At 37.3% G+C, this 123441-nt stretch overlaps 1 protein-coding gene across 2 annotated transcripts; it reads left to right on the top strand.

Moving 5' to 3' along the window:
- The first annotated feature begins 4102 nt into the window (after window positions 1-4102).
- GRB14 (growth factor receptor bound protein 14) lies at window positions 4103-65519 on the top strand. 2 transcript variants are annotated; one of them, XM_027733601.2, is made up of 14 exons: window positions 4103-4375; window positions 5961-6093; window positions 39977-40133; window positions 44664-44785; window positions 46929-47003; window positions 52036-52173; window positions 53235-53345; window positions 53536-53631; window positions 54204-54284; window positions 56500-56616; window positions 56715-56772; window positions 56864-56951; window positions 60470-60563; window positions 64452-65519. In XM_027733601.2, the coding sequence occupies exons 1-14, from the start codon at window positions 4245-4247 to the stop codon at window positions 64596-64598; spliced, it is 1548 nt and encodes a 515-aa protein (XP_027589402.1). In that variant the 5' UTR covers window positions 4103-4244; the 3' UTR covers window positions 64599-65519. The 2 variants fall into 2 exon arrangements, with proteins under 2 accessions (XP_027589402.1, XP_027589403.1); XM_027733602.2 differs by lacking the exons at window positions 4103-4375; window positions 5961-6093 and adding an exon at window positions 21364-21426.
- The last annotated feature ends 57922 nt before the right edge of the window (window positions 65520-123441 follow it).

Genomic DNA, 123441 nt, shown 5'->3' with positions numbered 1-123441 from the left:
TTGACAACCTTCAACTACCATTAGATGCAGACCTAGCCACTGTAACCCATACATATGTAATATTCACCCTGGACTATTACAGTTCTCTCTAGGAGAGAACTTTATGCCTTACAGAAGTTCAAGGTTGGCCAGTGCAAATGCATCGTTTATTACAGACACTGCTGAGTGACTGATTTGATGCAGCCTCATTGCAGAGAGCAGAAGCCAGTATGTCACATTGTCTGACCTGCGCCTCACAAGCCTTACATGCCACCCAGTCAACCCTACACTGAACCTAATTATTTGTTCTTAGCTACAATGACCTTTCAGAAATCATAAGCCCTTGATTTGATTTGATTTGATTTGATTGATTTGAAGGGTATCATTCCTATTCTCAAAACCCCGTATAGGATTTAATTCTGATCCTATGTTACAGTTCAAGGTGAAATTCCATCAGGGGGATGTTCTGTCTGAGGACAAAGCTGTCACAGGGAATCACAGAACTTGCTATTGAATCAGCAAACACTGTTGTCAAAGCTAGCAATAAAATCCATCCCTCTACTCAAGTTTCTTACGAGTACACTAAAGTATTCATGCTTTTCAATAGATAAAAAATCCCAAGCCCAAGCCAAACAACAACAGAAAACACAAGTGCAAATCTGCTTCTTGATAGTAAGTACTGAAAAAGAGCATTTAGTCAGAGGGAATACCAGAGTGTTACTGTGCTGCAGTTTGGGTTACTGTACACACAGTGAGTTTCAGATTAGGGAATGACTGAGACTGGTGGTACTGATGTAATCCATTGGAACCTTTTCCTTATCCGTAATAAAAGATACACATTTTAATAATAATTCTAAACTGAACATTCAACGCGAGCTGTAGTAGGAAAGACTCCTCACGAAACGTTCAACCACAGATACTTTTCAAAGACTTTTGCACTACTGGCAAGAAGTTAGCTAGTGGTATCTCTACTCATGCTCAACGGATAAATTTGGCTCCCGTGAAGTATTTGGGCCCATTTAAAAAGTTAAAAATGGGCTTTTGAAATGCTCAAGAGCAAGAACGCACAGGATCATAATATGTGTTCAACGCATTCTAGGTCCATCAAGATAATAAATACACTTAAATTGGGGCGTGCCTTTTTTACTGAACAAATCACTTTTTTCTTAAGGTGATCCTCTGTATCATTACTTCTGATGCAATTTATTTTGGGGGGCTTTTAGAGAAAACATTATAGGGGGAGACAAGACTAAGGACTGGTTACAGCCTTGCACTAGAAAAAGTAGCTAGTTCTGTTGGCTTCAGCCTAGTACTTCAGTAGAGATAATTCTTTTGTCTACTACTGCAGCTAAGACAAAAGATGGTGTAAAAGTATGACATTAGTTTTCTTACTGTAACCATCTTTAAGAAATTGTAGTGAAGCTTTTTATGGTAAAGCCATTATATATACAAAACCACATTGTGAGTATTTTGATAAAAGCAAGGGGGAATGTGTGGAGAGGTAACATAAAAAATCCAACAAAACCCTCTACAGTTTTCAAAGATAATCACAGGTGGTTTGGATTTTTTAAACCTTCACTCTTCAGGAATAACTGTGAAAGTTTACTCTAATTAAAGGCATAATTTTGTCACATTAATCAAGTGTTGTGATTCTAAATAGCACACAGGCTTTTGAGAACTGAAGAGCTTGATTTTCTGGAAGTGGGGTGCATACTGAATAGCTTGAATACATTGAGATTTTTCTCAACATATATTTTAATTTTACTTGGTAAACATCTGTATCTGATTAGGACTAACAAAGATTAAATTAAAAGAGAAAAAAAACCCAAACCTACTGAGTTGAAGAATGCCCAGAAATTTAGTTTTAGGGGAATTGTAAGTCTTAGAACAAGAACCACTGTGCTGCACAAGCATAGCAAGTATCAAAAACCACACTGGGCAGCTTAGGTGTATTTATGATGAAAAGGAAATCAAGTCACACAGCTCAACAAATGTTTTGGTGTCAGGACTTAGCAGGAATCTGCCAGCCTTTTAATATTAACTCTATTAATTGTTCAGAGATTACTGGGTTTATACTTATTCAAACAAAGGGTTACAAAAGGTTATGCCTGAACAGATTCTTGGTCAAATGCTCTCAGATATCTTTATTCAAGCTCAGGAAGCCTTTTTTATTCTTAGAGTTATTTGCAAAGAGAAACAGTAAGTCAGGAGAACCTTTAGTTTCACATTTTCTCCTATACAACATTTCCAATGCTACAGTGGAACAATCACATAGGTCCTTCTGTGCCTCTGTATTCCACTGACTGTATTTTCCTCATACAATGCTATTCCCACAGAAAACACTCACAGCAGCAAGTATCAGAACGGGCTATGATATATAGAAAAAAAATTAATTTATTTCTTACTACATGCAAGTGAAATTATAATAGCATTTCATTTTTTTTGTTGATCTTTCCTACAAGTGGTATTGTTGCTGTCTTGACTAATTAGATTCTTAGCTAAGTTATTTAGAAAAATAGAGGTATTTAATTTATTTGCTATTATTCCTTCTAATTGTGTTTTTTTATTTGCCTGGCATTTTAAAACAATTACGTGACTAAGCCAAAGACACAAAAACGTGCCATGTATGTCAGGTTGCAGCTATGTAACAAGTTGCACAGACTAGGTGCAAAGTCAAAACATATTTTCTTTTTGTGGCTGAACTTTTTAAATGCTGACGAATATCAGCATACAATTGCCACCTGCAGGTTTTCATCTCTTCCAGACCTCAGTTTTCTACCTACAGAACCTATACCAGTTGTCCTTCCTTCCATTGTTTTCAAGACAATGAGGTTTAACATGCCACATTTATGCCTGTAAAAAAAATCACAGTGATCTAGTCTGTGCAGTTGTGTAAAAAGATAGCTGTTCTCGAGCAGCGAGCAAATACAGTCAATTGTCTGACCCTGTAAAATTCCTGATATATTTGCCAGACTCTGTGTATAAGAACTGTTAATCAACTCAGACTTATACTTCTGCTGTCAGCATAAGAGATGAGCTGTTCAGGGGACAAGGAATCCTTCGTTTCATTGAAAATAAATGTCCTGCAAAATCATCTGTGACTCAGCCAAAATGAAAACCGTAAGTATTGCTTTTATGACAGAAAAATCTTTCTCCAGAATTGAAATTTTGGCTTGTGTGTGATGATTTCTTCAGTGGGTTCTGGAAAACAGCAAAGCCCTTGCCTCAAAACATTCTGTATTTTCACCAGTCTGACATCTCAGTTACTGCCCCTGAGCATGCCAAGGACAGTCAGAAGGTTTTTACATCCAGCTGTCTTTACAGCAAAGGGCTGGCCTTTCCTTTTTTGACTATCAAACTGACTGACTTACACAATTTTACCTACTCTGCTTGGTGCCATCAAACCGTTCTTCGTACAGCCAAGTGGCATTTTGCATTTTGAAACAGGGTAAATGCTGATAAGGATGGCCACGGAATTGCCAAAAAGGTTTTTGTGTACATAAAGCAGGGCAGGTGCAGGCTGCAGTGAAGGGGAAACGTCTTTCCTTTCGGCTGTCCTCGGAGCTCTGGCTGGACGTGGGTCCTGGGCCCAGCCGGGAGCCCACGAGCCGCTTTTCTGGCACAAGGCAATGGGTCTGTTCCCCCGCCTCGGTCATTCCTTATTTCTCCAAGGCATAACCATAAATTCCCGATGCACAGAGGGATGGGGCAGCCTAGTTAATGATTTGTCAGGCGTTGAGCCGAGTGCCAGGCCCGTCCGGCGGAATGCGGCCGGAGCCGCTGCACCGCCGGGAGCAGGAGGTCGCGGGTCAGGCCGAGGGCAGCGCCGGCTGCGGGACCCCCGCTCGGGGCAGGGGCTGAGGCACAGGCGGGCAGGGAGCGCTCGGCGGGGCTCCCGCTGCCCTCGGCGCCCCGGCCCCGCGGGGTCACACCGCGGCCTCGGGCCCCGGAGCCGCGCACCTGCCGGGCCCGCCTGGCTCCTCCGCCGGGCCTGCGGGGCGGCCGAAGGGCACGGCTCAGCCCCCGCCCGCCCCAAGCGCTGCCTCCCCGTCGCAGCGCAGAGCCGGCGGCCGCCCGCCCCCGCCGCCGCCCGCGCACGTGTGCCGGGGAAGGCGCTCGGTGCCGCCCGGGCGGCGCTTCCCCCCCGCTCCCCGTCGCCTCCCCCTCCTCCGCAGCGGGAGCGAGAGCAGCCTCCGCCCGGCGCGCCCGGCAGCGCCGGGGCCGCTCGCCGGCCGTGCCGCCCCGCCAGGACGTCGCCGCCGCCGATGGCCGCCCCGCTGCCCGGTGTGCCCGGCGCTGGGCGGGCGGCGGAGCCCGCTGGCGGCGGCCCCCGCGGCTCCCCCCGCCCGCCACCTCGGCCCCCCGGGGACAACCCGCCGCCCTTGCCCCCCGACAGGTAAGGCTAGAGCCCGGGCGGGCACCGCCGCCCCCCCGCTCCCCCGAGGGCCGCCCGTGCCGTCGGGGTTGGGCAGCGCCCCGCGGGCGGGACGCGGGGCTGGGGGGGCCGGGGAGCGGCGGCTCGGGGAGGGGGCGAAGCGCAGGAGGGGGCGGCCTGGCCAGAGATCGGCCCGCGCCTCCCTGGTGCACAAAAGTTGTTTCCCGGCCCTGCAGACACTTTCCTCCGCTGCGGATGCGTGTGTGTCCCCCCACCGCTTTTTTTTTTTTTTTCTTTTTTTCTCTTTTGAGGTTTCCCAGTTTGAGGTGAAAGGAGCCGGCGGTGCCGAGCCTGCCTTGTCAGGCTGAGCCAGCCGCTACTTTATCCTTGCAGTGCCTTTCTCAGAATATTCGTGAGATAAAACCGCTTCACCGTGAGCGATGCCGCTGCAATTGCTGTCAGCGGTGTGCACCCTGCTTGTTACCTCTCAGGCTGTTCTTAAAGGCATTGGTCTCTGTTCTTCGTAAAAGAAGGTGGGAGCTAGGGTTTTTCGTGAAACATCTGATGAGTTTTGGTAGACTGAAGTTTACAAAATCTTAAAACTGCATACAGGATTTTTTGCTCCTTCTAAAGCTAAATATCACTTTGGAAGCATCTTCATTCTGTATCATTACCCTACTCTGACGGTTTTCTGTACTTTGTACCAATTAGTATATGAAATCTGGAATGATAATAAAGAAGGCAATAAAGTAAAATGTTAAGCTTGGAACCATCAACTCACGTGTTGGCAGACACAAATACTTCAAGTGCTTTGGGTGCTCCTCTCCAAATGAAATCAAGTAGACAAAGTGCTGTTCAATATTTTATGTGAGAAAACGGTGCACTGTAATGTACACAGCAGTCTAAACAACCACGTTATTAATGTGATACTTTAAACCAGTGCATAACTGAGCTCTTCAGCAAGTACAGTAGTGATTATCTTCACTACTCTTGCAAATGCTTCTTGGTGGTACTTCTGACACAATCCTATTTAAGTAACCAGCAACAATTGAGATATTTATTTTATGATGGAGCTGTGGAGATTCAAGTACAAAAGTAACTGAAAACAGAAATGAATGTATTGCTTTGCCCTATTTTGTCTTGTCAGTCACTTTGACTCCTGATTCTGGTGAAAAAAAGTTTCCATTTGTTTAAAATACTGTTCCGATGTACTTGGGAAGTTTTACTGAGAAGTTACATGCATCCACTGTTGTAATATGTGTACACAGGGATTGGCATAAACACAGGGACAACAAAATATTTACTAATGTCCTTAGAAGCCAAAATAAATATATCTGTGTTCTTACTCTGCAAAGACTTACGCATATTCAGACAACTTTATATTCAGAGTTGAATACTTGGATTGCTTTCAAGTAGTGCTAGGCGCTGTATGTTAATATATTCAGCCTACTGATTAAGTAAAATAACTGCACAAAAAAAAGCTAATTGCTGCAACCAGGAAGTATGGTGGTATTAGTACCTTAGTGTTTCATGTATTGTGTTTGGACATTGCAATTTTAACAGTTGTTACAGTTATCACTTGATATTATGTATTCTGTTGCAATAGGAGAAAAAAGAAAGATGACAGTATTTTGGAGATCCCATCAATTCCAAATCCTTTTCCTGAGCTGTGTTGCTCGCCGTTTGCATCAGTTTTGTCAGCCAGTCTGTTGCCCAAGGCAACTTCAAGAAAAAAACAGGTAAGATGTATAAATTATTATTTGACAATTTGTAAAGTGTTTTAGTGAAAGTTTGAAGAAAAGCTTGGTTACCTATTAAGTTATTCTTCTATTAGAAGTGTTTCATATTTCTGTTAATTTGGTGAAATTTTCTCTGTAGGTCATTGATGATTGTAGAAAGTAAGGTTTTGGAATCTGTGACTTAAGACATGACTGTTCTTTCACAGAGTCTATGTGTGACTCTGCAGATTTTTCAGTTAAAGTGGAACCAGAGGCAGGCAGGCAGTACTTTATATCCTTAAATGGGGAGTTAATTTCTTTCTTCCCTTCCTCTCCGCCTCCAATTACTGTCATCGGTGTTATAGAACAGAGGGTTTTAACAGTCGCTGAACAGCTTGTCTGATGGTCTAATTTTGCTAGGATAATGGAGTAAAACCTGAATTGATGGGGAAGGAGCAAATGCTGTGTACCTGGCTATTTTTTTATAGCATCTGAATCTATCTCTGTATGTCTGATGTTACTATATTTCCATAAATACCTTAAACTGAATGCCAAGGGAAGATCTGAGTGGGTAGACAGACCTGGCAGTGCTCTGGCAATAGTGTTCACACACAGTGTATTTGTGAATACCCCTGAGCAGGGGTAGAGGAGGAAGAATTTCCAGTTAATGGAAATTATTGATGTTGAAGATCTGTTTCACTCTTTGAAAGCTTGCTTGTCTTATTTCTCTTTTCTCATCTTGAGACTGGAAAGAGTTCTGGCAAGGAACGTCTGTGGGATTAAGAGTACTATCTCCACATTCTCTTTTTTTGGTGGTCTGCAGTCTTAAACTTCAACTGCTATCTTAACAGTTTTAGGGATGATACTGGAGGTCTAAGAACTTATACTGCTGCTGGTTATTCGGGTTTTAGATTTACATAAAGAAATTGTCTGGAAGTTGAAGTTTCTTGTAGTTGTATTAACTTTTCTGAAGCTGACAAGTCATGGCTGTTTCTGTGCATGTGCTGGAGAACTTTGCTAACGAAGTTGTGGCACCTTAAGGAGGAGCTTTCTCCCCCGTGCTCCAGTGAAAAACATAGATGTGTCTGCTAAACTGCTGTAATTCTCTCTTGCCATTTTTTGTATGTTCTCTGAAAATAGCTATTGTGTCTTTCTGGACTACTTTTATTGCTTTTAGTTCTTTTCCTACAATAGAAATACTAATCTGAAGCATTTCTGGTCAGTGTGTATGTGAACATTGCTAAGGCAGTGGGGTAAAATTGTGCTAGTTTCATGCTAGGGCAGGGTGGAAGCATTGACTGTCTCTGCAGAGACAGGAAAAACACTGAATTGGTAGCATTATTTTTCAGAACAAAAGGACTAGAAGTCACATTTAAAAAAATAGTTTAAATTAGTCATGTTGCAGGCTTAAATTGCAGTCATTGTGGTAATCTTTGTACTTGAAATAGAAGGTAGATTTTCTAAGCAAGATTTAACACACAAAGGTCAACTATCTGCTTTTGTGGCCAGTCATGTTTAACAGTACTGACTGACTTGATCAGTTAAGCCATCTAAGTGTTAGCTTCAGTCTCTCAGAAGCTGAAGTTCATAGGTTCACTAACTGTACTTCTGCTTCTTCATAAAGGTTCTTGTCATACTTTTTGTGATGATTCCTGCTCACAGTCCTTCCATTTCTCCTGGTTTTCCATTTAGGAATGTAGTGTTTTCTCTGGTAAAAGCAGGATCAAGAACAACTGGTTTCCTGATGGAAGTGAGCTAACATAATGCTGGTGTCTGTGGAGGCCCTGACCCATTTTTCAGCTACCAGAAAAATGGAGAGAAGTCTTCCTGTTATTTTCCTGGAGGCATTTTAACAAGACCATGGCTTCTGTCAAAAAGCCTTTCACCTGGGTGTCTGTTTATGGCTACTGCAGGAGAAATGGTACTTGGCTAAGTAGACCATTTGTCACACTCAGCATGACTGTTCCTATGTTCTTCATCTCAAGTTATAAAAGGTTAAGGCCAAATAGCAACTGTCAGATTAAACTTCTACCTTTGAAATTCAGGTTGAAGTCTTCTAATAGGCTAATGAAATTACTCAGGTTTAAAAAAGAAAGAGAACGCTAAGCAGGTGTGTGAAGAGAAGTGAACTGGCTGTGATTTTGACTTCCCACAAGTGGCTGTGGAGACTGTACTTGAAAATGTTGCGTTTTCCACCCTGTGTTCTTATTTTGTCAACTTTGTAGCAGCGCTATGTGCAACTACATTATCCATATACAAAAATTTCATAGAATACAGCCTCCAAGGTCACGAATATTACTGTTACTGTTTGATAGTTTCCTAACTCTTAAGAGAAACCAGTTACTCTTAAGCATTTTTTTTGGTGTGTATAGTGTTGAAAGCTGCCAGAATTTTTTCTGTTGCCTCTCTGATGATCTACATATGTTTTCAGTGATTCTTTTTTAGATCGCTTGATTTTTTTTATTGTTTCTTTTTCTGCTGTGCTTTTAATTTCAAGCATGGTAAAGATAAATTGCAGAGTGAATTTCTACTTATGTCTTGTAGGTGTTTCTAAATCAAATTGTGTGTTTCTAAAAGAAAAAAAAAACTCTTCTGTCTTGCTTTTCTCTCCAGAAAAGATTTTCTACTTCTAGAGAAGAAAGAAGTTGTCACTAATATCTACTCTCTTATTCATAGCACCTGTTACATGTGAAATCTTTCTACTTCTAAATAGACTATTAATGTTATTTTGAATTCTTGTTTTTCTAAGCTGAAATTCTTACTGTCTTCTGATGATCTTTTATCATAAGCCTCTCAAAATGTTGAACATGCTGCTTGAACAGCATGTTTGCTGGGTTGACTCACTGAAAATAAGTTTATAAAAACAAATAGGTAAAAACCACTTAGCAGACCAGTGAGTTGCCTCTGTGCTTGGGAAGTAGGATGTCTGTGTCTCTGAACTGTGTTTGGTCTGCCTCATCAACACAGCTGCCCATCTCTTTCCCTCTTGCACTTTGGAAGAGTATTACATCTTAGAATCAAAGAATCATGGAGTCATTAAGTTTTGAAAAGACCTCCAAGATCATTGAGTTCAACCTTCGACTGAACACCACCACGCCCAAGTAATCCACAGCACTAAGGGCCACATCTAGCTGCTTCTTGAACAGTGCCGGGGTGGTGACTCCACCACCTTCCTGGGCAGCCTGTTCCAGTGCTTGACTCCCCTTTCACTGAAGAAGTTTGGAAAAGCTGGTAGCCCATGGCTTGGACAGGTGTGCTCTTCACTGGGTTAAGAACTGGCTGGATGACTGGGCCCAGAGTGTAGTGGTGAATGGTGCTGCATTCAGGTGGCATCTGGTCACTAGTGGTGTCCCCCAGGGATCAGTGTTGGGCCCAGTCCTGTGTAATATCTTTACTGATGATCTGAATGAGGGGATTGAGTGTACCATTAGCAGATTTGCAGGCAACACCAAGTTAGGTTGGTGTGTTGACCTGTAAGAAGGCCCTGCAGAGGGACTGGAGACAGGCTGGATCGATGGGCTGAGACCAACAGCATGAGGTTCAACATGACCAAGTGCCAAGTCCTACACTTTGGTCACGTTAATCCCATACAGCGCTTACAGGCAGGGGGAAGAATGTCTGGAAAGTGGCTCAGTGGAAAAGGATCTGGGGGTCCTGGTTGACAGCAGCTGAACGTGAGCCAACCTGTGCCCAGGTGGCCAAGAAGGCCAAAGGCATCCTGGCTTGTATCAAGAATAGTGTAGCCAGCAGGACCAGGGAAGTGATCATACCCCCCTGTACTCGGCACTGGTGAGGCCACACCTTGAGTCCTGTGTCCAGTTCTGGGCCCCTCACATTAAAACGACCTGGAGATACTGAAGGGTATCCAGTGAAGGACAAGACTCGTGAAAGGTCTAGAAAACATGTCATATGAGGAACAGCTGAGGAAGCCATGTTTGTTTAGTCTAGAGAAGAGGAGGCTCAGGAGGTACCTCAGGAAAGGAGGCTGTAGTGAGATGGGGGTAGGTCTCTTTGACTGTGCCTGCAGTGAGAGGACTAGAGGAAATGACCTTAAGCTGAGACAGGGGAGATTCAGATTAGATATTAGAAAAATCTTTTTCGCTGTTAGGGTGATCTGGCATTGCAATAGGTTGCCCAAGGAGGTGGTGGAGTCACCATCCCTGGAGGTGATTAAAAGGCTTCTGCATTTGCATCTGCGTGGTACAGTTTACTGGTTTAGGGGTCACAGTGGTAGTGATGGGTTGATGATTGGTCTTGATGATCTCTTCCAACCTTGAGAATTCTATAATCCTATGAAGCACGTTCAAATAAGCTGAATTTTATGTTTCAGGGTGGAAGACTTATCTGAACAGGCCAAACCCCCAGCTTTTCCATGTCCAACACAGTATGGTCAGCTTGGTGGATGGTGGGAAATGTTGCCTTCCTTTGGGGAATCAAGCATTTGCTGTTATTAGGTGGAGTTTGTGAACTTGTGTGAAAAATCTAATTGTGTCTCAGAGCCTGTGTTCTCTAAGAAGTGGCAAGGAACTGAAAATATAAAGCACTTTGTACTTTTGTCCCTAATTATGATCAAAAGAGATATTAGTTGGGAAAAATATTAACTGTAAGAAAACTTGTTCTGTTCTTTAGTATGCTTTTGGTTGTCTTTGGTCAAATGAACTAAGAGATTACTGTAGTTTTATGAAAGCTTAGTTTTTAAGGCTTTCTGAAAACAAAACCTGAATCATTTGCACTGCAGTGACAGTTCTTGCCCTGCTCAAGGATAAGCCAAAAAGTGTTTCATGACAAAAGTAGTTCAAGGTAATTAGTGCCTTGTTTCTTTAAATTAAATTAGAAGTGCAAAAATAAAACTCAAGTAAATCTCAAGGTGAAGAACACTCAAATCTTTGAAATTTTACCTTGCTGCTTTTGTCTTTTTCGATGTTCTAAACAGGTAGATATTTTATCATGTCGAATCGAAATATACTCCCACAATGTTCTTTCCAGGAAATCAGTTGTATAGGGACCTCAAATACACATGACTGTAGTGGAACGTCACTTTGCTTTTTGTATTAACAAAGATTTTCATTTAAAGCTTTTTGACAAAGAAGAGCTAAAAGGAATTTTATGTCAAAGAGATGTTTATTTGAATGTGTGCTATTCTAAGTTTATGAGTAATATTGAGCATTGACTGTTGTAATTGGAGTACCATTAGGTTTTTTACACCTATAATTCAGGGTCTTTTAATGAACCTGCTTGAAGCCTCATTCCTCAAAACTTTGCATATAATTCTATTAGCAGACATAAATGTCTAAGCCTTTGGTTCTTAGACCTTTTCATGATGGATTTTTTGGCTGATGTATTTGTTTTCTCAACTTTTAAACAATGTGAAAACAAAAGGGGTTTTTATTGAAATGTAGTAATGCATGAATTTCCAAGTAATTTCTGAGGGTTGAGACATCTTTTCCAACCAAAAGATGCATTGCTTAAATTTACTCTGTAATTCCAGTCTGTCTGTTTCTTACCAGATTTCCTTCCAAGTTGGAGAGCATTGCACATAGCCTCCTTTATCAGTTCTCAAGTCTTTTTGCTTTTCAGCCTCTAAACATATATCAGTTTTTCCTATGTCTTCCCCTTAAATTACATAAAAAAGAGTTTGAAAGTCAGAAGGGAAGGGAAAAAGTCTTTCCAACTGGTTTACAGATTAGCAGTAGAAACATTCTGTACAGAACCGACTCGAAGAGCTCAAGGTTTTTACATGAAGTCTCCAGTATATGGATTGCAAAAAGGATTTGGTTGGATTCCCTTTAGTGGTGTCTCATCTAGCGGTCTGCTCCAGTCTCTGTGTTCTGTTCTTCATTTACATGGTTGTACCTCTGCACCAAGGAAAGATTTATTGATAGTACAGTAGATTAAAATTCTTTAGAGCCCCATTAAAACTTGCTATCTTAATGCATGTACCTTTGTACTTTGACCAGTCATCTTAACACTGTGACAGAAAGTCACTTGTCTGTACAGGTGAAAATCAGAAGGCAAGGTTGAACAATTTCGCATTTTAGCAATCAGGAGTATTGCCTGGTTTATACTGGATGTGCCTTAGCACAATCTGTCTGATACATCAGCCTGAGGAAACTTCAGAATAATCATTTGTTTGTTTGTTTTCTTTTCTTTTTGTATTTTACTTTATCTTCTTTACGTTGGTTCATTTGTTAGTATATCTTTCTTTTAGAGATGAGAAAATATTTGCTTTCTGTCAAACTATGAACTCTCAATATTTTAATCTATTAAATGAATGTAAATAAATATATTTCATACATATATATGTTACTGTCCAGAAAGAACCCAAGCAAAGACTGTAAACGTTGTAACTTCACAAAAATAGCATGTCTTTTTTTTTTCCTTTCTTATGAGCAAGAAAACAAGGTCATTCTAACTTTTGTAGTTACTAAGATGTTGTCTCTGCAAGCTTGTTTTTTAATCTGCTTATATCAGGAAAATGTTAGGCTTAAATTTTTGCAATTTGTACTAATATAAAATAAAAAAATCAGCAGTACTGTCAAAGATTCTGGTAGACATTTTCCCAATGTTTGTCAGATTGAAATGATTTTAATAATCCTTTGGATTTTGATTGTTTTGGGCTTCATCAGCCTCAAAGTCAAACCTGAAGTTTCTTTTCTTTTAGGACTGTTTTCTCAGTACAAGAAACTGGCTTTTCTGTGCTGTATTTTGAATAAGAAACCTCCGTTGCAGTAGATCTAATACCTTGTCTAGAAAACCTTCTCTGAAAATTTGGAAACCCTGATTTTTCAAAAAGTGATTCTTTAATATTCATCCCTTGAACTCTGAGTTGACTACCTGGTATTTTGATTTTGTGATATCTCTAAAGTACTGTGTAATTACAGGGTGGTGAGGGCAGGTTATGGTACAAACAGTGCCCATTCCTTTGACTTGACCATTAAAGCCAGGTGAAACTGCAGGGAATTTCTCTAATGCTGCTGAGTCACTTTTGATAACTCAGTTTCATTGAATTTGATATTAAAAGATTAAACTCTCATGAATGGAGCTTGAATCGTCATAATTTTCAGAAGGGAATGAGATATGATAGATATTAACACTGTTCTTACTCATAATTGTTCCCAGAGGTGGATGCTTTTATTTAGGGTTAGACTGGAAGTTCAGGTCGTTTTGTAGCAGCTCCATACCTGCCATAGGCAGATCCATGATTAAATAAGTATTTTACTGGCAGATCTTTCTCGAGGTGGCTTCCCGTTGGTGGCACAGTCAGTAAGTGATACTGCGGTAAGGGAGGGATGCAAGGGGTCAGTAAGATTGTAAGAACAGAACACTACTGACATCTTCCTCTAACACACCATTGTCTGAATGGTCTTTTGATCAGAACAGATACATGTTCCCATCTCACGTCCCAGGACAAATTGTCTAGACTAATCAGAGTGGTGTTTAGTAACACTCATAAAATGAGACCCAGCCTTAAGTTTGGTTTTGGGGTTTTTTTTCCGTTTTGTTTTTCGTCAACATTCTTCTCTGGTCTTATAAAACCTCTGCAGTCCTGTTCTGGTCTACTTTTGTCATCTTATTGCCCAGTATTGTAGACACCTGCTTTATATCAGGTACTGCTGTATTTATAACATAAATAGCTTCATAGTTTTGTACTATTAAATGAAAGAGGGTAGTCAGTGATTAATAGTTACATTACCTTAAATGCAACAAATTTGGTAAAATTGACAACTTAGGTGTTTGTTATTGAAAGTTTACAACCGCCTTTGAATTAAAAGCTTTGCAAAAGAAGGAGAAAATGCGAAGTAGTTTACTGAACCTTTACAGTGCTTAAACTCATGTAAGATGATAGCATTTTTATGATTTTATCATCATAAGACTTTGTTATTCTAGTGTTGGGCTATTAACTGAAGAATGGAGCTCAAAGTCAGATCAGTTTTTGTGAGGAGTTTTGGTACAGTTTTTAGCATATCCTTGCGTTGCTGCATTTCTGATGTTCTGAGAGTTATCTATTCAAATAAGAATTTGAGAGCTGTAGAACCAAGCAGAGGAATATACCCATCCTACTTCTGTGCATAAATGTTACCACAGTAAGTGTAATTTGGATTTTACATAAACAAAACATACAACATACATGTCCATATAAACATCACAGTTAAACCTGGTTGGTGTCCACCAGGTGGAATTAACTTGATCGTGCATATAGAATAGTATTGCATATTTGTGATTGATAAAACAATTTTATATTCTTTATACATGTGTATTTTCTTGTTTCTATTTACAATAGATAACTGAGGACTTCCTTGTTCTTTCACATGAAATTCCAGAGCCACTAGTACAGTATTGTTGTTCCCCCAGAATTTTTGCTTCATGGTCTTTTTAACTCTTTGTAGTGGTAATCTTTATGCTGTGCCAATGTAATTAAGAGATCAAGCTAGAGTTGTAATGAAAACTGGACCAAATGCATGTATCGTTTCCCTTTTGTAAGAAAAAGTATAGAAACTGACAATAAACCTCAGATCTCTCACCCTTCTTACCACACTGTGTAATAGAGGACAATGGGTATCTGTGTCTTAACATCTGCAGACCACTTAGATGAGTATCTTCAGGATAATAGTTTTCAGTTTTGTGCTTGTATGGCAGGAACTGCGATGGCCAGGCAGTGGAAGGGCATCCTGTTACGGACAATTGATGTTCATTCTTTTTGTGTGTCTGCAGGGGCAGGAACTGATACATCTTCCAGTTGAGGATTTTAGAGCTTAGGGTTTCCAGACTTTTCTAGCAGTTGATTATTCCTATTAACAAGGTGGCATATATCTTTAGCAAGTGGTGAAATGCTGCAATGATAAGTGGGAGATAACCGTTGCCCAATGGCAATATTCTCCCTGTCTTCAACGTACTTAAAGTTGCTATTTCTGAGGGCACTCACACTTTTATGACTGCCTTTAATTTATGGATAAAGGGAAACCTTCAAGACAGTATACTTAATCGTGTCCCTCATGATAGAGTCCTGATGGGAGTCACCTCAAATGGGAAGATTTAAAAAAAAAGCTAATCAGGCCACAGAAATTTTTTCAAGAAGGGCAGCTGTGGGAGGAGGAATTAAGAGGGAGAAGAAATTAGACCTCTGCTCTAGTGACAACGTGAACTTTCTTTTCTCCCGTTTCAGTCACAGAACATTCATTTGCAGCTAATCAGCTCATATTTTAGCCCAATAGTGTACATGATATTTAATACTTAAGTCTCAAGAGAGAAATGTATATCGGTTATCTTAGAGGTGTGCCTGTGCTTCTAATTAGGGTACTGATGAGTTGTTCCTGCCTATTTCTGATATGTATGCATATGCTGCATACTGGTATATCTGTCTTTTTGCTTCTTAATTTGATATTATATCCACAGGAAAACAAGATACACTAGATTGCCTTGTGATCAGAATGGGATTTTTCAATTACTGCATTCTTAGGCTATAAATAGCTTTTTTATATTAGTTATGTTATGATAACTCCTGTTACTGATTACATTAAGTCTTGGCGTTTATGAACAGCTGCAAGCTCTTGATAATGGCACAGAAATGATATCAGCTGTTGAGAAACAGGCTGGAAGTTTGCAAGAATTTATTCTCATAATCACTAGAATTTACTGCTATGTAGTGAGAGGGAAGTCCATGTAATAGAAGAGTTTTCTTATATAACTCGGCTGACAGAACTTTATCCGTGTGCTTTTCTGTTGGGCTTGAACCTATTGATTGCAAAAATAGGCAGCTGAAAAGCTTTGCAAGGAGCACGTGTAACAATGTTTTAAGATTCCACAAGTTTGTGAGGAGAATTGGTGAGGATGGAAAACTGCATTCTGTTCTTTGATCTGCAAAATTTAGAGCTGCGTTAAAGAGCAATGTTCAGATTTTTGCCATTGTTCTTGCAATGTGAACCCTTCCATTTTGGTAAGCAGACAGGATCTGCCCAATTTCTGCCTAATAAAATAATTTCTCATTAGGGCGAAAGGACAAGTGTCCATATCCTGATTTTCATATTTAGTTCCTATACTGTATTTTAGCACATAATACTTATATCTATTTGTTCTCATTAAGTTATATTTTAAAGTTATTTTCTTCTTTGAAAATTTCTCAAAGTATGGGTCATTGGAACAGCTGAATGATGAAGTCATCATGGTTGGATGTTATTTTTCTTCTGGGATGGAGACTTCTCAAATCCTAAATGAGTTTACTAAACAAACTACTCATCTTTTCAAGCCCAAAGGAGTGGAATTTGTAGGATAACTGCAAGGAAGCAATATGTAACTTAGTGGAGAGGAAAGGTAGGTCTAGACTTTTTCTATACAGTTATTGTGGAGAAGTGATGAAAAAATACTCTGAGTCATTGTATTTGGGGCTTATACCTTCATGTAAAACCTTATATGAATCTCTTAGTGTTTTCCTAAACTATTCCAGCAGCATTACAATTTTGAAGTAGGGATTATACTTGAAAATCATGACCTGAGAAAGAATTCATAAATACTTTTCTAAATAAGATATAAGAGAATACATGCTTTGTGACTCCAGGATAGAAAATGCATTACCAAGTCAGTCCAAGCAGTCACAATGTGCAATGAGGAAAGTACATGGTTTGTGGTGTTCTGTACTTGCTTGACTGAGTGCTGGTGGATGACTTCTGTGTAACAGAAATACGAACATGAGAAAGGCTTCTCTTTCTCAAATAAAACTAGTTCTTTCAGAAGACAAACATATGGAGACAGTAAAACTGAAGCCAGTGATTCAGCTGTGGCACTGATAATCTGTTTTATGTGTCTTTGTCCCTTCACTGTCTTTCTGCAACCTCTGTTTCTCTTTGCTTTGGTTCTATATGTGTTACTAAACACATTTGCCTGTGAAAAACTGACCCTTGACGAATTATTTTCCAGTACAACCAGCCTGTGATCTTGACTGCCAGAAAATACAGTCACTGGCAATTTTTATCCAAGAATCTTATTTTAAGTGTGTTTAAGGATCAGTTTGACTCAGTTCTATCCATAGTTATAACCAGGGGGAAGAAGAAGGCTGACACATGGGTTAGTACTTGAAAGATTGCATTAAAATTAAGGAGTTCATAGTTCATGTGGTACATGTTTCTTGGCCAACAAGAGCACAGTGATCTGCTGAGAACTAAAAAATGGCATATTTCTGGATGGCTTTTCAGTGCAGGGTTTGAGATCCAGAGTTATCTTGCTTTGCCCTTAAACTGCTCCTTCATGGTGTGTGTGCAAAGGCTAGAAGAGGGAGAGCTAAAACTATGCATTGTGCTTGTTCTTTTTTTGTGGTGCAGCAGTCTCTTAAATTAGAAGCATTTAATAGGTGGATAATTGTATGAATAGACAGGAGAGATCACAATGGCTCAAACTTCTTTGTGAAGTTCCTAGGTACCTTATATCTGTGTTGCTTTGCAGGTAGTACAGTCTGTGCAACCGTATCTGCATATCTTGACCCTCTAAGAGGGTGTGCTGTGTGTTCTGTTTGAAGACTAAGATCTTGCTACATTTCTTTGTCTAAGGGACTAAAGGAGTAGAAAGACAACTACTTACTCAATCACTTTGAAACCTTTCTTTTGTAGAGTGATTTTAAAGAAACTGGTTATTTGTCAAGCACATGGAAATGTACCTATGTAAAAATACCCTGTACGTGTTTCTACGGTCACGCAATAACTGACTCTTCTAGCAAAGAGACAAAGAGACTGTCTGTGCCAGGCAGACAGGAGCACTCTCTCAAGGAAGTGCAGGTATCACCACAAATAACTTACCTGATTGATATTGGTCTTGTAATAAACTTATGCCTTAGCTTAAAGAAAAAATAAATACAAAAAATGGCATCAAAGTTTTTATAAACCTTAATGGAATTATGTTATCTAGAATTTGGTTTTTTCATCAGCAAAAGCTGAGTCTGATTTGCTCTTGTTACTTATAAATGCTCACATTCCTGCATTATATCCGGCAGAGCTAGGAATAGATCAGCTCTTGTGACTCCATAGTCAGTGCCTTAAGGACATCACTGACCTTCCTCTACTGACAGGGTATCTCTATTCCATATGTTGTTATAAAACCCTTACTCGGAGCTACTAATTTACTAAGGACATTTCAATTCTTGCCCACTTCATTTAGTCTTGCTTTCTTAAGTGGCAAGAAGTAGAAGTGGTTTATATTTTGAAGTATCTAAAAAGTATCTGCACAATGTTTTCACAACTGTATCTGGTAGCTTAGTGACAAAAATAGGAGTGAAAAGCTGCATAAACATAGTCATTTTACAGAGCTCTCAAGCAAGTGAGCTGGATCTGATTTCCTTCCTGTCCACCAGCACCAGCAAAATTCTTTGCAAACCTGCCATGGACAAGTCAAATCTTTTATCTGTAGGGAAAAAAAAAAGTGGTTATATATGTTTCCCTGAAGGCATAATTGGCTTTCAAAGCCTTTCTGTATCTCACATTTATCAACAAAACTCCTCTTGACTTTCACATGGTGAAGTGGTTCTGCAAGGCTTGTGCTTAGAAATTGAGATGTATTTTATTAACTTTATTTTATTAAATGGGTGTTTGTGAAATTTAAGAAAAGAAAGTATTCCTTAATATTATTTATAGTGCTCTTAGGTGCAACTGATGTTTACTTTCATTAGCATAGATAAATTACTGTAGTATTTTTATTTAAAATCTAATAATTATTTGAATATTGGACTTTTATTACCAAGTCAAATACAACACTTAAGTTTTTCCTTACTTTCTGAATAGGTCTGGTCTTTATATCTGATTGGAAAAGGTAAAATACAGATAATTTCACTGAGGAAAATAAACCTTTGCTTCACCTTGCAGACAAATAGGTCAATTTTATTTCAAGAGCCTTTAGTACCCAGGGATAAGGAAAAATGGCTTGGGTTATTTTTGTTTCTTTCCCAATAAATTCAGTAATGCGGTGCTCCAAGTTTTGCAGCTACTATTTCTCAAATGTTTTTTCATAAATCCAAGGAAAAAAGATTGTAGAGGGAGTTTTTTTTCCTGTTGCTGCAAACATATGCATGTTTAATATTCCTGTGAGTAAAATGCCTACAGGATCAGGCTCTGATACCACAAGTTATTTTCTAAATCTTACAGCAAAATTTTGGAGCTATATTATAGAATTTTGAAAACGTGCTCCCATAGGAAATAAAAACTGCGTGCCTGAAAGGTAAAAAACCTAATTGCAAATACTTGACATTTATCATAGCTATAGTACAAAAGATTGTTAATTCCAAATGTTACAGAATTAACACTTTAAACTTGATCTCAGGAATACTTTTTATTTTCTCAGAAGAGTCATAAGGATTTTGGACTGGAGTTTAAGAGAGAAAAATAAAAGTCAATAAATACCTTAAACCTAGAAGGTTAGTTGCTATGGATCTGTTACTGCTATAGACTGAATGTAAAATGAGTCAAAGTTAAAACTGGACTTTTATTATTGAAGCAAGGAAATGGGTAGTATCTGCTGTATTTTACCTTTTTTCATAGCTTTATTAAAAGCTCTTGTTTTAAAGCTAACTGAACAAGGATCAAATGTCTGTCTCCAAAGAAATTCTCTGTGACTTGGCATCGGTTTCTTATCAGTTTTTTTCCATATTGTGTGTCTCAATCAAGAACAGGTTTTGAAAGTTTAGGAAAATATTTGTCTTTACTTCCTATTGCTTGGCAGTATTTTATAACTATTTGAGAGCTGCTGGTAAAATGCCAGTGCAATGCAGGTTATGGTGTTCGCTCCTCTTGTTCATTGACAGAACTTACCTAAGCCCTACTGATTTTAGGATTTCAGAAAGGTGATTTAGGATGAAAATAGATGCTTTTAATCCATAGATTCTGAAGTATCTTGTTGGTGCTAGTGACTTGTTATGTTTTTGCCATTTAGAAAACTTACAAAACAGAAAATTAGATGCAATCGAATTGTTTATTTTTAATTTCCCAGTATGTAGTTTCTTATGTCTTGGAGATGAGATTCTTCTCTAGATATTTTGGGGTTACTAAAGAGTGTGCTGATTTCCAGTTACTGAGGGAAAAATATTATAAATATGATCTAGTGAAATTAGCATGGATTACCAAGTCAGTTCTGAATAATTATAGGACATATACATCAGATATGTGCTCAGTAATATACTTGCAGTGGCTGCCTATGAAGCTACAGTAGGCCTGCACATGTGATATGTTATTGTTTGAGATGCTATGAATACTTAGTACAAATAATTTTTTCAGAATGTCTGCAGTATTCAAGTACAGGGAACACTGTTTCTGATGAGAACTGCTTGTTCAAGAATTGTAAAAGAAATATCCAATATTACAGTTCTAACATCTGTTTAATAATTTGTTTTACAACGGGATTACTGCTTTGTCATGCTGCATAAAAGCAGAAAACTGTTTTTCTGCTATTAAGCACATTATGAGACCTTTAAAAAAAGATTATAGCTTGACTTATCATGTAAGCAATGCAAAATGTTACCCTCTTTGACCTAGAAGGAAAGAAAAAACCCTGACTTCCTTAGTCAAACCATGTTAATGTAAACAGATTTGTTATGCAGATATTTGATACATAAAGTAATTATGTGAGTGGGGGTGATCAAAAACTCGAGTTCATAAAACAACCTTCATTTCTCTCACTTGCAACATTTTATGTGCCATATTTTTGGGCCTGGGTTGCATTGCAAAAGTAGGAATTGCATTACTTAAAGGGGTGTTTTGCTTCTGCTTTGAATACAATTAATTAAGAATCAGAAAATTGAATTCCATGGATTCACTGCATCTATTCTTATGCTCAGTTACTTTCCTGAAACCTTAAGGTCAGGAGTACCGAAGTATGTTTTGTTTGCTGGAAAAAGCCAGGAAAAAAACCCTGAGACTGTAACCACTCAGTGTGAAGTGCTAGAATGCAATCTTTAACGATTTGGTTTTTATTTTGACAGTGAAGACAAAGTTCTGAGTGATAGAAATGCATGTTGTTCTGCTTATTTTTATAGCCAGAGATAATCAGCGTGGGCCTTTCCAAGGACAGAAGACAAGTTTTCAAGCTCTTTGGTTGGTTGATTTCTAGTTTCTCCTACCCCAGTGTCTTCTGTCATTGGCTTTGAGTAGGACTGAATTCACATAAATGGAGTGACATTTACTAGAGCCTTAGTCTTTCCTTTGTGCTGACTCTCCAATATTTAGGCTATGAGAAATTAGGCTTTAAGGCATATTGCTAACTACTTTTTCTGCTTCATGTTATCATCTGGATGAAGGTTGGCGAGTTCTGTGAAAAGCAGGCATGAGTTTGTCTTCCAGAAGAGTAACATTGCCTGCAGTTATGCCAATAACTCTGCAGAAAAGGGTATGGCATTTAAATCAGTCTTGTAATTCTGACGTTAGTATGGGTTGGTAACAACATTTAAACGTGGCTATATTTATTTTTGCACTTTTTATTTCATTTCTCCTATGTAATAAGAATGTTTCTTTTCTGATAAATGTAGATTTTTTTTATTTCTCTATGTGAAATATGTTTGCATAATATACATAAATATTATGTGTACATAACTGAATTTTTTTTACGGGTGCTTTTTTTCTCTGTTTTGTACTTTGTACAAGAAATTATTTTTCTTAGAGATTAATGTAGTTTTAAAATATAAAGTGTCATGATTACATTAAAGTATGTCTCTGTAGAAGGCTATGTTACTGTTCCTAATGGAGGATTACTGGAGTCTGCTTCCACAGGTTTTGCACCACCTTTAAACACAACATACTTTTTCCTGCCTTTTCTGGCTAACACCTTATTAGTGGATGGCCCATCAGGTATTTTGGGAATTAGGGTCACACTGTACAGTGTTTCTCCATAGACACTGTACTTGCCTTTTTTTTTTTGTTGTGTCAATAAAAAGTGGAAGCAATGCAAAATCATTACATCTATGTGCACTAGGATTGCTTAGGGTAACTCTGTGCATGGGGGTGTCTATGAAGTTAAAAATACACGTGGAAATGAAGTACGGAAATATGACTCTCTGCTGAGCCAGATATATTAACTTATAAGAAGTTAGTTCAAACAAGCTCTAAGTTATTAATTAGTTTGATTTATTTTGTAAATGTGTAGATATTTTTCAAAACCTTATTGCTGCATAATATGCCTGACTCACTTTTAATAGACTCTTCTGTTACTCAAAGGCTTTTAATGTACCAGCATTATGAAAAATGAAAGTTCATTGAAATATTACTACAGTATTAAATGGTTCTCATGAGCAATTTACATAGAACACAGTATATACTTATGGCATAAGTCCAGTGGGTCTAAAGTAATATATGAACATGTAGAGCTTTCATTGATTTGGGATATATGGTATTCTTTAGATTATTTCATTGTTTGAGTTGGAGGGGAAGCCTGTGAACATACAGTTTTATTGGGATTGATTGGTACAGATTAGATTATACTACTGTCTTAATAGCACGATTACATACTACTTTTCTGGTATAGTAACTTTCAGATTTAGATATGTGCAAGATGTGCTCTTACACAGTGTTATCTAACAATTTGCTATATCTCTGTTGCACTTCTCAAAAACATTCCTTTAAAAATTGTGGTTTAACTTTTCAGCTCTCATCCTCTCAATCCTGTGGTTCCTTCCTCTTCTTCTCTTCCTCCCCCCAACACCCCTTTAGATCTCAAATCTTCAGTTGTCATAGTTATTATTTTTGTCTGGTTTTTGTTGTTTGCATGTTAGGAGAGGAAGGTCTTTGTTCTTGCAGCATGTAGTTGTGTTAGACTCCTCTGGTATGCACACAGCAGTACTTGGTGCTGTGTGGGAGGGGAGAGGTGTAACTTTGCTCGATCTAGCATTCAGAAGGCTAGGAAACTCAGTTTTAACTGTACTGTATATTTCAATGGGTTGCTTTTCTTTTTTTTGGTGTTGAGAGGTAAGAATAATTTTCTGAGGAAATGTAAGAGTTTTTCTTTTTTGACAAATTCAAAGTAAGATAAATTTCTGTGCATCCTCTCTCATTTTTGCTTTTCATGCTACTATCAAGTTAGCTGTCAACAGTTACTGGCTTTACTTCTCTTTATCTATGCACTTTGTAAGCCCAAAATAAAATTAATGGAAGTAGTAGGAGGAAGCAGCACAGGATGTTGCCTTAGGTAGGTAGCTATTGAGTTACTGTTGCAAAAAATTCTTGAAGGCATATGTCCTCACTGAGGGCTCACTCTATGCCAAATTTGTTAGGCTTGTTTATGCTTGTGGTGGTTTTATCTGTTCATGTAGAATTCCTCTTGAAATTATCTCTTCTTTCTATTTAGAAAGTGCTCGTGTTATTTCTGTAGCAATATTCTGATTTCTAGAGCTGGAATACTGCAGGAAGGGAAGGCAGGAAGGCAGACAAAAGCCACGCTTGTGGGGGGGAGCACATGTGCATGTGTAAATTTGTTCTTGTTTCTTGTGGACATTAGAACCTTAGACATAACCTTTGACTTAAAGTAGTGCCCTTTCTATTTCTTGTAGCACAAGAATGACCTAGAAAAGTAGAAATGTTACATTAGCTCTGCATAGTCAAGATAAACATTAGCTCATGAAGTATTACTTTAAAGTATCGACCATCCCCAATCATTATTTCTTAAATTCACAGAGTGAGTAATTACGTAAGAAGTCTAGTTTAATTATGGTACTGCAAAAATTGCAAGTATTTTTGTCCCCTTATTTCTCTCACACAAAATGTAAAATTTTGCATTGTCAATGTGCTAATCTGATTGTTCTGCCAATTTCTTGAACACATGGGTTTTTCTCATTTTCATTCCAAATGTCTAATATGCTTTGTCCAAAGTTATTTCATACTTTGTTTTAAAATCTGATGTGAAGTGCTCATCACAGTTGATGTGTTTCATTCTTAAATAATATATTTTTAACTAAAGCTGCCAGGCCTTATTTAGATTCCAAGGGGTCTTTTAGCACAGACAGGAAAATTACATACTTGATAAACATGGGGAATTATATATATTGAGTACTATCACAACCAGATTTATAGCATTTATAGACTAGACATGTAATTAATCCAATTCAGAGTAAATGTCTTTATTTTCTGTATGAATAACTCTGTACTCCTCTATAAGTGTTTTTAAGAAATTAGATTTGAAAGGTCATAATGAATTCAAGACACTGTTTTACAGTCAAAGACCAATAATTTATTCAATATAAACACTCACAAGTCTACTAGACTTGTTATATAATAAGTAGAAGTCTTGGGCACATGATGTTGGATGCAAGGTGTAGAAACAGAGAGACTTGTAGATTTTTTCCACAACAGCTGGGAACTTCATAGCACAGTAGGTTGGGTGCTGTTAAGAAGCATTGTGTAGGTAGGTAGCATATATTGCAGCTGAATAATTTCCAGTGATTCTTGAAGGGATTGTGTAGTGTCTTTTAAATGGAAGAAATATTGATTAGAAAATGAGGATATGATTTAGATTGCTCAAATCTAGGGCTGCTGTAAGCATGCAAATTTCAAGATTCTCTTGCATCTTTATTCCATCTATTTTTCTGGCCCGAAATCACATGCTTTAATCAACACTTACCCCTCTCCCAAGGAAAAACGGTCTCTTAAGCCAAATTGTACCGAGAATTAGTAATGTCTGTCTGCAAGATGAAGAGCATGAAAGTAATTTTTCAGTTTTGCATTTAGGTTCCCCGAGATGAAAGGCCAATGTGCTGATCCAGGAATTTTACATAAGGCATTTTAAGTGACATGATAATGGGGTCATTAAATGAATACCTTCTATAAAATAACTGGAGGCAGACCAAGCATTCATGTGTGAAACATCTCTTTGTAAGGACAGTTTGAAAAATAGTAAGTTAAAGATGCATAAACAGCACCAGTGCCCTTTTTGTCTTTTCTACAGTAATAGAAATAAAACAAATACAATAATAAATAAAATAATTCAAGACTGGGTTGGATGGGGCTTTGAGCAATGTGGTCTGTGGTCTGTGGAAGGTGTCCCTGCCCATGGCAGGGGTGTTGGAACTAGATCATCTTTAAGGTCCCTTCCAACCCAAACCATTCTATGAGTCTATAATACAATAATAAAATGTTTCTATAATACAGTACATCCTTGAAGTTTTGAAGACAGATGAGAGGAGATGGAGAGAGTGGGCTTTAAAGCCTAAAGAGTAGTGGTCAGCAAACCTGTGGTAATTGAGGTGAAATATTTGAAGTTTTTATTCAAAATAGAATATTTTACTTAATGAATTTTTGTGGAATCTGAAAGAAGTAAAGGGGATAACCATGATAAAGCAGTAGGATTGGCCTCACTGGAAATTCAGTATAGGATTAGGTTTTAGAGATAAATTACTAGTATAAAACATCAGTATATGCTACTACTGTATCTACAGAGTTTGATACAAACAGAAGATTTTGAGCCAGGGCAAGAGTTGACAAAGGTTGAGAAGGATGAATATACATGGGAATGGGCAGATACCCAAACTGAATTCAGGAGAAGGTTAGTGTGTTTTTTGAAAGAAGTTTATATTTAAAATTGCCAGAAGGCCAGGCTAGTATGCAGGCTCACAGAAAGGTCTTGCCAGCTTAGCACATCTAACATGTGCTAATATAGCTGCATTTTGTTTGGGGACATCTGAAATTCCTGCTTACTCTTAATACTGAAAAACTTTGTGAAAGTAGCTTTACAAATATCTATCTCAGATACTTGTCTGAGGGAGCATACAACTTACGTGTTAGCTATGTAAAGATTAATGAACTACCTAAAACAGTCTTCTGTCGTACAATACTTGCAGATAGTAAGGTACCTACTTGTGATAGAGGATGGCATGCGGCTAGAGATTCAGTTTATGGATGATAGGGAAGAAGGAGGGTGGCAGACTAGCATTTTCTGTCATCATGGAAGAGCCCTGGTTAGGACCAGGGACTGTTTAGGAGAGACCTACAGACAGGACTCCTCAAGGGAAGGTGTTGCAGCACTTTTCCCCTCCCTTATGTTGTTGGCCAAATAAATCTAGATCTGATACTATACTTGAGAAGGGTTCTAGACCAATTTTTTCATTGAATATGTACTCTTTATACTCAAACAGGCACCTAAAAATGGATTCTGATATAGCAGTCATATACCAGTTGACCTGTCATATTTCCTGCTTTGACAAGCATAAAAACAGTAAAACTTCCTACTGTTTTTATTGTGTATAAAAATGATCCCACATAAAAGAAATCAAAATAGGACTAACTTTAACAGTCCCTATGGTTCAGGTGTGGGTGGGGAGAGGGAGATTTTTTCCTATCCTATGACATTCCAGTGTCTACAAACAATCAAATTTTACAGGATGTTTTGTACACAAAATTATCAATGGTCTTGGAATTTAAAATCTGTAGCACTATGCTGCATAGCTGTTGTGAAAGGTAGGTAGGGATGTATGTGTGTGTGTGTGTGTGTGTATGATAGGCTGAGTAGTAAGCACACAGAGCTTTTTAAGAAGTCTTTTAAAATCTCAGTGGTTTGATACACTTGGTCATTACTTGTCCTTTGTATAGTTTGACAAGGTTTAGTGGCACAATTAATGTTGCACTCTGTCTCCTCTCTGTCTTCAGTTCTTGAACAGATCTTTGATATGTTTTTCAGTTTCTTCTTTCCTTCTTTGAACATCTAACATTCTTCATACAGTAACCAAGGAAATTGGCAGTGTTTAGTGCCCTACTCTGCTCATAATCCTTTTCTGTGGGCAGAAATCCTTTGGAAAAAAAAACAGCTTTTTCATCAATTGAAGAAAGTGCTTGGCCATTTCCTAGCTCTAGTACTTTAGTCGCCTCTTGAATAAATTAGGCTTCAAGAAGTCAGAACTTGACCTTCAGACTGTGTTATCTAGCCTTGAAGTATATCAAGAGCTATTGCTGAATAGTTATTTCTGCTAAAGTAAACCCTCTTCTGATTATGCTGCATTGCTCTATATGAAGGGAGAAACTCAGCAAATGGCACACAAGGTGTTGGTATCAGTCTTATTTGAAAAATCACATTTCCCCGACTTATATGTCTTCTTATATGTTCTTTTACTTTGAACATGCTATAACACGTAAGCAAGTACCTGAAAAATTAGGTTTTCTTTACTTTTGATAAACTGAAGCTACATCAGTGAATACAAAGAAAATTCATCACATTGAACCAAGGAATTATTCATATTTAAACTTGCTTTCTTCCTCATTTTAATGCTGTTGGCATGGGTACTGCCCATGCCCTATACTTCACCACTCCTTGTTTTTCTGCCTGTGGGTCAGGAACAGAGGCAAGACCAGCCCAAAAAAACAACAGCTACCTTAAGGACCTAAAGAAGGAGTTATGACTTATCATGTAGTGGGTTTGCATGGCAAGTTTTTGGTAGCAGGGGGAGAGGGGCTCTACACAGGTGGCTTCTGTGAGAAGCTTCTGGAAAGTTCCCTCCATGTCCAACAGAGCCAATGTCAGCTACCTCCAAGACAGACCCTTCAGTGGCCAAGGCTGAGCCCTTCAGTGACAGTGGTAGTGCCTCTAGGGTGACATATTTAAGAAGGGAAAAAAGTTTGCTGTGCAGCTGCACCTGGAGAGAGAATATGTGAGAGGAACAGCCCTGTAGACACCAAGGTCAGTGGGGAAGGAGGTGGTCCAGACACTGGAGCAGAGATTCCCCTGCAGCCCATGGTGCAGCCCATGGTGAGGCAGCTGTGCCCCTGCAGCACATGGAGATCCAACAGGAGTGCAAAGATCCGCCTGCGGGCCCTTGGAGGCCTCCACACCAGAGCAAGTGGATGCCTGAAGAAGGCTGTGACCCCTGTGGAAAGCTCACGCTGGAGAAGGCTCCTGGCAGGACCTGTGGACCTGTGGGGAGAGGAGCCCACGTGGAGCAGGAACAGAGTGTGAGGAGTCCTTCCTCTGAGGAGGAAGGAGCAGCAGAGACAACATATGAGGTACTGACTGTGACCCATGTTCCCTGTCCCCCTGTGCTGCTGGTGGGGAGGAGGTAGAGAAAATTGGGAGTGAAGTTGAGCTTTGGAACCAGGGAGGGGTGGGGCAAGGTGTTTTAAGATTTGGTTTTATTTGTCATTACTTTTCTCTGATTTGATTGGTAGTAAAACTAATTTCCCCAAGTTGAGTCTGTTTTGCCCGTGATGGTAATTAGTGAAGCGATCTCTCCCTGCTCTTATCTTAACCCATAGGCTTTTCTCTCCTCTGTCCAGCTGAGGAGGGAAGTGATAGAGTGGGCACCTGGTGTCTAGACAAGGTCAACTCACAACAGATCAAAACTCCTGAACCAATATAATTATGTTGTAACATTGGAAATTTTAGCCTGATTCCAGTTCATTTAAGTCTCTTACACTGATAGTGACTTCCTAAAGTTTCTGGTTTGAAGTTGTCCTTATTCAGTTGCTTTCAACCCTTTATTTATGTTTACATTATTTCAAAGCAACTAATTTTTCATAGTTTAAAATAGTTAATATATAAACAGTTAATATATAATAGTTAATATATAAATCTGTTCTTAATATATAAGAACAGATTTATTCTGCTACCGTACAGTTTATAATGGGTGCCTTGGGAACAGTACAAAGCAAGGTGAGTCAAACTTTAAGTTACACTTTCCAAGAATACCCATCCAGTTTCTTGACCCAGAGTTGATAGGCTTTCAGCATATTTCTCATATTTCATCATAGTTCTCATATATGGCTGTCTTCGACTGCTGACCATTATCTTTACCAATACTCATGCTTAGGCATAAAAAATATTAACTAGGAGAGGCATCTTTCATTCCTTTCTTTCCCATGCCTTGTACGTCACTCTGGTTACAACTTCTTGAAATTTGTGTTTTTGCTGATACCTTTTCTGTTTGACACTACTAAAATTCTTATGAAGGACTGAGACCTGGGAGGAAGTGTTCAGTTGACACCTGTAATGCTTTTCCTTTATGTCCTACTAGAATTCTCCTTTTTTTTTCACTATTCTTTAATGTACTCCTATTTCTTTGCGGTCTTATTCATCACTCTTGTTGCATATTGTATCATTTCTACTGACAACCTTTGCCCTAACATAACATTGTGCTTTTTTCTTAGACCACTTAGACTGCTTTTCTGAACTAGTTAACTCCCTTCTCCAAGAGGTTAGCAATTAAATAGTATCTAGACTGAATAGCAGTTGGAGCCCTCTGCTTGTCTTGTATTAGCTTGACAGCCAGACTTCAGTAGCTCATCGTATTATCCACCAGCTGCATATGCAAGCCCTCAGTGTTGTGATTTTTCCTTTGGTTCTTTTGATTGTAACTTGTTGGATTGGTGTCTGTCACCATCTTTTCGGGTATCCTGTTTGACAAGACTTTTAGGATGATCATAACACAAATAAAATTCATAAATACATTTATGGTAATATGAACATGACTTGTGTGTGGGAAAGAGAAGCAGCAGCCAGACAACCCAGAAGACCTCTGAATATGGGGTATCACAGCGTGTGTAGAGATGGGAAATGTGCTACTGCCTTCTCAGTTTTCCTGTATGACTGAAGACTGTGCAGTCTGCATACCTTATTTTCCTTTTAGAACAAATGATTAGAGGTAAACATTGTCAAAATAGAATGAATTTTTGAAATTAGTAGTGTCCCTTCTTTACTGCATCAACTACTCAGCATTATCTTCCTATTTCACTTTGTTCACTTGTTTTAGTCTCCTGCATCAGGTGATTACTACATTTTTACCAACACAAAGGGTCTGATTTCCATTCCCAGGCTTCCCTTGTCTTTTTTCTGTTTCTTTAGGAGTCTGGATTTGTTGGCAAAAATTGCTGACAAAACTGTAATAACACAACAGGGTATAGCTGAAGGTTTTACATGGTTTGAGTAGACTTACTAGCTTTATTTCAGGATTTACGCTTTATTTGGAGTTTATGCTTTAGCCAGAGGGAACAATGCTATGTGAATAAAATAGAAGTTCGGAAGTGCTGAGGGATAAAGTATTCTGTCAGAATAGTTATCCTACAACAGTTAAACCTTGCTGTTATATTCTACTGGTGACTAGAAACAGATACCCAGAGATGACAGTACTGGACTGGAAGGGTTATAGTCTGACCCAGCAAAGCAAGGTTTTTGCCTTATACCAAATGACAAAGTATTTCAGCATTCTAAAATGAGCATTTATTATAGTGGGTTAACCTACATGGTTGCTCTGGACATTTCTTCTACCACTCCAGAAATTCAGAGAAAATTTCCAAACTATATCTTCTTTAACTAATAGTATAAACTTTTCTTTGTCTTAGAGTCTACATTCCTTTCTCCTCTACCTTCATGGCGATACGTAGCTGATATAGCTGATGACAAAGGCGTTATTCTCTTTGAAGCTGTGTTGCAGTTCAAGCCTAAACTTCTGTATAAAATTGCCAAAGTGAAAGAGTTTTAAGAAAAAATCTGTTTTCCTTTTTTTTTCCCCCCCTTCTTTAAAAAATCTATTTCAGGACTGCTGCAAAGGAAATGAGAAAATAATTGGTCTCTTAACAGTGTTATTCAGAGACTTGGTCTTTCTCACCTTCAGCAAGAGATCTGCTCTACTGAGAAACCAGCAACATAGTGTGAAAAACCTGGTAGAAACAATAGGTGTACTTCTTTTTATAGCTGGTATCTCTTCAGAAACATAGACTGCAGCCAGAACGTGGCAGTAACAGATTTGCTTTCTCTTGTGCTGGAACACAGCATTCTATTTATCTCTGACAAGCGAAGGATATGTTGGACAAACTGCGCTATTAAATACAGAAAGCCTCATTTAAATAATGTGACATAAATAGGGACAAGCTATTCAAACATGAAGCTGATAACATTTTGCCCTTAACTTTGTTGTACACAGAAAACAAAAATCAGAAGTGTATTTTAGTGGCTTTGTATTTACATTTCTTTCTCCCTCTTGTCTTCATACGTGACTTCTTTGGAAAGTAGAGTAGTATGTGGATAATTTCTACCATATTTCTAGATTTGGGGTTGAAACCACTGGTACACTGGCAACTTTTTTCATTTTCCATTCATTTTCTATTTCACTAACTTTTTTTAAAAAATAATGAAATACTGAAATTCCTTCTTAAGTCAGACTCTTTGACTCCTCTGCTATGATTTTTCCATCCCCTCCCTCTTTTTAAGTCCAGTTAGTCTAAGTGGATCTTTTCCCATCAGTATATGGTTAAGTACATTCTAAATATTGCTCTTGTGTGTAGTAAAAGGTAAAACTGTGTATTACTATTTAATATATAAAAGCTATTTAAAGTTAAGACTTAGCTGGCAGTGTGAAAGTGAAGGACTGAAGATACTAAATACCATAAATTTACTAATAGCTGATCACCTCCACTAAATTAGGTTTTCATGAAGAAAAGTTCATGTGAAAGTAAACTTTTTTAACCTGAACAATACTGATTTCTTCAAATCAAAGAATAAGGCTTTTGAAATTTTTTCAGAAAAGGCTTGGTTTGGGATCAAAATATGAAACTCTTATCCACTACCAAGATGATTTTTGTACCTTGCTAATTATTTGCTGTGTGTTTCATGAGAAATAATAAAGTAGCTCTGAGTGAAGATAATGGGTCATAAAACATGTACATTTAGCCTAGACAACTGAGCTCTATTGGCTGGACTATATGAGCTGAACTGTATGAAAGAGTGTGATGATTCTGACACTAAGAAGTGGTGATGCCTGGCTAAAAGGGAGAACAGCTTTGTGTACCAATATAGTTATTTGGAAGTTGGATTATGCCATGGTCTCAACTGAGTTTTAAAATTACTTTCCCTTGGTTAAAGAATTTTAGTGAAGTTTCACTGGGATGTTGTCATTTATTTATTTATTCTTAATGGTTGGGAAGGTGTAAAAAACTCTCTTGACTTCGTAATAGTCTGTGTATTGGGTTTAGATTAACTGGAAAGCCATGTGTACTGTGCACTGGAGTCGAGCAGTAACCTACGTTGGATTAGCTCTCTGTAAGTGATACAAAGAAGACAGGAATAGGGAACCTCTTACCTTTCCTAGGGTCAAGAGGCTTTGCAAATAGCCTTGTGTCAGATGTTAATGTACACAGGTAGCATTATTCAATAATGTAATGAAAAATAGCTAAGACTTATTTTTGTCATTGCTTGTAAGACATGGGTCCTCCACTCTGATTTAAGGGCTAGTATGAGTAAGAGTTTGAAATTCCTTGGCAATAGACAGCTGTTCTAAAAATGAACTGTTCATTCCAAGTTCATCTTTATTTTGCAGTCTCTTGCTCCATAACTGTTTAATCTTCATAATAGCTCTTTGTTCAAAGGACTTGGGAAAAGTTATTGATACCAATCAGTGTGAACTGCATTACCCCACTGACATTTTTCAGAATTATGGTGATTACTCAAAACCACTCTAGGAACTGCTATGAACAAGATGGGGAAAAGTTTTCAGAAATTTAAGAGTAGATTTTCTTCTAGGAAGAGACAGATTCAGATAATGTTAACAGATTCTTACCTATCTGCCAGATGATAGGCACTGGTGACTCACAGATTCACAAAGCAATACTCCAAAATTAATATGCTGCAATAGCCCTTGGGCTTTTCCTCTTTCTCAGGACTGAATAGAAGTTTATACTCTGTGCATATCAGATGAAGTAATAGGTGGAGCCTAAGCCTCCATTTCTATTGGTGTCAGGATACGCTGAGGTTTGCCATTTAAGTTTCTTTAAATGTTAGACTGTATAACCTCCTATTAACTACTTGCCTTTTCATTATCAGAGCCCCTCTATTTAAACTGGCAATTTTATTTCACCTCTAAAGACTAGATCTGGGAACCTGTTCTTCCATATCCGTTGTGAATAATTAATGCAAATAAATGATTTAGCTGCTCTGCAGTGTGTTTATCTTGTATAAGTGCTCCTTTGACAGCTTAATCATTTGGCAAGTCTGCTAATTTTCTTTCATTTCTGCTGTTCCGTGGAATTGTATTATTTGAAATTTTTGCTGATAATGTTTAAACTTCCTCACAACTGTCTAGTTATTTACGCACATCATAACAGTTATACTTGAAATACCTCTTTAGTTGCTTTTGTGTGGAATTTCCGTGGTCTGAAAAAAATTTTTGGTAAGGCAGAATAATTTGAGACTCTCTAGTTAAATAAATTGTCCCATCCACCCCCACCTTTCCTATAAATAATCTACATTCTTTTTAAGGAGTTTATTGTGAGTTTTACTTCTGTAAATCCCTTTGTATTTCTCACCCTTTACCTGGTCCTTGGTGGTAATGGCTGTTGATAAGTCTTTCACTTTTAATCTGTTTATTACTTCCATTCTTATTTACAGTATGTTGAACTTCAAAATGTAGCTGTTGTTATTTAATTCTTCAATGATAGTAAATTTTTGAGCCAAGTGTCATATAGTTATTGTATAGTTTACAATAATCTCACTTTTTGCTCTAAAAGTAGAGGTACTGTGATTTAATTGTCCAAAGTGTGGTAGTTGCTTTCTCTAGACTTTGCCTTTTGTTCAGTTTTATACAGGGAAATGAAATCTTCTGTAACTATTTTATTACCGTTTATAGCTATATTTTGTTTCTGTTGACCATTATCGTAAAACTGAATGTATCAAATTCAGGATTAAATAATGTTATTTTGACTTTCCTGTTGTCTTTCAAACCTTGTTTCTCTTCAGTTTTACTGATGTTGTCTTTGACGTGATTGCATGTCAGCATTGTCCTCATTCTGCCATTTGCTCCAGTAGCATAATGTGATTGTCATAACCTTTGTTTGAAAGAACTTTGTTGTGTATTTTTACACATAACTTGTTATAATTTGGAAATCTGCATAATTCAACCTCCCTTTTTATAATACAACATATTTACACATCTAAAGCAGTAGTCATACGAGGGAGCCTAAGTGCTTTACAAATCTTAATGAGTTCAATCTGTTACCTTGCTGTATGGAAACAGATTTCACCTTCCTTGCCCCATTTTGCAAAGAGGAAACTGAGGGACTAATACTGACTTGCCCAAAATCAGATGGGAAGTACATATTTTAAAACTAAGAATTGGACGTTTTTGCCTATAGGTAATATAAAGTATTTTTTGTTAATTCTTCACCAAATTGCTCTTCAGTTCCTATTTTTGGTGTGGTTTTTTCATTCATGGGATGGTCATGGATGGTCGGATTAGGTAGGGCATGGAATTCGTGTCAGGAGTCTGAGAGAGGAGAATGACTCTATGGGCTACATAATATGGATAGTTGCCATAGTGCCTTAGTAAAATATCAGAAGACTATTATAGAAAATAAGTAGAAGTTGTTTTAACTGGTAATATGTGCATACTGTTTCTGTGCAATTAACCAAGTTTTTCAATACCTTCTAAAAGAATATTTAGGTTTAAAAAGATTCATTGTGTTTTAAGGCAATAAATTCATTCATCACTGGAGAAACTGACCTGGTCCGTGGTCTTATATTGAAATAAAGGCTGGAAATTAACTTTTTTTTTGCTCTTTGAAACGTCATTTTAAAAATGGTTAGATTATGGAAAAAGTATAAGACTTTTCTAGGTTGTGGTAGGAAATGTGGGCAATTTTCCTAGATTTTGCTCTTCCTTTTGTGGCACTTTGGTTTCACTGCAAGACAGACATAATTGATTATTAGTGGTTTTATATCTTTTTAGTGCTTGCAGTCTTAATCTGTCAATAATAGATATGTGTATACAAACTTCACTTTTGGTCACTTGGAAGATCAGCTCCTCCTCCTTTGGGCAACTCCTTCCTTTTTTGCTGTCCTTTTATTCAGTGCCTTGGCTTACCCTTGCTTTCTTTAAATTAGTCTCCTGAGTCTTCAATATGTCTTCACAAGCCATAGAGGTGCTTAACTTTTCCTTAATAGTCTTGGTGGTCCTACTAAAGAAGACGACAGCTTCGGTTCATTTCAGGTCATTTCTAAGGTGTCTAATCTGCCTGTTTGGGCTGGTTTTTAATAAATTTTCTGATTTGTACCTTAAGAAGAAAGCAATGTATTCTAGAAAAATACCTTGACAAGGAGTCTGTGCATGATGGAGATGTTAAGTCTAATGCTCATACCACCTAAGGTACTGAATATTTTTCTGTGTGGGAGCAGTGGTCCTTCTGACTCTTGAAGCTATGCTGTATTCCAAAAAAGAAGTCAGGACTGCTGCAGTTAAACATTGTGTGCACCTTGTTTTAATGACAGATGTAGCTTTCTAAAAACTGTGTGAATCCTTTTGGCCTGGAAATCTTCCCTTTGGAGGAAATATTGGAAGCTGGCATTTTAATTGTAGACCAAGATATTTAAAGGGAAAGTCTTGCATTCACAACTGATAAAGACAGTAAACTTTACTAACATGCTATTTGTTTTCAACCAATTGTGAGTTAACCTCTTAAATATTTTTATGAATGCAGAATTTTGCCGATTCTCACTAAAATCAAGACAGACTATTGCTAGAAGTCATAAAACAGGTCAAAATGCTAGAAATTTCTGAGTGCCTCCACTGTACTTAAAAAACACTCCAAATTCCCCTACCCTCTGCCAATATCAATAAGCAAAAAACTTTGTCTAGCAGGGGGCAGGGTTGGGAGTTGAACAAATGCTTCAGGCAAATAGCCTGATAGTTAACACTAAAGACAGGGGTTAGCTTAGTATCAGGCAGCATTTCAGGGAAAGTATGGCACCCTGTAGTGTGAGACTTTTTAAGGCCTGGTTTTGCACACAATAACTCTGCATTTAACATAAATGTGACTGGAATTATAATATAACTACAAAAATGTTCAGTGTTTTATTCATGGGGGAAATAATTTTAGAAAACACAAGCTGAAGTTAGGTACTTTTATCTTTATAAATAAATGTGCCTTGTTATTTTTTTAAAAGGTGATGACTATGCACTGTGTTAATGGCTATTCAGGAGCATTAAGAATCATATAAATATCAGGTCATATTGGTGTAGGCACCTAAGTATGGAATCCATGTGCTGAGTGGTTCTTTTTCTGTTGGTTCTACCTGGCTTTTTTCAGTCATTAGGACTTTGGTTTGAAATTTGAAATTCCTCACTGCAGGGCATATGTTTGTGCTGTTTCTGCAGATTGGAACTTCCGAAACAGATGGCATGAAGATTCTGAAGAATCAGACTTGGACACCCTCTCTTAAAAGTCTACGAACACATTATTTAATTATTGTAGTGGAGATGACAGTTGAGTGTGGAAGAAGACTTGGGGGAGTAGAGTCCAGCCTTGCTTCTCTTGCTCCTCCCTCCTCCCACGCTGATTACCTTATGTGCTCTTATTCTTTTAAACACTTTCTGGCTTTTTTTCTCCTTCTGGTTGTTTTTTAGTATAAGAGCTAGGGTCTACCTTTTCTTTTCCTGTATTAAATGCTAGGTTGTATTTGTCAACATCTATTTTACATTCTGAGTTAATTTGATTAGTGAAATATAAACAGTAATATATTTTATTTTGAAGCAACATTTTTTATAAGAATAATTTTTTTGAGGGATAAAGATGTGTTGCACATACTTCTGGGATCTTGGCTGATTTTTAGTATATTGAAAAATGGAAAGGGGATATGTAGGAATGCTGTACCTCCTTGACTGCTCCCATAGGCAATGAAAATGATTAATGCTTGTCATGCTGAGCCTGGTGCTTTCCTCTGATAGGAAGATCTTGGACCTGCTTATTTCATACTTCCAGTGACTGAAATAGAAGTTATTGAGGTGTTCCTTTTTCTGACCTTGGGAAGAACTGAAATTTCCTTGTATTTATAAACTAGAGAGGAAAGAAGAAGATTTAAGTGCTACTGAGGTAATTTTTTCTGTCTACTAATAGGTATAGTCAAAGAAAGTGAAACAGCTTGGTTTAGAACAAAGTTTGAGAGTATATGGTAATGAAAACTGTAATGAGAGCTTGTTCTCAATTAGTGCCTCTTTTCTTGTCTGCTGCTTCTGAGACAAATTTTTCAGGGAGAAAAATGGAACAGAGTGAAGATGACTGGCCAACTTAATGCATCATGATAACCACTAATAAAAATAAAGTGGTCACTCAAGATTCCTCATCTCTATGGGAGGTCAACACAACTGCATCTTTAACGTAGTCCTTCCACCCTTTAATTCTTAAAGTATCCTCTGTTTCTAGGAAGAGAAGTATAGCAACGTAATTCCAAGGAAAAATGGGATTTCGAATTTATCCTTTTTCATCTGATCCACTCCCCTTGAACTACATTGCCGGCAAATCCGACAAGAGACTTTGCTTCAAACACAACAGAAAGTACAGACTGAGCAACTTCCAACTGGAAAAAAACCTCAGAAATCACTCTAACTGATGAGTTTTGCACCATCACGTTTAATTCATTAGACAAAAACTGTGACAGAAGTTGATGATGGTCTATTAGGTGACTGTCTGTTGTCTCCTGCTGCATTTGAATCCCTTACGAGGAAGAGAAAAAGCGCACAGCATTTGTGTTTTATAAGGTAGCAGATGTCATAGCTGTGAGCTGGGGTGGTCTGTTGTCCTAGACTTGCACAGGATTTATTTCCCTGTACTGGAAAGCTGAGTGAGAATACTCACAGAGAATATAAACTGATTTTTTTTTTCTCATTGCTTTTTGTTGTGTTGTTTTGTTTTGCTTTAGCTGTGCTGCTGTAGTCCAAGGCCACCTCCAAGGCTTCCTGCTCCCTGAGCTGAATGGCCACAGGCAGCTCATTATCATGACTTGTGTTGCTGTCTTCAGCATTTTAAAAAGTCTTTTTCTATTTCTTCAGCAATAAGAGTGTAGTCATCTGCACTGCGACTCTTAACCCTTTTAAGAGGAATTTCTGTTAAAATCATCCGTCAAGAGCCTCAGCATGGGCTGTACGTGCTCCTGCTGTAAAACAAGCATATCACCAAACTTGATGAGCGCGTGGAGAAGACTGTAGTTGTGGGTACGTGCCATAGGGTCCCCAGTCAGGGTACTCACGTGGATTCCTACCCTGGCTGTATTGTGAGAATACTGAGAAATAGAATAGAATATTTCAGTTGGAAGGGACTTAAAAAATGATCGTCAATACTTGGAAAGGTGCTTTAATTCTCTCCTTTGCTTTCCCTTTCTATACTGTCTCTCTCCTTTCTGGCACTTCAGCTTGTAAAATCCTTTAGGTTCGGACTGAAACAGGCTTGCTGGAGAGACTAATGAAACTGTCCCTGACCTTCAATGCTGCCTGAGTAGTACCTATTTTAAGGTGATGGGATGCTGTTTTGTCTACTCACCTCTACAGGCTCCGTCCCATTCACAGTGCACCCTACCAGACACCTCTTTTAATTTCATCTTTGAATCCTTGTAAATACTGCAGGGATTTAAATATTTCATGCGAGTTTATCCCGAATGGCTGAACATAGTTTCTGTGTGACTGGAGTAGGACTTCTAAGTTGTGTGTGTGGAATCAGGCTCTGCTGCAAACAGGCTGCATTGCTGCTGATCTCTCTTGCTTAGCAGTGGGAATGCTGCCAAAGGATAGGCATCTCATAAAATCAACTGTAGGCATCAACCATGGGTGTTTTGGCAGTATTGAAATCAATAGTGATGTGGTCTTTTTGCCTTTTGTATTAAGTGTAAGTACTGGGCTGCAACTTAGGCCCATGGAAACCTTGGATCTACTTTTTCCAAGGTCTGCCTCTTTCCCCTGGAAGACTTAGATTTGAGGCTGTTGATTCATGAATACAAAGAGATTTTTCAGTGTTTTAGGAGCTTGAGATTAATGTTTCCCATATCCTGAAGATTGGTGTTGTGGCAAGGGTGGCTTAATATCATGTGGAACTCTTGAGCTACCATCATTTAATAGCTGTAATATTAAAGCAGATCTTCATGGACTTCATGCTTATTTAGTTTGTAACGAAACTGCTGTATATGTAGTTCCACTGAAAAAAACAGGTGTTTGGAGAGGAGTTAGGCCATCAGTGTGCATTAAAATCTCTCTGTGGTTTTCAAATGGACTTGTTTTTCCTTGATCTGAAGTTTGGAAAACATGAGTGAGCTGATCTGATTTTTTTTTAATTATTTTTGGATTTTTGCCATTAGTGAGAGAGAAGCATGGTGGCAGGAGATACAGTTGCAGTTCCTTCCTCACCTTCCTACCAACTTCATCACAAACTAGAGAAGCAGCTGCCGTAACAAGTTAGGGCAACAATGCATTGCTGGTTGTTGATTAGATGCTTGAAATGAGCATGTGTTCAGTAAGGCAACAATTAAAGACCAACTGATGATAACATGCTTGTTTGTCTTTAAATAAGAACTTCTATCTAGCTGTTTAATGAAGGGTTTACAATGGTTATTTAGGTTTTGTGCATGAAGTCCAGGTGAGATGTGTCCTGCATGCTCATGAATAAACTGAGAGGAGTATTTTTGAAACAAATTAAAAGCATCTTGAACGCCCTTTTGTATTGAGGTTGTCGGTGCTTGTCAAAATTTGAAGCCACTTGGTAGCATCTCCTGTTTTTATTGTGTGTAGAGTTATGAGCATCTCGAATCTGATTGCTGTTCTCTGAACTAACTCCTTTATCAAATATATCTACAGTTCTCCAGTCAGAGTTCTTGAGTTTCACTGTTTATGCTCTGTGGTTTCTTTTTCAGCTTACTTAAGAATGTATGGTTTCACCACATTTATTTACCCCTTCATTAACATTTTTTTAAAGGGAATGCATCAGTCTGTCCGGTGTCCTGTGGCAAGGGATGTCCAGTAGCCAAATTTAGAAGTGGAATGTGCTTTGCTCGGCTGTTTTGTTCTCAGTTATGCCATTGCACTGGAGAGGAATGGCTGTCTTTCATATTGCATTCAAAGCGTATGGGTTCTTGTCTCAGTCATGAAGCTGAGAGAGGAACATATTTGGAGTAACTGAAGCAAAGATTAAACTTACAGATATTTTAGAGTTTTTGTTTATTGCAGGTAATCAAAGTGTATAGTGAAGATGATACTAGCAGAGCTTTGGAAGTACCCAGTGATATAACAGCCAGGGATGTATGTCAGCTCTTGATATTGAAGAACCACTATATTGATGACCACAGCTGGACTCTCTTTGAACAACTTACCCACACAGGTTTAGGTAAGACTAATACTATATAATAGTATGGTGGTAAATAAGGTGTTTGGTTTTCATTTTCACATAGAAGTACAATTTCAATAGAATGGCTTGAAAGGAAAATGATGGGAAGTCTTGCGTGAATTTGTTCTTTTGGAGGATTGTTGCTTCTGGTTCTCTTTTTTTGAAAGCATAGCTATAAAGTGGATTTTTTAATGGTGCATTTGCCTCACATTGCTTGATCTGCATTTGTAAGAGTGATTTGGAAGACACTGACAGTTAAGATTCTCACTGCAAATTCTTCCTTGCTCTTCCTTGATATTCTTTGGCAGTCCTTCCTCTCTTTCTGGTATCTCTAGAAAGACTTGGGTAATTTTCATTGCCGATAAAATCCTGTTTGTTCCCAAGACACCTGAGTGAAATCTCTGACATCAGGGGCAGAAACCAGTTACACAGTGCTATTCTACCTGGACAATAGTACTCAGTCTTCAGAAACTACATCAGAGTGGGCTGTCAGTATTTTCCTGCAATACAATCAGTTTGGCTGGATTTATGGTGAACTCTGGGATAGGGCTACTTAAAAAGCAGACCAAACCCATTCTTCTAAACCTCCAGATATGGACCAATGAACTGTGTTGAAGTGACTCCATGTATTTTAAGTTGCTGGAAACAAAATGTTCTGAACTCCTTTCACATCATCAGTGTTCCTCTAGTGTAGTAAAACTCTTTCTATTATACAGTTTAAAAGGTGTAACCTGTGGTTTCAGAACATAGCTATAAGTTTAACTCCTGGTTTCTGTTCCTTTTTGAAGTGTATAGATGTACTTTTGTAGTATAAAAACAAAAAGGCAAATTAATTATAGTGAGGAGTGGGATGTTTTCAGAGATGTAAAAAATGCAGCACTCAGGAAAGACTTCACTCAGCAAGAGATGAGTTTAGAAGTGCACTGCTGGGATGTAGTATTGAACTGAAACTCTAGTCAGACAATCTTAACTCCTTTTATAGCACTATGTTTCTGTACTGTATTGTGTATGGTTTTGATAGGAAAGTATATTAAAAAAAATCTACTAGAGACAAATGCTGTAAAAAATCTGGCTTTAATTTCACGTCACCCAAAGTTTGTGTATTATTCTTGAACTTTGGCACTGGACTGGAGTTACAAAACGTAGTACTTCTGCAAATTCAAGGGCAGTTCCAGCTGCTAGTGCAAAGTGTACCTTGAGAAGGAGGATGTTCTAGAGGCCTTCCTGCATTCTAAAATATGTAGGAAACTCCTTGGAGTTCTTAATTCTCAGAAGAGACTGCACTGGTACCTGGTAACTCCAGTACTGTTGATTTTTAAAAAAAAAGAGTACACATCACAAACAAAAAACCAAATGCCCCCCCCCCCCCTTCTCCCCAACCATGGATATTTAAATATGTCTAAAAGCTGTTTTTAAGGTCCCTTTCTCTGTATGTATCTAGGGAGTGCAGCCTTGTGCATTTGTAGAAAATAAACTTGACTGTGCATCTCTGACTCAATTATGTTCAACAGCTGTATTTTAAGGATGAACTACAAGAGCTAAAACGGGTTTCTGCCCTTTAATGCTCCTTTATGCTATGAAGGCAGCCACAAACGTTTTTCAAATTTCTTTTCTTGCTTTGTAACATTTCAAAGATATTTGTAACCTTTTGCACTGAACGTATCAGCTGTAAGATGCTTCCAACTCAGAGTAAGGTCAGAGTTAAATCTGGGTCGAGGCTGTAAACGACTGCTATAGAAGAGGAGGTAGCAAAATGGCTTTAGAAAACACTTCTACATAAATAGCAAAAGTGTTTTCTGTGTTTTATAGTGTAGCTGGTGTTTAAATAGCATAGTAACTATTGAAGAAGACACCTTTGACAAACCATGCCAGAACAATAGTGGCACTGTTTATCCAGGTTTATTTATTTACACGGTACACTTTTTGCCAAATAATCTGTTTTCTTCAATCTGAAGGTTTTCTTGGAGGATTTCAATATCAAATAATTGGTGAAGTTGCTTTTCCTAAGATTCTGATATTTTCAATTGCTGGAGACCTACATTAACCATGCAGTCTTCTGACTGCTCCAGCTGCTTTCAACATAGTTCTAGAAAAAGGTTCATTTTAAAAGTAAAATTATTTCCTAGATGATGAGGTTGGCAATTCAACATTGCTAGCCAAGGAAAGGAACAACCTGAGATATCCTCTATTTTTTTTTTTTAATAGTACTGAACGATAATGGAATTATCTTTACGATACTGTTAGATCTGATTTTGTTTGAAAGGTTTAACATATTGATCTTGACTTGCGTTAAGTATATTCGTAAGCACTGGATGAGTGGCTTGAACAAACATTTTTCTAATGATGAGTTAGTTTTGGATTGTTTGCTGTTTATTATTGCGTGTTTTACTCATGTAAATTTGGACAGTCATTTTCATCTCACAAGTGAAGTGAATTGGTAATGAAAGGAGCGAGTCTAATGAAAGCTGTGAGCGAGTGTGTGTGTCTGTGTAAATTCCAGTATGATGTGGATTAATAATTCATCCGTCAATTAGTGAACATTTTCTTTAACATCTAACAGCTGTCTGAATACTCCTGAATTAGATATAATTGCATGAATCTTAGTGAGTTGAGCACAGCGTTCTACTTTTAATCAAGACAGACATTAATTACATCACTGGATTGTGCCTTTATTTCCGTGTGGAAGCATCTGCTGTGAAGGTTTAAAAAGGGAAAAACCCCAACAAAACTGCCACCTAAACCAAAACATAAACCCACAGTCTCTATATTTTAGTTTTCACAAACATATATGCCCTTTGGTGTGGAGCTATGTTGTTGAACATTAAGCATGGTATCCTTGCTGTATTGCCTGGCAGGTGCTGACCAGGTGGAGTTGGCTCAGGGCAAGTGGGCAGGTGAGGTGGTCCTGCTTCCTGTGGCACTGGCTGGTGCACCCCGTCTGCCTGCCATGGAGCACCCACACTGCACCCAGCCCACTGCCTTGTCACCCGGGATGCTCAGACTTCCTCCCCACCTCCAAAGTTTTGCAGTAGCCTGGGCTCTATTTCAAATATCTGAAGTACAACAATTATTGCAGCCTTATAAATGACAATATATTTCAGAACTGTATGTTTTTGGTATGTGTCCTCTTTGTCTTAAAATATTGAATTCAAATAAATTTTTGAATGTTTTTTAGCTTGTCTAAAATTATTGAAGGCAGCTGGAACATGCCTAGATTTGGATGATCACCTACCTTGGTGCTGGGAGTCCCATACTTTTCAGTACAATTCCCTTGTGCGAGACAGGCTCTGAAAACAGAATGGTTTGCTATAACTGCTCTCCTTTTCAAGAGAAGTACTGTCTTCATCCTGAATTTTCTTCCGAGAAGTTTTTGTGCTGACTGTAAATGGTTTTGTTTACTTCTGCAGCTGAACACCTGTTCTAGGGCTCCTCTTTGAGTAGGTGCCTTGGCCAGGCACATCATCGATGTCTTTCAGTCTCTCATTTTGATTTCACTCTCTGCATTCTCTTAGGTAGCCTTTGGGAAGGCTTGTAAAGCACTACCTGTGCAATAATACTGAGCAATGGCTTTCTGGTTTTTATTTAGTTTAAACTTTTTTCCTTGCTGGGTGGCCAGAGAGGAGGCTACCTAAAAGGTGTTCTGTCATGCACTTCAATATTAAATCTTCTTTTATGTGCATTAGTTACTTTCCATAGTTAAAGAGACTGTTTTCGATTGTAACAAGCACTTCTCATGTTAGAGATAGTAATAATAAAGACCACAGAAAGGACGGTAGAAACTCTCCAGTCTAGAAGAGAAAAATGATCTATCTAAACTGAAGTACAGCTTTTGCATGTCAGCATTTAGGGATTTGATTACAGGGCTGTGTTTTGGAGGGCACTAACTCAGTGTTTCAGTTCCTTCAAGAAAGCAGGTTGACTCACTTGTAAAGTATTCTCTGATGTGACACCTTAAAAATAAAGAAATACCAGCATCCTTAACCATCCATTGGAGTGATGCAGAGTGTCTTATTTTTCTACCAAGAAGTAAGTCTTGAGGAAATGGTGTTTTCTTAAATGTCACAATACCATTTAAGAGTTTTAAATGTCACCCTAGAGGAGCACTTCCTCTCTATAAAACTGGAAGAAAAAAAAAGTAAGAGCATCAGTTCTTTAGTGTCTCTTTGCCCTTGCATCTACAGAATGTGTTTTGGAGTAGAGAAGCCTGTACAAGATTTTAAAATGCTTACGTTTCGGTATTTTTAGGGTATCTTTTGTTTTCTGAATTGCTTTATGATTTTATTTACTTCATTTAATCTGATTACAAAATGTGATTTTCATATAGCATCCCTAATCTCTGTCTTTATGGACGCAAGTATTAGTTAAATTCAATGGAAGTTTAACTTTGCTCCACTTGATCTGTGGATCATGAGAGTTCTTGGTCTTCTGCTACTCATGAGCTTGATATTTGCTTTTGTTTGTTTGTTTGTTTGTTTGTGGGGTTTTTGTTTGTTTGTTTGTTTTTAATTTGCTTGTGGGTTTTTTTTACAGGAAGAGCTATAGAAGACCATGAATTAGTGATGGAAGTTCAATCAAATTGGGTAATGGAAGAGGAAACCAAACTGTATTTTAGAAAAAATTATGCCAAGTATGAGTTTTTTAAAAACCCCCTGGTAAGTTCTAACATTGTATCTGTGAAGTAGTGCAAAGACAAAATAGTCTTTTCTGTTACAGACAGATAGGCAGAGTGTGAAGTTGTTAGCATAACATGAGTCAAAAGGAATTATTGAGAGGGAATATATGAAATATGGGAATATATTGTAGTGCATATAACTGTTGGCCAGTCCCTTTGTTGCAATTGTAAAACATCCATGTTCAATATTTTATTGTTTGGGGGTCGTGGGGTCAGCAGTGGGTTTAACTTCATTGCACACGGACCTGCGACAAAATAAATTTTTTGCAATTGAGTGAACTTTCCAGCAAGTGACCACAAAATAGCAGTGTGAGGAGGGGCACCTGTAGCAAAGATGATTTTATTGTTGAAATGCAGATTGAATATTATAGCCCAGCGCTGCCCAGTGGCAGCTTCTCCCAGCTGCAGCTAAATGACAACTGACACAAAACACCATGAGCAGCCATAGCCTTTTAGGGGTAAGTGAAAGTTAGTGTGCATAAGGAATGGAAAGAGAGAAGAGACGACTTGTAATACAGGGATGTAGCCAAAGGTTAATGCTGCTGATTCAGACTTTGGCTGATGGCAAAGGCCATGGAAGCAGTCCTGGCTCAGCAGGAGAAACCATCTGGTTGCTCAAGTGCATGGTGTATTTGGACCACTTCTAATGCTGTCTTTTATAAAGCCAGCTCATTTCAGATGTCAAAGGGAGAAACAGCAGAAATATATGAGGGCTGAAAAGGTAACAAGTGGAAGGGAACTCAAATTATCTACCTGTGAAAAGGATAAAAAGGTAAATATAAGGATAACAAAAAATATAAGAGATTTGAGAGGTTTTATGTTTGATTCACCTGTGTGTCTCTGGACAAATCATGTACTCCTCACATATGGAGATGTCAGTACACCAGTAAAAAATTTCTTAGCTTAAGATGGTCTAGAGTTAGTAAAGAAGCTTTCACAGAATCACAAAGTGGGTAAAGTTGGAAGGGACCAGGGTCATCTGGTCCAACCTGTCTGCTCAAGCAGGGTCATCCTAGAGCACGCGGCACAGGATTCAGACAGTTCTTGCATATCTCCAGTGGGGAGATTCCACAACCTCTCTGGGCAGTCTGTTCCAGTACATGGTCACCCTCACAATAAAGATGTTCTTCTCATATTAGCTGGGACTTCCTGTGCATCGGTTTCTGCCTCTTGCCTCCAAAGACTGAGTTGATGTATTGGTTAACCAGTGAGAGGAACCAGCTGTGGAGTGTGGCAGGCATGCAGCTATAACTAGAGTCAGCAGCTGTAGCTCATTAGAGTTCTTGCTGTTCCTGCTGAGTGATTCTTCTGTGGTCCCAGGTGTAGCAAGAATGCTTTATCAGAATGAATTTATATGAATTACCCTACCAGTAGTTCAGTGTTATTAAAAATGGAAATCGGTGGACATTGGGTGGCCAAGGGAATATTAGCTTCAAACTTCTCCAGGCCTTGAGAAAACATTATTTTTGATGGTCAAACCCTTGTCTAGTTCGTATCTGCATGACTATATTGAACTCCTCAGCTGCAGGTCTTGAGCTTTCCTTCATAATGAAATTGTCATTTTAAATGTGGACTTTTTAATCCCATCATGTTGATGTAGTCAGATTTTTATGTTAATTCATATCATACAAAGTGGAAAATTAAAAACCACAAAGACTTATTCTGTATTAATGGAAGTTATTCCCAAATATTTTACTGGTTTATTTTATTTTATTTCTAGTGTAATGGAAACAGTAGAAAACAATATAGTTTTCAACACACTGGTGTATATCCTCCCTACTTTGTAGCATATTGAATCCCCAGGCAAGAAATTACTACCAAAAAACCAACACTAAGGCCCAAATATTGCAATATGAGACCCAAATATTGCAATATGATTTGCACTGCTGTCTGAAATTCTCTTCCAGAGACCACTGATGTTTTCTCAAAATTTTAAGTTTTTCAGCAAATAATACATAGGATGTCACAAATTTTGGGATGACATTAAGGTAAGCTTAAATTATTGGATCAGAGAATCTGCAGTGCCTTGCACCGCATTGAGAACTTAAATTGGACATCCAAAAGAGATAGAAAGTTTTATATTTATTTTTACAGAACTTTCATACACATTTTTGTTGTTATAGAACTTTTTTCCAGATCATATGATATCTTTTCCAAGTGAGACAAATGCTGCTCTAAGCCACTCTGGGATATTACAGGTATGTAACCCTTCAATGAAGATGAGCCAGCATAGCTCAGAATTTCCCATTGTTTGTGTTGTGTGAGCATAGTTCTTTATTGCTGTTGGATCTGTTGCTGTGTTTTGAATAACTCAAAACATGGTTAAGAACTTTTTTCCTTATGAGATATGAAATGCTGTGTCCCTTCCAGGCAGTTATTATATGTCCACACTTGCAAACTTTCACATTCTTTCAGAAGCAAAAAGCACCAAAACAGACAAAATGCAATGAAAACGTTAGATACCTTTATTGGGTATTTTAGGTGAAAGACCCTTTTTCCTTAAAAACTATTGCAGTACTCAGCACATACTTAGCAGAAGGCTATGGTAGAATACTGAAGAACTGGTGATGTGATACAAATGGATATAAAAAGAGCTAAATGGTTAAACCTAATGAGTAGAAAATTTAGACTGACTAGTATGATTTGTTAGCTTGAAGGCTACTGTAGCCTTCAAAAGAAATTATGGTAGGTCACTCAGTGTTAGTCATCTTTTAAGCAGACACAAGATTCTAATTTACAGTGAGAATAATGAAATGATAATACAGAATGACCATATCAGGGATCATCGTTTTACTTTCAAAGGGGGCAAATGAGTAATAAAGGTGGAAACATACACATCACTCTTGCTTGCTTGTCACTAGAAAAATTAAATAATAGAAAAAGAACTTCCACTGATCTTAAGACAACAGCACTATGTATAAGTTTTGCTGATCAAGAATAACTGGAAAGGCAACATAGTAACACAGGATATTTAAGGTAGAAGTAAAAGAAACAGAAATTACATTTTTTTAAAAATCAATATAGTAAAGTCTACCTTAGCATCCACCAGTAAATGAAAAACATTTTAGAGAACTAATTCTCAAAGGATTTCTCTATATTAAATAGTTGTATCCATATAAAAATATTTGCTCTCAAATATAATTTGGTAGTTTCAAAAATAATAATAAAGACTTTTGAAAGGGAACCGTTTGACATATACTCTTGCACAGAACATGTGCAGAGCTTGTGGGTAAGATTAAGAATCATTCTAAATATATCTAGTTACTTGCCATTTTGATAGCTTGAAAAATATGTTGCAAACTCTCCTCTGTTGCTCTTTGATGTTGTATTGTATGTTTAATTGTATTTCATCCAATAAAACTTAGTAGGCACAAAGTAGAGAATACCTCGGTGAATTGTGCAGCCTTTGTGCACGTTTCAGCAGAAGCTGTTGGGTAAATTGTTTACAGTGAGTCACTATTTCCTTGGAAACTCTCATTAAGACAAGTTAATGGGCTTGCATTATTATTTGTGATGTGCTTAGTCAAGTATCAAGAGAGACATTAGTTTTAACAACTCAATGCTTACAAGTGATTAAAAAATCACTTCTGATACTATTACAGCTTTTTGTGGATTGAGCTGTAAGCAAGTAAATATGTTTTTCTTGACTTTCACTGAAAGTGAAAGAGTGAGTATTTTGGCTGATGACTTTAAATCAGGGCATCTTTGTAGAACAGAGCCACAAAACCAAAAAGAAATTCACCTGTCTTTTATCCATTTAGCATGTGCTAAGTAAAAATACTAGGTCTGGGATATACTGAATGTCTGTGTATCCCAAAGAGAGAGGTTTAATCGCTGCTGTGAAGATCTTTAGCCTAAGAAAGAAGTGTGTCGCTGTATTGATTACAGTATAGCTGCTCTGAGACACAACACTCTGCACATGTCTAGTGCTAGGCAATATGGATCATTTGGAACTTGCTTCAGGTTATTTTTGCAAATTGGATGCTTTAAAATATGTCAAAAAATGAATATAGTATGAAGATTTTAAGATTATTATTAAGAGCCAAGCTTTAATGTCTTTAATCGCTCTGCCATATAAAGTCTCTCTTTCCCTGGCTAGTTTCTCACCTGACTCCACCATTCCAGTCTTTAGGCCAAAATAGCCGTGCTCTGAATTTCAGTCCCTTATCAGTCTCCTGGATGTTGTTTTAATCTGCCTGTTGCCTTTCTCCATCTTCCACTGTAGGTTTTGTTGGCCTTTCTCCTGGTTTAAACTCCTCAGGTTGACTGAGGTCTCTAGGAGACAATACTGAGAATCAGAATCAGTTCTTCACTAGAATTACTTGGTGCTCCCAAAATTTCTCAGCAGGTTCAGGGTAAAATCCAGCTCATTCCCAATAGCATTGGTCTGGATTGTGGCCAGCTGTCTCACATCTGTGAAGAAATCAGTCATCAAATTCAACTTGAGTCACAAAGTCTTAGGATAATGATGGCTTCTTTAACTCTTTAAAATACTTTGTAAATGCTCAAGAAGCATCCACCTTAGCAAATGTTCCTGTTTCTGTTGCCGCAACCATTCTCTCCTTGAAAACATTGAAGATGCAGACAAATAAGTTGTGTAGTTAGAAGTGAAGCTCTCAATCTTTATTGCATTCAGTGACATGTGATTTCTGCGGTTTATATTATTATATTCATCTGACACATTGCAATGTTTTATCTGTTCTGTTGTTTTATCACTTTCTAATTGATTTCATATTTTATTTGTTTAGGATTTTTTTGCAAAAAAAAAAAAGACATTTGCTTTGTTTTGTGTTCAGATTGGTTTTAAATTAGTTGGTTTTACGGCTAATCAAATGGTAATCAAGTCCTTGGTGCTGTCATATATTAGTATCTGAAAGATATATGGTGGTATTTGACACCACTCTACATATCATGTTATATATTTCACTGTGTGAGGAAGAGAGTGCAAGGAGCGCAAGTTTATTTCTGCATATTGTGTGACCACTAATCCCTGTCTGCAGTATACCATCATTTAACTCTACTTTTCTTGTTTTTGTCCTATTCCGATTACCTCTTATCTGCATAAACAGGGATCCGTTCCCTTCTGTTGTAAACTTGCATGTACCTTCACTAAAAACCCCAAACAACAAACCAAAACAGCCACAAAAAACCTGACCAAAACCAACCTGCAACAAAAGAACCTTAAGGAAGTATCTCTTCTACTATCGTTCATTTTTGGCATTTATTACAGACATTCAGTTCTCACTCTGAAATATTTTTACTGCTCATCTTTCTGACAGTTAATGGTTTTGACTACATCTTGTTCATGTTCTATTTTCTCACACAGTCCTCAGATGTCTTGGAAAGGAAAAGATGGATTTAGGATTGCCTTTTTCCTAGCATTATTGCTACTTTATTTTAATTGATAGCTTGGGTACAACAGTGACTGTTGAAGCTTAACATTGTATTGCTCCTCAACTTTGGTCTGCTGAGTAAGAAAAGTGTTTTTCATGACAGAATTTCTGATTTGAAGCTCTTATGGCAGGAATCCTGGGGAAGACACTTGTGCAGGCAGGAAGCCAACCACTCCTTTCAGCTTCAGCAGAGATATTAAAGCCTAAAAAGATGCTCTTTTGTTTTTTGCATACATTGACTCGTTCAGATTATCCTAAAGCTTCCATTTGACTTTGTTTGTGGATTTTATACTTTTTCGATTCAGCCTTTATATTCCCCACCAGTGAACCTGTTAATATGTGGCAAATGGGAAGATTAACAGGCTGGAACGCCTACCAAGACCTACCCGTCTGCTTCAATATGGCTAAAATAGCTTAAACTACATTTGCAGACAGCTGTGTGCCAGCAGCACATGTAGATAGATGTACCTATTTTTGCTGTAATTTAACTATTTGGGCGAATAGCAGTGGAGCTGCTCATAGCACATTCCTGGTTGTGGGCTAGGGCACTCCCCTGGCCAGTGGAGCCTGCCCGTGGTACTGCATTGACACCAGCTCAGGTTGGTCTGCAGGTGGTACAGTCATGCATTTCACTGCAAGGTAGGAAAACAATAAACGTCAAAGAAACCTTATGTAGCTTGGTTGGAGTGCATTATTTAGTGGCCAGAGAACTTGGTGTACTTCCAAAATCATGTTCACTTTTTCATTCTGCTGCAGTCCGGTACTGGCCAGTCTGTCTCTTGCCTTGTAATCTGTTGCTTCATTCCTCAGATCAGATTTTCTGGAAATGGCGGTGGATAGGAAGAAAATTCAGCCCTGAAAGCTGCAGATATCAAACAGAAAACCCTTTGATCCCTACCTCTATGTAAGCCTAGATAGTATTTTTGATACCACAGGCCAGCTTGGGGCAAGGTTCTTTGAAGACCTTGGTAGTAACACAGATTGCTTTGCATATTTATGGAAATGGAAGAATTCTGGGTTAATATGTTTAGAATCATATTTCTGAGTAGTTTTATTGGAAGAAGAGTGATAAAAATGAATGCATTATAAGGAATTAGAATAAAGTTAACTAGCTTGGTTGCTAGCTTTTAGTGGGTACTTTTGCAGACTGAGTAGAACTATTCTAAGCCTCAGCAAGATAACAGCTGTGTTGCACTCTGGTTGAAATGGCTGAAGAGAAGCCACTGAGTATCTTGAGTAGAGGCAGGACCTGTCTTGGGGACTGGCCCAGTCTCTCTGGTTTTGGTTCAGCTACAGCACTAGCTTAAGTACCACTTCAGGTGTTGAGCCCTTTACTCTCTCCTTTTGAAAATGCTAATATCTGCCTGACCTGCATGGATTTGTGATTCAGAGTTTGTGGTTTGCTTGTTGAATAATTTTAACTCAAGATAAGTTCTCTGATTTGTAACATGGGACTGGGGGAGGGATGTATTTTTTTTCTTCTGTTGGTAGCATTGATTAGCAGTTTTATATAAATAGGGTCTGAGGCATGGGATCAGTACTTCTTACACTGGTTTTGTTGCTGAAGTTAACATATTGCAGAAGTAATGCTCTCATTTCAAACCATATGTTCCATATAAATATGTAACTTGCTTAGCATACCTTGGAGTTGTGTAACATTCTACATGCTTTAAATCAGAGGTACTGCTAATGGGATTAGATGCAATCATAACTGAATTACTGTGGTGTGACAGTGTATTTAGGGGTTTATTCCCCTTAGTCCTGTGTGAGTATGTTAATGAAACAGAAAGCTGGTTTCAGATGAAAAGAAAAATGGGTGTCTGATATTTTCTTTCAGATGTTCCTAAGCTCCAGCACATATCCTGAGATTCATGGTTATTTGCATGCAAAGGAGCAGGGGAAAAAATCATGGAAAAAAATGTATTTTCTTTTAAGAAGATCTGGCCTTTATTTTTCCACTAAAGGTACTTCTAAGGTAAGGGAGGAAGAAAAAAGAGAGAGTGAGAACTATGAGGTCAGAGCAAAGATATATGTATTTATCATTTGTTGTAAGAAGAAAAAATATTTATAACCAATAACTTATAGTAATTAAAAAAAGAGAAAAAATAAATCTGTTTATTATGGATAAAATCTAGAGAGATATTGAGATATAAAATTGGGAAAGTGTTGTCTTAGAAACTGTACTTTCTTTTTGCCTGACAAGTTTGCTTCATTCTGGTTAATATTTTTCCAATCAGTTGAGTACCCTTCTAAAATGAATTTTCAAATACCGGTTAAAATTCTGAAGCACAAGTAGATACTCTGAGAAGTAGATATAGTACTTCATTATCTAAATTTAGAAATTTTATAGGATGACTTTGGGATTGCTAAGAATTTGTCACTGGACAGTTTTTCATTCTACTAGTTCAGATTTTTGATGGTGGTACTTTAAACCTTATCATATTAAACACTGGAGTCGAGACACCTTTTTTAAGTAGCTGAACTACTTAAAACAATGTTTTTTCTTGTTCTGAATTTGCTGTAATTAACTACCAGAGTATTCATTGAGCTGTTTTTGTATCCTTCAGCAAATGTCTTTTGTTTGCTTCCTTAAGATAATTAGCCTTAGCTGGTGGAGATAATGTTTAGGAATAGTACTGGGCAATAGTTATTACAGTATGTTGTTTTTCAGATCATGAAAGTATATTTTATTGGATTTTTGAAATGCATATTGCTCTCAAGATTTGACTCCTAATCTAATATTATTATGCCTTGAATTTAGTGGGAGTTTTCCCCAAAATTATATAATTTGTAGTTTGGTTTTTTTCCCTCTCTAGAAGAATAAACTCTTTAAGTAGTTTGTTTTTGTTTTTTTTTTTTCTCTGCATGATAAAATTAATATTGAGTTACCTCTTTCTAGATTTCATGATGTCACAGTTAAAACTGCAGTATGTAAGACTGTATTTTGGAACAGAATAACTACTTACTCTTCTGAGTTTCTTGTCTAGAGAGACTGGCTAAAGTAGTCTAACTGTATTACATTGCTTTTCTTTTCAGGAGCCAAGGCATCTGCAGTTTTTCTGTGAATTCAGCAATAGTGATATGTACATGTCTTTAACAGGCAAAAAGATTTCTGGAGCACCAACAAACTATGGATTCTGCTTTAAGGTACAAACTTATTATTCTGATACATATTAAAGCAAGCCACAGTTTTTAGGTAAGCTTAAATTTCTTTAAGGTTTTTGAAAACAATATTCAGCTGTCTTTTATAAAATAGGAGAATTAGTGGCTTTTATTTCAACAGGTATTATCTTCAAGATATGCATTAATGCTAAAAAAATGTGCTGTGGCCTTCTAGCCTAACAAATCAGGAGGAACCAGAGACCTGAAACAGCTCTGTGCAGATGATGAACAAAGTAGGACCTGTTGGATGACAGCAATTAGGTTGCTTAAGGTAATTTTTCTGTGTGAGTTAACTTGCTGAAGTTTAGTGTGTGATATTTTTGATGCTGTGCAGTAGAGAAGTAATATAATTTTAGGTTTCCATGCAATAACAATATAAGTTTTATACTCTGAAAGCTTATTTTTATTTATCCCAAGGAACAGAGAGACCAAATTGTTGGGGGGATTGTAGGGGATGAAATGATGCCTCAGTCCTGGAAATATTTAACATTAAGCGTATGCTTCTGTGTAACTGTGTTGGATTCAGTGAGATTGTTGACTAATATTGAACAAAGGGACAAGAATACAGAAGAAGGGAACTTTAGTGTTTTAAAAATGTGTCTGTGTTTGTGACAAAATAGGAATAGGTAAGTTGGCATGTTAAATGGGTAGTATTTAATGCAGAATGTACATTTATAAAGGCAGGAGCAACAATGAGGATGTACACTTCCTTATCCTAGCAGCGTTTGTCCCTGGTTTCTAACGGTGAAGAAAAAAATGTGTTATCTTTTACATCTGAAAAAAAAGCTTAATTGGCTTAAGTTTATAATTTAAAATGCTAACCATGTTATTTTCTGGTTTTAGTATGGGATGCAGCTCTATCAGAATTACATGCAACCATATCAAGGTAGAAGTGGCTGCAGCCCTTTGAATTTAACACCTATGGTATGTCCCACAGTAGCTCCGTGAATAAATACATGTTTCTGCAGTCATGCTGTTTTTAAGTAACTTGTGTCAGTTATATTACTGACCTGGTCCTTCAAAGTCTTGCATGTGCGAATGCTTGCTGAAATCTTTAGGGCTGTCAGGGTTGACTAGAGAGCTAATTAATTAATTTACTTACTTAATAGAAATTGGGTAGTTCAGAGCAATTAAAAGGCTTTTCCCCTTTGTCAAATCTCCTGCTGTCAAAAAGAATGGAAAGAGGATTTTGAAAAAAAAGAAGCAGAACTATAAATGCATTAAAAGAGAAGTAAAGTGTTTAAGGTTACACATGCTGTAAATGATGAATAAACAACTCGTAAAAAATTCTCTTCGGCATACTTCGTATTTAATTTTTTTTTAAAATATAAAATATTAAGTACTTGAGATGAATTTCAGGTGGTGTAATACTGATTGGACTTCAGAGTAAGATCATAATTTGGTAGGACTGGGTTATAGAGAAAAAACAGCCTGTGTGTCCATCTCCTCAGTCAGATAGTTGGAATTGTCCTTTTCTTTAATATAGTATCCCAGTTCTTTAGGAGTCATTTGATTTCAGACTTTTTCATGGATGATTTATATCCCTTTTGGTTCTTTTTTTTGGCTAAATTGGATAAAAATTACTTGTTGCAGGGATCTGTGACAATGATTTTATGGCGGATTTTTTTTTTAGTTTTTATTGTAGTTCTTGCTGGTAAAATGCATAAAACCCTCATTTGCTATTACAGACATTCACAAAAATAGTTTTCAGTAGTATTGCTAATAAGCATGGCTTCAGACTTGTGCTTAATATGCTGACTGTGTCTTTACTTTCTGTTCTGTGAAGCTGTTGCAGTTGGCAGCTGTGCTCTTGCAGTGGATCTGGGAGCCATTACTGATTCTCTCCTCTTACACTGTTTTGTGCATTTAGCTCCCATAGCTTGTAACACAGGCAGAATGTAAGCACTGTTAACAATGGCACTGCTTTTCTACTTGTGTATAATTCACAAATTAAACAGCATATTGAATAAACTTGGGGATTAAGTGCACACGCTAATGAACATACTTCAGAAGGGAGCCACTTCCATGTTTCACATTCCTCAATAACTCTCAACCACGTCAGCTACGAAGAGTTCCCTCCACTTTGCTGGAGGCAAACATTTTCTCATATTTTATCCTTGTTTTTTTATTTTTGCAAAGTTCTTTACAGGTTACAGTTACTCAGAGAGACCTTAGTTAGAGTATCGGGAATTACAGACCTTAGTTAGAGTATCAGGGATTACCCTGAGCTACAGAATTGCTCTTCCATTTCTAGTTGTATTCATGCTTGTAACCAAGCAAGAACAAAACAGAGCTGCTTTGGTTTGGGATTGGGAAGTTTTGCTAACCCTACAGAAATCTGGGCCTCTTGTGTACAGATGTTACTTTAACTTGTAGAGTGCTAGAATGTTCTTTTAGCTATTAGATATTCCAATGCCTGCCAACATTTGAGCTGTTACAATCCATATGAAACTTGATTTTGTAAACTTTGGTTTCTGAGAAACATTTTGGTGATTTTTAGGACTGTTTTGTCAAACTTCAGTGTTTTTATTCTGTTATCACTGAGAGAAAAAACCACAAGTTTTTTTTTCATAACTGATGCTGCAGTTATTGAGTCTGTGATAGGGGTTAGAAGGGATGTATTAAAATAGAAGTTATACTCAATAGAAATTGCTGTTTTCAGTGCTTAAATCTGGTAAAATCTGAGTGGAAGTTTATATATCAAATATATAAATTTATGACATTTATAACGAAATATTTTGAATCTTTTTAAATTTGATCATTATGTATAAGAATTTTATATTTTTTCTTCTTTTTCTGTTACTTGGACATCTGAATTACAGTTTCCTGCCTTGCTTTGATGTGCAAAGGGCTAGTTACAGTTAAAAATATAAGTAGAGTTAATGGTAAAGCCATGTATTTATCATCCATTGCAGTAATGCAAAAAGATGGTCTGTCCTGCCACATTGTAAAATTGAGCTTTGCAGCAGCATACTGGAATCACAAATGCTCCCTGGGGTAAAATGAGTTTGGCTCTGATGGGAAACACTGCTGATACTTGAAACATCACTTACAAAACATAGTGTTTTCTCAGAAGCTCGCTTTTAATGATAGATCTTGTAAAAAATGAGCAAACTAAATTTATTTTTCTTTGTTGCAGAGAAGCATTTCAGAAAATTCTTTAGTAGCAATGGATTTCTCAGGACACAGAAGCAGAATTATAGAAAATCCAACGGAAGCCCTTTCGGTTGCAGTTGAAGAAGGATTAGCATGGCGGGTATAAATACCTTTGCTTTATCAGAATAGTATTTTCTGATTTGCTTTTTTTTTAACAGAAAAGCTTTGAAATCATGTTTTTACTTCTCTCTTATACAGAGGAGAGGGTGTCTCCGACTCAACTCACATGGTAGTCCTATTGCCATGTCTAACATGGGTATGTGTGAGTTAATTTATTGCTAGAGAAATGCAATAACTGGTTCTTTCAGTAAAAGGAGAATGTTTTTCACAGATCTTTATTTCTATAGCTATACACAGATCTCAGTCGTGGTTTCATCATAAAATCTCTAGAGAAGAGGCTCAGAGACTTATTTTGCAGCATGGACTTGTAGATGGGTAAGTTAATTCTTTACATGGTTTTTTTGAGACATGTTCCTAGTGAACAATTCCTTCTTTTTATTGGAGAGGAGTTGGAAGAAGGAAAAGTTTGCACTAACCTAGTAGGAATAAAAAATTCTTTTATATAGGGCTATCTGGGGATCTGTTGCTTTCTATTTTATATCATTTGGAAGCAATAAAGTGGTGATCTAAGACTTCGATTCTGTCACTGACCGATTACTTATGTCCGCTCAGAGCAAAGCACTTGAGCTCTGTATTTGCACAATATTCTCTGGGAACTGTCAACTTTGGCACTAGTGTCTTTTGTATCTCTTAGTGATGAAAGAATGAAAGCAAGCCTGAAAAGATTTATTCTGAGATGAACTGTGCTGGGACAGACGTTGAAAAAAAAGTATGCTTTTTCTCGTGAATTGACGAAAAATTGTATCCTGCTTTAATAGTAAACAATAAAGAATAGGATAAAGGCTTTTATTTTTCTCTCATTTAAGTATTAATTTAAAAAAAATTACAAAGTAAGCAGGTATTCTATGTTCACATCCTCCTGGTTTTCGTTCCTGTATTTTTGTCCTTACTTCTGTAATAAAAGTAAACTTGGACCTCCTTCATTCAGTGAGTAATTCCGTAAAACTCTGTTTCTTTGAGTCTGTTTCCAGTTAAGTACCTGGAACATCAGATTGCTTGTTAAATTCCTTCAGTTTTAGATTAAGTATGTTGTAATACTATTTTCTACATCTACAGAAAGGGCTCCAGGGAAAAAAAATATGAAGGGAAGGAAAGGGGGAAAAACCCAGTCATACTTAGTGCAAGGATTGTTAATTGGTCTTCTGCTTTTGTATTTTTATTTATTATTTAATTTCAAGGGTCCTGTTTTTAGGCCTGGCTAATCATCCTGAAACCGATTCTGTACTCTGCATTTATTTTTGCATTTTTTACATGGGAGGGACAGGACATGGGGTTGCATCCCCCATGTATTTCTCAGCAGGATGTCATTCCAGGCCTGCTAATCTTCCAGTGTATTTCTTACACAGTAGATGAAACCCAGGAGATTTGGCGAGTAAAGAGCAATGGTGTTTGAAACGAGCAAGTGAATACCTTGTTAGCATTAGTTTAGTACAGTGTTGTTTACATGATATTCTTGGCTTTATTCATAGTTATGCACTGTGCTTCTTGGGAAGGATGATACTCTTGTGAGGACTGTCTAGAATTGATTAGAACATTGGTAGTATGAGCTCTCATATGCTGTCAGATACATATTCAGGAGTTACAATGAGGTAATGAATACATGATATCATGTGACTAATGCTGTGCTTTTTGATGGGCCAAAAGAATGAATTATAACCAGAAATACAGCCATTTCTGATGGGAATAATAAGACACTGTTCTGGGAGGGGAGGCAGGGAGAATAATCCCTCTTGAGCCTTTTAAGGTGATCACAAGCAAGGAGTTCTTGTGCATATATGACAGAGGTAGTAGGTCCTATGTAATACCGTATGTACCAACAAATATGTTGTCCGTGATAGTTTATAGAAGATAAGGGGACTATTATATAAAGGATCTACAGTAGTCTTAGTATTTGGATAAATCAACAACAGAATTAAGGACAGCAACCATCTTAAGGCACCCTATGAAGGAATAAAGTTCTGTTCTGATGTAAAAACAATTTTCTTAAAGAAACTTACATAGCAATATTGTAGATTTTGTACTTTACCCTCTAAAGGATGTTTGAAGACTTTTCAGTGATAAATGGTTAACAGGATTGCGAACTGATCAGCATCTGGTTGATGAATGGGATAACAGAATTACCAAAAGGCCCATGGAAAATGCAACTGGTCATTCAGAGAAGTTTATTGGGGAGCAGCTCTCTGGAGTCATCCAGCATGTCTAAAAACCTCCTGCCAGCCAACGTTTCTAAGATCCTGTGAACTACAACCCTTTCTTCATAATAAAGTTTTTAAAGGTTCTTTGACAACTAAAGTAGGTCTATTGTGATAAGGTTAGAAAAGAGTAAAGATTTTTTTATCTGAAGGAGAAGAAATGTTGCTTATCTTTGCTGTTAAGGAAAAAAGTAAGAAAATATACTTTAAAAGAACTGATGAGTGGGAACATAAATCCTAATCAATGTGTTTAGTTTGTGTGTCATTTAATGCAAAGAATCTGTCGTAACTGTGTTCTGAACAATTTCCTTCATGTCCCGGAGAGGCTGAGAGGCCACTAGGTGGTGAGAGCGAGCCAGCTCGCGGAGCCCGCGGCTGTGGAGACGTCTGGCTTGTACTTGTACTGCCGTATGCTGAGTTTGCAGTTATCCCTCTGGAATAACTGAATTACTATCAGAGCTCCAAATTAGTCTGGATAAGGATTTTGATAGAAATGGTAATGATTATGGACTCCAAATTTCTTAATTCCAACTATTTTCTTACTTTGGAAAAGTAGGACTCTTAACAAACTTTGAGAATGAAATTGGTACTTTGGAACCATGCCAGTAGTCAGTGAAAATCCACTGTAAACCTTTGGCGGCTTTCTTTGCCTGAAATTCTTTATTTTCATATATAGTAGCTGGGCTCTCATTTCTGGTGTGTGGTGGGGTAAAAGTAGGTGTTCACTAATGCTCACTTGATTGATACCTGCAAGTCCATCTTGCCCATTTCTTTTGTGTCCTGAAAGAGGAGCATGCTTGCCATTGGTGCATTGGTTAGCTACAACAGTTCCAGACCTGCACAGTGCAAGCAGTTCATACTCTGTCCACTACAAAGCTATCTATCAGGTACTTCCCTCTGTCCACCAAACTGTTCTCTGCTGATATTCCAAACCGTGGGATTTGATGAAAACTGTCTCATACTGATAATCATCCTTTCCTGTACCAGATTATTCTATCACAATTACAGCAAAATTGTGTTTTTGTCGATGTCCTGGTTGGAATAAGTTGTCAGTGAACTAGTTGCGGTGGCACTATTGGCCATTGAGAGTGTTGTGATTTGAATAATGATTCCATAAAGCAAGCAGGATGTAACTACGTCTTGGTGGGAATTTTGGTGCTGTGCAGAAGTGAATGTGCGTTTATGAGTATTGGCCAGATGTGGAAAACATTCTGGTATGTCTCTCATTACCTTTTCTGTAAAATTTCTGTTTAACTACCTTTGAATTTTCCCTATAATGCTTGCAATTTCGATAACTGTCAGAGTCCAAAAAAAATTTTTGTTCAAAGCACAAACTTTGAGGGTGCTTTTCTGTCTGAAGAGATGCATTGTAATTCTATGCAGTGTAAAAACTAACGCCTACAGTGTCATTTATTCTGAGAATGCATGTTTTTCACATAATAGACAAGGTGAAGAATTTAAGAGAAAGTATTCCCAGTGACACATTTGCAAAGAAATACAGATTAAAAGCCTAACTTGCGTAATTGATATTATTTTTGCTTTTCACTAATACTTACTGTAATGAATTTCAAACAGTTTTAACTGGATATTTACAAAAGGATTTCAAGTGATCTTACTGTGAAAATTTTCAATCTCTTTTAGGGTATTCCTGGTACGTGATAGCCAAAGTAACCCCAAAACATTTGTATTGTCATTGAGTCATGGATTAAAAATAAAACATTTTCAAATTGTACCAGTAAGTAAATTTTTTCAGTTTATGTGTGCAGTTGTAAAACCAAACAATTGAATAACTGTGATAGAGTATTGATGGATTTTTTTTTCTTTTGCTGTTCTATGGAAGATGTAAACCTGTATCACTAAATATAATTAGTATTCCCTAGTAGACTTGAACATTTTTGAGCTTTGCTTTTGATTTGTTCTAAAGCTTGACTAGTAGTATGAAATCCAAAAAAGTTTCTTGAAAAAACAGACAAGTCTATTTCAACAGGAATAGAAGCAACCCTGAAGTCATGAAAATCATGTATTAATAGAGGTCATGTTGCCTTTTCATTTTTCAGTATGTGCACAATTTCTTAGTCATTTGTTTTGGACTGTCTACGATGTGTGTCTATGTCTCACTGAGTCATCTGTTCAGGATAGTTTCAATATTTGTAGTCAAACATATTTTGTTGACCTCTGTTCTTGATTCATGTTATTATGATATATTCATGTCCAGGTCTTCTTCAGCGGGACAATTTTGTAAAAAAAACCCAAAAAACTGATATCTTTATTTAATCCATCTACTTTGTAGGTAAGCTGAAATTTCCTAAACTGGAATCATATTTTTATCAGTTTTCATCGAACATACTGTCCAGTTCTGCCAGAATAGCCAGCCTTCTCCATTGCTTCCACTCTCTCACGAGGTGGTCTGTGCAGGTTTCTTTACATGCTGCTTCTGTTGAGATGAGAAGCACTTAAGCATTATGTGTTTTGGCCACAGATGCTTGTCATAACTGAGCAGACCCATAGCTTTTTCATCTCTCTTCACAAGAACCTTTCTTCCAGACCACTTAATACTCTAGCGTCCATGTTTCTTCCTGCTGAAGTTTCTATGAGATTCTTCTGTTTCTCAGTAGAAATTTGTGTGGTGGCACATTTTTTTTTGTTTCTGGTCTGTTGATCCCCTGTGATCATTCACCACATTTCTGTATGCCTTACCTAGGGCTTGTAGCTGATATCCTCCCTTAAAAAAAGTTCCTGTAGAATAAAAGACTGAAGCATTATTTGGAAGCAAAAAAGCAAATCAGTTTAGTTAAAAGAGCTGTCCAGGATTTTGTTATGTTTAGATAAAGACAATGGAGGAGTCCTTAATCCAAAAGTGATGACTATGCCTTGGGTCCCATGTAAGCATCAATATATGGTCTGTGATAAGAATCCCAGGTGTAAGATCTCTATGATTCTATTGACTGCAGTAACTTCCGGTATTTACTTTGGGATAACTGTTGTTAGATTTAGAAAACATCCTGAACTCCATAGAAATAGTGTATGAGTCTGCTTTATTAGGATGTCATTTAACTCTCAAATTTGAGACCACTTTTTCTTTCCCTATCAGGAAACAGACCCTCTCTTTTCTAGGAGCAGATGTAGCAGGAAGCTGCAGTTACCTTCAGTTTTCTCTGAAATGGATGATTCTCTTTTTCCCTTCAAAAAATTATGCTAAAACCTCGCTCTCGTGTTGTGGGATCTTTGGAGGAACCAGGAATTCTTTGTTTTGATATATTCTTTGTCTATACACTTGGGTCACATTTCACCATACTGTTGGTTGAGAAGACCTATACCACTTCATTGCAGAACCTGTCCTACTTGATGGAAATTTTTTTTAATTGGTTTTTAAGTAAAGCAATTTCTCCTATGCTAGTAACCAGAAAAAAAAAATCTGTAGTGAGAACAGCTTAGTCCAGGGAGAGTATGTGGGTATGGAAGCTGTTTGTCCCCCAAACATAGGCATGTTCCAGTTCCTTTCTGTCACTTAATTTCCAGTTGCATTCAGTACCCTCATGCCATTCTCCATAGCCTGACTTACACATGCTCTATTTTTGCTAGAACAGTGCTCTTTAAGGAGTTCAGAAAATTATTCCTTGAGGAGGGGAAGGTTTTGGTTCCAGTTTCTGCTAATCTAAATGAAATGATTATTTTCTAAGAAACAAGGCATTTTGTATTACTGCAATAAATTCATAGCTTATTAGCTGGAGATCAGGGTTACCTCTTTGAATTTCAAATTCCACTGTTCTTCTAAAATCTTGCCTGTTTCCAGTCATTGAGAAGACAAACTTTCCTACTAAATGTAAATAAACAAATGGCATTATTTTTCTCTTGTATTTTAGGTTGCTTCAGATTATACTGCATTTAAAAAATGTCTCCTTTTAGGTAGGGCATGCAGCTTGCCTAGTTCAAGCTTCACCCATGTTAACAGATACCTCATGTTAACACTGGTAACCTGTGCAAGAGGTGTTGCAGGTGGGTGGTAGCGAATTGATTGTAAAAAGTTCAAAAGAAAACCTTTGGGATACGTTCAGGATCCTTTACTGTGTTTTTCAGCCTTTATACTCTGAGCTTATACAAGTTAACTTCAGTGTAGTCTTTCCCTAAATTAGCTCTTCTGTAGTACGTATGAAAAAAGGAGAATTGATACACAGTTCTGGGACTGTCTTTTTCCAATAAATGTTCTCTCATAAGAGCCTTCTTAGCTTGCAGAAGGTGTTAGGTTCCTGGACAGCATAACTTTGATACGACTTTTTACTTTGCAAAATATTGATAGCTTTAGAATTAGCAATCTGTCTGGTATTCATTTCAAGGTTTGGAACTAACTTGGAGGAGGAAACTAGACATTTGAATTGTTAACTCTTCCTTGTCTGCTGTCAGTTGGCAGGAAAATTGCATGCATAGGGAAAGTCCAATGAATGATAATCCATTTTCAGGTTCTTGGCTGGAGCACAGGAATTTACACATACACACATTGGTAGTTCCTTAACTAGCAGTGTTTGACCTGGTCTGACCAAAGTCTGAGAATAAAGAAATTACAAACTACTTCCAGGCATGGTAGAAAGGAGTAGAATAACCAGGCATCATAAGCAGTTCAACAGCTGCTTGCAGATAAGAAATCATAACTACAGGTAGCAGAGCTAATTATATCTTCTCCCTTCCCCTGTACTCAAGTAGGGTAGTTGCATCTTTCCCTAGCACACCATCTGCTACTCTATGCTAGCCCTACTTCAACATCTTCTGTTCACTACTCTGTCAATCTTGTATCTTTTTTCCCTTTTCTTTTTAAAAATAGTTGAAGAAGTTTTTTACCCTCTATTTACAAGAATATTAATTAGTCGCTTTTCCACTAAAGCTTCTTGATATTAGACATATTAGTAGTAGAGGAAATAAATCAAGAAATTATATAGTCAGTAGCACAGTCCTAATTGTGCAAGAGCTAACATTCAGTAACTTAGAATAGGGAAATACTGATTGTAAATTTTTAAGCATCTACAAGTCAAAAGGAATCTTTTGCAGTTTCTTCTTTCTCTCCTGTATCTGTGCTAATACACGCATTTGGAACTGCAGCAATTTTTTCTCCTACAACAAAAAACATCCTACTAAATCAAGCATGTTACTTTTGTGATGGGCAGTGTCTTGTGCAGCTGATACCATCCAGCACACCCCAGTGCACTAGTGTGTAGCCTCATCACACCTTATGAATTAAGTGATAGAAAATCATGGAATATGAATGGAGCAAATGTTGGAATCTCTGAGTAACTTGAAACTTGGTTGTTTTGTGTCACTGTGTAAAAACTCAGAGTTCATATTAACTCCAGCTATCATTCCAAAGCATAAAGTAGCATTGTTAGTGCAGAAAGAATATTCCTATATTTATTTAACTGTTCTTTCCTTTTAGGTGTGTTAAAAAATGCATTATTTTTCTGTCGTTTATTTTTGATGTTGGTGTGAATGATCACTGTATTTTTCCTTCTTTCAGTAGCCGTAATATTGTGAATATATTGGTCTCTAAGAACACTTCTCAAACAAGTATTCCAATCAGGAAGAAATACCATAGCAAAAGAGGATTTTATTGAATCTTGTTTTTCCATTTTTACAGTTGGAAGATGATGGGAAGCTATTCTATACCCTTGATGATGGTCATACCAGATTTACTGATCTCATCCAGCTAGTGGAATTCTACCAACTTAATAAAGGAGTTCTGCCTTGCAAGTTAAAACACTATTGCGCACGAATTGCTCTTTAACCAAAGCATCTGTTGTTTCATCAGAGGGAAAGGAAGATACTAGAATACTTTTCCCCTAGAGGCAATTTGTATAGTAAAAAGGGGGCAAAAAGCATTACATTGTAAAGATTCTATGTTTAAGCTGCAAAAAAAATTTATATTCTATATAGATAAGAACTTTGCTTTGTGATTGTCACAGCAAAATTAACTTTATGGTTTTAAAAAACCGTTCTTTCCTATGTAATTCTTCAGTGCTGTCTTGTACTTTGGGTTTTTTTTCAACTGAAAACAGTTTTGAAAAATATTGTCTATCTCCTACAAAAATATAACTGAAGGAAGATCTTCGTTCTTAGGTTAAAAATTAACTTTTTGTCTCTATAAATGTTTCTCATAATTTCTGTTCATCACATAAAAGAATAACATTTACTGTGGTGAGGTTAAGAAGCTGAACTGCACATTTTATTTGTAAATAAAATGAATAAATATTTTGCACTATATTTTTGAATGCTACTTTGAGGATTATCATATCCAAAAAGTGAAAAAATCATTAAAACCACTTATAACTGCTCAGTTGTATTGAGTTGTGCTATTATTGTTGTAATATTTTAAAGGATTTTTTTTTTCTCTAATGACTAAATCTATATCTTTGTACAGAGCAGGAGTGTCACTTTCTTGGCTGTGGAATGTATAAACATGCATAAGTTATTATGTAGTGCATAACATGGTTTAGTGCATACCTATAGTCTCCGACACAGAGAGAGAGAGAGAGAGAGAGAGACCTCTTAAATTTTGTGGATTGTTGCACAGTTAAGAAGGGAATCAACTTCAGTTACTCTTTAAAAATAAAGGTAATGTCTTAATATTTGCAAATTAACAATATTTACAGTACTTGCAAATAAAAATAAATTCAGTGGGCTTGACTCTGCTGAAAACCTTGTGAAAGTGTATGTGCAGTCAGTTCCTAGCTTATTTTATTATTTATCACAAAATAAAAATGTCAATACAGCTATCGGTCAACCAGTCTTTGCAGATTACCAAGTATCTAACAATCCAACTAAAAGGAACTGAGGTGGTAGACCAAGTCAAATTTGGGACCATAGCATTAGAAATACTTTTAATATCTGTGTTTTGAAAGAGAGATGATATTGCTGCATCCTTGAACAAAAACTCGAGTGCAATGGGGCCTGAACTGAATGAGGCATCCCTGGATGTCCTGATGCTTTGCTGTCCAAGAGATTTGATCTTGTTATGAGGGTTCAGGACATTGTCCTGGATATCTCTGTATGGTAAAAGGTGCTATTTGAAGATGGGCCATCACACCGAATCCAGCCCCCTTTCCTGTGCTTGCTTGGGTTCTCTGACTGTCAGGCATACCATCTGTGCTGCTGCAGGAGTTTCTGGGCAGAGAAGGTAAAGGAGGCCTGGGTAAGGGATGGAGTGAGTTGGACCCGAGGCACAACAGTGCCAGTGTGTGTAAGCTGTGAAGGCCATGTAGATGGAAGCATTAGAATAGTATGGTAACTGTAGCCTATGGTTTTGTTATTGTGTGTCTGTGGAAGGCAGGCATAATAACATAATACTGTGATACTTAATTTACTGACTTGATCCACACATCACTGACCTTTTCCTCTGGTATGCATATGCAGTCTTTAAAGCTCATTAAAAAAGCTGCTTTTCCTAATGTGTACCAAAGATGCAACATATGTGGTGCCTAAGCTCATTACATTAGGAATGCCTTGTAAAACTCTTTGCAGTCTAATAAATTTAACTCTTAAACCTCAAACAAAATTTCAAATTGTACTTAACAGAAAAATACCATTTTAATTAAAGCCTCTTCAGATTCACTTCAATAATGGGATTACTTCTCAGGTAGTGTTACTTTGGGTATTGATGTAGAATAAGGAGAAACTTTCTGTGCATCCCTGGGGTTTTTTTACCATCATGGCCAAATGAATTGTCTACTGTAATCCATTTCTCCTTGGACGTGTGAAAGCTTTGTATTTGTATTTAAGTATGCATGCTTGGTAGAGAATCTAACTGCTCAGTGAGTGAGTACCTGTCACCTTTGGACCTATCAGAAAAGAAAAGGGAGTGTAAGTATTATGTCACATTTGTCACACAGTGGAGAGCCATCAACCATCGAAGCTTTGCCTGCTTTTCCACTTTTTGTTTCAAAAGTGAAATTGAAAAAAAAAACCACCAAAAGTAAACTGAAATAAATAAAAACCCCCAAACCCAAGTAATTGCTTAATGAGTGTCGGATATGGACATTTGAAAGTTTTTAACTGTCGAAATTTCTTACACTGCAAAGCGTTTCTTCCTGCATTTTGACAGTTCTCTTAATTAAAATCTAAACAGAAATGTTGCTGAGAATACATTATTTCTTTTATATGAATGTGCATACCTTTCCTGAACTCTGTGATTATTTGTGACTATGCCAGAAAAAAACAAACAAGTAAAACTAATAAAATCTAGGCTACCTCCTTGTTTAAATGTTACTGAAGAAAGAAGCACAAAGGAGGTAGTCTTAATGTGTAAAAAAAACCCCCAAATACCACCCCTCAAAAGCCCCAATATTGTGATATCCCAGACTACTTCCAAATGTCTTAAATGGTACAAGTGGTTGATATGTGACTTGAAAGATACTTGCTAGCAAAGAATATTTTCTTGTCAGGAAAAACAGCAAGGAATTTTTGTGAGATCGCCCAGAATATGTCTGACCACAAAGTTCTTTCAGGGTGTAGGCAATGCTGTTTAAACAGAATTTCAGTGTGTTAACTGGCGCTTCTAATTAGGAATACTACACTTTGGTGCTCACCTTCACAAAGAAAATTGGCTGATCAGGAGTTGTTAACAGCTCAGGGAGTAATCAGTACTATTTTGGGCAAGCCAGTCTATCTGTCTCCCAACATCTGCTCCTCTACAAAATATGGACAATGTTATATCTATCTCATAGAGTGTTAAGGACAGATTTTATTCTTTCAAAAAAGACCGTAGAAACTGGTATTATGTGCAGAAGGTTTTTTTTTAATCCTTTCAGAAGTGATATGTTTTTACCTTTACTTGATGGAAAATCAGTGCCAGAACACCTAGTTTGAAGCACGGTATTTGAAAAACTTTTTATGCTTTCTTCAGAATTCAAATTTTACTTTCTGGGAGTGTGTCTGTGTAGTGCACTGCCAGGAAGAGAGAACTGAGCTTGCCATGCAGAGGTACTAGAAGCAGCATAACTGCTGGAGTCCAGCTTGCTATCTGGGGTAATTAGCCCTGCAGGGGTATGCGCTGCGAGATGTGAGCTGGTTCAGAGATTGCGCTAAAGCTCGGCATTGTATTTGTTGGCATGGCCTTTGTGCCTTGGTTTCAAATCTTAAAATCTTCTTGGCTCAAAGGAGATTAAAAGTTAATTCACTGCTTTCATAATGCATATACATACATGGCCGGAATTAAGGTTACATGGACGGCATTAAATGACATTTTTAAACTTCTGAGTGTTTTTACTTAACAATCTTATTAAGTCATTTAATGAATTTTTTGAAATGTAGTAAGTCTTCAAGTCATCCAACCAAATGTTTTGAAAGAGAGCTTTAACCCATTAAATAAAAGAGGATTATGTATGTAACTAACTACAAGTGGTATCTTTCAAAGATAATTGAATTTGTGTCAAATGTCTGTTACATCCTGGTTTAAGAATTATAGCATTTTGTGCTTCCCTTGGGGGTAGAATGAGTATGTAGTGTCAGTAGTCTTGAGGTGCCTCATTTTAAGTTAGAATCAGCTTATTTCAAGAAAATGGTCTTTTTTTGTTGTTACATTGGTAAAAGCTACCCAATCTAAACAGAATCCACACAGTCACCAATTAGTTTTAACTGTTTTAACCTGTTTATTAGATGTAACTTGCAAATCAGTCTAGCACTTGTCTCTAAGAAATCTGGTATGTACCTTTTGTTACCTTTATTAATTTAGTTTAGAAAAATATAAAGCAATTTACAGCATTTCTGTTTAGTTAGAAAAATAATTATTTTTATTATTGTCCTGATATTTCAAACTGCTATTCTAATACTCACACTGTAATGCATTCCATTTCTAATTTCAGCTTTCCCTGAAATCATCGAAGATGGGACATACCCCATTACTTGAATATACTTGTAAGCTTTCAGAGGTTAAACACTTATGGTCTATGCATAATCAATGTGTATGGTAGTGCAATTAATGTTAACTTTAATGAAATGCATGAATATTTAAAACTTAATGAATCTGGCTTTACAGCCTGGCTCACATATGTGAACAGTATTGACTGTTGGCCTCTGGATGTCAGCAGTGTATCACGAAATTCCTGTAATCAGCCGCTGTTTTCATGCTTCCTCCCAGAAATATCTGTGACTTGTGGTCTCTGCACACCTCCAGAACACCCAGTGCTTTTTCCTCTTATAAATTATTCACTTACTCTGTACCAATTAGTTCTACTAGTTGCTAGGTTTGTTATCAAGTTAAGCTTCAAGACAAGAACCTGAACTCAATGAGTGATTAAAAATTTATTAGCAGAGATGATTAAATATGCAGATAGTCTGTGAAGCTTGTTCTTGAAACCATTATATTACCTTTTTAATACTAATGATTTGTATAATTAATTTTATAAAAGCCTGAAAGTCTTTTAAAAAAAATCAGAGTAGGACATAAAAGGGAAGAGATTAAATGCAGAAGAGGCAGTGAACCTGAGCATTAAAACAGCTCATTCACATGTATAGGCAATAAAGTGATTTCCTTACAGGAATAGTTTGTGGTTTTTCTTCCCCTCTGCTAAGTTGATTATTTTATTAATCTTCTAAGCAATTTGGGAAAACTCTTATCAACTAGTGAGTTGTATTTTCAAAATAGAACTTGATGTGATTAACGCTGATAATACAGATGGTTCCTCTACACTTTACAGTTAAAACCATATCAAGATGCAGTTTATACATCATTTGAGCTCATGATGGATGTTAGGCATGTGAGGAGCCCCAGGGCTTCCATGGCAAGGAAGGTACAGGTGCATTAATGCCACATGGAACTGTGGGGCAGTGTGGCCAGTTCCAGGTGAAGTTTGTGAAAGAGGGGTTGTCCCCCACACTGGTCTTTTTTAGATGGTGTGTTGGGTGGTGAGCAGGGTCTTCACTATCACAGTGGGGGAGCTGAGACCCTCCAGAGCCTGGATTGATTAGGAACAGCCTGGGGCTGTTGAACCTGCAGGACTGGCTCAGGAGATGGGCCTGTCCTCCTTCCCATGGGGGAAAGAAAACAAATTACTTTATTGCCCCTTAAGGGACTAGGTGGAGTGGAAAGTTGGTCCTGGGGCCTGGCTTCTTGCTTTCCATGTTCCTGAGAGAAGAGAGCCCTCATGGCAGTGTGGAGAGCCAAGGTGGTGGCATCAGCTGTGGCCGTGGGCAGTGCAGGTGGCTGGCGCCATCCAACAGTGCTGGCGTGGCACAGCTCTTGGCATGTGCTGGTGTGTGCTGTGGTGTGTGAGATGGTTTGTATCACCTCTGTGAGAAGACTCAGGAGGTGACGAGACCTGGCCATGCTCTGGGAGCTGAAGCAGGCCAGATGCGTGAGGGAGGTGCAGGGTGAGCTGTGGCTGTAATCCCTCTGTGCCATGCCCTGCGGGGTGGGGCAAGCAGCATTCCTCAGGCACTGCAGTGGGGAGAGCCAGAGCTCACCGTTCTCCCCTCTCCTTCCAGCTCTGCCTGGTGCAGTGCAACCAAAGGCCATGACCGGTGGCCCCAGGCACCCCATGGGAGTGGGTTGCTGTGGATGAGGCTGGAAGAAAGGTGAGGACTTAGCCCAGCTTCTCCTGGGGGCCCTGGACAAGAGGGACATCAGCAGCCCAGTAGATGCTGTGGTGCCCTTTGCCTCCTGGAAAAGAAGGAGTTGCCCCTCAGGTGAGGCTGATGAGCCCCACCAGCTGGAAACTGCCAGAGTTAATGAGTTTCACTTAATAAATGAGGGTGGTTTCTGTTTGACTTGAGGGAGTGTACTGTGAGGAGGTGTGTTGTGCCTTGAGGTTGGCATGAATAGTGAGTAAAATTTATCTTTTTTGGGACTGGGGCTTTGAGGTGGGAAGAGGGAAACAATGAGTGGAGGTTGTCATGCACATATTGTGTTGCCCTTTTTTAAAACTCTTCTTTCTATAAATTAGAGTGTGTTTATTTTTAATAAAGTGCTAAGCTCTGTAGTAGCAGTATTTAGGCTTCAGTTCCATGAAGTGCAGTATGTGTTTCTAGCCTTGGCTGTAGTTGGCAACAGAACTACAGCACAGCTCTTACAAGAGTGAGACCCAACCATGGTGTTTGTATTGCAATCACCGCTGATCTTACATGGCTAGGAGGTCATGTGGAGGGTAAATCTAAATAAAAATGGTTGTTCTTTAGGTAAAATAGAAGGTGTGCCTCTTTGATGGTGAGAAATTGAGACTGTGACCTAGGAACTTCCTTAGCAGAAAGAGAAGTCTCTGGAAGTATTTCTCTAGTACTCTTGGACATATGTTGACTGAGATGTACAACTTTCCTTGCTTTTTTTCTTGCTCTAAGTCAAACCACCACTTTTTATAAAGATACTTTGGCTTCCCCTTCTACAATACCAGATATCTACTTAGGGAAAGGGAAGGAGCAGAGGAAAGAACATTAACTAGGGTAAGATTGTTGGTAGGAAAAAACTGAGAGCACATTGACTGAGGTGTTTGCTGCTTTTCTCATTGTGACTGAAGCTGAACAAAGTCCTTAGTCTTGCATTCCTGAGTATGGTGTAGTATGACATGCTGCTAATTAGGATCATAAGTTTAGACTGGTTTTTAATGCCAGTGAAAACTTTCTAAAATGAAGAAAAATCCTTCAAGTGAGGGAAATTGAAATATATAATTTCAAATGCCTTTACTGTGCAGGAGGGAGAAAAAAAACACATGAAGCTTTCACAAGTTGGACTGTTTGTTTTGTTTATTTGTAGTTTGTGGGGTTTTTAACAAACAAAAAGCTTTCCTTTTTTTCTGAATTTTGCAGAACTCTGCAGTTGCCAAATCTACAGCCTATGCTAAATGTTTAAGTTCTGGAAAATAACTCATGGAAAAATATCTTCTGATGATGGATGTGAGGTCAAGTATGCAAACTAAAATACTTTCTCCCCAGTTACATGGTATAGGGCTGTGGTGCTCAGACCATATGCATAGCTAGTTATTTTTAGGCATTTAAGGAGAATGTAAAGGAGGTGATATGTGTAGGAGGGTGGAAGGGTATGGAGAAAATTTTAAAAGATGCTAACACTTGGAACAACAATACTTATGGTGTTGGAGTGATCCCCCCCAACCTGTACACATCACGTCTGAAGGGGTTTGCTTCTGTACTGGACAATTAATCAAGTCCTCATTTCTGAAATTATGCATGTACTTTTTTGTGTGCTGTACATAATGGTATGGATTTCAGTATGCTTAAGATAATGTGTGCAAGTGTTGGCAGGATCAGAGTCAAAGATGTCAAAAATAACTTGGAGGGCTTGTGGAAATTCACAAAGTGTAATAAGGTGATACTTCAATTGGTGCTGAAGTGGAAATTGTAGCTGATATTATATTTAATGATGGACTGTGGTCACTGGGTTCACTGTGACTGAACAATATCCATCTCTATTTTTGAGGTAAATGAAGAGCAGTATATGAAGTTGAACTAAGAATTAAGAATGTTTTTCTCTTGTACATTGATACTGCTATTTATACTTATTATCCTGTATTGTGTGTATAACAAAAAAACCACACAAAAATGCCAACCAAACCTCTCCTGTGCCAGCACCAAGCCTTCCTTAAAGAAAGGTTTGCAGTAGGAATCTATATTTGAAGTGGCCTTGGCCTTGTGAAAGTGTAAGATGTATGATACTTTTGAAGAAAAGTTTCCTTATTCCTCACCACTGTAGATTAGGGAATGATCTGTTTCTGTTTCTTTGCTAGCAGTAAAGCTGACATGCTAATTCAGAGTACCAGCAGTTACAGCTGGTACTCATAAGGGCCTCCCCATGGCCAAGAAGTACAGCTGAATTGTATTACCCCTTTGCTCAAGATAATGGAAGTTTGCAGCAAATGAATTCTAGGTTGTTCTATAATGAAGTGGAATGCTTATTTGTCTGCAGGAATGTGTGTTCCACTTCTGCTCCTACTTTGACTTGAAATAAGGCCATATAACTCAGCATGGATTTAGAAACACAGGGAAGAATGAATATGCTTTTACCATCTTGTTTATCCAAGGAGTTGCAAGACTGTTAACTATTGATATTCTTCTAGGATTTCAATTTTTCTTTCCCTCTGTATATAATTCTTTCTAGATTATATCTTTGTTACTTGCAGAAATTAATCTCAAGTATTTTTGTCAGTTATTTATTTTACTAGAAATTTTTCTATAGAACAGAGGTTTGTAGTTCTTTGAACAAGTTTTTAATGTAATCTAGAAGCAACATTGGTTCTGTAACTACAGTTGCTGAATCTGGTGCTGAAAGCATGATACTTATTGGATTCATGCACATGTATTGTTCAGGATGCTTTCAAAGTTGTAACAGTAGGAGAAAGATGTATTTGATGTTATACAGGCTTATCACAAATAAATGTGGTGTTGGAGGAATTCTGCTATATTAGATTATATAGACCAAAAAAGTCAAGTTTAAGGTAACTGACCATCTTTGTAGTGGTTTGCCTTTATAGTATATGAGACTGGTTGTGGGTAGCTCGAGAGAATAAAAAAAAAAAATAGATCTCCTGAAGAAGAGAACAGTGATGATGAAGAATCTGAGGAAATGAGCTCCAAGTAAAAGCTGGAGAACTATGGCAGTTTAGCCAAGTGATCTGTGGCAGTTTGAACCCTGAAAAGCCCTAAAAAGTGGAAAAGTAAATGACAAGATGAAACAGAATGCATTAGAAAAGAACAACCACTTCAGCTGCTTGGGGCAGGGGAGGAGTCTGTCTGACCCATAATTGTGAGGCATTTTTGCAGCGATGTGCACAAATTTGAAAATTCTCATCAACTCTGTTAATCACCTTTGGAGTGTCATGGAGCAATTCTGAGCTAGTGAATTACTGGTGTTTTTACTGGATAATACTCAGCAGCCTAATGTTGTAGGGGAGGTTTTTTTCCGAAGGAGGTGTATTTGTTACCTGAATCTAAACTTTTTATGCTCTACCTAACAGAAACAACATAAACTGGAGGCAGGTGGAAAGATGGTAAGACAAAGAAATGAGATATACACATTGTATGGGCTGCAATTATGAGGCTTGAGCAATGGTGGAGAGACTGGTTAGAAGTCTTATTTCTATTTAGTAATATGGCATCATTTGCTGATGGCACGTAGTTGTAATTCAAATGTAGTGTCTTGTGACTCTTCTGTTTTAGGGTTCTTATGCTGAAGATATGAATCTACACTTTAAGACTTAGCTTTGGCAATTGTTACTTGTTACTTGAAAGTTTCATTGGAAGCTGACTTTGAAGTGTTGAAGTAGTTGAATGTGCTGTGAAGTTTAAAAGTAAACTTTGCTGTGATATCTCTACTGAAAAGCAGTGTAGATATTTACAAAAAAAAAGGCAGAAAGGTGGAAACCACATATGTAAGCATGTTAACTTTTTATTAAAGGAAATCATTCCAGGAGTCCTCATTAAGCCAGGACAATATTCTAAAAGTGAATATACATGTTGACAGCTACACCCATAAATTTGAAAACTGCAAACATGTTCAGCATAAAAACCATTTTTGAAAAAAGCTGTTACTCTGCCCTTGTACTAATTTAAGAATTGTTCATTCATTCTGATTTTTATAGTTTCTTTTCACATATAACTGGGGCAGTTTAAAAAGTACTGTATAGACTCTTTCATGATGTCACAAACTTCATAATGACAATGATTATTTTTAAAAATGCACACATAAAGGCTCAAAGTTTCAAATAAGATCAATAATTCCATTCTTTTTCATTTTAAACAAAGTCACCTGTCCATAAATTGCACCTCTGTACATCATCCTTGCAAGGAACTTCGGGAGTTCCCGAGAGTGGTGATGTGAGTTTAAGTCTCTTGGCTCTACCACTAGATTTGGTGAAGTGGTTTTCTTGTTCTATTTGTACTCTACCTAGACATAACAAAGTCTTCACAGACAGCACAAGATTACGTCAAACAGGCTCTTCTTTCAGTACCCTTCTGTCAGAGAACATTCAAGGTACACACATGTTTAAGTTGGTTTCAGTGAAGTACAGAGTTCATATTAATGAAGCTTGGATAAGTGTAATTGGTATGGAGAGAGACTTGAGTATTCTGCCTGTGGATGCAGACTCTGAGGCAAAAGAAATAATCAGTCCTGACCTCAGGTTTGTTTTCTCACTGGAAAGGAGGAAGAAGGATTCACTTGGTCTGTTCTGCATGGGTGGAACCAAAATGGTATTTGGGATAAAACTATGGGTTGAAATGGATCTTGGACGTTAAGAAACATAGTGCCATTTTTTTTTCTTTTTTGGAAGGGGGATGGTCCTTGTTTGTTTTGTTTGGGTTTTTTGGGGTTTTTTTTGAGTGGGTAGGTATTTTTATGGTTACTGTCTGTATCCAAAATGTGTGTGTACAATCTAATTACTTGTATTTAGCAAATGGCTTCCAGGTTTTACATGATGATAATTTGTTTACTTGGGAAGGGAGTGCAGTTCATGCTTAAATGTATGTTACCTTAGATCTGACAAATGGCCTGCACTTAGTTGTTTTCTCTACTACTCAAGTTAAAATACTTTTCATAGAAAATATATTCCTCTGACTTTGCTGGCGTAGTGATGTAAGAAGGAACAGGAAAGACAAAGAACTGATGCGAAAAATAATTTGATGACACTTGAGATAAATCAGTACCTTGCCCATATAAATAGTATTTATGAGAGATTTTGATATGTTGACTGATCTCTGTCAGTATAGTGGTTTGAAACTTTTGATAGGTACATAGTATGTTTACTTTGATAAATGAAAGACTGAGGTAGAACTATGACTTGAATCCTCAAGGATTCACATTAATACATGCATGTTCATATGTTGGTAGGACTCCAGTGAAGACTTTGAACAACTAAAAAGTACAATTTTGCTACAGAAAGGTTGGCAGGTGTGTTGCACTGCAGAAAATAAATCTACACAGAGTTAAGGTAGTCGTAAAAGCTGCAGAGTTCCTGGACAGTACTGACACAGAATCTTTCCAATGAAATTAATTGCTGACGTAGTGCTGTTTCTTGCCTCTTCCAGTCTAAGTAAATGTAAGTTTCCTCAAACAGGCTTTTTATTAGTGAATTTTAGTGGAAACCATCTGGTAAAGGAGACTCTGTTTGTGCAAAGTACTTCTTTCTCTCTGATTAGTCTCTAACAGATTTTCATCTCTCATTATACTATATGTTATTTGTGGGTAGTGGGAAGAGAAATAAGAGTAAATTGATTATCTAAATCAAGTGTGTCAGCAGCAATTCTCAGTCAGTCTCTGGGTATTACTGCTTTCCTGTGTATTGAATTAGACTTCTGCCTCAATTTTATGATTTGTAACACATTCTGGTATCTTTGATATAAACAGGGCACGGAAACAACCCCCAGTATTAGTGTACATAAAGAATTATTTTTCTTTTAAGGTGTTCAATAATAAAAAAAACAAACCCAAACCTTGATGCATCCAAAGGAGGGCCACAAGGATGGTGAAGGGTCTGGAGGGGAAGCTGTATGAGGAGTGGCTGAGGACACTTGGTTTGTTCAGCCTGGAGAATAAGAGACTGAGTGGTCTTCAGCTTCCACATGAGGGGAAGAGGAGAGGCAGGAACTGATCTCTTCACTCCAGTGACCAATAATAGGACTCCAGGAAATGGCCTGAAGCTGAGCTGGGGAAGGTTTAGGTTGGATATCAGGAAAAAGTTTTTCTCATGGAGGGTGGTTGAGCACTGGAACAGGCTCCCCAGGAAAGTGATCACAGCACGAAGCCTGACAGAGTTCAAGAAGCATTAGCACAATGTTCTCAGGTGCATGGTGTGATTCTTGGGATCTCCTGTGCAGGGTCAGGAGTTGGACTCAATGATCCTGATGGGCCCTTCCAATTCAGCATATTCTATGATTTTATGCATAGGAGATGTTCTGTGTAGTAGAAACTCAAGCACAAGTGAGGCTTCAAAAAGCTCATTTGGCTTTTGCACATTGTCTACAGCTAGCACTTCAGAAATCATAGAATGACTACACCATGGGCTTCCAAAAACAGCACTGTCACTGAAGATGAGAAATAAAGCAATGTAGCCTACAGCCAGTAACACATTAGTCTGACATAAACACCTCTGCATTGTCTGGTGTTTGTGCTGGAAAAAACATCTTTAGAAGGAAGAAGAATAAAGGCTCACCGTGTCATGCTGATGAATGTGGACTAAATATAGTGACTAAAATTTTTTACTTGCGTGAGATTTTCAGTTTTCCTCTGTTGACTGAGCAAGATTAGTTTTCTGCAGAGGTAATAGAGAGCAAGAGTACATGAAACAGTGGAAAAGAGTGCCAAAGAACTAGGTGCCTGACACTGCAGGCATCTTTCACTTCAAAATTGAGATATCTGCCAATTCACTCACTGTTGATTCTGGTGATAGGTGGGACAGAATCATGCTGGTGTGGTACTCTGAGGTCAGAGAAGAAAGTGTGCTTTCAGTTATTTGCTTTTTACCAAACATTAGCATTAAACTGTTTTTAAGATGGCGGACTCAAAAATAATTCCATGAACTTGTTCAAGAATTAGACTACTGGTACCTAGCAGGAAATATTCTGATGTGTAACCTATGCACTGTGTACATATTAACAGAGCATAGCAGTGTACCAAATATATTGATGAAATATTAGTACATTTAATGGCATCCAGATGTGACTATTATTGTGTACAGACTTTTTTTTTTGTAATGCAAAACATGTTATGTCTTTGAGTAAGAGTTCACATTTTTCTTTTGTGCCAGGTGCAGGAGTTATCAGTCAATTAAGTGAACAGTGATATTTTTATATGGGCTAACAGATTTTTAAGTGATTCCTAGACTAATACCTTTTCACTTAATGGTTTGGAGATTTTGGGAGGTTTTTTGTGCAAAGCAAGCTGCTCTTGTATTGGAGAAAAAAGTAGATGGAGCTGGGCAACTGAGCAAATATGACCATATGGCAGCATATCTTAGCATATCCTTCCAGATTCTGCTGAGGCAATAATAGCAGTAAGACTTCTATGTTATAAAATAACTTCTATATCTAGGCCCATTTTCCTAAGGGTAGTTTAACAAAACATAAACCTTGTAGTATTAATTTCATAGTCTAGTCAAAACTACCTAGATGTGTACAGTTCCTTGTTAAACTTCCTTTTCCAGTCAGCTTACTTTCATTTTTCAATTCCTCAATACTTTCTTATAACTAGAGGTAGGGGCCCATGCAAATTAGTTGAAGGCTATTATTTCCTTTGGATCAAGGAATAATTTTGATGTATCCCCTCTCCTGTGAAACCTTCTGCCCCAAGCTTCTGCACCTGGAAAACTGCTAATGATTGTCAGAGGTGGAAATGGAAGCTGATTGGTTCAGTGTGAGAGATGGAGAAAACACAATGGAGCACTGAAGAAATGACATTAAACTATTTGAAAAGAGAAGTACCCTTTGCCTCTAGGAACATCTACTTTGAGAGTAAGGGTTTCTCCTCCCCTCATCCCAAGAGTCTGGATAGGATAGGGAAATGCTCATTGTGATTTTTGGTAATGTCTCCAAATTAACTTAAGTCAAATGGACTCAATGTTCTCTTCCTACTAGTGGTCAATTTTAAATGCTGTTAGCAGGAATAAGATATAAGAACTGTAAGGAAGAACCTTCCTTTTTGTGCCTCCTTTTGCAACCAGCCTGTCAGTAGAGACCTTCTTACAGTGGGCTGCATCTTGTCCTTAATTAGTCACTACTGGACCATGAACTATTGGTAGCTGTTTGGTTCCATTTATTGACATCCACCTTGTCTCAGACAAAGAGTAGCACTTCTCATTGTGTGGATGAAGTTCTTTGTGGCTTTTTAAACATGCTGCTTGATATGTTTGCCAGGTGTTTATAGGCAACAAGTAGTCAGCAGGTGATGCATCATCACCTTTACTTCAGCAATTGTTACTTTATAAACACGGGTGAAACTCTCCTTTGCTGGGAAAGAGACTAGTTGAAGAGTTGAACTGTCTCCCTTTTGAATGTTTTCTATATTCCTCTTGGCTCTTTAATGAGGTTATCAGAGCTGCATTTCAAGTGAAATGTCTGTGTGTATTTTGATTTACAGAGCTGCATAATGTTTTGATTTTTTTGTGTTGGTGGATTTTTTTCTCTTTTTTTTTTTCTTCTTCAGTTTTTAATACTTTGCTAATTTTTTTCTGCCCTCTGAGCATTGAACTGATGTTTTCATAGTGGTAGCATCTACATTCTGACCAATCACTGAATATGCATGCCTCAGGGTTATTCTTTCCCATTACTTTGAATTTAATGACACTTCTTATTTTCTCTATTTAAAAAAAAAATTAATTACTGCAAAAGTATCATGTTGGACAACAAGGTAAAGGGAAATTAAAGAGGATTTATTGGAGATAACTAGCTGGTCTGGCTTTCTAAGTCAAGAAAGGTACTGATCCTGAAAAGAAGGGCTGGTAAATCTAGGACTCTAATGAAGAAAGCAGGAGTGGCATGAATGAAACAGTATGAACTTCGGCTGGAAGGAAAGTGGAGCAAGAGATAGCTTGATTACAGAGAAGTTTGAAAGTAGAAACTTTTTTTGTTTCTAATTTGGTTCATAGAATCATTTGTGTACACTTTTACAAATGACCAGTAAATTAAACTTCCGAAAATTGCCATTTGTAACTATACCAAACTGCCAGTTTGAATGGTCTGCGAAGATATCTTCCCATCCACTCCACTTCCCCTGCCACTTTCAGTTAAGATTGGATCCTGATGGATAGCATCATTTTGTCACATTGTGGCACTTTATAAATAACATAATGCAGTGATGTACAGTGCACTGACAATTGCAGTTTTAGTAGCTATTGGAAAAGCTAAAAATGAACATTTTCCATAATCTAGATAGTTTACTTGGGCGGCTGGGCTTTCTGCACATCTCCAGTATGTATTCCCATAAGATATTAAAAAAGATGTATATGTTTTTATTATATTGTGTATACACTTTGGTAGGTGTAAAATAAGTTTACATTTTAAATGCATTTGTGCTGCTATCAGAGAAAAGCAAAACAAAATAAATTGATGCCAGGGGAAATGTCAGGCATGCAACACAGATTTGTTAAATAAACATTACTGTGTGGCATTAGCTAATGTTATTACTTTGTTTCCCTAGTGGCTCTTTTTTTGATTATCTGCATTTCTAAAGACTGTGCACATTTTGTACACAGTAAGAACAGAGCACAAGGATTCTACTTACATGAAGAGCCCGGCAAAAAATACAGAATACAATGGCATTTTTTTATTTACAGCTCTGCTAAAAACAGTTACATTTTTTGCTGTGGAAGAGATGATGTGAAGAAATTTAAGTATTGAACTTTTTGAAACTATATGTAGGAAAGCTTATGAAGCAAAATAGAATTTCAGGGATGTAAATGAGAGTAAAAAGTATACCGTGCTTTTCCTGAATATCTTTCAGATTAGAAACAGAAATAGAAGCCTTAATTTAGAATTCACTCAAACCACTGGACAATGGATGGCATAGATAGGATTGTGACTGTGGAAGGTGCTTTCATAACTTCCACTTGACCTTTTACATGTAAATGCTTCTTATTTGTAGAGCAGGGCTGTTGAAGGTAATATGCAGTGTAGATAGTGTTCACGCATAGTGTAAATTTGGGAAATCTTATGAAGAATTCTGTGGGTGGGAAATCCCTTCCTCTGTGGCCAATTCATATCCAACACCAGAGACTGGAGTACCTGCAGTGCCACTGCATGACTTATTCAAACAAGCTGGATTTATTAGCAACAATTCATAGTAATACCAGCTGGGGGTTGGCCTGCTTATATATTTACTGTTGCAATATTAGATTGCATAATGTATGTATATTTGTCTGAAGAGGATAAAGCTCATTTTCAGAGTTTGCATAATCAGCATACCTCAAGCAAATCTGATGCAGAAGAGTGACTGGGGTAAAAAAGAATATCAAAGCTGAATGTTCTTACCATCTGTTCAGTTTATTTCCTATACCATGTTGCTAGTCTTAATCCAAGTCCAAATAGTCTTGTATCCATACTACAGCTGACATCATCTGGCCTGTCTTGGCTGTTGGTAGAGGAGAGGGAAGGCTGAGGCAAGAGGACTGATCTTGACACATTGTCTAGAATATTTAGAGGGGAAAGTGTGTGCTGACGTTACCTTTCTTAGGAAGAAAACCTCATTTGAACTCAAAACAGTACTTTGCACCCATGTGTAATTGTCAGTGCTTGTTTGATGCAGTATTCCTCCCCTGCTTAATGTTGACTTTGGTGCATGACTTAAAGGTACACTAAATTTGCTGATGACACTAAATTGGGAGGAACTGTTGGTTCCCTTGAAGGCAGAGAGATCTTGACCAATGAGAGGGCTGGGTAATCACCAGCTGTATGAAGTTTAACAAGAGCAAGTGCTGGATTCTGCACCTGGGATGGGGCAGCCCTGGATGTACATTACAGACTGGGGAATGAGAGGCTGGAGAGCAGCCCCATGAAATGTGGTCTGGGGGTCCTGGTCAACAGCAATTGGAATATGAGTCAGCAAAGGGCCAACCATGTCCTGGGGTGCATCAAGCACAGTGTTGGCAGCTGGTCAAGGGAGGTGACTCTGTGCTTGTGTGGCCTCACCTCAAGTCCTGTGTGCAGTTTTGGGTGCCATAATATACGAAAGATATCAATCTATTAGAGAGTGTCCAAAGGAGGGCTTTGAGGATGGTGAAGGATCTGTAGGAGAAGCCATGTGAGGAGCAGCTGAGGTCACTTGGTCTGTTCTGCCTGGGCATGGGAGACTTGGTTGCAGTCTACAGCTTCTTCAGGAGGGTAAGTGCAGGGAGTGATCTTTCCCCTGGTGACCAGAGACAGGACCCAAGAGAGTGTCCTGAAGTTGTGTCAAGGAAGATTTAGGTTAGATATTAGAAAGAGGTTCTTTACCCAGAGGGTGATTAGGCACTGCAACAGGCTCCCTAGGGAAGTGGTCATGGCACCAAGCCTGATAGAATTCAAGTGTTTGGACAATGCTCTTGGATGCATAGTGTGATTCTTGGCAATGTCCTGTGCAGAACTGGAAGCTAGGCTTGATGATCCTTGTGAGTCCCTTCCAACTCAGGATATTCTGTGGCTTTGCAACCTAAATTCTATTTCAATATAATTAGTTGGGTTTGATTATAAAGTAGGGAACAAGATAAAAATTGTATGTAAGGAAAAATATTGACTTCTCTCTTGGCTAATCCATCAGGTATAGCCTACAATACAAATCTTCAGTTGACTTAATGGAGCAACTTGTAGCAGTGGCAAAAAGAAATAACTTAGAAGGACATTACCATTAATATCTGTTGATGAGCAAGAATGTACAACGAGAGTTTGGAGGATTTTTTTTTTGAATTGTATTTTTGATATATGCATGGTCTGACTTTCAGTTTTTTCTGTCAGACTCAATCTTCTGGCTGCTGCTGCTCACTCTTTCTGAAAAGAGGGCTCACAAGGTGCTACTCTCCTCTTACTGACTCCTGTTTTTTACTTTCTGATCATTGCACTGTTTCCTTCCCTAATATAATGATATCTTGTATGGGTAAAAATAAAGAATGGTCTTTCTGGTTTCCTTTGTAGTACCCGCCACACCTGAGGGATTTCCTGCTGCCAAGGAAATGGTATGGCTTGGGTTTGACTTTTCCAGATCCTGGTATGTTCAGAGCAAACATGTTTTCTGAGGGCTTTGCCAAAATATGACAATGATCATTTCAGTATGTGCAAATTAAATATAATCAAAAGCCTTGTAGCTTTGCCAGAACAGGTGGAATTTCTGTGTAGGAAGGACAACTCACTTTCCCAAATTTCATGTTTATTGCAAGAAAACATGTTCTCCAACAGTTAAGTTGATTGGTTGTTTCTTTATTTTTCTCCCATGAATTAAAAACATTGAAGCAAGAAAGGATCACTCTGGAGAAAAATCTAATCTCAGGAAAGTTGCGTTCTGGTGACGATGATTTTGTGCTGGAGAACAAGATGTTTAACTACAAATATTCTGTGTCCTTTTTTAAATATATGGTGTGTATATGCCAGAAACCTTCTGAAGAGAAACCCTATTTCTTAGGACAGGTGGTATGCCTGGCTGGACAGCTGTGTCAGGGGTTCATGGTACATCATACTGAACATGTATTGGGTTATTTTAAAATGAAAACTTCAAAACACTCCTGAGCTTGATCCAGCTGAAGATGACAGTTGGTATATGATTCATTAATTTAGGAGATGGATCAACTCCTAAATTATTCCTCCTTTGCATAAAACTGAAAGAGAAGAAATTCAATGAGTTTTGCTGTAGGTATAAAACTAATTGCCACCACTCTAATTTCTAGGCTGGTTTTCAGCTCTTTTAAAAAATGAACTATAAAAATAACCCTTTTTTGTTATCCCTATTAATGGATTCTATCACCTAGTGGTAGGACTTTAATCCCATCCCCCACCCTTTCTCGTAATTTTCCTGAAATCTATCATTTGCAGCATGTGGCAATGGAGACTCTTAAATAGTCACATATATTTATCCTTAAGAAGCAGGTTTTGCTGGGGTTCATGTTTGAGTCCGTTTTTCTTATCTTTCTCAAATGGCCAAAGTTAACTGATTTGAAAGGGCCTCATTTTAAATTACATTCATTCAGTGAAAACAGAAATTAACACTTAGAGACATCTATATGCTAATGATTGTAGCTCAGGGAATACCCTTCTAACCTTTTCAAACGGAGTTGGTAAAAAGCCATTTCACTTGAAAGCAACTTAGTAAAAATGGTAGATTAATTAAATACAATAAAATTTCCCTAAAATCTTTATCCCATTTATCACTTATCATTATTTTTCCTTTTCACATATGGTACCTTAAATCCAAACTGAATGTTCCAGGATGCATTTATTAAAACTGTTTTTCTAGTGACATCTATTAGATGCTGAAAAACAGAGGTTAATAATGTCATGAGTTTTAGGGATGACAGGCAAACAGAGGTGAAAAAGAGCTTCATCTATCACAGTATATAAGATACTAAGTGTATGAATTTTGGAAAAAAGGTCAAAAATGTGTAGGGGAAAGATTTCCTATAGGCCTTCCAGATGCTAAGCAGTGAACTGAATGAGAAGATCCCAAGCTTTCAGATCTTTTAAGGGCTGTGCATCCACATCCATTAGTGAGTTTACTGTAAATGCAAAATATGACTATTGGTGCTTATAGGCATATTTATTATAGGTGCAGTTCCTGTTTGTTCTTGACTTTGCTTGTTGGAGGTTAGAATTCCTGAAGAGAATAAATAGACTATTGCACATATGAAGCTCCTTGTGCACATTGGTATTCTACCTCGTAGTACCTGTGTTACTGCCTTATGTGTAACATTTCTTAGATAAGGTCACTGCTGTATATAGAGGGCTTGCAGGTTCTCGAATCAAATTCCTATTTGGAAGAAAAGGAAAAGCTTGTGGAAGCAGTCTTTATTGTTCTTAAACTGACTACTGTTCAGGTTGTGCTTGTTCTTAGAAAAAAAATTTCTAAGAAAAAGGCCTAAAAAGCTAATGCCTGATGCTTCTTTGAAGCTACCCGTCTGATTAGTCTTGTAGATCCTGATATGAAGTCAAACTAGGGTCAAATAAAGTATTAAGCCCTGGAGTAAGATGTGTCTGCCCTAGGCTAGAAACAATTTGCAGCTCATACTTAGTTTAAATTTAATAGCAGTAAAAATCCTATTGAAACAAAATGTGGCAATTATTGCACTTGAAATTCCGGTGCAGGAGAGACTGGAAGGAGGTCATGAATCTGTACTTGGTTTACTGATGAAAATCTGTAAAAGTGGTGTGCCGATCCAAAAAAATCATGAGCTTTAGTAATACTTACTTAAACAGGTGTTATGGAACAACATTCTTTCCACCAAGTAGAAGAGAAGCCTGGGAACCTTTCTGGTTGGCTGAGTAGTGCATCTGCAAGTCCCAAGGAGGCAGGTGTGAAACACTGCATTCAGCTCTAGCTCAGGAGAGAAAGAATCAAATACGCTGGGCAACCAGACAAGAGAAGATAGGTGGTGATGGTCCCTGAGCAGAGAGGAACACTTGTGACTTGGGGATTGGAGGCTGAGATTTTTCTGCAGAAATTGAGAGAGAAAGCTATCACCCAGTCTTTTAGCTACCTCCTATATAGCAAAGGAAGAGAGACTGGGAATCTTTTGACTAGGAGCTGCTAACAGGTAATATATGATTAAAAAGGAGTAACTGTGCCTTGAAGACACACCAGAAGAGTATGTGGGGTGTTAGAGAATGGCTTTTGCAGGCTTTATTAGCAGCTCAACTGTACCCTAGGTTTTTTAGTGTTATCAGAAAAGTAATGATCTACACTGCTGTGTTTTTGTCCCCCTGGGCTGCAGAAAGACAGTTCTTAAACAGCTGTTGCTTAATGCCACAAAAAGCTAACATGACCTGGGATCAGAGCAGTTATGAACAACAGGATCTTTGTTTTTCACTGTTCTGAGTAGGAGCTGTTCTCTCTCCTCTTATGACTTCTGGTTTCCCCTGGGTTTTAATCAAAATGCTGTCTCCTTTAAAATTCTTCAAAAATGGGAAAACACCTCATTTGAGCTGGCAGCTTTTAGTGTGTGTGCAAAAAGGCACATATTTACAGTGCTAAATTGTCTTTCAGTCTGTTGTTCCTCCAACCCTCTCCGAAAGCCAAGACAACTGTTAAATTGCAATTCTGCACCTAATCAGTTTTGGAAGCAGTACTTAGTTCAGTGGCTGCCAGGAAGAAATGCTTTTCTACACTGCTTTGGCTCTGGATAAAACATGGTAGTTCAATTTTCTTAATTAAGGTGAGACTCTGTCCTTGTCTTGGACAGTTGGTACTCTAGGTTCTAGGTTGGTCTAGCTAAATAAAAGCCTTGATGTCTTGGCTGTTGTATGGGGCGCTCCAGCACTGTTAGAGCTGGAGACGCAAAGCTTTGTCCTTGTTCTCTTGCACTTCTCATGTCAGTGTGTTGAGCACAGCAGGGAACTGTAACATACTCTGCTGCAGTCTGAGACCGGATACAGGCTTTCAGGACTCTTGCAGAGGGCAGGACTGAGGAACCAAACATCTGTAATCTAAAGTATTTGGTATATTATAAAGCTACAGCAAAATGCTTGTAGACTAAGCATTAACCACAAGTTCAGAGGTCAGAATACTTTTATAATAATTGCACTGATTTTTGTAGTGATAGTTGATATTCTCAGTATTCTGTGTATATTTAGGAATGGTCATGCTCCTTAAATTATAAGCTTTGAGTGCTAAACAGTATGTAACAGTTTGGATATTTGTGGTAAATGGTCAAAATTGTACAGTGTTGCAGTCACAGTACGTGCAAAGATGTATGGAATGGAAAAAGGTATGAACAATGGAAAATGAGTAATTTTCAAGGCATTGTGTTGTTAATTAAGTGTTGTTAATTAACAGTTAACCGTAGTTAACTGTTAGTTAACTGCAGTTTAACTACTCTTTCCTCTAGCTCTACATGAGGGTAACCATGCAGTTCTCCTGTTGGTACAAGATTATTTTATAATGAAGGGTGTGTAACTCCCAAGGTAGTGACTAGGGCTGTACGTGCCTTTCTGTGTGAGTCTCCCCTGAATTAAGTGGAGAAAACAACAAACTAACAAACCCCTCTCAACCCCCCATACACAAAACAAAATAAATGCAAACAAAACTGATTCATTGATTCTTTGCAGAAAGAAATAATGACAAGGTCCATGGTTGCATTCACTGTGCCTCCTGTGAAATAACATCTGATACCAACACGTTTTTGTCAGCTTCTGCACAAACTGTGTACCCACCACTTCTTTCCATGGGTGCAAAGGCTATGCTTTGGGGGTGCTATCAGGCAAGAACTTGGTCCTCAGTTTGCATGCTTTCTGATATTACATTCTGTGATTTCTATAAAGAGCTAAGAATATATTGTTTGTGTGTGCATACGTTGCATTTTCTGTTTAAGGTGGGAAAACTTGTTTAAATCTTCTGGGCTAGATGTTATAATTATAATATATATATACTGTACAGTTGGTGGATTTATTGCTTAATTAACAAAGCATTGGTATGTGTACTTTGGTGTTCTTTGTTTTTGGACTTACCTGTGTACATTTAATTTGTTCTATTTTCTTATTTCCACCTCTTCTGCTAAAACAACTGAAGTAAAATTGGCTGTTTGGAGATGTCTTACTTCACTGGTGCTTGGTACCATCACAAAGTCCATGTGTTGCTAGTAGCTTATGTCTCTTGCTCATGAACAACTTAGTAAAATGGGAGCTGTCACCTGGGGGCCATTGACTCTTTTTTTCTGGAAAAGGGGAACAAAAACAGAGGAATGGGAGCATATAGGATAGAGGATGTTCATGGTATTTTAAACTAAGACCCAAGAGACTCCTTTTTACAGTTTAGTAAAGATTTGGAGAGGCACCTGATATCCTGATAGTTGTCCTTGGTGGGGTTGAGTTGAGCTCTTTGTGCAGTGACAGTGGGAAGCTGGAGAACTGATGGAAGTCAGGACCTTCCAGAGCTGCTTTTTGTCTTTGTCCCCTGTCCTAAGGCATATGAATGTGTGGAGCTTTGAGTTCCCTGGAGTTGGTGGGACAGGTGACTGACTTGAGCATCGTGTACCCTGAGAAGGCTCTTCATGTCTGTCAGTAAACCTACCCAGTCCTGATTCATGGTCACTGATGTGCCAGATTGGGCCTCTTTCTCAGAGGTGTCAAATATTGCTTGTCTTCAGTCTGTGGTTTATGAAAGTAAAACTACATATAAATCCTTCTGGCACTGTAATAGAACTGGATTTGCAGGACTTTAGCAAGCTAAAGCAGATCCTGCAAGTTGAGCAGATACAGATTTAAAGCAATGGAAAAACTTGACTGGGAGAATTTCATAAATCGTGTTTGCTGAATGCATCAGTAAACCAATTGTTTGGTTTACTATGGTATGAAAATACAGTTAGCTGACAGAGTTATCTATCTTTTGAAGGTTGTACTCCCTGCAGGAAGATCAAAACTGACTGAAGTTGACACTGTTTATGTTAATGAAGATGTTTTTAAATGGATAGCTATATTATAGTTATGAATTGTCATGGTTACAACAACAGAAAGGAAAAAGCTTATCAGAAACCTTCTGCATAAAGATAACTGTAAAATTTCAATCACTTAATAGTTTATTATAAAAATAAACGAAGTCTCTTTTGATGAAATCTTATTTTCAGTTGGTGATGCTCTGCTTTACTGTATTTGCACAAGTTGCGGCATAGACCTCTAAATCTAGAGCACATATAGACTATAGCATGATAGGGAGAAAAATGTTCTCTTGTGGCCTATTATAACTATCAGATGATGTTATTTTTTAAAGAAACCAAATTTAAGTGGAGCACTATTTTTCAGGCTTATTTGAACAGTGTCAGTAGGATAAGGTTGTATTGTATCTGTCTCTGTCACCGGCACTATCTGGAAAAAAGTCTTCAAGGTACTCCACCATTCTCCTTTATCATTTTGGGACAATATTCAGGCTGGAATTTTGTCTGTAATGTGTGAATTTGGTACATCTTGGTAGTCAGCTATTAAAAAACATACCAATGTCTTAAATCACCCCTTCCTGATGCATTACCAAAGCACTTATGCATCCTTTTGTAAATGAAGCATTAATTGCCATGTGTTGGATTCTTTCATTGCCTGAATTAATGTAGATATGAATGAAGAATTATGATGATTAACAATATATAATAATAATGCAAGTGTCACTAGGGTAAGATTTCATCCCCATTCAGAAGTAAAAAAAGAGGATGAATGGAGTTTTAGGAGTAGTAGGGTTTTCTTGGGTATTTTCTCATCTTTGAGATTGTAATTGCGGCTGAAAGTAATTTCCCTGCTTTCATATTTTTTTTTTCTGGGAAACTTAATGTAGAATTTTCTATTGTAAATGCTTCTGTATTTTTGAACATGTTTCTTTAAATATAAACCCAGCTTTTCGTGATAAGTAGTAGCAGACTGGTGATACTGCTTCTGAGAAAGTTTAAGAACCAATTTTTTTCTCTGCATCTTGATTAAAGAAACATCCATGTTCAATTACACGTAATTTCAGCTGATTCAGTTGAAAAGGAAAACAATTAGTTTTCTTTGCTTCATTATATGTAAAACTATAAAATCCAAGAAGTTGCTTGCTATAAGCTAGTCATTTAGAATATTAGTGGAATGGAAATCAGCTTGGGCAGGGTGATGTGTGTTGGAATCAAAACTAAGCATGCAGTTAGCAAAAGAAGGAGAGCAAAAAGGATTTCCTGCATGCATAAGCAAAGAATGTACATTACGAAATTTAAGTGAAGGAAAATGTGAGTTTAATGGATTTCAGGAAAAAATATGTTGCCTACTCTAGTTCCTTTCTACTCTGTCTCTGCTGGTAGTTTTATTTGTCTTTGCACAAGGTTTTAGGTATTCTGTTCCTATAATAAGAGCACATGTAAGGACAAGGAGAAACCCTCTCAGGAGGGAAGAAGGACACAAGGCCAGCTTTGAAGGCTTGGGTCTCCCATGCTGTAGCCAGGCACGGAGCCAAACATCCAACTGATACCCAGTGTATCACATGTAGAGGTGACAATGGGTTTGTAATCCAGCCACAACAACATTAGTTAATGACATACTGCATTAGAACAGTCTGTAATTTTAATAAGTGTTTTATGGAAATAGATCCTTTGGTGAAGTTCAAGGGAGTTAGTGTTTTCAAACAGGAGAATGTGATGAGTTACGTAAGAAAAAAAAAAGCACAAGCATGCACAAAGTTTTGATTTTCACATGTGCTTTACAAAGTCTTGTGATTGTATGGGTATTTGCACTAGCTTTGTGGGAATGCAAATCATGGATAGTTTGTTTCATTTTGAGGCTCTTTGGTCAAGCGTGTATCTGTTCCCTTCTGGAGTGTTCACTCACTACCTTATTTCCCCCCCACCCCATCTCACAAGCAAACCTGAGAGTTATATTTACATCTATACATCTGAGGAGATACTTCATGCTGGCACTGCTTGTGGTAGAGCTTGCTAACCAGGAATCAATGTCCTTAAAGGAAAAGGCGCATTATGGCAAATGTGAATTGCCTTTCCCCCTTCCCCCAATCTTCTCTGACTCAGCTTTTAGGCTCTATGAACCACACTGGGATCACTATTTATATAAAGCTTCTGAGGCTTGTGTCCACCTGGCCCTTTCCTGCTTCCCTTCAACCCTACCCCCTGAAGTACTTATTGTGGGACTATTTGGAGATTACCAAATGCACTCCATTCAATACCATCTCTCCCAGCCTACATAACTGAAGAGTACAAGACTAAAAGGAAGCATAATCCATTGGACAACTACAAAATACTTCCTGCTATCCATAATAGCCTGCTCAAATGAATCAACAAATCTAATTTTTCACATCCTTCTGTTTAAACTTCAATCTCATCTGAAATCAGAGCCTAACAGGTAATCTGCTGATGTTTTGAGTGCACTAAAGACCTTGCAGATATCCTGTGTGTTCAATGAGTCATAGGATGAAGCCGAAAACTGAGCTATTCAGGATTTTTTGTTTAATGTTCTGAGCCCCATTCATGTCCTTATCATTAGAATACCTCTCTGACATGAATTTGCCTGTGACCAAAGGGAGTGAAAGCCGGTCCTCATCTTTGCACTGCTAAGGTATTAAATAGCTGGGATGAAGTGCAGGCACAATGAAGTAAAATGCAGAGCAGTGTTGTTGATGCTGTGGAATATCATAGGCAAAGAACTTACACATTTTTTGAAATCACAGGGAGAACTTGATTGTTATAATTAAAGACACAGTTCTTCTGGTTCTACCCCTGTAAATAATCCTATTGACATTTCAATTTATAATTCCCTGGTCCTAATCTGACAGTGCTCACTCAGAAATAATTTAACTTTGGAATTTTGTTATCTGCCAGGGAGTCTCAAGGTGTCTAGTATTCATAAAAATGCAAAATGGTTCACAAAAGAAAATTTGAATAGTGAACTCATCCTTCTTTGCAATCTATTCTGATTTGTTCTGTGATTCTATAATTTATAGTGACAGTACTTTTTGCTGTTTGGAGGAGGAAAAGAATCTTGGATCTATCTGTGTAAAATGTAGGTAGTTTGTAGAGTTATACATGTAACAGGCCTCATGAAATAATAACCCAAAACTTTAGGCTCCGGCTTGTCTATGTTTAAAAACAAACCATGGGCTTTTTGATCAACTGTATACATCTTGCAACCTACTAGACAGGAAAACAGTACTAATTTTTTCCTTTCTAATAGAAAATGTTTTTAAAGTCTGCTGTCTCATGAGAATAATATATATGCAAGAATGGATCCTTAAAGAACACTTCTCTTGTCCTATGGATACGGTATCAGAAAGGAGGTCTCTAGTACCTGATGAAGACAGTTCTGCATTTTGTATTTTAGTAATAAACTTTAGCTAGTAGAGTGTTGTGGATGCACTGAAGCTAGAAAGTTGAGTTTATTTGGTTCTACGCTGTGATTCAAACTATGGTTCAATGCCCCTCATGCATAATTCTTATAGCATTAGATGAGGGATGTGGTACAATACACCTTCAAGCACTAATGAAAAGGCAGCAATAGCGCTTCTGTGCGAGCTGCTCAGGATACAGAAATGCACTTACTTGTAACACTGAAAATAAAGTACATATTTTTCAGTTAATATTTTACAGTTAATATACTTGCTGTTCTTCATTTGGTGGTAACTATATGGAGGAAAACTGCTATTACTTTATGCATCGTGTACTGGAGCATACCCTGCTAAGGATATGGGATTTCTCTCTATGGCATATTTTGAAAGTATTGTTGATGTTGTGACCCAAGGTGTTACTGGAGATGTGTTAATGCCTCCTGTTAATCATTCTGAATCTGTCCTTGCCTTGTGCTGAGATGGTGCAGCCTATGCTGACATATGCATACAGTGAGTATCATTCCTGCACGTTGATTTGAAAGGAACAGTCTTGAGGAAGAACTGAATGGAAGAAAATGAAAGCTGGAATATCTAGGAGAATGTTTTTGTAAATACTATTTGACTTGTGAAATATGCTCATAAAAAGATCTACCCTAATTACAACAGGACAACATCTTTACAATATATTTTGGAAATGTCTTTGTGCTTTTTAGGAGAAGTAACGTAGGCAGTAAATTTCTCTTGCTGGAGAAACTAGAAAAAATACAGCAATAGATTCATGCAAGTGACATCTCTGGCAAAGAGACTACTGTTAAACAGACAGGATGAAACGATTAATTTCAGTTGTTTAAAGTTCTGCTACTGTGCAACAGTCTTGAGCTTCGAGTGGTCTTGTATCATTTTGTGAAGTGTGGGAACTGACAGCATATGCAAATGCTCCCAGAAAGGTAATATCCTTATTAACTTTAAAACTTGGTAATAAATATAATTATTTTTTCTTGTGTTTTGCCTACGGTATTAAAGTTAGCTGTCTTTGGCATTAAAATTATGACCTAAAATGTTATTAGTCTCAACAGAAAGGCCAAAGAATTACTTTTCTTGTGCAAACTCTCAGCCATTTGGGTTGTACTTAAGAGTTTATTTTAAAATTGGTTCTCCTTCCTTGCAGTCTGGGAAGACTGAAAGTACCAGATCCATCTACTTTCCTTCATTCAGCAGTAAGGCTTTCTTCAGGAGGAAGATGGTAGTCTTCAGACTCACCCCAGACATGTTTCTGTATTACTGCAGGTAGCAAGTCCAGCATTGAATTCTAAAATGTGAAAATAGCCCTAGGAAAAAAAATTCAAATGTATCATATCTATTTGTAGGACAAACAATATACATATTTTTTTTCCTAAACTCCACTGAAATTCTTTGGAAAATACTCTTTGCATTCTGCCTGTGATAGTTCAGACTGAAAACTTTAGTTTGTAGGGCTTTTTGTTATTTTATCTCTGTTCCTTTTATTTTGCTCAGTCTTTGTGGATGTTCTGTGTTTTCATCATCAAATAGCTTGCTGGCTATTTTTGTCAAACAAGAACCCTGAAACTGTTGCACTGGAGTGCTGAGCCTATCTGCCCATTCTGTCAACAGGATGAAAGCGAATCTCAACCTTTTTTAATTACAAGGATAACATGTTCGCTCATCTAATAATGAAGATGGTTAGCAATTTTAAATTTTAATAATCAATTACTGAAAGTAATTCTCCATTAAACCACAAGAGAGCCATTAAATCTCAAAAGATGGAACATGCTGTATGTAACAGTAGCAAAATTTCTATTTTTAAATATCATTAGGGAATATCTGATTTTCATTTCTCTGCTTTTCTTTTACCTTTTTCCTCGTGCAGACCATCTCATTTTCAGCAGGAAGACAGCACATGATCTTATAAATAATGAAAGAAAATCCTTGCAAGACTTGAGCCAATGTATGAAATATGTGCTAAAAATCTAATTTGTTTCAATCCAGCATATTTTGACTGACTAATAAGTAAAGTGACTAATTAATATCTTAATACACTGAGGGCTGGGTGACACGGTGGGCTTGGTACACTCTTCTTTCACCTCAGGAGACCTGAGTTCAGATCTTATTGGTATTGCAGGTGTTGAACAGAGTTTGGTGACTTCTCTTTTGCTGCTGGTAAAACTGCTATCTAAAATCATAATATTCAGTACTATTGGCAGCTTCAATTATAAGCATGTTGAGACTTGGAAAGGATGGATACTACAGCTCTCAGACAGCTTGGTGTGCTTTTGTGAGGATGCCTATCCATGACAAGCAAGTTGGCAAACATAAATCAATAGTTGCTTCCAGCAGAAATAAAATAAGCCCAAAGTATTGAGGGGGGAGGAAAGCAATAGGTTAGTCTTGCCTTATCTGAAAAATAGCTATTTTTCTTTCCAAAGTATTTAAAATTGAAACCCGCAGAAGTGATTTGGAGTGGTTTATTGATAATATTGGACTAGATTTTAAAACATACTGTGATTTAGTATATAATAGTAAAGCATGATGAATGTAGAACTTGAGTTAATTTGTATGGGGAAAGGACCTGAAACATCTGTACCAGTTGGAAGGAAAAATAAAGCTATGAAATAAAAAGCTGATACAATGATTAACCAAAATTATACTTAGTCTCCAGCTACTCAGTCAGACACTGATATTACAGAGTACACACGTCTTTCCAGAAGACACTAGTGTGTATTAGGACTTAAAAGATTCAGCCTGAATGCTTGAACCCCACCACTGAATTATCCTGCCTCAATGTGCCTGATGGCCCAATACAGGAGCAGTATGCATTTGAGAGACTCTTAATGTTAGCTGAAGTCAATACCCTGTACTTGGAAGGCAAGGTCTGAATCTTTGATGGCTTGGCTTAAATCAGAATCTGATAACATCAGCAGAAACTTTATCAATCTTTTCAAAGGATCTGAGATACCTTAGGAGCCCAAGTTTTCTTGGAAATAAGGTGGAAGAAGGTTTAAGGGGTTTTTTTGTTTGGTTGGGTTTGGTTTGGTTTTGTTTTGGATTTTTTTTAACCCACAGCTGTGTACCATCAACACTTGAAAAACTTTGTTTTGCTTGTCATAAAGCCTGCTGCTGCAGCCACGGTAAATTTGGTTTAAGGATTGAGGAGGAGGGAACTTTCTTAATGTAGAACTCTGCATCAGACTAAGGGCTGTTATCATTGCATTATTCTTAGCTTGTGTTTTTATTGATCTACCTACAGAAAAGCATGTGGGGCTCTCCTATTTCTTCTTCCAGCACTTCAGGTTACAGATATAAATTGGCTCTTTACTTAAAGTTTCCACATATTTGAAGGCTGAAGTAATGTAATAATGGCATGATGTTCAGCTTTTTAGTTAGTTTGAACAAATTTTATTCTCTTTGATAAGGCTGATGAGAAAACAACTGATACAGAGGCAGGCTTGGAGGGGAGGCACAAACAAGGTTTTGAAGACGAAGCTATTCTTAGTGTCTGAAATAGAAGCAAAAAACCTTCAAAATTAAATACAGGTGGAGAACAATTGCTCTGAACTTAACTTTATTATGTTCATCAACTAGGCAATTTGAAAGAAAAGGTGATTGGACCTGTGGAGCAAAGGGGAAGTATTAACAAGGAGAGGAGCGACAAGGTCACTAACCTTCATGACACAGAGAAAGAGACAGATAATTATCATTTTTGGAACATTAAGGCAATATTTGGGGGTATACTGTTAGTGAATAAACTAATATTCCCAAAACACATTATTACTTTTTTTTGTCACTACAGTTGTCACTGTAGAGCTATGAATGTTAGTTCTGATCTTCTCTCTTACTTCTTTCTTCAGCTCTTTCTAAATTGATGTCTTAGAAGTTACATATCGCATGGTTCTTTTGTGAAAAAATATTCTGCAGTAATTAGTAGTGTTTCTGTCCCTTTTATCAATTCGCTGTTCACAGTGGTTGTTAGGAAAGAGTTAGATAGCTTTGTTAGAGGCATAAATAATTTTAGCATGGTGTAGTTATGGCAATTAATGGCCATCTTCTGTCTTGACTGCTTGGGGATTGCCTGCTTCCATTAGGTAAAAGATGGCTTGTGGGATACTTGGTTCCAGTGATGTGTTTTGCTTTAAAAGCAGGATCTTCCACTGTGAGTGCACTTCTTCTGAATATCTTAATGAAGTTTCAGAAAAGCTGGTAGATGACAATTTAGTCTTGAGTACGTGCTTAGCATGTTTTTAAAGAAGTCACATATCTCCTAGAAGAGTTAGGAAAGTCCCAGGAGTCTGTGAGAAAAGAGTATCTGCGACATGTCCTTGGGTCCAACAAGGTGTTCTGAGAGCGAGGCAGTGTGTGAGAGCCTCTTTGTGTTCTGGCAATTTCTGTTGTGTTTGAAGGCCTGGGGCTTTTGTGGAGTAGGTCTGCAGGGTTTCTTTTAGTGGTTTTTTGCAGCTTGGGTAGACTGTCCTTTTGATGCTATTGTTTCAGAAGCTGTTAGAGGGATCAGATCATCTCTTTCAAATTAATCAAATGAAATATATTGATAGCTCTCAACTTAGAAACAAGTAAAACACCTGAAGGACTTTGTGCTTGGAAACTTCTATCTTGTAATCTTTGTTAAAAATCTAATTCCATGTAGTTTGATTAAAGTTAAGTTTTCAAGGAGAAGGGTCATCTATTCTACTTACAACTGTGGAACATCGTGAGTACAGAAGCATCACTGTTAGTGAGCAGAGTTGTACAAATATATTTGGACACTCGGATTTTCTGAGTGTTTGGTCTTGTGCGTAAGTTCAGGGAAATTTTGCTTCTAGACATCCTGACTTTAACTGTCATACTGTTAGTGTGCCTGAAGAATTGCTGGGGTGCTGGGGTTTTTTTGTTATTTGTTTGGATTTTTATTTTTTTGTTTGGTTGGTTTTTTTGTTTTGTTTTGTTTATTTTTTTGGTTCCACCTCCCCTCTGCCCCTCCAACCCTCACTGCCTCACTGTTTAACTCTTCTTCTTTTCTCCTTCTGAAATACTTGTCTTGCCTCTCTGGCATATTTGGCAGTGGTTTTCATTTTTTTTCTTTTCTTTTGTTTTTTAGTTTTTGCTCCACCTGTCCTTTTTCTGTCTGCACTTTTCAAAATCTGAAATTCATTACATCTAATGTCCTCTATCTTCTATACAGCTTCCCTCTTGGCTCTGCTAACCTGGCTGGTGGTACAACTGCTTCTTCTTTTGATGACCCCAACCCTGTTGTACTGTGCTCTCAGTGCTTTTGTCTGTTTCCTTCTTGTTGTAGAGTGAACACAATTTTTGGAGTACAGACAGAAACTTTGAAGTGTAGGCTTGCATGTTGCAATGGCAGGAACCCTGGAAATAGTTTATCACAGTTTTACATCAATAAGTGTTGCCCAATCATTGGCAGTGCAACCACAACATCTCCCCTGACCTATTGGTTATACAAGATGCCTTGTGCCAGGCTGCAGGAGAGAGTGATTAAATACTTGTTTAATGATGTGTGAATGGAAATGTAACTGTTGGCCAAGTAAATCAGCTGCTGTCCAGGACTGCACATGAACTGTGGTGTAAGAGGTTTTCTCATGCCATAGGTAAGCAGTGCAAACTCAGTTTGGTTGCAACTATATTCAGTAGTGTGAAAACTCCAAACCTGCAGATCCAACAACATAGCCTGTTTCTATCAGCTAAATAGGGACAATTTTTTTTAGGTTTATTTGTTTAGGTGTGACTAGGAAGTCTTCCACTATGAAGATATAAACTTTCTTTTCCCGATTTCCTTCTATTTTGGTCAAAGAGATGGGATTATGTTTTGTGTAATAAGCTTGATGACTTCATATGACCAAAAGCCCTTAGAAAGAGAAGTAAAGAATTTATCTTCAAGAACCTAATAACTCAGACCAAAGCATTGCTGAAGCCTAGCCATTCTTGCCATCCAGTCCTAGTTAGTTACAGTAACAGAGAGGACTTTATCTGAAGAAAGAAATCTCATTGGGAATATATGTGTGGGAGGAACTGACTTTTGGAGTTAAAAAAATAATCTGTATTGTAGTCACAATCATACTGTAGTCACACACAATGAAAGTTTAGACACGGCAAGGGAATAAAAGCAAGAGGGAAGTGGAGTCTTCAATATTAGCAAAAGGTAGAAATTATAAAATTGGAGAATTGCAGCAAGTGTTCATGAAAGCATTCCACAATAAGTGAAGTTGCATGAATATTTATACACAGTTTTTAAGGCTGATGCTACTAGATGATGTTCAGCTGACAGAAGACTTCTTAGTGGTTTAAGCAGGATTTAAATAATTTTAGTGATCATAGGGACAGGATTTGAGGAATAGGAGAGTGGGGAAGGGCTGATTTAGACATTCTGAGATGGGTACTGTTCATTGTGGGAACAGCAACAACATCTTCCCAGGATATCCAAATGTATCTATCCCTCACCATTTTCTCAGCGTGTGTATTAATTTTGCATCAGGCACCTGCTTACCTCCACTCCTACATTATCTTTGTAAGCATGAGCTCTGGCACCTTTCTGTACTGCTTAGAAGATGCACAGTGTTGTTTCTTATTACAGGGAGAGGAAGGGTTGATCCCAAAGGGAGCTGGTGAGTAGAAAACTCTCTTGTCCCTGCCACTGCTAGAGTTTGGGGTCAGGAATTGCTTGACAGTTGCTTCTTGAAGTGAAGACTCCAGTGTCTATTCAGTCCTCTTCCTTGGTTAGAACAAGAGTCCCCTTTCCTTACCCCGGAGCAAGTGTCCATTGGTCAGCAGGCTGAATTAGTTTATCATTTAGAGCTTGACTGGGCATTGCGCTGGTGTGTTGTGCTCAATGAACGTGATTTATTGAATAAAGCAACTGAAAAATCCCACAACTTTTCTCTCCCCTGTCTCCAAGTGAAGGGCTCTGAATATAAAAATAAATTTTTATCATTATGATCAACTGCCTTCTTCTTTGGCCCTCCTAGTATATGCTCAAGTGTTGCAGCATGTTCTGTATCTCTCTCTAGTTCCACGTGTTTCTTCCCCCACCCCAAAATTCTGGATTTAATACATTGCTGGTATTCTTGCTTCCTTTATTCAGATGAAGGTCTAATCTGTAGTGAAGGTGTGTAAAATTCTTGTAACATAAAATTAAAACATCTGAAATGGTTTTTGTTTATTTTTTTTAGTGACTTAATGAAAAGTGCTCACTGAGTTTGAGTCCAGGGATTAGATTGTGTTAAATTTTTTTGTAAGTCTGTCTTGACATTTAAATTTAACTAGAAGAATTACCCCTTTGACAGCTCAAGACTTTCTTTTTTCATGCATACTTGCATAACACACTCTTTGCAAGAGGAAGAAAGTTAAGGCCAATGCCCGGGCCAAATTCCAGCTTCAGTAACTATATTCTCTCTTCCCAAAAATATCTTTGCTGTTTACAAATGGAAAATCTACGTGTTATATTCTTCCCAAAATTACGACTTGGTGACTACTAAAACTTTCAGCATGGACTGGAGAGGTTTAAGCACAGACTCAGGCAGTCACTATTTACTTACCTCTCTCTAGAGCTGCCCACCTTGTGCTGAATGCGTGCACACACGCAAATAACTAAAAGGAGTTATCCATAATTCATAGTTGAAGTTTGATTCTCAGTAAGTATTAACTTCTTTCATGATGAAAGCATTTCATACCTTGGAGGATTTTTGCTAATTGTCTTGTGTTTCTTTATGAAGAGTTCAAAGTACTTTTTAAAAAAATGTTCACTATCTTCTCTGTAGTTTTTTTTCTTTGTAGCCAGAAAAGGAAGAAAAAATTGTTCAGGAAATATTTAGGTATTTTCTACTGCTTCTTTGTCTGTTTTCTCCAATTCTTGTTCATGTGAACAACCATTAAAATGTAAATATGGAGCACCAAATGCCATTCTTGTATGATCCTTCTATTCACTAATGCTAAAACAAAAATTGTTGCTCAGTGTTTCTCACCAGTGTACTGCCTTCCACCAGCCTGTTGCTATTTAGTATACCTGTATTTTGATAAGACACTTTCTGGAGGCTTACTTTTGTGGGTAGGAAAAGGATAAAAGTATAAGGGAGGTGATAAAATTTCTTCAGTATAGCTTTGCATTTAAAGGTAGACCTTTGTAAACAGCAGATTATATTTAATTTAAAATTAAATTTGTATGCTGAATATCTTTTGAGCTATGTAGCTAATGATAGGGCACTGGAACATTGGTACAAGAGTGTAGCTGTGTAGCACTCGTGAGCAGAGAGTGGGGAAGAAGTCTGCATGGTGTGCTGGGATGTGCTAAGGGGTGTACAGTTCATCTGAAGAACCTGATAAATGTTTTAGAATTTCTCTAACCCAGTTGGTCTAGTTTGTTTTGCCTTTTGCTAATGAATTCCCTGTACACTGTAGCTTTATAAATAAAACCAACTTCACTATAAGCTGGAACTAGCTCTCTCTCTAAAACTACATACTACAATAAAAATTGAATGTATTACACCAGGAATAATGCCAAAGTTTTTACCCCATGTGTGTAATCAGTGGAGCCTACTGAAATGTTTGAACACTGCATCTGTTTGACTGTGTTAAAAATAAATGCGATTAAAAAAATAATAGAAAGTAAATTGTCAAATTCTACAATGCTGATATAATGATTACTGGACATATGCAATAAAAAATACACGAGTAATTTTTCAGTATCATCATGATAAGACATAATACCAGATTGCAGTTTTGTTAAGGAAAACTTGCAAATCACAATACCACAAACTTTGGAAATGTAGCTTTAGCATTGTTCTGTGTTTCAATAATTAAATACAAAACGCAAGGAGTTGCCTTCTTGACTTTCAAATCATACTTTTGCCAAATCCAAAATGAAACACAACTGCAGGGTACTAATAAAAGCAGGCATGACTAGGCAAGGTAATTTCCTCCTGCATTAATCTTAAAATCTTTAGGAGTCATCAGAGTTTTATTTCACTGGTTCTGGTTTAAATGGCCAAGTTTAACAACACATTAAGACTTGCACTGGGGGGGATCAATTTCAAACAAATGCTCCCTTTGCAGTTGCTCCTGTGTGAAGGAAAACGATCTTCTGTTGATCAGAAATTCAGTGTACTTTAAACAGCATTTAAAGTGACTCTCCTGTATGTTTTAATTGGGCTGGATGCTTGATGTCCCCTCATTTTGTTAAAGAACAGTTTAATTTTAACAGCAAGTACTCAGGACAGTGTTTCCTTCTGCTTTGAGACTCACTGAGCACAGAATGGATGACTAGCTGTCAGGGAGCAGGTAAGTAACCACAACCAAAGTCCTGCTGTGCAGCAGATCACTGAAAAGAACTTTTCTTTTCTTCTAGGTGACAGTGGCTAGCTCAGATCCCAAAGAAATCAAACACTATTTTATTCTGATTTGCAAATTCATCATTTATGCCTTAGGGGCTCCCTTTTGCTGGAGAGTGGTGGAATAGAAAGGACCCTAATTTAATTTCCTGAATTAAGGAAAACCTCTGAAATGGGCTCTTCTCCATGTCCAGTCTCTGTGTTACAGAGAAGATGACCTCGTTTATGCTACAGTTGAAAATAAATAAGGCAAGGAAAGATTGTGTCATAGAACCCTCGTTTATTTCTGTAGTCCTAATTTGGATAATTTCATATCCTAGAATGGAATGGAGGGCAAGACAGCTCTATTGTATGACTCTGGGTGTCATGCCTTGGTATTTGGAGATTATCTAGGTAATGAAATCAGTAGGTAAGAATGGATTATTGGGACCACAGTTGCATTTCCATGTAAATAGTTCTAGTGAAATATTTGCAACTATTCAGTCTGAACTTCCTAATTTCTGAATTGTTTTATCTGATGTCTGGAAGCAATATTTGAACCAAGAAGCCAAGCATAATTAAGTTTGACTTCTGTTACTTAGTAGTATGTATATAATTTTATGTTTATGTTTAATTTTCAGTAATTTTTAACTGACATCAGTGCAGAAGCAGTTGAGTATTTTTGGGGGAGAATAAAATAGCTCTTGCCAAGTCTTACGTTGCCTTTTAGTCTTGACTAAGGTAATTTGCCAGCTGATGATGCTTATGTGGCAGGTCCCTCTGTGACAATAATATAGATATGCCATGATCAGAGTTGTTTCTTATAAAAAAACATGGGATAAAATTTATACAGCTCCTATCCTTGGGAGGAGCTTGCAGTCTGGTCTGGGAGGCCTTTTTTTCTTCTTCTAGTTTGTATTTCATGGATTAGTCTCTTTGCTCCAAGGCTTCCAAGTGTTGTATCTTTTATCAATCACAGGCATCCCTGCTCACCTCATGCATTTAGCTGGCTACAGGCAAAGTCTATTTATTTTTACTAGTTTCTCATAGGTTGGTAAAGGGTCAGTTTTGTGAGCAGCAAATAGGTGGTTTTGTATTTATTTCCTGAATTGCCCACCACATTAGACATACTTGGCTTTTTCTTTCTAACTTGGGAGTTACAGAATTATTAAAAAAAGGAAGAGAAAGTTCTTCAGGGTCTACCAGCTACTATTTTTAGCTGTTATCCGCCATCAGAACTATTTACCCACCATTTGCCCCAGGTACCCTAACAAAAATACTGCCTTAGTTTGCCAAAATATGCCCATGTTCCTACCAACTTCTTCCTTCGTTCTGATAGCAGGAAGCACTGTCTCTGCCAGCCGCTGGCATCCTTAGCAGTTGGAGCTGTTAATTTTTCAGTAACTACCATAAGTCATCACTGATAATTTTCAGACAACTTTCAAATATGCATATTAGGTAATTAAGTTTGCAATAAGTGTCACTCTGTTATGCTAATGTTAAACATGCAACCCTTTCCTTGTCCTTCTGCATTAAGGCTTTTCTAAACTGATGTGTCAATAACTAGTTTTTTCCAGCTGTTCTAGATCAACAGTTATTTTCTGAGCTGTGATGTAAAAAAAAATGCACTCACCTCATTTATATTATATACAAAAGAAACATAGCATCTTTGGAAGTCACTTAATTGCATTCAGGTGTCATAGTCTAGCTTCTAAAATTACTTTTCTCCATTAGTGCCACTTAGAGGTATATGCTTACATTTATTCTGTTTTGGGCCTTTTGAATCTGTCACGGTGCAAGATCAACAAACCTTTAACATTAAAAAGATTCTTAAATTAATGAGGGACTGTCTTCTACCCAGAACAATCTACTAATTGCAAGTAATGAAGTTTCAAAAATATAGAAGTCTTTCCTTTTAACTGTCAGTTTTTCTCTTCAAATAGTTTCCGGATGAGGAAATTGTTCTGATTGAGCTTGGGGTGAATCAGAGCTCAGTCCTTTCAAAAGACTGTTTCTGAGGGGTTTTTCTCTTTAGTTTTCCTGGTATAGGACTCTAAGGTTATTCTTATTTTTACTTAATTCTCAGGTCTTGTCTCGCACATAAAAGATTTTAGCAGTTGTTCAGAGAGAACTAGACTATATATATATAATCATTTTTAGTGGTGGACTTGACAGTGCTAGGTTAACAGTTGAACTCTATGGTCTTTGGGGATTTTTCCAACCTAAATTGTAGAATGACTTGGTTTGGAAGAGACCCTAAAAATCATCTAGATCCCTAGCCACCTGAATGAGTCTGTAATTCACCAGGATTCCAGCAAGTCCTGCCAACTTCTACCATTCTCCCTTCAATTGCTCAGTAGAAGCAGTAGCAGAGTGTTAATAAAAAAATTTGTTCCTTCAGTCTTCCTTACTACAGAATTTTACTGGATGGACAAAATTCCTAGCCATGATAATTGGAACTGAAGAAGCTTTCCTTGCTAAGAAAGTGGTGGTTAATAACTTCCAGGTGCTATGGAGTTACACTGAACCAAAGTAGTCTTTGAAGAGTTTCTTGTGTTTCATGCATTCTTCTCAGCCCAAAAAAGGGAAGTGAAATAACTGGTCTTTTTCTTGACTATGACTATTTCTGAAAATTAAACTTTTCCTTTACCCCATAGTTCCTAACACAGTGCCTACTAACACATACTTGATAAAGCCTGGGATGATCCTAGTAACATATTTTTCGCAGTGGTATTCCCTGAACATGTAAGTCTTTCTCTGCCATGGCCAGCTTATGGACGTAAGTAGCAACTATGCTACAAATTTCTTTTCAGCTGTCAGTGAGGGCTCCCCTAGGCACAACAAAAGAGGTGAGGGCTCCCCTAGGCACAACAAAAGAGGTGAGAGCAGGTAGCGAGGTATTTGGTAGAATGAAAGCATAAAACAGTTGTTTGCACTTGGTTATCAGTTTTCTAAAACGACATTTCTTATTGTAGATAATGGACATTCTAGAAGACTTTCTCTGCTGAAATATGTAACGTAGGATGCTACGTGTGTTTGCCTATAGAAAGTACGTATTATGACTAGGAAAGGAAGTGACCATATTTCAAAGCTGTGTTGTAATACATATGCACCAGGGAGCAGAGCTAATGTAGCATGTGCAGTCTCAAGCCTTTCCACTTCCTGATTGTGAGCTCTTTCCAGCGCAGCCATAATGGCAAATGCCTCGTCCCTGCCAGTTTCCAACTTACCCAAATAGGCTCAGACATCTTTCCTGTGGCTCTTTTGATATTATCTCATATAAGGCAATCCCTACTTTTAAAACAAAGCAACTTTGAAATTAATTTTGCAGCAGAGCCAATTTCATTAAGGAAATCAACAAACTTGACTTGGGGAATGAAATGTTAAATGACTAAGCCCCATTCTGAAAGTTTACAGCACAAGTTTTGACCACACTTCAACTGGAACAGTGACGAGGTGATTACATGCTGTCTTGATGTCTTCCTCAGGATGGGAAATAGAACATAAAAGATTTTTGTGAAGAAAGGTGCTGAATACCCTGGGTTGTCATGTTAATATAATTCGGAAGATAAGGATGTGCAGACAACTGTCCCAAAGGAAAAATTCTTTATGAATATTGTTTGCTTTGTTGTATGTGTTTAGTATGCAAAGGAAGAAATTAATTTTGTTCACCTACCAGCTAAAATACAAGAATACAAAGCTCTAGAGTGATATTTTTTAAAATATACTTCTGTTATTAGGTTACCAGATGAGCTTACAAAGAAATCATAGTTACCAGTGCTATAGAACTTTATTGATTACATATACATAAAAAAAAAGAACAAAAAAACCCAACAACTTTTACTTTTCTTGTTGTTATAACTGTTTTTGTGATTGCCTTACTTTGAAATATTATTAAAATTTGCATGATGACATGAGCTCTCGTTTCCAAAGGCTTCCAAAGGAAGCCCTGTAACATAACAGAATTAATATCAAGTTAGTCAGCCACAATAGATTCAAGGTGGGGTTTAAAGTGCTTCCAAATCCTCTGTATAGCCCACACAACTGTGTGTTTGGAGCTGCAGGTATACATACCCTTAAAGGGCACACTACAGCTGTTATGATGTTGGATATAGAAATACCTGATATTTAGGTGTCTCATTTGTGGCATGAAACCTCTACTTTGTCATGCCTGACTGATATTTACTAATAGCATAAACCATAATATTTACTGATTTCTTTTATGCAAAGACACCTATAAGGGGACTATATAAATGAGTCAATAAGAAATCATGATTACAAGCAGTATTGAAGCACTGCATTAATTTTTCAGACCTTGAACATATACCTCTGTGTGATATTTATAACCTTAATTTTCTCTTGAATGTTTGATAATGGGAGCAGTTTCTTTACAAAAAAAGCAAAACACGATATTCCTTTGAAAGGAATTTCTGTCCACTGGTTTGAGGTGTTCAGCAGAAGGAGCATAAGTCTGACTGGCAGACACTTGAACCTATATCAGATTCAAACCCATGTCTCCTTGTTTTTTGTTTAGTGAGAGGCCTCACTGTCATACTAGATCTAGGTTGTTCCTCCCCTTCTTTGCCGGAAAAAAAAAAAAAGTGTTAGCCTGAAGGGAAAAAGCAGGACTCCTGACTGGGGCATTCTGCTAGGAATGGGGAATCTGTGCTCTGCTTCTTGTTCCAAGGACTGCTTGTTTTATCCATTAACTGCTTCATACAAAGTACATGAAATCTCATTCCTAACAGCAGCTTTCCAGTGGGCTGTATGAATCCATGGTTGTCCAGTGCTCAGTAATTAGATGCTTCTGGGCATATTTAGAAGCAGAACAAGTGTGTAAGTCTCCATAGTCCAGTGAGTGTTGTGAAGAGATACCTGAACTGCAGGCTAAAAAAATGAAACCACAATAGCTGTGGCTACTCTGTCTGTACTAATCATCTCATCTCAAGAAAGCTAATGTGGTTAGATTGCTTCTAGTATCTGAGATACCCTGGGAACCTTATGGGCTATTGCTGACTTAAGTGTAGACTGTCTAAAAGTGTAGATACTTTGTGCTGTTTCAGAGAGTCTTGGAGCATTCAACATACCTGCATTTGGCCAAAAGATGTGCTATGGGAAATCTGCATGTTTCTGAAGTGGCAGCTGGAGATCAGATACAATATTCTAGGCTTCCTACAGAAATACATGTAATGGGTTGCAATGGAATCCCATTCCTGGGTGAGCTTTGGACATCTATGGAATTAAGGAAGCATCTAGAGGCTAGTACTGTTGGATTTCCAAACATGAATCTGTCCTGTCCCACACCAACCCATCAAGTATGTGCGCACGATTCCAATGAAATGGAAGGGAAAGGATAGGCTGGAATTACTGGCAGATGGTTGAGCTGTCCCCTGGGGAGGTAGGAGGTATGAATTTGAACCTTGTCAGACAGCAGAGGAAATTGATACCTTGCCACAATTTAATAACACACTTGAATGTCCGCTCAAAAGCTCCTGTTGGGAGTCTCTGAGTTTCAGAGCAGATGCTCTCCATGGTACAACTTGCAGTTTTACTCCCTGATTGCCTAAATGGAATCCTTCTGGATTTACAGTGAACTTAAGGTTCTCTCCAACGGAACTCTGCTGAAGACCTTGTTCCAACCTGCAATCTGAATACAGACACACATGCATCTGGGTTCCAGTAGGAAAAGGAGAGCATGGATGGACTGAGATGAGCTCAGTTGGTTACACCATGGTGCCAGTAACACCAAGGTCACAGGTTTGATCCCTATATGGGCCATTCACTTAAGAGTTGGACTCAATGATCCTTGTGGATCCCTTCCATCTCAGAATATTCTGTGATTCTGTGACTCGCAGTAGGTGAGCAGTTAAAACACTTGAATTATGATACCTGTGCAGTCCTGCTGTACTTAACTCAAACATATTCTTGTCTATGAATATGCATACCTAGATGATTTCCAGACAGATCAGACTTTTTTTTAAACGTGGTTATGCTCAACTTACATTACAATATCTTTGTGCATGGAGGTGCAGATTCTCATCCTTCTTCCATACTTCAGTGTAACAGAATAATAGTGTAGTTTGAAGTTCTGTTCATAGAACAAAAAAAGTTATTTTCAACATGCTGTGTGTTTTCCTCCAGACTACTCAACTCTGCACTCTTTGGACAGTCAAATCTTTGCTATGCTTATGGAAAGGACCTTACATGAGAAAGACTCCTGTGTTCCTGGTGTTTGGGTGTCATTTTGAAATAAAAAGTATTATTGTAGTTGCAGTTTTCAGTGAGAATGGGAGGGAGTAATAAAGCTTCTTTGTAGATTTACGGTAAAATTAATCTTAAAGATTTAATGGTAAGAAATGTAAATTTTCTATTATGCTTTTGTACCGCAGTGACATATACAAATGTTTCTCAAGCTGATATCGTATGACATATGATTTCATTCTCAAGATGACTGCTTTTCTTATATTTTTTTTGTTAAATCAAAGGTGATGAAGTAAGCTTCAAATGTATGTCTTGTGTTTTTAGCTCTGTAGTACTGTATGAACAGCTCATTTGGGCAATAGCTATAAATACATAGTGGCAGACAAACTGTACAAATGAACTCAGAGCTATATATATATATATGAGAAAAAGAGTGTTTTGCACAGGTTAAAATAGAAAAAGGAACATTTTCCTGTGATATCAAAATACAGCTTGATTGAAGATATGCACAGGCGTACAAGCACACACAATTATTGCTTGAGCTTATGAAAATGTAGCTCTTAATATCTGTTCTAACCTCCATTAGGAATATTATAGAGCTGTGGTCTGCATCTATATTGGTTATTTAACAGTGATAGTGCATATTGTAATTGATCTGGATAAAGATGTTAGCATAAAGTATGGCAGATGTGCTTAAACCTTATGTCCCTATGTAGTCATCATTGGCCAATGATGGCTTAATTTTTCTTTAGAGAAAATGTGCAGCTCCACTTTGTAACTTGGTATAACTTTTAAATGCAAAATTCCCGTGCATCTTTATTTAAAGTGACAGAGGTTTTATCAAATAGTACAGATAATTAAGTGCTGAAACTGAAAACCACGTCCAAGTGAAGAATTCTGCTGATTTTGTGTGTGTGATTGTTTACAGATTTCATTCTCCATTTGCTCCCAAAGAATACACTTAAACACTCAATCAATGAATAACCTACAGCAGTTTGTTGTAGATTCAATAATGGGGAATGGTGCATTGTACCAGGATAGTCAGATATACCCATAGGGAGTGTCAGTGGTCAAAATGCTTCCATTGCCAGAAGGTAGTCTGAAAATGGTCTAGAAATTCAATACAGCATTGACCCTACATTGTATACATGATCTGCAGTCAGTTTCTCAATCTTACTTGAAGTCTAAAAAACAGCCATTTTAATTCTAGGATTCAAAATGTATGTATAAATATATATACTGGATTAAAACTATTTTTCTTTCTCTAAAGCTATAAGTTGCAGGTGTTTGTGTTTGTTTCCCCCCCCCCCCCCCCCCCCATATATGCCTTTGTTTTGTTTCAGCACAAACACATTTTATTACAGTGAAGTTTCTGAAATTGGAGTCTTGGAAAAATTATGCATGCTCCCCCCTCTCCATTTTCAGATATCTCTAACTGATACCAAATGTTTTCAAAATGCATAATGATACCAAATTACAGAAAAATGTAGGTTGCTAGACTAACTGAAAAGCATTAGCTCCTGATGATAAACTGTTTTGGGTAATCAAAATCACAATTCTGTCTTTTAATGTAGAAGTTTATTTAAATATTTCAAATTGAAACAAAAAATGTGAATGAAATTTTAAAAATATAAATGGAAGATTATGTTTCTTATACAGAATTATAAATCATTTTTATTGTATAAAAGAAAGCTAAACTTGTTCTCGCCTATACAAATTTTTATTCTATACTTTTGTTTTTAATTTTTTTTTTTCAAGTGAGAGTAATAATTTTCTTAGTAATCCTACCTGGGACCCTGCATGGACCTGGGACCCTATGCCCAAATGGATCCTATGCTGCAACTTCCTGGATGGAACAAAAACTTCCTGCTAATTGACACATCACCTTGCTCCAGTCTACTGACCATTCGAGGTAAGTCAGACACTTTTGTTGTGCAGTGTGTTTCTTGTTTTCTAAATTGCCAGTGAAAGTCTTGCTAAAGTAAAGCAAACGTGTGTTGCCTTACCCCGTGCTTCAGACTGATGCATATTAAAGTGAGCATTGCTACTAAATACTCAGAAAAAGTCATTGTACTTAGTACCTTGAGTTACGCATATGACCATAAAAGTGAGATTACACCACTTGTGATTTGTAATGTACAGTGTCACGGGCTGCCTTTCAGAACTGAATGCACAGCTCAAGCACTCGCTTTCCAAATGGAAGTCTAATTGTTCTATTAAAATATCAGTCCTCAAGTTTATGGTTTAATTCAAATTTTTAAGAAGACCTTCCTCCCTTGAGGTTGTTTGTTTGGAGAAATATTTAGCTGTATCTTATTTAAGAGATGCAAATGTTTTATAAAACCTTTCTGAAGCTTTTTCTGAAGCCTAAAAGTGTTTTGTTTTGCCAGCTGTCTTTGAAAGTTCAGTGCATAAAATGTTAGAAGCCTGACTTTTTTCTATCTTGTATATCTTTGAAAAATTGGTTTATGGCGAGTCATACATCATGTATCTAAGACATATGGGAATAGTTAAAGATTAAGGTAAATAGACAAATTGAACTGCTTTAAATCATTTTTCCCTGTTTCACTTTTATGAAAGAGTTTATGAACAAAAGTTGACATTAAGCAATCACAATAGGCTATTCTATATATTTTAGACAGTGGTAAAGACTTTAGTGTCAGAAAGTGTTGCATCACTGATGCTTGTATCAATTTGATTGGTGTCCAAGTTTTAAAAATGTTACTTTGTCAAGTCATAACCTTTTCTGAGTCTTTCATTTGTCATTGTTTTGATGATTATATCTTAAGAAAAAAAAAAAGAAAAATGTTCTGTGCATCAGGAATCATATCATAGTTCATAAGGCTTATCAATTTTTTGGATAAAATTAGTGTTTGTCCTCTTATGTAATATGATTGCTTAGATGTTTTGGTGTAAAGGTTTCATTTGAAATACAAAGATTAGCAATGTCACTTAAGAAAAGTTTGTTAGAAATGCATTTTAATGAAATATCAGAACACAGTTTGGCTTGTAAAGTCATAAATGAGAAAACTTATTCCCACATAGCCACCATACTCTGGCTGTTATTGACAATAGTATTGGCATAAGCTGGGGGCTTCCAGACCAAAGGAAAAAGTGTCAGCTCACAAAGCAAGGTAATTCAGAGTATGAACTTGATATAAGCAGATGAGTATTTTTGTTCTTATCTTGAATGGTTGAACCAAATGTGGCAATTCTGTAGACATCAAATAGCTAAGAGAAAATGGTTCTCTTTTGCCTATTTGCTAAGTCTTTGGGAGGAACTTCAGAACTGTGAAACAATAGGGGTGTGCACTAACAATGCTATCCATGGTTTAAAGTGTTGTTTCCTTTATTTTTTGGTTTTAGAGCAATTACTTGTGTTGTCATTCTGAAGGGCTGGGAGCTGAGGTGGGTGTTAAAGATGTTGCTAAGATGAATTGACCATATCTAAATATTTCTTTATACTTATAGGAAACTTCAGGGGGAAAACAACCAAGCTACCAGTATTTTATTTTATTCAGATCCTTGGGAGACAACTTAGCCAAGTGATCTTAAATTAAACACAATTTCTTCTGAATGTCAACTAAATATAATGATTGTTGTCATGCTTTTACAGCTATTTAATTTAGTCCTTTACAGTATTTACTTGTTAGTTAATTGTAGGGAGATTGTTGCTTCACATACTTTGTAGGCCTTATATTTTTTTAATCATTTAGTACTAATCTTGTCATTAATATCTAATTCAGTTTATTTTTGCTGCATGCAGTAATAAGCAATACACTGGTGATATCTTTGATCATGCTAGAAATTGGTGGTTTATATCAATCTGTCTGTATATAAACCAAAAAAAGTTATGGTATATGTATTATTTTGCAAAAGGTAATTTTATTTCCAGTACAGATGAGGGACCAAAATAAAATAACATAACATTTAATACTGCAAATGTTCTTTTCTGTAGCAAAGTAATAATGTTGCTTTGCAGCTATTTTTAATGGGTCACTGACTGTTTTGAATTAGAGGATGTATTTGGGCTGTTTCTATGCACTATGTTAAAATCAGACACTGATTATTTTCGGTACTACGGGTATTAGTGCAGCTTTTAGTCTGTGTAGTAGGAAAGTGCTTCTTTCCTGAAAGCTATTGCTATCTTCCCTGCCTATTGAATTAGCTAAAAATAAGATAACTGATGAAAATCCTACAATATTAAAAGAATTCTTAGGTGAGTTATATTCCCTAAATTAATGGAGAAATTGCTCTTTACTTTCCTAGATTAAATTCGTATAATAAACTTGATTATTGAATTACATTGCAATATGTTACGTTAGAAAGATATCTTATCATGACTTGCTGCTAAAGCAACTTCTCTTTCTCTTCTTTTTTTAATATTGTCTTTGGAAAGAGTACCGATAATCTTAGCCTGCCACCCCAATGTTGTGCAGTTTTAGCAGGGGAGCTTTAACATTTCAATCACAAGAGGGAGCTGTTGGAGCTAAAACCACTAGAAATGCTCACTTACGCATTGCCGTTTTAATTGATACTGTTCAGTTCTAAATATTTAATGAAATATATTAACAATTATTAGTTTCCACCATCACACCCTATGACTACCACTGACATGCATTTTCTAAGAGAAGTATGAAAACAATAATTAACGTGAATAAACCTATACATTGGCAATAATATATTTGGTGTGTGTGTGGGAACAACAGCCAATCTTTTCTCCTTATGCTGGTGACAAGCTTAAATCTGCTTCAAAACAAATAGTCTTGTCGAGCAGTGAAACATGACTTTCGTTATAGAAACCTTTGTTATTAATTTATGTTGTTATGTATCAAAAGTCTGTGGGTCCAACTTTTCTAGTGTCTCTGGTAGGAAATTGAGTGCACACATGAATGTCATATGGTGAAGAATGTCAGTTTATATGAAAATTGAAGAATTATCTGTTTTCCCCCTGCAGTTATGCACAAAGGCATCATTGTCAGTTGCCTTTCTTAGGCCTTCCCTGCAGGCATGATCAGACTCAAGCAGACAGCTATTTTCCTTTAATTTTCCACAGCAAGTCAGTAATGCTTATGATTATTGTGAAGTCAGGAAAAGTTTAGTTTCATCAAGTGACATGTAGTGTTGCAATTAGTTACTTAAGCACTTCTTATAAAATTTTCTGCTACGGTATCCGGCTTGTCAGATGCAGCTAAATATTAGCATCTTGTATTAAACAGGATGGTAAAAACTCCTAGCAGAAAGCACAGCTGACAGCTCTCAACATGAGCTGAATGATCACTCACAATTGTAATCGATTCTGTAAGTACTGAACACAAACCCCCAGGCAATTGAGGAAAATAGGATGATGAAGGACTGCAAACTAATACGTTACACATCTTCATTGATTAGTCATTGATTAACCATTATTTTTCTGAATGACAAACAGCTAGTGGTAAAGTAACTGAAGCTGATGATTTATTTACATGTTAGACAGAAGATGACTTCTTTATTCAGCTGATTGTGAGCTAATGTGAAATCAGAAGACAGCAGCAGTTTAAGAATAGAGGCAGGTTTATATATTTTTATTTTTTTTTAAACAGCATGCCTAGATTAAAAATGTTTTTACTGGGGAGAAATTTAACTAGATTTTTCAAGCAGCACATAAAATTCAAATGCAGATTATCTACATGGTACCTGTAGTATAACTACATTTAAAGAGATCATTTTATAGACTTGGTATTTACAAGAATATTGATCAGTGTTTATTGAACTTTTAATTTAATTCTCTGTTTTGTCCAGTGCCTTATTGGCAATTAAACACAACTGTAGAAAAGGCAGAATAATGGTTTGCAATATAACCACTATCTTTATTATTCTGAAAATACCTCCAAACCCTGGCTTTGAACATCCCATGGAATTAGGAATCATGTAATTAGGAAACAGATTTGGAGATCAGTTTTTTCTTTAATACGTATCAAATATCTAAATATAATCAGCTTCTGCCAATACAGTATGAAATAAAACTGATTGCAGTGAAGGGTGGGTGGGGGGTTGGGCTAAGGTTTCTGCCAGTTCAGTGGACTTGTGTTGAGGGTCCAGATGACATTTTCCCCTTCTGTTTTCTTTTGTAACCTCCTTCTTTTTTTTTTTTTTTTTTTTTTTTTTTTTTTTTTTTTTTTTTTTTTTTTTTTTTTTTTTTTTTTTTTCTTCATTTTTCTTCCCTGAAGAGATAACAAATCTATTCCTAGTGAATCCTTAAATCAGTGTAGGAAAAGAGGCCTATGATACTGTCTGAAAGGTTCCCTGGTACAGTCTACTTCAGCTATGAAAGTATTGTGAACAATGCCTGTTATTTATTACTGATGAATCACTAAGAATATTCACTTTTGTCTCTCATAGCATTAATTGTGATGAGCTTTTTGTAAACATGTGGGTATATTTCTTCATAGGGAATTATGTTCCAAATTAACAGTAATAACGTGCACTTAATCTAGATTGCTAGTTATCCGTGATGTGTATTAACTAGTTATCAGAGAGAGTTTCAGTGAAAGATATGTGCTTTCAGGAAATATGAATGTAGAATAACTATTTAAGGGAAATTCATCACTATTGCAAGATTTAAAGGTTAATTATCGTATCATATAAATTAAGAAAAGAAAGATGGCAATATACCATAGTACTGCATTTGAAGTGCAAATGTGCTTGATACTACCTCTAATAACTGTTCCATTATTAGACACACAATTGTGCAATTCTGTTGTTCCCTGGTCCTAATAGTTTTCAAAATGTGTAAATTCATACATTAAAATATCACTACACACTTGGCCAGCTTCTTCAGCATCAAATTTCTGCCTCCATTTTATGGTGAAAAATTATCATATAATTTTATGTTCTGTATGTGACTTTATGAGGGGCTTACTTACAAGTGGATAGCAACTGATATCCAGCTGCTGTCTTTTGATCATGTTTAGTATGAACCTCTGCTACACTGTTAGCTTTATGTTGAAATGCTTGTCAGCTGGAACTAAGCATGATCTTATTTCAGGGTTTGAACATTTTTTACGCTAAAAAAAATAAACCCCCATGCTCCTTGTGTTCAGGTCTGTAACTTGCTTACAAAAGATCTCCAGGACAGTGATGAATTTATACTATTATTACTTTTGACTTTCTGCCAAGAAAGTTGAGCCAGTTTGACTCTTGGCACATCTAGTTGTCCCCTAGTTTCAGGACTGGTTGTATTGGGCAGCAGAAGCATTTCACCAGGCACGAAGTTGCTGCTTGCTGGGCAGTTCCATGTTATGAGCCCTGAAATGATGGTACATATCCATTTGACACCTCTCTACCTTCTCATGGCTAATCAGTCCTGTGCATTTCTGAGGAACCTGCAGCACTCCTGCCTCATGCTGCACAATAAGCATTTGCAACTGAACACTGCTGATTGCTTTAACAAGTCTGAAAAATAGCGAAAGAAAAATTGCTTTTCCAGTAAAACGACAAGGAAAAGCCCCTAGGACAAAGCATGAAAATACTCAGTTCCATTCCTGTTATATGTGCATTTTCAATACATGTTTCTGGTTTCTTTTGTAAAAGTGAGTAAGAAATCCAGTGAATCTTTATAGACTTTTGTGTGTCATACTCTGTTTGTGTTACCCATTTAAATTGCCAATTAAGGGCCCTATCCGCATGAGCAAGAGTTTGATGTGGCCTGCTACGTAGTGCTGGTACATAGTTCATAACTGAAGAAAAGAAAGAAGTATTTTGGATTTTCCTTCTCCTTCTTATGAGTCCAGATATGTTATCACAACTACACATGGGGTAGAATATGCCTTGGTGTCTTCAAGCATATTTAATATCTTTAATTTTTTAAATGAAAATGTAGCTGTCAATTTTAAACTAATTTGGATGGACAGCAATAAAATGCAAACCTCACTTCAAATTAGAATTTTCAGTGAGGATTTCTAATGGAAAGTAATTGCTGACAATAGGAAATGACAAATTACTAATTACTTAGTTCAATTAGACTTTTGTGCCTTTGGTCCTAAGTGGCAAGCATACAGCAAATCTTGCACTTTTATAACAATTAATGACACTAAAACTATTTAAACTGCCAACAGATGTGAGTAAGAAGACATGAGTTGAAACTTACTTAATTTACATACTATCTCAATTTTACATCAAGTAAATGGTGTTTAATTTTTATGTTACAATTAAATATAACTGGCATAGTGGAATTTCTGCAGAACTTCTCAGAATAAAATAGTTTTGCTGAAATGCTACTGTTAATGTTTTTTTTTTCCTCTTATCACAGCACTATTTATCTTAAAGTGACGCTAAAATATATAGGGGCAGTGAATGGAATATAATTTTATTGTAGAGCTTATGCTTTCTAAAGAGTTTTTCTAAAGAAGACTGTAGATTACTGTGATATAAGATTTCAAATTCTGCTTCTAATTTACAGGTAACTGCAAAACTTCATCCACTGTATAGGATTCGGATGCAGTCAAACATTCTATGTATTTGATTCTTGATCTTTAATAAAGCCCTTCTAGAACTTGTGTGTGAAATGTTGTTTCTTGATTCATGCAATGCTGACTTACGCTATTTTTTAGCAAAGAATAGTCTTCATTCTTTCTCACATTTTGCAGTTTTGAATTGCTTTCTGGTACACTTCTACTGAATATGGAGATATGGCAAACCATCAATTGACTGCAATGGTTTCTGTGAGGTCATTAATATGCTGCTGCACAAGTGTATCTTCTCTGTGAAGTTTACCATAATTTCTACACCTCAAAACTCCTAATACTGGGTGCCAAAAAATTAGATGCCCAAATAAACCTTTTATGCCTTAGGAACTACTAGCCTCTTTTCAATGTACTCAGTGTGATCGTTATGATTTCTTTAAGGTGTTTAACTGTTCTGAGAACTCAATGCTTCTGTTTGAATGTTTGAATACCTAACTTTGGAAATATTGCTCACTAGTATATTTTTCATCATCAAAAGAAGGAAAATATATTAAATTGTGAAGCTATTAATCCAACAAAACTCTGTTTGACTTTGCAGATTATTTTACCAAGGCCTATTTTTGACTTCTTCCCTTAGGCAAAACAAAAAGAAAGCTAAAGGCAACATTTGAAAGAATTCATTAATCTAATAATAATTTATGGTTGCTTAATTTTCCAGAGAAATCTTCCTGTCTTTTTTTTTTTTTCTTTTTGTCTTTTGTAGCAAGATATAAGACAGTAGAGGGTTTTGTAACAATGGGTGTTCTGCAGAAAAGATGTATAGAGAGAAGATAATATGCTTAATATGGGAATAGAAATAGGAATGTCTTTATAAAGATTAAATGAGAAGGCTACAAGAAAATTAAAATGTACAACCCAAATCAGGAAAGATTTATTGAAGTGACTACATTTAGTTTCAAGAGTTGTCTTGAAAAAGAAGGTGTTTAGTAAGGTGCATTGTGAAGGTGTGTAATTTTGGTTTACAAAAGAATACAAGTACTGATAATGTTACAAGAGCCCTGATGCAGCATACTTCAAGACAGACCAAGTAGGAAACTCAATATACAGTTATGGCATTTCTTCCTCGGTGTGCTTTTATCTAAGGTGTTGACAAATGACTACCAATTGATCATCACTTTCCTTAGTCTTCCTACACTTTATATAGTACTATGAACAAATATTATAATAAAATTCTCCTTGATTTGAAACATTAGGTGTCAGAGAGCTGAACTGAGTAGATGTAGAGGGTGTATGATGTTACGTTATGAGGGTTATAACCATACAACTAAATACCTGAAGAACTAGCTCTTCCCCTGAATTATGTTAGTGCAGTTTTGTTGTTACTAGAGATACTTCAGTCTACATCACTTAAGTCTAGCAATTTCTGTTGAGCCGTATGGTGCTATAATCCTCTAAAAAGCAACCACCTATAGCATATGCAGTCTATGAAACTCCTAGCAAATGGATTTCTCTAAGTGCATTTCTCAAAGAGATTTTTTTTTTTTTACTGTTTTTATTTCATTTGATTTCTAATTTCCCGGGATTTAGGGCAATTATACTATTACTTCAAAACAAACAAAGCTTCTAACTGAATCAAATTGCCAGCAGTAGTTTTGGACAAACCCATGTTGTTTCACCACAGCTGTAGTTTTCCCAAAAGCTCGGTTAACTTAAGAGCTAGAAATACAAGAGAGACCATATCTCATAATAGAGGAGAAAGGAAAAGCATAGGCAGGGGGTAGGAAACCTGGGCAGGGACAGAGGAAAGAAAGAGTTTCACAAATCAGAAAGAGAAAAAAATGTGGCATTGGTATTGTACTTAGAAAGAGATAATGTGGAAAAGAGGTGAGAGCAGGGAGAGAAGTATACCTGGGCCAAGAAGGACAGAAAAAAAAATAAATGGAGAAGTGGCCTAATTAGAAGAAAAAAGGAGAGAGACAGATGATGGGGGGGGAAGCAAAAGAAGGATAAAAGGTATCAGGCAAAAAAAAAAAAATGAAGCTAAGGAAAATTAGCAGGACAGATATAAGGCTAAGAATATGGTCTCTTCATTCATGCCACAATGAATCATGAGAGTAGAATGTTTAGGCTGATTTAATCATCTGCAGAGTGTATAATTTCCTTTATAGCTCCATCATAATTATTGAGGCACTGGCAATAGATGAAATATGCAATTCTCGATTGTTTGGTTTACCGAGGAAAATGAGGATGAAAAGGATGAAAGGCAGGAATACAGATCTACTGATGGTTAATTGTAGTTTGAATGAAATGTAAGGATATATGTGTACATACAAACTAAGAGATACCTGTATCTCTAGTGATACATTAATGTGGAAACTACACTGCTAATGACAGTGTCATGTCAACTAAAAAGTACTGAGAGAATAATACTTTACTTCAGTGGCAATATAATCCTTTATTAATAGAATATACTGGGTAAAGTTTAGCTTCTAAAATGGACTAATACCATTATTATTGTAAGTATTTCCTTTAGCAAAATATTAATTTTTCATAATAATTTTCAAAATAAAATTTTCATAAAATTTTATGGGAACTGGGAAACACAAACAGTTCTTTAGTTTTAGTAAGAAAATATAGACTATTCAAAATTGTCATAGTCTCTTGGCACCTTTGGCCCAGAATATTTCAAAGTTATGTTTGTCATTATAGAAACTCTTAGTTGTCTGGCATGATTAAAGTGAAAAGCAATAGGAATGGATTTGTAGTGTGCCCCTTTGCAGATAATATTCTGTTATCGTAGCAGTGAAAACTAACAGCACAGGATGATGCTGTAAATATTTTCTAGCATTTGGAAGTAACTACGCTGTTCATCTTATACTTGACTTATTATTCTTCATCATGGAAATTATGTGTTTACATTTTATTTTTAAGACTAATGACTCTTAACCGGAACAACTGGTTTTTAATTTTGTTATTTTTTATTAAATGACAGAGGTTCTACTGTTCTGGTGTTTCTGAACAGATAAACAAACTGTCTTATCACCACTATCACCCCTCCTTCCTTTTTTTTTTTTTTTTTTTTAAGAGGAAATCTGAAGTGCAAAAAGAAAAATTGGTATAATTTAGAACTAAGACCCTGATTCAGCAAAAATCAACTTGACTTGTGCACTAGGCAAGGCCACTGAAGTCCTGAAGAATTGTTTTTCATAGCTACAGTGCAGTGGAAGACAGATAGCTGTTTTGCAAAACTGGTCCAACCATCTTAAATATGCTTAAATAAAATGTTTGTTTAGAATTTTTCAGCTACGTAATAGCATTAAATAATGGTTCATTATTAAGAACAGAATTTTTTTTCCAGATTGACAGTTGTCTTGTATTTGTATATAAGATCTGACAATTGCATTTTTAATGAATTAAAGCTTTGTAAGACTTTGTGCATTTGTTTAACGAATTGCCATGAAGGATTACACTTTTCAGAAAAAAAGAGCAACTGCAAAATGAAAATAGGGCAAAATGTGGTATGTTTTACAGCTATATTAAGGATGAAGCACTGCCATAAGTAAAAGTTAAAACTGCGTATAAAACTGAGAGGAAAGCAACTACTCCCTTGAAAGAATAACTGTATTGGAGAAGAATAGTGAAGTAATGAGAACAATAATCTATTGGAACAAACATGGTAAGGAGGAGATATTTTTAGAATTCATAGTTAAGGTTTAGAGGAATGTTTTTTTTTCGTTCCTAGCAAAGGTAGAGCAAGAGGAAGAAGCTAGTAAACTCCTTTATGGTTTTTTATTTTTCTTTGGATATATGGATTTTGATATTACTTTGTAGAGGACCTGCAGCTGTTGTAGACAAAGTATATGGGGCCAAATGCCTTTTTAAGAAAACAGGGTATAGAATATCTTAGTGCATGCTAAAGGTTATAGATATGTCTTCATATGTAGAATAGACTCTAGTCAAGAGCTAAAACAGGCAGATGTCTGGAGTGGTTGAGACTAAAATTTTACCACGATACTATAGTAATGGAGAAAGAAGCTAATGACTGTTGTTAAAGCAGAATAAGCAAATGTGTTTTGAAATCAGTCATCCACAAAAGTTAGGGTCAAGTTTCTGCTTGACAATGCCTGTTTTGGCAAAACAAAGCAAAATTGAAACTCATACACTCTTCTTCCTGACTTGTTTTTCCCATTAATTATGAGGGGGCATACAGATATGAATAGAAAATGATCTCCCTCATGATAGATTCTCAAATAGCTGTCATTACCAGACTTAAGCAGTCAAAAATCAGCTATTTCCAAAATCATGAACTTGTCTAACCTCATGGCTTTTGTGGTAGTGTGTTTTTATTTAAATTTAATTAATTTGTTAAGCTTATATTACTTTTTTTTTTTTTTGTAAGCAAAAATGGAGTTTAGAAGCACAGTTTTTAAAAAAAACTCCAGTCTGTTTTAAGAGCTTAATGCTAGGAGCACTGGACATGGCAATGCTGAAAGTCTTTGCTTCTTGATGTGGCACATCCTGTAATTCATCATAAGGAAGTAAGAGTGAGTAAAGCTTCTTAAGTCTAGGCTGTGCTTTTCTAAAGAGCAGTGCCTACTGACACCCGAGAGAGGTGGAATCAGCTGTCAGGTTGTCTCAAAGCCTTATGGCCCTACCAGAAAAATGGATTTGTGTGGCATTAAGTTGTTCTTGCCCCCATTAGGTTGCATCAGTACTGCAGCCAAAAACTGCTTTTAAACTTCTCTTGTGTTTGATCCCCTGACTTACGTTCTCTCACTGTTGTAAATTGCTTCTTTGGGAGAAGGAGATGGGCTGGCCAATCCTGTATTGTAGCTCTTACTAACAGGTATATTCTACTTCCTTCAGTGATGACTTTTCTCTTTTCTTTTCTTAAAAAGAAGTCTCATACAGTATTTCTTTTTTTTTTTTCCCCCAGAGAAATACCAATTAGTAGATTTAGAAATGGCTGATAACTTTAATTGCAGAGAGTGGGTGAACTTTTGTTTTCTTAACTTGCAAAAATCTGATCTAACATCATTGGCAGGGAGATGTGTAAGTTCACCTGCATGTATTTGCTACAATTCGATGTCAGGTTCTGCTCCTCATTATGCTGGAGTAAGTCTAATGTAAGTCTTCTGCTATCCATTGTCCCTGGGGATTTACTATGTGAACAACAAGGCAGAACTGAGGAAGAATTAAGTCCTTACCCTGAGGTAGCAAGTGCTTGGTATCTGGCTCCATGTCCTGCTACTTGCCAAAATCTGATGGGCCTTGGTAGAAAGAAGCACCTTCTGACTCCTGAGTTTCTTCGTATTCCTTCTCTTTCCTCCTTCATCTTCCCTTTCAAAAATCTCTACATTCTTTCAGTACAACTACTCACAGCTTAAAGGTAATCCTTAATTGCTTTTGACCAGATATTACTTTCCCTGGATGTATTCAACTGTGGGTTTTGGTTTTGTTTTTTTTTCCTGGGAAGTGTTGACTCATGTCGGCTCTGTATATTCCAACCTAAGTGATTCTATTATTCTATGAAAAGATTAGAAAATAGTGGAATGACAAGGGCTTATGTTAGGCCGCAAAGAGTAGGATCTATTATGTTGCCACACTGAGAAGTATAATTTTGTCAAATACTTTTTCCTCTCAAAGGTGAGATAGCTTTAGGACCCACAGTCTGTCACTGCTATCTACCTTTTGTACCGAAGGAGTGTGAGTGCTGGTACACACCAAGCCTGGGGGAAAGCAGCTCTATAACTCAGTGTGGTACAAGCAATCTTTTCAGTTTTTCTAGATTCTTGCTTAGTCATGAAAGGTAACTTAACACTGACTTTAGTGCGATCCACAGGGTTTTGGCAGAAGTCTATTGATTTTTGTGTTTTATTTTTTATTTACTTCTCTGAATTCCATATGGCTTTCGATTTAGTTGTACTGGAAAAGGACAAAGAAAAATCCCACTCTGGCATGTCAAAAACTACACTTTGACTCAATAGGGAATGATAAGGGGTGAAAGACATTTTTCTCAAGGCCTACAGAACACTGTAGCTGTTTCAATAATTCACAAAACCACTGGTGTTTATAAAACATTGTCTTGTATCAGGATGCTGAGTGTACACAACTGCAACAAAAGGACAGATCCTTCCCCCATAACTGACTGTCTCCCCATTTACTTACTACAGTTGGAGAGCTCCTTTGTTTATTGATCAATTTGTTCATTCTAGCTTATATTAATGTTAACACTGAAAAAGAATGTGGATTTTTTCCCCCCTCCTTCCTGAGCAGGCTCATTTTCTTTCAGGACTTGTTGTCCTTCCTCTGTTACTGAAACAGCTTTCAGTTTCCAGGCTACCTAGCTGAAAGACTGTTTGTGGCTATAAAAGAGCCGAACTGGGGCTCAGTACATGGATCTGAGGAGGATTACTAAGGATTCTAGGGCATTTTGCTTCTGTCCAAAATTACTTTAAGGCATTGGTGTCAGATAGCTTGGCTGTGTCTGATGGATCAAGGGGACGGAGTGAGAGTGAGAAAGAGAGGTGAAAGGGATAAGGGAAGGATTGAGGACAAAAGGAAGATCAGAAAGCAGTCTGGGTAGTGAAGGGAGAGACAGGAACAATATCTTACTTGTGAACTTCTATTTCTAACTCTTTGAATACCAAAGGCGATCGAGAGCATTTCTTCAGTCATATTGACACAAGCTGGAGACAGGTGACTGGCTTTAAAATTCATTGCCAATTGTGAATTGTATATATAGTTTTAAAATTTCTATATTTGACAGTCTTTAAAAGTAGGAAGGTGTATATTCTTCTTGTCAGTCATAAATAAAAATGAATCAAGTGTTTTTCACTGTGGGACTGTTCTTTTCAATTTTATTCATTTTGACAATTCCTGGCAGTAGGTGTTCAAGAAACATTCAAACCCACAATAAGCAGTGTTGGAGGTCAGGACTGCAGTGTGTTTGCAGAACTGTATGTGAAGGAGAAGCAAGCTGACTGTGGTGTGAGGGGCCACGGGTGGTGAACAGGCTGCCTGCCATAAGCCCCAGACCCTGGAACACTCTCTGCCTGGCATTGGACACTTGGGTTAAAGTCAACTGGGAGGCTGCTACCAGTGCATCTGCACTGTAATGCTGACGTCCAAGTCTCATGTGCTAGCTTTGATTGCCAGTATCTAGTACTGTGGCCTTTGGGACAAAGTGCATAGTTCTCTGTGTTGTCTGCAGAAAGGAGACTTAAAGTGATTTTTCAAAAGCATAAGCAGGAGCCACAGAATTGTGAAGTTTCCCCTGGCTCCTCTTCTTTTGAATAAAACCAAGAGATATGTGCTCTAATATAACTATGCATGCACTGGTTCATAAGTATGACCTGGTTTTGTATCTTACTGCCCACCTCTGGATAAACAGCCAGAAGAGAAGGTAAATTTTGTCCAGGCACGATCTGTGGATCTACAGGTGCCACTTACTCTTTGGTTCACCTAGGACAGAGAATAATGGTGATAGTCATGAGGGGTGGCAATGGAAAAGCCATAGTAATATCTAACTATGTTTAGTGCTTAGATACCAGGGTCACTTAGAAATACGTACAACATGTAGATAGTGAGTCAAAAAGAACCAGTCTCTCAGGAGTGTTTACAGCATGCTGAGGGGGAATAAGGTGAACTTTGAAATGGTGGGCCAAATTTTGTCCTCATGTCTTTTGGATTTAGTCTGTGTATTTACTATCCTTTGTGTATTTTGCTAATTGAACTTAGATGTGTATGTGTTCCCCCCTCTGTCAGTTTATAATCATAGCCCTTTCCTAATCTTCTGTACTAAAAAACTTGCAGAGAAATTGGTATTGTAGGAGTTTTACTTCATCCTGTAACTTTCAGTGTTTTGCCTAAAATGTCTGAAGTTATTGTGCAATCCAGAATTTTTGTTTGTAGAAGGTGATGATAAAACACATCAGAAGTTTTGAAGAAGAACTTTTTTATTTTTAGCCAGGAAAATAACACTTGGGGAATCAGCAAACCATAAAAACTATAGACTGGAATTATGTTATCTGCATTTATAAGAATGCATAAAGTGATAAATAAGTGCTGGTGGAAAAATAATGAAGATGCTACTAAACCTACTTTCAGAAGTAAATGGTCATTTGCAGTGAAGGCCTGATTATCCAAATTTGGGTCATAGCAGACAGAAAATGCATATGATTTTATATCTGAATTAGATTTTGGGGGAGGGGA

Source organism: Pipra filicauda, unplaced genomic scaffold (genome assembly GCF_003945595.2).
Source record: "Pipra filicauda isolate LSUMZ 115617 unplaced genomic scaffold, ASM394559v2 scaffold253_size2546935_pilon, whole genome shotgun sequence".
NCBI lineage: Eukaryota > Metazoa > Chordata > Aves > Passeriformes > Pipridae > Pipra > Pipra filicauda.
This window is presented reverse-complemented; position numbering and strand designations above follow the sequence as displayed.

Coding starts and splice junctions, on each gene's coding strand:
- GRB14 (XM_027733601.2), top strand. CDS start 4,245: ATGGCCGCCCCGCTGCCCGGTGTGCCCGGCGCTGGGCGGGCGGCGGAG. Junction 40,134..44,663: donor ACTTACCCACACAGGTTTAG/GTAAGACTAATA, acceptor TTTTTTTTACAG/GAAGAGCTATAGAAGACCAT. Junction 52,174..53,234: donor CCACTAAAGGTACTTCTAAG/GTAAGGGAGGAA, acceptor TTTTCTTTTCAG/GAGCCAAGGCATCTGCAGTT.